The 117,860-nt window shown below is 36.3% G+C and overlaps 2 protein-coding genes and 1 non-coding gene across 3 annotated transcripts; 2 read left to right on the top strand and 1 right to left on the bottom strand.

The window, feature by feature from the left end:
- The first annotated feature begins 11,960 nt into the window (after positions 1–11,960).
- PSME4 (proteasome activator subunit 4) lies at positions 11,961–97,295 on the top strand. The gene is made up of 47 exons (XM_010990271.3): positions 11,961–12,431; positions 27,918–28,058; positions 28,812–28,928; positions 38,294–38,338; positions 40,333–40,482; positions 41,735–41,798; positions 42,369–42,443; positions 43,585–43,707; positions 45,821–45,913; positions 46,451–46,716; positions 49,042–49,228; positions 50,002–50,091; positions 50,799–50,863; positions 51,142–51,292; positions 52,944–53,042; positions 53,258–53,327; positions 53,761–53,828; positions 54,446–54,661; positions 55,132–55,289; positions 56,274–56,369; positions 63,484–63,539; positions 64,371–64,427; positions 64,643–64,698; positions 64,792–64,890; positions 66,207–66,269; positions 66,394–66,489; positions 67,438–67,569; positions 69,684–69,893; positions 70,963–71,099; positions 71,927–71,980; positions 72,258–72,387; positions 73,009–73,090; positions 74,282–74,435; positions 74,774–74,843; positions 75,707–75,832; positions 76,369–76,521; positions 78,088–78,192; positions 78,713–78,804; positions 79,575–79,706; positions 80,060–80,268; positions 81,924–82,009; positions 88,307–88,435; positions 89,375–89,530; positions 92,641–92,803; positions 94,260–94,393; positions 95,134–95,272; positions 95,730–97,295. The coding sequence occupies exons 1-46, from the start codon at positions 12,190–12,192 to the stop codon at positions 95,266–95,268; spliced, it is 5,532 nt and encodes a 1,843-aa protein (XP_010988573.2). The 5' UTR covers positions 11,961–12,189; the 3' UTR covers positions 95,269–95,272; positions 95,730–97,295.
- Positions 97,296–97,592: 297 nt separating this feature from the next.
- Positions 97,593–97,700, bottom strand: LOC116157559 (U6 spliceosomal RNA). The gene has a single exon (XR_004141689.2). It is a non-coding gene; the product is annotated as a U6 spliceosomal RNA (small nuclear RNA).
- Positions 97,701–100,666: 2,966 nt separating this feature from the next.
- On the top strand, positions 100,667–109,469 carry GPR75 (G protein-coupled receptor 75). Its single transcript, XM_031467024.2, has 2 exons — positions 100,667–100,887; positions 105,148–109,469. The coding sequence occupies exon 2, from the start codon at positions 105,244–105,246 to the stop codon at positions 106,864–106,866; it is 1,623 nt and encodes a 540-aa protein (XP_031322884.1). The 5' UTR covers positions 100,667–100,887; positions 105,148–105,243; the 3' UTR covers positions 106,867–109,469.
- Positions 109,470–117,860: the final 8,391 nt, after the last annotated feature.

Consider the following 117,860-nt stretch of genomic DNA (forward strand, 5'->3'; position numbering starts at 1 on the left):
CCTTCACCAACAAGTCACTCTTGAATTCTCTCCAATCCAGCTTCCCTGTCCTACTATGCCTCTGAAATTGTGTGTCAAGGTTAACAATGACCTCTGTATTGCCAATTCCATTGGCCACTTTGGTCCTTATCTTACTTGATTCTTCAGCAGCATCTCTCTCCTTGGAAACATTCTCTTCTCTTAGCTTCTGTGATACTACTCTGTGCAGAAAAGTGTTAACATAGCAGGCCGGAGACTGCTAGCTTTTGAAGGGGCCTGTAAGGTCAGGCCTTGGCTAGCAACTGAGAACTTGATTTTCAGGAGTGTCCCTGTTGTTCCCTAAGTGATAACAGTGGCTTACCTTGCCTACGCTGAAACAATGTAGTTTATGCTGAACATCTGCTTTCCTTCTGAGAACCTGAAATTTTGTAGGCAGGAGGTGCGTAGATGGCCAGATCCCAATAAATATCTTGGGTACTGTGTCTCTAATGAGTTTTCCTGGGTAGAAACACCCCAATACCCTACACATTGCTGCATTTTCCTTGCTGGGGGAAGAGTGTGCTCTGCATGACCCTTTACAGGAGGAAGATGGCATAAGGGAATCTGCCCAGGGATTCCTCCAGACTCCACCTGTGTCTTTTTCCTTTATGACTAGTACCATGTATTTAGTAGAGTACTGTGAGTACAACTGTATGCTGATTCCAGCGAGTCTCCTGGTGAATATCTGAATGGGGAAATGGTCTTGAGGACCCCTAACACCACTCTGTCCTGGTTTTCCTTTTCTCAGACTCTGTTAGTTTTTCTTGCTCTGTTCCACTTGGAGCCTCAAGGTTTTACTCTCTTTTCTATCTATACTATTTTCTAAGTGATCTTATTTAGTCCCTTACCATTAAACATACTAAAATCTATATGCTGACAACTTCCAAATTTATAGCTCCAGCTTAGTTCCTACCACTAACTCTAGAAGCTAATATCCAAAAACCTGCTTGAGTCTTCACTGAGGATCTTGCAGGCAAACTTAATATGGCCAGTATGCAACTCATGACTGCTTTTTCTCAAAACTGGTCTTATCTTCTGTGTTTATGAATGACTGTTTCTTACATGCTATTACCAAAGACAGAAATCTTGGAGTCATCTGTGACTCTTCTCTCTCACACCACATTCTATCATCAAATTTTGTTGGTTCTACCGCCAAAATATTTCTAAAATCTGACCATTTCTCACCATCTCACCCTGATACAAGCCATCATCATCTCTCACCAGATTGCTAAAACAGCCTCCTAATAGTTTCCTTATTTCCATTCTTACCCCTGTATAATCTAGTCTCCATTCAGAGTCGGAGGGCTTCTTTGAAAGTTTAAATCAAGTGATACCATTTTCCTGATTAAAAACTTGTCTTTTGTTTCTGTTGTTCTTAGAGTAAGTCTAAATTCTTGGCCCACTTACTAGGTTAGAAGAAAGAGTAGGTGCTCTTGCATTGTGAAAAAGCTTGGCTTGAACAAGAAATGGACAGAAGGTCAGAAGGAGCAGAATGAATGAGCGGGGATCAAGATAAGAGATAAAATAGAAAGAGAGGAAGGGGTGTTCTCTTTCGGGACCTTCTTTTTGAGTATTTATTACATAAATACATGCTTGCATATGGAAGCAAAAGTAATAACACAAAACTTTTCTCTAATGAATTTATCATTTACAAAATGAGTCCCTACTCAAATATTTTCCTATGCAAAACACTAGTACTTATTTTCCCCATCCTATCTCATTTAGTGGTCCTTCAGTTGACATCCTCATTGGTATGAACTTTGAGATTGTGGTACACATCCAAAAATATTCATCAAATGTAAGTCAAATGAATCAAAAAGAATTGCAAATCTTACAACAGGTATAAGATTTCATGAAGTTTATGAAAGTGATATTAGAGAACTCTTCAAATCACATGCAATGCTGTTGGCAAGTGAGGCTCTGCAATCATACCAGTTAGCAATAGAAGCAGAGAAAATAGAAAAAGAAGGTGCTTCAAAAAGGAATAATTTGAATATTAAGCAATTAAGGGAGGTCATTAAGAAAACTCGATGGGGCTCTTGATAATTTTTGCAAAAATGACTCTCTACCTATGAAGAGAATGATGGAAAAAAAGGACCACAGACTGGGAGAGCACAGACTGCAAATCACCTATAGGGTATAGGATTTATGCCGAGAATATATAAAGAACTCTCAAAACTCAATAATGAGAACACAAGGCCCCCAAAAGGGGACAAAAGATTTTAATAGATGTGTCACCAAGAAAGATATATGGATGCTAAATTAGCACTCAAAAGGATGCTCATCATTATTAGTTATTAGGAAAATGTAAATTGGAAGCATAATGGACTACTACTACATGCCTACTAGAAAAGCTAAAAAGATTGACCATACCAAGTAGGCAAGGGTGCAGAGCTACTTGAACTCTCATACGCTGTTGGCAAAAATGTAAAATGGCATAACCACATTGAACAACAGCTTGCAGTTTCTTAAAAAGTTATACATATACCTACCATATGATCCAGCCATTCAACTCCCAGGTATTTACTCCAAAGGAAAGGAAATATATGTCCATAAAGACTTATGCATTAATGTTCATAGCAGCTTTATCTGTAACAGCCAGAAACTGGAAATAGCTTAAGTGTTCATCAACAGATGAGTGGATAAGCAAATTGTAGTATTTTCAAACAATGAAATACTAATCAGTTATTTGAGAGAAAACTATAAAACCACACCAATCTTGATGAAGACTGTGTAGTCACTTGACCACCTGGGAATCTGTCAGAAATGCAAATTGTCAGGCCCTACTCTACACCTACTGAATAAGAAACTCTGGGGGTGGGAGCTCTCTAAACCACTGCCTTAGACTCATTTGCTAAAAGTACCAAATGAGGGTTCTTGATATGTCAGTGTTCTTTATTCTCAGTAACCATTTATGGCTAACTTAAAGATAAATTTATCGGAAAGTATCAGGTAACTCACAGATTTGATGAGAAAATATAAGAAACATTCTCAGATAACAAGCTGCAATTAAGGGAGTCAGGGTAGTGGGGGAAGGGTATAGCTCAAGTGGTAGAGGGCATGCTTAGCATGCACCAGGTCCTAGGTTCAATCCCCAGTACCTCCTCCAAAAAAAAAAAAAAAAAGGGGAGACAGGGTAGCTAAACAGTCTAGTTAAGATGATGCTGCCACACCAACGTATGGCATCTCTTCTACTTGCCATAGTGGTCACTGTAGGCAACCACCTCTCTGTGATAACACAGCCATGAATGTCAGACTGCCTATACTATAGTTACCATAGATCCAGCATCATCCATCATCCCTTCATCTTGGCATTACTTGCTCAAGATTCAAAGTACATGGTGGCCAAGCCTGGGTCACAAGGCTGTCAGGGGAGTGAGTAGAGGGTGACTCCTTAGGCTTCAGAAGTTAGAGCTTACTTCTTACCAAGTCCTAGACAATGGGGGATTTCCCAAATTTAGCACATGGGTTCAAACACTGAGTAGTCAAAGCCAATTACAGATGCCCACTATTGTAAGTGTTCTGCATAAAGTAAATTAGGTGTATTTTTGGCAGGACCATATTCTAGCAGAATCAATCAAATGCATTCTTTGTATTACTAATTATGGACTATTCATAAAAGAACTATCCATAAAATTTACTCTTTCTTTTTGAGAGATACGTCTTCTCATTCAAGTGTTGGCTTACAGTGGACCACAAGAGTGGATGGTACCAGTATGTGCCTTTCGATTCCATGTTTGAGTAAAGACTATTAATGAAATGATTGGGTTCAGAACATCGCTACTTTGACTAAACTCTTGGTGGCCTTCAAGTGGTGTTATTTAAAACTGAATTAATTGGACACTCATAGGCAAAAATACGAACTTTAACCTAAATGTCACACCTTGTACAAAAATTAACTCAAAATGGATCATGGACTTAAATGCAAAATATAAATCTATAAAACTTTTAGAAAAAAAAATCTCTGAATCTAGGACTAGGCAGAGTTCTTAGATATGACACCAAAAGTTTGACCCACAAAAGGAAAAGTTCACAAGTTGGAGCTCATCAAAATTAAAAACTTTTACTTTGCAAAAGAGCGTATGGATGAAGAGGATGAAAAGACAAGCTATAAACAAGAAAATATATGCAAGCCATATATCTGACAAAGGAATCATAACTGGAATATATAAAAAACTCCCAAAACTCAAAAGCAAAAAAACCAAGCAATCCAATTAGAAAGCAAATAAAAAACAGGAGCAGAAATTTCACCAAAGACATGAAGGTGGCCAACAAGCACATGAAAACATAATTAACATCATTAGCCATTTGGCAAATGCAAATTAAATCCACAGTGAGATATTGCTACACACTAATCAGAATGGTTAAAACAAACAGTAATGGCAACATCAAATGTTGGCAAGATACAGAAAAACTGGATTAGTCATACATTGCTGGTGGGAATGTAAAATGGTACAGCCACTCTGGAAAACAGTTTGGTGGTTTTTTATTTATAAAACTAAACAAAGCAACCCAGCATGACCCAGCAATTGCAGTCCTGGGCATTTATCCCAGAGAAATTAAAACTTATGTTCACACAAAAACTTGTAGATGAATGCTCATAGCAGCTTTATTTGGAATAGACAAAAACAACCCAGATGTCCTTCAGTGGATGAATGGTTAAACAAACTATGGTACATCTATACCATGGAATGCTATTCAGCAATAAAAGGAAACAAACTATTGGTACATCTGACAACTTGGATGAATCTCTAGGGAATTATGCTGAGTGAAAAGAGCCAATACCAAAAGGTTACATCCTGTTTGATTTCATTTATATAACAGTCTTGAAATGATAAAATTGTAGAAATAGAGAACAGATTAGTCATATCCAGGGATTAGGGACATGGCAAGGGTCAGGGAAGTGAATGTGACTATAAAGAGCAACAGGAGGGATCCTTGTAGTGATGGAAATGTTCTTATCCTGCTTGACTATATCAATGTAAATATCCTGATTGTGATATTGGACCACAAATAATACCAATTATGGGAAAATAAGGTAAGGGTACAAGGGATTCCTCTGTATTATTTCTACCACTACTTGTGAATCTACAATTATCTCAAAATAGAAAAGATTAATTTATAGAACAAAACAAAGCAACAACTAAACAACTGAATTACTCAGGTTCTGAGTCCAGAAAGGCAGCCCATTCTCTATGGGTAGGGATGAGCTAACACTATTAGAAACATACCACCAACATACATAGATACATGACTTTGTAACCTGGTCTCAGTTTACCACCTTGTCTCTTCTCCTGCCATAATCCACACTTTCTGTGCTCCCACCGCAATGTACTCATTGCTCCTTGGCCTAACTGGGCCCACTGAAAACTTCAGAGCTTTCCACTACTGATATCTCTGCCTGGGATATACGTAACTAGTTGACTTCAAGACTTTAAGACCCTAATGTTGCCACTTCAGCTCGCCCAAGTATTTGGTTACTGCCCACAGCATGGTATTCATCTATCTGAAATAGCTTTTAGGATAAAATCCAAAATTCTTAACCCAGTTTACAACGTACTATGTGATCTAACTCTGCTTGCCTTCTCAGCCTTATCTGCACTCCTACCTTCTCTCCCTGAGCACACTGGTCTTTTCTGAGCTTCTCAAACAAGTCAAGTTCTTCCCCCACCTCAAGCCTCTACTCACTGTTTTCCTAACCAGATTATTTCTATTATCCTTCTCCCCAACTACTCATTCATCAAGTGCTACTTCCTCAAAGAAATCTTTCTAGACCTCCCAGTTTAGGCTAGGCCTCCCCTGTTTTACACAATCAGAGCACCTCTGATCCTATTAAAGCACTTAACAAAATTATAATTAAATACCTAGAGATAGAGTTGTTGAATGTCTGACTGCCCTGTTAGACAGTAAGCTCAATAATAACCATGCAGAAATGGATCTTAGGAAAATAGATATTTGATGTTAAATTTTAAGTTGTTTGTGTTTTGAGCATATAAATCCCTTTCTCTTCCTGAACCTGTTTTCATTTTATTGACACACACATACAAAAACCTTGTGTGAATGGCTTGCTGTATAGAAATTTAGGAAAAAAGCCAGGTTCCATGTTTGGGTTAAAGCAGTTCTGGAAACAGGGACAACAGAAGCCTTGTGGTAAACAGAACTAGTTTGGCAGAAGCAAAAGTTTAGAGCTGGGAGTGACCATAAAAAAGTTTAAGTCCCCATCCTCCAAAACTGACAGAACTATTGGATGAGGCATTGAAGTTCTCACAGTCTGTAGAAGGAAGTTTAGTTTTACCTAGAGATCTTAAGAGGTAGAAAGATCACAGAAGACATCTGGTTACCATTTTAATTTATCTGTTTACTTGTTTGTCAATCCACTAGACAGTGAACCCCTTGAGGACAAGTTCTGTGTCATCCATTTTATGATCTCAAACTTGGCACTCAGAAGGCACTCAGTAAATGCTTACTGAATTAATGAATATATACTTCACTCTGGAGAATTAGGGATTTGATATATTACCCTTCGTGTGAATCTGTAAATTTCAAAAGAGATTCTGCTTAGCACAAAGTAAAAGATCGCAAAGGGTAGCATTTCAAACATCAGATAAAATGTGTCTTGCTGGCTATTCAAATTATTTATGCAGACAATTCCATTCTCTGCCTATGAGCAAGGCCTGTTCTATTTAACATATAAAAACAGGGTAGGTGGAAAGAGTATACATCCTCCTTGTGCATTAGTTATTATCTCTCCAATGACTCTATTGTTAATTTCTTCAACTACTGTTAAAAAATACAATACATCTCTTTACTATATTTGATTATGAGGGAAGCTGTGACCGCCTACATTATTCACAGCTTGTCAAAAAGAAACATGAAGAGCTTCAGCTGTGTTGAAAAACCCCTTTTTGCATTTAAATATCAAATAGGCTTTTTTTTTTTTAAATAACACAAATTTATTATCTTAGAGTTCTGGAGATCAAAGCCTGAAACAGTTTCATTGGGCTAAACTCAAAGTGACAACATCAATGGCCACTTATGTGATATGAAGATTCTAAAAAAAGCTCTTAATCTCCCAGATTACTCCCTTTTGTTCCCATGATGTCTAATATTTTAAAGTTAGAAGTTCACTCCTTAAAGGTCCAGTTCCAGTAGTACGGCAGACAGAGCTAATGCAGAAACTGTCTTATATAGGAATGCTACATTAAACATAAAAGTAAGTGATAACCATAGATGAGTTCACATACAGAAAAAGAAAATCTCCGGATACTAGAAACAAAGAGGAAAGGAAAGGTAGAGTGATAAGCAAGTGAGTTAACTTTGCATCAACTTTGGGGCAATGTTATTTGATCTGGAAACAGCAAATGAATCGGGTTTTACTTTACTATAGAAGTTGAAGCCTTGGACCTTAGGGTGTTCGAAGTAAAATATTGCATAAAAACAGAACTCCCCATGGTTGAATTCCTGGGCCTTTAACTTGCATGGGATAGAAATCCAAATCTTACATTTACTGAAAAATGAACAGAAATATTGGTTGGTACTAGGCCTGTCATAGTTTTGTGGATCTGGTGCAAGCGAACAAAAAAATTTCTCTGGGTTCCATGGGATTTCCACAGAATAAAAAAGCCATCTGAAGATGCTCTTATAGTATAAAACATAAAATACAAGTAAATGATCCGTCAGGAACAAAAATCAACACATAGAACACTATTATTTGAAATAATAGAATGCCTACATATGATTCTCTAAAATAATTAAATAAGTATGTCTAAATGATTAAAGAAGTCATTAGAGCTATAAAGAACAAAACTCAATAAAAAGTAGAATAGGGAGATTTGAAAAAGAACCAAGTAGAACTTCAAAGCTTAAAAACATAATCATTGGAATTAGAAACTCAATGGACAAGTTAAACAGCAGATCAACACAGATGAACAAAGAATTCTAAGAATTAGAAATAGATATGATAAAGTTACCCAGAATGAGGTAGAGATAAAAAGACTTGCAAAATATAAGTAAGAAATATCGAGGTTAGAATAAGAAGGTATGACATGTGTCTAATGGGCATTCTACAAGGAGAGAAAGGGAACAAAAAGTTGTGAAAATACCTGAAAATTTTGCATGACTGATGAATGATATGAATCTTTTGATTTAAGAAACACAAATCCTCTGAAAAACAAATAAAAAGAAGCCTACACTTAGCTACATTGTAGTCAAATAGCAAAATGCCTAAGAAAGAGAAAAACTGTAAGATAATAGAAAAATTCATTCCATTGGCTCTGATTTCCTTCTTACTAAATATACTGGGTAAGAAGGGGTTTTGGTTGAAAAATTCACAACTTAAAAATCCTATAGGAACTAGGGAAAAAAACCTCTCATTTCTCAGGTCCAATATTCTTGTGACTTTAATAAATGCAACACAGAAGGAGTTTATTTACTTCTAAATAGTATGCTCTGACAATATTCATCTACTTGTCAATATACCCCTAGTCCCAAATACATCATATACAGAAAAAACTAAGGCAGGGGAAGGCATGAAACTAACAACCTGTCTTTTTTGTTCACCACTAATAAATGGATTATGAAGTAGTGGGCCAATAAGTATTTCAGTGACATAAATATTTGATTGATAATTATCCCTGCCAATTCCTCTAGCTTGAGGAGAAACCTCTCTCTTCAGAATACTTTCCATGAAGGGCTACTGAACTTTCAGGGTCTCCCAAGAACAGCCTGTTTCCTAGAAGGGTCTCATAAGAAACTAACGTTTACCTCAGGGTCTGACTAAAAGCATACTGGGTTATTATGCTTTGGCAGAGTACCCTGAACTTCAAGAGAGAAAAAAAATGCTTGAGAGTTGGTTTGAGAAGATATTAGCCCCAGACTTTGGGCACTGTCTTTAATGATGAGCAGACCAGGTCTTCTGGAGAAACTTAAGGTCTTCCTCTATTCTCAACAGAAGGGGCTTGAATAGTGTTTTCTATACAACTTCACAAAGAATAACAGAAAGGGAGTTCATCTCTTTTGCTCCAATGATTCTTCCAATTTTTGTAGTTCAGACATCCATTCCCAGGGAAACTAACATCATCTGGAACTCTTTCTTTGAAATCTTGAATCTAAACATTCCTGTTCTTCCATATCCTTTGCTTCATATTGTTCTTGTACCTCATCAGGATCTGAGTCCCTTGACAGCTCTGCTCTTTAATCAGTCCTCTTCTCTTAGACTTCAACCAATTTAGACCTTAACCATTTTCTTTCAAACATTCTCAACTCAATGATCTCTACTTAGAGAATTCCATGAGTTAATACAGATAAAGCAAACAGGTTGCGAGAAGTCCTCAACAAATAGTAGCTAAAACCACCACCATCACTACCACTAACATACAAAACATTCTCTTGCTTCTTTGCTATTCTATCAAACCAGTCTGTACATCATACAATTGTGGGCTGCTAAATATTATTGGGGAAAATCACTAAACTGGGCAGGCAGATGATGATAAACTCATACTTCCAGCCTTAACTGGCAAGCAGTTCTGTTTCTCTAATCAGTTTTCTGAATTTTGAGACTACTGTAAGCCTTCTCCAAACTCTTCCTTCACAGAGAAAAAAAAGAAAAGAAAAGAAAGAAAGAAATCATCAGAAAGAACTTCAACTTCCAGCCACCAAATCTACAAACCTTTCTGCTTTTGTACCTGTCCTTTCCTGCCTTCCTCCTCCGACAGCAGCAAGAGAGTATGGTTTGCTGTAAGGGCCAATGACTCTACATTCTCCCCCATTCTCTATCATCTTCATCCATATACTTTCAACCTCTCTCTCCACTGGCTCCTTCTCATCAATACTTAAACATATCCCACCTTCTAAAATTCCTCTTTTCACTCCAACTACCCTCTTCTCTCTCCTGTTCTTCCCACCCAAACTATTAAAAAATGTTATCTACCTTTGCCATCTCTATTTACTTCCCATTCATCCTTTGTCATTGTAATCTGGTTTCATTCCTACACTCCACTGAAACTGTTCTTCTCTGTTCTATCAATAACTCCAAAAAACCCTTTTTGGGTCTCATTTCATTTGACTTCTCAGTCACCTTGGTACAGTTAATCACTTCCCCCATCTGAAATGCTGTTTTTTAAAAATGCCCACTTTCCTAGATTGCCCACTTCTCTGACTGCTTCTTTTGAGTATTCTTTGTAGACTCTCTCCACTTACTCTGTCCATCCTTAAATATGGGGCTTCTCAGAGTTTGGTCAAGGGCCCTATTCTTTTCATACGGTTAATTAAACAAGGAGGCCATTAGGCAAAGGTGGCTCTAATGCCTTGGTGGCCTATTTAAGCAAACCAAGGTATAAGTGTGTAAATGCCCCAAGATTATGAAATCTAAACACTAAGGACAACCAATCACAAACAGTTAACTAGGCTTTAAGCTGTAGCCAGTCAAATAATTAACTTTCTTTGCTTCTGCACATTCTCTATATGTCTTTCCCCTGGCTCCTGTGGCGCTCCTAGGTTGGCTCTCCCCAATTCCAACTGACCTTTGCTCAAATAAATTCTTCAGATTTTTAAATATGCCTCCGTTTGTCTTTTAACAATGCTCTATATCTTATTCCCTCCAACCCATCCATAAGCTAATCCATATTTCATTTTAGACGGCCCTCTTGATTCATACATCAAAATTATTTCCTTATCCCTTAGGCATTTCACCTCCATAGCTGTTTCTGCTGTGTTTTCTCAATGAAGGGCTTCAGTATCTATTCAGTTTCCCAAGCCAGAAATCTGACGTCATCCCGACTCTTCCCTCTGTTTCACTCTTCATATTCAATCAACTACCAAACTCAGGTCATTCGTGCTGAAATAGCTCTCAAATCAATTCAGCTGACATGCAGGCCATCATTATGTCACATCTCCTTAAGGGAGTCTGCCAGTTTCCAATCTTGTCTGTTGTAATCCATTATCCACACAAAGCCAGGGTGCTTCTTCAAAAATGTAAATTATATCATGCCACTCCTGTGCTTAAATTTTTTCAGTTTCTTGTCGCCTTTAGGCTAAAGCTCTAAAAACTCCCCAGTACGTCCTTCTCAGTCTCAATTCTCCACTCCTCTCTCTGCAAACAATCTTCAGTCATTCTGAAATTCTGTGAATTCCTAGAGTGCATGCATGCAAGCTGAGCTGAAATACACGTTCCTCTCCATTCTTTCTCTAACCAACTCTGCACTCAACCCTTAAGCCCTTAAACTCAACTTTGTGTATCACTTCTAGGAAACCATCTGACACCCCTCCGTTTGAAGTCCTCTTTAGGTGTTTCCAGAGCATCCTTCACTTAACTAGCAATTAAGCGCAGTATTGTCTTGTAATTGCGTATTCCCTAGTCTATTGCTCTACGAGATTGTAAAGCCCCCGGAGGGCAGAAATCAGGTGCTTTTAAACTTTTCATCTCAAGGGCCTAAAAGGAGCGTCTGACACACAACACTAGTTCAATGGATATGTTGAATGAATTTGAATTTTTTTTTTTTAATGAAGGCGGCCAGGAGACTACCAGAAAGACGAGGGATTAAAGGGGAAAAGTAAAAAAACCCATAAGCAACAAGTGGGACGGACAGAGTACCTAGCTTTTTCCATAAACTCGGCGTGGGGTCGTCTACCTCGTCGGAGGCCACGGCGGCTACGGCCCCCGAGGGCGGCCTCAGGGAGCGCGCGACCCCACACGAGGAAGGACAATAGCTTGGAATTCGGCCTCGTGTTTCCGGTGGGATAAGCTCGCGCTCGGCCGGCGAGGCCCGGGGGGTGGGGGCTCCGAGCCCGTCCCAAGGCGAGGAAAGCGCGGCCCCCTCGGCTCTCACCGCCTCCGCCGCCGCCACCACCTCCTCCGACGCCGTCGCCCCGCCCCGCCCCGCCCCGCCCCGGAAGTGACTAGAGGCCCGTCCGGAACCTCTGGGCCCGGCGGCTGCAGCGTCACCAGACGAGCCGGTGCGGGACGGGTGGAGCGGCCGCTGCCGCCGCCAACGAACCGGGAATCGCGCGGGCCAGCAGCGCGCCGGCTAGGGGAGGGGGCCCAGCGATCGGGCCGAGGGCGACGGGCCGCCTGCTGCCGCAGGGCGACGACGACGCGGAGGAGGCGGAGCCCAGAGAGGGGTGGGGGCCGGGGAGGGTTAAGGTGGGAGGGGGTTGGGGGCTGTCCCGGGGCCAATGGAGCCGGCCGGACGGGCTGGCGGCGGGGATCCCCCGGAGCCGGGTGGGCGTCCCGGGCCGGACCCGCGGGGCTTCGTCCCGCAGAAGGAGATCGTCTACAACAAGCTGCTGCCTTACGCCGAGCGGCTGGACGCCGAGTCCGACTTGCAGCTGGCCCAGATCAAAAGCAACCTGGGCCGGGCAGTGCAGCTCCAAGAGCTGTGGCCCGGGGGCCTCTTCTGGACCAGAAAACTCTCCACGTAAGTGTGCTCGGGGCCTGCAGGATGGGCCGGAGGTAAAGGCTCGGTGTGACGGCGTCCGCGGGGGGCGGTTCTTTGTCCGTGCCGGACAGCTGGACCCTCAACTCTGCCCGGGTTCGGGCCGATTTTCTCCGTGCAGTAGTCCCACGGTCGCGACCGAAGCCTGGGAAACGAACACTCAGGCCTTCTCCCTGCCACTTTGCTACGGGATCTTTCTGGCCCTCACTAGCCCTCTACGTTCTCCGCAGCTGATTCTCCCGCAGGTTTCTGGTTGCTGTCTTCCGACATTCCCGGGGAGCGGGAGGGCATTGGTCCCCCAGGGAGACAAGCAGATGAGCGGTCCTCCAAGGGTCCTCGTTGGACCTTTGCCCGCGGCGGGAGGCGGTGAGGGGAAGCCGAGAGGATTCGTCTTTGGGCGAGCAGCTCTCGACTTTTCCTGATGTTGCCTCTGGTTCTTTCTTTCCCTACGGTCCCTGCTTCTATCCCTTAATTCGCGTCTAGAAACTTTCTGAATGGGAAGGAAGCCGTAGGGAACTTCCAGGTTCTGCTTTTTTGGGCCTTCTCTGTCTTTGTGGATTTGATTGAAAAGATTGGTTTAAAGTTAGCTTTCAGCGCATTCTTGGGCTGTGTACTAGACGTTATTGTTGAGAATGTTGAGTCTTAGAACCTCGGGAAAGTGTATGTTGCTCCTGTTGTGACATTTCCTTTGGGAAAATATACTAAGGAAAATAGAGAGAGCTGTCAGATTGTCCTGGGCGTTTTTAGTATCGGCTTTCTGTAGATTTTTGAGTTGCTACGATGAATATAGATTACCTAAATCCGTTTCAGTTGTTCTGGTCTTTTGTTTGTTTGTTTTCGCATAAACTAGCTGCAAACTGTAGTGCTACTGAAATTAGGGGAAGCCGAGTAAAATACAGTTGGGGAAAAGGTTAGAGACTTGTTTGCTAGATGGGCATCTTCACTGTGTCAGAAGAACTTTTTGAAAAAAGACTTTTGCTATATCTCGTTTGGTTGACTATACATAAAATCTGGCAACATTTTATGGTCATGCATGTGGGTACGGGTCTTTGAACACACAAGACTTAAGTCACTTATCCAGTGTTTACCCAAATCTGCTGAGTGAACTAGGTGATGACTAAGGGTTTTGTAATGCAATAGTCGTCTCTCCATTTCCTCACAGGATGATTCTTATCTGCCAGTTATTAGGGAGCCTCTGACAAATTTCTCCACTTGGTGGTGGTGGTGGGAATAATTACCATTTTAATTGAAAAGCAAAACTAAAACACTTAATTTGCCCTTTTCAAAGAGTGACCATAAAATGTCAAGGTTAACAGCTCTCTTCTTGATTAAAGTGTGGTGTTAGGATCCATGGGAGACTTGGAGAAAAAAGAAATAGAACATAGGGAGAAGAACCAGTTTCAGTAAAAACAGAAGAATGTTTTATAAATGATTAAAATCGGATGATTTCTCAAGTGAGCCTCCTAGGTTTTTGCGTTACTTGGGCACTGTAAAAATAAAGTTACTTTGTCAGTTTCAGTGTTTCCTCATTTTAATCACTTGGATTAGATTTTCCAGAGAATAACCATTTTGGGGGACACATAAGGCTCTTTATAGGTGCACAATATGTAAATATTACCAATGTGTGAATGCATATCTGGTTTGGGTTTATGAATCAAGAATCTACAGAGGTGTAGTTAAGCACTGTTTTCTGACTTTTTTTGTTACTAAGCTTGGCAACTTAACACCTAGAGATTTATTATTTTTGGCTTATTAGGTATATTTACCTAGAAAGGGCTAAAAATACAGTGGAGACAGCCCTTGGTATTTAGGACAAGATTGCAGTTATGTGGCATAATAACCTATGAACCCAAAACCATTTATATCTAAGTAACCAGCAAGAATGCTATCAGATAGAATTTTATTTTGGAACAGTGGTTTAACGCTGCAAAGTGATTCTTGGGATTACGTTATAAGACATTTTGAACTTGGTGGGACATGTTGTGATCTTGGGTGTATTTTTTTCTCCTAAGTCATGTTAAGGTGACCTGATTATAGTTGTGCTTGTTTTTTAAGCCTTGTGTGTGTTGCACAAGTTTACATCTAAATGATGCCAAAACATGTGATGATAGCTGTCGGTTAGTTCAGTAGTGATCTAAATGTACTTTGTAGAAGAATGGAAAGCAGCAATGAAAATAAGATCTAATTTTTCCCATTAGCTCTGTGATTGTGGTCAAGTATTCAATCATGTGTTTCAGGGTACCGGTGAGAGAAATGAGGGATTTGGACTGAATAATTCCTCAGAAGCTTCCCTGCTCTGTTATTTTATGATTTTATTTTTTATCATCTAGAGGCTCAAATAAGCCAGTGTATATCTTTCTACAAGGACTGTTTGAGCAGTGTGTAAAGTACTGGAAATAGTTGCACAAATCAGGTGCATTCCTAAAGAAGACCAGAGTGTAAATGCTGCTGTTCAGAGGCACTTGGACTGGATCCCTGACAGTGGTGTTTGTCCACTAATCTGGGTGTCATAGGACTGAATAGAGTTCTGGTTTAGGAGATACTCAGGCTCCCCTTTTCTTTTTCTTTTTTACTTTTTACCTCATTTTGGTAGTTATAATTATCTTCCAATCCATCTCAAGACATGCAGGTCTGTTTAGCAGATCTCTGTGAAGAAAGGTTATTTCTGTGTGTTAAGAATTGGCCCTGTGATACAGTACAAGCTCCCTTAGTTTAAAGTACTGCCTGTTCAGGAGAGATTGTGTGATGTAGTACATCACAAGACCAGTTTTAAAGAAGCAAGGAAACAAATCCGACAAGAGAGGCTCAAACCTAGTGGTCTTTGGGAAATGGCAGTCAAGACAGAATGAAAGGTACCAGTAAATGACTGCTATGGCCCATGTAGAGAATGAACGGAACTGAAGAAGGGCTAATCTTGAAACTTGCCTTTTCTCCCTTGTCCTTCTGGACCTTCTGTGAGAGACCGTGAGGTCTAGTCAGAAGAGGTTTGTCTGTACCTGGCATTGCCATGAACATTATCATAGGTCTTGCTTAACCTCTCTGTAGCTTTAGAGTCCTCTTCTGGGGAGTGAGAGTGTGAACTACAAATGATTTTTCAAACCTAAAACTTAGTAGTGGATTGTTTCATAAAAGCAAAATCTTAAACACAAAATAAGATAATTTCTTTTGTGCTAATTTTTATTTAAAGCAGAATTTTGATTTTAGTGACAATGTGGGTTTGGAGTATTATGAAGCAAATTTAGATGCTTTCTTTCAGTGAAAATGTATTCTCTACTGTTTTATAATGAAATGACTGTATTATACTAGAATCATTTTATTTGCTAATTAAACTATAGCTTCCTGGTTTAATTATTATTGAGAAAGTTATGTAGCCTTACTGGATAGGAATTGGATTAAACCACATAATGTATTTAATTTGATTATACCACCACTGGAAACTTAAGTTTAGTCAAGATATGTGTTACCAAATATACTTACTTATCTTCTCTTGTGAAAAGTAATATGTGACTACAGGAGCACCCAAATTCATATTATCTCTGTGTTGGTGAAGAAAGGAGAAAATGCTAACCATTGAATATCAGTTGTCTACTAATAGTGTGTCTATTTGAATATTGACATTGTGAAATACACAATAAATATAAGTGCTTTTTACTTGTAAAAGAATCTTGAAATCTTGGCAAATTACCACATTTAGCAGTGAGAACCAGTTAGAGGTAGTGGGAAAGGTTTGTCTTTCTTATTAAGTAACCACACTCAAAATGGGACCCAAAATTTTGTAGTGAGAAAGTTGATTTTCCATAGAAAAAACAAAGTAAATGAATTCAGTGATTTTGGGAGACATGAATTTGTCTGATAAAGTTCTATGACAGTATGGTAAGGTATCCTTCACTTTTGTTTTTCTGTTTTGTTTTGTTTGTTTTTTACTTAACAGACTATTTTTTAGAGCAGTTTTAGGTTCAGAGCAGAACTGAGCAGAAAGGACAAAGTTCTCATATACCCCCTCCCCTGTCCTCCTGACATGCACACATTTGATTTTTCATAGCAATGCCAAACTCACATATTTTTTTTAAAAATGTTTGAGGCCCTTCCCATTTTCCAGGGATGTCTCTTACTCCTTCTTTTAAAATTCCTTGTCAGTTTTCTCTTCAGTAGTTAACTGGCTATTTCTTGTCAGTTTCTTATGTCATTGTGACTATATGTGTGATTCTGATGTGAACAGTTTTCTAATTTTTTTTTTTTGCTTTAAAACATTTTTTAATATGGAAAGTATGAAACATACAGGAGAGGGAAGAATAATATAATAATCCTGGGTGTACCCACCACCCATGTTCAACAGTTACCAACTCACGGCCAGTCATGTTCCTTTTGCCATCACTCCCTTCAACCATTTTTTTTTTTGGAGCATATTCTTCATAAATGTTTCCAATATATATTTTTAAGGAGAAAGAAAGTAAACAAAACATCGATACCATTATCAAACCTAAAAAAAAACTATTTCTTTGATCAACCTCAAGAAGTTGGATTCTTCGTAGAATTTATGATTTTACTTCTGAGTTTCCATTTCATTTGCATTGTTTTGTCTAAGGTTTACTATAAAGAGACCTCATGAACAGATGAAAGAAGCCACTCATTAGTGAACATTTTCATATTATGACATCTTTCTTTTCCCCTCTTAACTTTGGAGACATAGAATCCTGGGATAACAAAGGCTCCCTTGAATTATCTCTATTATAAAATTGAAGACGCTTAGGTTTATTGATTAATACATAATTTGATGCAAAGTAGTAGAGGCAAGAGTCTTCTTTGAACAAATTATTTTGTAAATGCTTTGTATGGGTGAGGCACTGTTTTTGTCACTTGCGATATGTCAGTGAAAGAATTCTGCCCTCCAGGAAGTTCCAGAGTGTTCTTTTTCTCTTACTGCAAATTTCTGTTCATTTAGGGCAGAGCAAGCAAGGTAATTCCATCAAGAAATTTGGGGAAAGAAAATATGAATTCTAAGTACATTACTTAAAAAAATTCTTATTCTGACTAGTATGTTTTAATGCCTTACACTGAGGCACTGAGACAGGCAGTTAGAAAAAAAAAATAGTAAAACAACACCATTCATTTTTCTTCTAAGATCTGAAAGTGTCACTTAACAACAATTTCCCCAAGTGTTCTTGATTAAGTGTTATAAAATAAAATTGTCTTTGAAATACGTGTTCTTAATTGAGGTGAAACAGAGGCAAATTCTTAATGTTTATTAAGGGACACTTATGTATTAGTGAGTAAGTGCACAACTTCTAAACCAGTTTTTCTCAGTGTAGAACCTGGGAGTTATCTTTTTTCTATTAAGTGAGATTCATTTCTAGTGAATCTTCTTCACCACCTCATGTACTTTTTAATAGAAAATTCAAATCCATGTTTCCCTCTAACCTTTGTAGAAAATTTAGACCAAAATCTCATTTGTACTGTGTGAAAAGCAAGCTGAGGACATGGTAATAAAAGCAACAGCAAGCAAACAACAACAAAAACCCTCCGCATTCATTGAGACCGGCCAGTGGAATGTTAAAAGCAGCACATACTATAAATATTCCCATTTGGAATCCTGAAGTTGGCTCCTTCCATATTCGGCCTCCCCTCAGCATTTCTTCCCTTGTAGTGCTCTCGCTCGCCCTCCCTCCCTCCCTCCCTCCCTCCCTCCCTCCCCCCCCTCCATCCCTTATTCATGCTTTTGTATTCTTCGTGTGCATGGCTTCTCTGTGCTTTGAGCTTCCTTGAGGTCTGTGTCTTCCGTGTTTACCTCGCCTTCTTTTTGCCCCCAGCACTGAGGGCAGCAGCATAGATAGTCATAGGTACTCAGTAATACTAGAGTGAACTTTTTTTGTTATTGGTAAGTTAAAGCATTATGCAATTCCAAGGATTTGTTAATTTTAATGGTCAAAATGGAGAAAATGAACCTGGGATGAGATCTATTTTAATATTGGGTTCAAAAGGAAGTATGTATTTAACCAAAGAAGTAGAAGAAAGGAGCATCTTGGTTGAGGAAAAGAACGGTGTGTTTCATAAAACAGAGAGGGTACAGGGGAGTGGAATTTAATAAAGTTAATTAGAGAGCAAAGCAGAGTATATTAGTTGCATCAGGGAGTTTGAGACTTTCACTTAAAAAGAAATCTGTAATTATTATACTTAAATATTTCATATTTGTGGGCATCTCAATATTTCTTCTGTATGTTCATTTTTAAGTGTTCGTAGAGAATTTTCCAAATTGTGGGTTATGACCAAAGGGTTGTACAGTCAGTTTAGTAGGTCTTGACCAGTTTTAGTTTGGTTGGGTTTGTTGAACTAGACTAAAATTATTAGAATGGATTTGTAAGTAATAAAGGTGAATGATCAGGACCTTTGTTTCAGTTATATGTATGTTTATGTGTATCTTGGATTATGTATTTATTACTATGAGTTGTGGCCAAAAAAATCGAAGGCTACTGATTTTTACAGGCTTCTTTCAGTACTTCAAATATATAATCCACACCTATTTATTGAGCTATAAAGATAGAAAGGATGGAAACAAAAAGCGGGAATAGTTAAAAAAAAAAATCAGTAACCCGAGGGATTTTATGAGAGAGCATTCATAGATTGTTAAATGAGTGGTGTAGATACTGCCTACTATCTGTTAAGGGCTCAGAATGTGCCAGCACTATGCTAAGGGCTTTATATTCATTTCATGTGATTTTCACAAACAACTCAATTAACTGTAGGTTTGTTTATTCCAATTTTACCACTGAAGAAATGAGTCTTAGTGATTATGTAACATCGAGTTTGCCTGCTGACCCCAGGTTCTTAACCATGATGTCCAGAATAAGGAAAGCTCCCTGGACTGTATCACCTGGGAAGACTACCAGGGAAAGAGAATCTGCAGCTGAGCCTTGAGGTAGGATTTGGTTAGGTAAGGAGGAATTTGGAGAAAGACATTTAATGTGTGGGAACAGAGAGTGAGGAAGTTGATCATACAACTGTTAGTCTATACTCAGAGCATTATATTGAAATAATCAGTTGTCTGTCTCCCTCTCTAGGCTGCCTGCTCCAGCGCCATTTGTTACTTATTTTTATGTTTCCATTGCCTGTTGCCATGTCTGGCTCTTAAAGTGACACTCAGTAAAGCATTTTAAGAAATGAATGCCCTTTATCCATGCCTCAAGAGAGACAACTGGGAAAAGAATAAAGGCATCATTAGGTGTTAATAGTGAATGACTTTATTACTCTAGAAATTGCCATGTCATCTTTAATAAGTCATAAAGGATATAACTATGACATACAGTGTGCTGAAACTCCAGTGTGTTCAACGTGTGGTGGAGGGGAATAAAGAGATGTAGACCCCAGATCTCCTTGTCCATTTAGAGCCTTCCATCACAAGTACTATGCTTGGTGAAGATGATAGACTCAGTTTTTAGTGAGTTTTGGAAACCTACTCTCAATGTTTTAAAGCCAATTTGTTTAATTTGGTCAAATATTTATTGTTAGTTTGAAGGTTGTTTTTTTTTTTTAAATAGAACTAGCCCTGATGAGCTAATTGTAATTATGCACATCACTATATATCTCAAGATATAATTGTACATTCAATCAATTGAAAAAATGTTTCCCAGTATTCTCACCTTGTTTCATTACCAGTTAGAGCTGAGGGTTAAATCTATGTGGAGGTGTGGTCCCTGTCACCAAGGAGATTTCAGTCATCTGCAGAAATGGAAGAATGTATACATGCGTAACTATAGTATGAGATAGAATGTGAAAAATTCTCAAGTTTAGTACAAGCTATTAAGGAGCAGAGAAGACAAGATAGCACTTTTGATTGGGAATGAAGATGTTGTGAAGGGAGGAATCCTTAAAGGATAGATAAGCTTCTAAGGATATGAACAAATAATTCAAAAGAAAATAATGAGAAAACATAGTAGGCAAACCTCTTGTTTTTTCCCCCCAGGATAATAAAACATAATAACTTTTATTTATCAAGAATATTTTCTTCTCAGGCAGGCAAAAATGCCATTCCAAATACATTTTATACTCAGTGCTTCAGGCTGAAATTTATTTCTGTAATGAATTTCAACATAAATCCTGTTTGTTAGGTTTTTGTACTCCTCCACCAATACGTCAAACAATTTGAGTTAGGAATTCATTGTTCAGTATTTGTACACTTGGACAAATATGTAAATGCGAAGATGTCTATTAAATATTGTTTGTAATTTTAAAAAAAACAAAAATAACATAAATGCCTAAAAATAGAATTGAGTAAATCACTATTTTTAATGGAATACTAGATAGCTGGTAAAAAGAGTATGGCCAGTCCATATTTATAGGCATAGAACAATATCTTGAACTTCTGTTAAATGAAAAAAAAAAGTAGTAAATGATATCTATAGTATCATTGCATTTATGTTTTTATGAAGTATATACATATGTACATTTGTTTATAAATAAAATCTAGAAGGATATATCCCAGCTGTTAACAGTTGTAGACAACAGTTCAAATTTGTATGATTGGTGAACCATTTAAATAAGCCTATATTGCTTTCCTAATAAAATAATAATTTCCTCCCAATAGTATTTTCCTCTCAGGTCTCCAGGATGCAGCTTATAGTTGGTAGGAAAGAGATAGAGAGAGAGAGAGAGAGAGAGAGAGAGATAATTAAATATATAGGTTTATGGGGCCATTCAAAGATTTCCAGCATAACTAGATATAGATACCAAAGGAACGTTATCTTTTTATCCATCACTTAACTCATTGTTTATCTTCTGGGTTGACCTTATTCTTTTTTTTTTTTCTTTTTAACTAGGCAAACATCTTAGGATATATTTAACATCTTAAGTAATTAAAGAAATATAAGATGAAATAGATTGTGTATTATGTTTTTAATGATTTAAATAGATTTTTAGAAGCATATATTGTGCTCCAGTCAGTCTGCTAAGGTTAAGTGGTTCTCAAACATAGTGAAACATCTGGAAAACTTAAAAAAACAAACAAACAAACAAAAAACTGGTGCCTGGTACCCCATTCTAGAACAGTTAAATTAGAATATGTTTCATGCACATTAATCAGTTATCTATCACCATAGCCCTCTAGGAACCCCAGGTTTTACAAATAGACAACATTGAATAACTTGCCCAGGGACTGACACAGAGCAATTTGAATTCTCAGCAAACTTGTAGGACCATGCTGTTCCTGCTTGCTTGGCTACTGTGTTGAAATCAACTCATATTCTGTCTATCCAGAGCTGATTATAATGTTGGGAGTTGTAAAGCAAGTTAGCATGGAAACATAAGACATCCTCCACTTTAGATAAGGCCTTTATTTCAACCAGCAGTCACTTGGAATTCATATTCTTGTTTATTTGTTTATGATGGCCTATCCCTTTTTTTGATCCTCAGCTTGATCTTTTTTGGAGGGGAAATAGGAGAATAAGCAGTTCTTTTAGTTGTGTCTTCATGTCCCAGAAGTATGCTGTTCTTGCTCTGTTCCCGTCTGGAGCTGTCCCCTGTGCCTCTTGCGTCCTCTTTCCCCAAATGCTCAGATTATCTTGACCTTGAGTTGCCTATTCAGAGTGATGACAGCTCTCTAGTCTTTCAAGATTCAGTTCAATAATCACATATATGATGAAACTTTGGTTTAAGAAGCAAGAATCACAAAACTCTAGAAAGACTTTATCCCCCTCCTCATATATATTACTTAGTTTTATGGGTATCTGTCTCCTCACATCTGATTGTGAGTTCTTGGCCTAAAGGAACTATTTAGTTCATACTCTTGTGCTATATCATTTGCTCTAGAAATGCTTTTAGAAAACAGGTAAGTGATTGAAAAGAGGAAGAGAGGTGGGTTTATGAGAAAAGCCTGCATTTTACCTGTCTACTTTTCTAGCAGTGAGGAGTTATATCTGCATTTTTAACGTTACGTGTATTGATGAAGGACTTAGTCCTGGAATAAAGCCAAAGTAATTAATTCCCGGTCCTCTAGTTTTCTCTGCTAATTTTGCCTTTAAAAAACTTTTTTTTTTTTTTTTTTAATTTGGTGACATCTTAGGAACAGAAGGACAAGCCTGGAAGTGATATAGCTACAGGGAGGTGTGTATATGTGTGTTTTTGGTGGAGGGAGGAGTTGAAGCTACTGTCTGAAATAAAATTTTGTAATTGTTCTGGGATTTCATTGGTCATGGTAGTTTTCCTGGCTGTAAAATACTTGTCATTTAGCCCTAGCTGTCAAGTATTAAAACACATTAAAAAAAATCCTTATGACTCACTATTTATTCAAATAGTGTACATTTTAGTACAGTTCCATTGTTTTAAAATGTAACTCTTGCACATTTCTTTTAGAGACATTTCTAATCAATCACTGGTTGGTATTATTAATGGAGCAATTTTCCTTCAACTACCATTATTTTTTTTTATCTGGGTGCCATATAGGAAGCCTGCTGATTTTAAAAAACCTGTTCTTAGATTTTCTTACATCGTCTAAAAGTAGTTTTTAGTTGATTGTTTCAGATGTTTTAGGTATAATAATAGAATTTACACCATACTGTTCTTCCTTTCCTGAAAGAATTACCGTTATAAAAGTTTCCTAGTTTACTCTTTAGTCCAGATTCAGAATAATGCTAAATAATAACAGTAAAAAAAAAAGTCGTTATTGCCTGAATATTATTTTAAAGGAAATACCTCTTGGAGGAGGTATACCTTAAGTCTGATAGTGGCTATTTAATTAAGACTCATGCCATGTTTTTAAACGATTTGGTTTCTTTTCGTTATATCTGGTTAATATTTTCTAATTTACATTTTATTATAATCAGACTGGCCAGTATAATATCCACATGTTAGAATTAAATGAGGTTTTCTTTGTGAACTATTTTACAACCAGTTTTATAGGTATTCACAGAAGATTGAAAGGAGGGCATAGTTTCTGTAAGCTCACAATTTTTGTTTGTCTTAGCTTTATTCATTATATAATTTCTAATTAACTTTAGTTGAAGTTAGATTTAAGTGGTAAAGACACAGTAGTTGATTTTGTTGCTGTTAGCGCATAAAGTTTCATTTTCTTTTTCAAGACTATGTAATAGTTGGTACTGTATACTTTTATCAGGAGTTGCATTAACCAGTGGTTCTCTCTTTTTTTGAAGTTAGTAGCCATCCTACATCTATTAGAGATTGAGCAAAATGATGATAGCTTTTATTCTTTATGAATATAATGAATTTAAACATCTATTGCAGTTAATTATTGTGATTCCTGCTCTCATTTTTGGCTAGTGAGAACCATGCAACCTGACTCCTTTGCTCTTTTAAATAGGACTTTAGTAATCATTGATAAAGGATTTTTTAATTAAGGTAATAGTAGGCATGTGGAAATATTGATTACCTAATTTTAAACATTGTATAACAGAAGCTGATGTGAAATGTTTTTACCTGTTAATTTTAACTATAATAATTGACTTTAGAAAAGTTTGAATAGATAAAGGCATATAAAAGAACATGAAAGTCACTCCGTTTTACCACCCAGAGGTAACATTTTATGGTGTTTGCTTTATCTTTTAATCTAATGCATGATTGTGTCTTCTATTTAATTGCATATTGTATTTGTTTTGAATCCTGGTTTCTTATATGACACTCCATTTCACATCCAATAAAAGTTCTTTGAAAACAATTTAAAATGACTACATTGTAGTCTAAAGGCATAAACTACAAATTAACAAACTATTCTCTTATTTCAGGCTTTTTCGTCCACCCCCTACCCCAGCAAATTTTTATTATTGCAAATGTGCATTGAGATTTTTTGGTATTTTGATTTGATATTCTTCGTTTTTATTTGGGACATATTGCTGGATGTGGGTTTTTTTTTTAATGATCCATAAATACTTTTAAGTACTTACAATGGTAATAGTTAAAATCTGGTTTTTAAAATTTCAAGCTAAAGGTTCCATTTTTTTTTGTCTCATAAATAGGACTACCCTAAATAAAACATTTACTCAAGATTAGATATCACTGCCAAATGTCTTATATGTTTTTAGTAAAGTCTTAATGCTACTCTGAAATGATGTTAGTTTTACTTTATTGATGGATATATTTAGAACCTTAGAAACCCAGTGATCGCCTTGAAGAAAAATAACTGATGAAAGACAGAGCTTTTATTGAAAACCAGTATTTTTAGCCTCTAGCCAAACTCTAATTCTTAGTTCATTTCCATAGTGCTGTATATGATTTTGTATTTTACTTTAAATTTCCTTGCAATGTATAGTAACTTATATTTAGAATATTTGGTAGAAACAAATCTTGATAGTATTGTGTGTTTGATTAAATAATTACTGTTCCAGGTATGCCACTGTCTTTCTTTACTTGAGAGTAAAAATTAAAGCATTTTATTAATACACTATAAGACTGTGAGGAGGAATCAGTTGAAAAGTGCTTTTGTATTTTACTGGTTTTTTTGCCCTTGTGGGAGGATGGAACATAATGACTTGTCATCTATATATTCTGAAAACTTTAGAAATATCCTGTTCAAAAGTTCAATCGTGACTGTTGCCAAGGTTTTCAAGTATTTTAAGACATCTAATAGTAATTTTTAGTACTAAAATTTAATGTGAAAATTAATTGGAAAAAAGAAAGGACTGTCTTTAAATATGGTCTGAAGTACAATTTTTGAACATAAAAATACAGAAAAGCCAACTGGAATAGTTTTTAAAAATAGAGACTCTTAGTCTCCACTCTCAATAATTTTCAAATTTTTCTTTTTTTAGAAAAACAGCTTTATTGCATTTAATACTCCCAGTATTTTTGATGGACTAGTATTTTGATGGAGCCCAGGAATGTGCATTTTAAATGGTCTGTTGTCTCATAGACATTTACTAGGTAATGTCAAGCAGTTTTTCCAGAGTGGCTGTACCACTTTATACACTCACCAGTAACAGCATATGAAAGGTCTGGTTCCTCCACATTCTCACCAAAACTGGGTATTGTTAGGCTTTTTAATTTTAGTCAGTCTGGTGATGTGAGGTTTTAATTTGCTTTTACTGATGAATAATGATGTTGAGTATCTTTTCATATGCTTATCAGTCATCTGGATGTGGTCTTTTCAGAAGTGTCTACTTGAGTCTTTTGCTCATTTTTTATTCAATTTTGTCTTACTGATTTGAAGGAGTTCTTATGTAATTTGGATGAGTACTTTGTCAGATGGATGTATGTATTCCAAATATCTGATTAGGCTTTTCACTTTTAATAGTGTTTTGTTATGAATAGAAGTTCCTGATTTTAGTGAAGACCAGTTATTAATTTTCTTCTTCTAGTATTTTTTGTGCTCTTCAGAAGACAAAATGCTGAGACAAGAATCACTTTCTGGTTTGTAGGAACTATTTGCTTTTGACAGGGGAAGTGGATTTCTCAGTAATCCCCCTAAAACCTCCAGTTTTGTCAGCAGTTCTGCACTCCTCTAAGAATCCCCTTGTTGGTCTTTTCTTTTCACAGTGTGAAATTTTGGACCCTGTGAATTTTATGTCCCTAACGTCTACACAGTTGTCTCAATACTATAGGAAAAGTGGTGGGCTTGTAGGTAAATTATTTCAACGGCTTAGAGCAGTATTTCTATAGTTTTTCCACAGAAGTCATCTTAGCCATGGGGGAGAGTAAGTGAATAACCCGAGGGGCGTTTGGAGCCCTGTCAAGGCCTGAAGTAGCTACTAAGAGCAAGAGATGCTGCTTTGGACTCTTTTCTGTTTTACCTTTAAAGTGCATGCTTTTTTTTTTTTTCAGGGATTTGGTTTGTTTTCATTTGAAGGTAGCATTTAAATGATCCTAGCTTTTACTCTTAACTTTTCAGTGAAATTGAGGGAGGCTTCAAGAGGCTGTACCTTGTTGATTCAGGAGCTTGAAGTACCTCTGGAAGCCCTGGGCTTAGTGTCTCTATGTACTGTCTTCATTAATCCATTTGCATTACTAGTCCAAGGTGGTTAAGAAACTTTCATAGTAATTAGTGACAGAGGCAAAACAGTGTCTCAGGTCTCATTCATTGCTTCCCCCCATACTGTTTGGTTGCATAGTACTAAGGTGAAATCATGGAGTTATACCTTGAAAGGACAGAAGAGAACTGAATAAATACACAACAGCCTGAGAAAATAAAAAAAAGAGTGCTCTTAAAGGATCAAGAATTTTAAGGATTTTCTGGAAAAGGAAAAGCAGTTAGGTATTCTAATTTTAGAAGTTATGCATAAGTTTAATTTGATCTTAGCTATTGGGGAAGTACTAAATACAATATAAGGAATATTAATGGTGTATTTTCTGTTGATTTATGCATTTGTCTGTACAATGGTCTTCCTCAGAAGTTTATGATTTCAAGTATCCAGCAATTTATTCTAAGTAAGTTTTGGTTCCTTAAGTTTTAGTTACTTCTGAATCCTCACATGTGCCATGATTTGGTCATTCCTGCTTTTGGGGACACTTTTTCCTTAAATTTGCTTACTGTTGATACTTTTGATTACATTGATTCTCTTAAGTTAAAAAATGGAAAATGTATAATTTTGAGATAAAATACTGTGCCATTTTTAGTAGTAACTTTATTTTATTAGTTACGAGTTAACTTAGAAACATAGTACAAATTATGTAACTTGCTGTATTGTTTCAGGATTCTCAGTAAGCGTTCATAAAAAATTCTTGAGGTTAAAACAGTAAAATTCTGTGTCTGTACTCTTGTTCTGTTTTATTTTTTAATTATGTTGTGATATGTAGTTACAGCAAGTTTAAGTAGATTGTGACCTTGAATGAGCACTTGCTTCATAAAGGAAATGGTACAGAGGGATTCTTTTCAGGTTACTGTGACCAAAGAATGTCTTTCTTGAACAATGAGTGGATGCAAAATGTTTCACATCAAGGACATTTGAAATTAAGGTGTAACAGTACATATTTTTGATACCCATTGAACAATAGCTCCCTGTCTCTGCTTTCCCAGCCCCTAGCAGCCACCATTCTACTTTCTGTTTCTATGAGTTTGATTACTTTAGATACTGCACGTAAGTGGAATCATACAGTATTTGACTTTTTATGATTGGCTTATTTCACTTAGCATAATGTCTTCAAGATCCATCTATGTTTTGGCATATGACAGAATTTCCTTTTTCTTTTTCTTTTTTTGAGGGGGAGGTAATCAGGTTTATTTATTTATTTATTTATTCATTTTTAATGCAGATACTGGGGATTGAATCCAGGACCTTGTGCATGCTAAGCGTGTACTCTACCACTGAGCTATATCCTCTCCCCTCCCCGAAGTTCCTTCTTTTTAAAGGCTGAATAATATTCCATTGTGTGTATATATGTGTGTGTGTGTGTGTGTGCTACATTTTCTTCATTCATTCATCTCTTGGTGGACATTTGTTACTTCCACACTTTGCTTATATGAATAATGCTGCAGTGAACATGAATGTGTCACTAGAGCTGTTTTTAAAGGCTGTATTGATTTTTGTCTTGCAGATATATTCGACTTTATGGGAGAAAATTTAGCAAAGAAGATCATGTTCTTTTTATCAAGTTATTGTATGAGCTGGTATCAATTCCAAAACTGGAAATCAGCATGATACAGGGATTTGCCCGTCTCTTGATCAACTTGTTAAAGTAAGTCAATTTCCTGTGATGTCTGCTGAGATTTTTTTGGTTTGTTTCTTCAAAGTGTTAGGGAATGAGGTGAGCTAAGTGTTTTTTTTTTTTTTTCCAGTTAGGTACAATTTGACTGCATATATACAATATATTGCACACAAATATGTATATAGAATATACAGCATGAGCTAAGCATTCTTTGGTAAGAAGACCCAAGTCCCAAATTACCAGTTTGGAAAAAGATTGCAGAAAACTTAATCATAAGTTTAAACCATATGTGTTAATTAACCTTTTAATAAAAATTGTTTTTCCTTCTTGAAGCCTTCTCTTCTCTGGCACACATTGAACTATATGTTGTCTAATTGTTTCATTTATACTAATTATCTTCCCTTATGTAGTTTGTAAGATCCTTGAGAAGACAGGGATCTTATATTCTTTTGTGTATCGCAGGCACCCAGCACAATTTGAGAAACATTAAGTACTCCATAGATAGTGTGGGAAAGTGTGAGACTCATCAACAGTAATTGTAACATAAATTCTAATGCCTTTTTTTTAAACCTGGTGTTCTTAGAGGTTTGGGCAGCAGCAGAACTTTGGTGCATTGTTCTTCCTACTACTATGTTTTGCCAGTGAGTTGCTGAGGATGTGGGGGGAGCAAAACCCACTGTGATGACAGCAGCATTTAACAACTATCCTCCCTGTGCAGTATGTGTAACATACACACCCCTGTGCACACATATACACACATGTATTTACTTTTCCTTTAATTAGGAAAAAGGAACTGCTTTCAAGAGATGATTTGGAGTTACCTTGGAGACCACTTTATGACATGGTGGAAAGAATATTATATTCCAAGACAGAGCACCTGGGATTAAATTGGTTTCCTAAGTAAGTATTTCCATGTAAAATTCTTTAGGGGGAGCACTTTTAGGAGCTTTTAGGAGTTTGATCATAATTGAGAAATATTGGGTTGAGATAAGCAAGCAAATACACATTTTAATGTGCACACTTCTTTGTAACTTGTCTCCTAAAGCAATTTATTGCTCTCTTTAAACTGTATCTGAAGCTGCACTTAAGAATTTCCCACCCACTTATCTCTAACAGCAAACTTCACCATGCTGACCAAAGAAAGCAAGAGATTTTTGTTTGGAACCTAGTATTTTGTTAAAAGTAATGCACATTTGGCATTCTTCGTAATATATCCACTTGCGTTTTAATTCTTCAAGTAAAATAAATGCTTCAAGAAGAGGAACTTTGCCTATTCTGGGGGCACCCACATCCCAGAGGGCACATACTCCCAGTTTCAGTGACTGACTGTTCTTGCAGTGCAGACTATTGAAATCCATGGTCCTTGGTTTATGTTGTTTCCTGGTAATGTTCAGACATACTAAGATTATAAGTCTCTGGCTCTTTATGGTTTCTTCTTGTACATACATCCTCATTCTTCCAGATCTCTAATTTTGGTACATTTTGTATTTTATTCTGAATTTATAGAGTACAGTGGCGATCTGTCTTTTTGATTAATAATGATTTTAGACTTGACTGCAAAGTATCATTTTTCCCTGTTAACAAGGTTTGTGCAGTTGTGATCTAGCTCTTAATTTTCTGTCTTAGTATGTTTGATTTAAAATAGTATTAAATTACTTGTGATTAAAGTTTATTTTTAGGAAATCTTTTCTTCAGTTTTTAGTAGCTGTTTCCTCTCATTACTTAGAGTTGTTTGTCTTAAACATGTGTACTCATTTCCTGAAGAACACCGTTTTATGTGCCTATATTACCTTTTACCCATTTATAAATTAAGTCTTTAAAGATTTATTTCTGTGGTTTTGCCTCAACCCTAGGCATGTTTACATGTCTCCTCAGTTCAGTTAATCCATGATTAATCTTCAGGCTTCACTAAGTCAGCCTCTTAAGTGATTTTTTTCTGAAAATATCTGCAGATGGCAGGCTTTAAAGGATTTTCAGGTCATAGGTAAATAGTGAAATGATGTAAATGGAAAGAGTTAAGGAAAAAAAAAGACTGTAGGTGATCATGAACTTAGTTCCTAATTGGTTTCTGGTCAGGGGTGGCAAATAGATTAGCCAGAAGTCATTTATTTCCTGAAGATTTCATGAGTTGAAACAAGGAAACCCATTTCAGTCATACAAATAGGAAAATTCATCATGAAACAGTATAGTACAATGTTCAAATATGGTTTTACAAATATTTATTATAAAGAACCAAAATTTAACATAAAAGATTACTTTTGAAAGTTTCCTTTCTGCTGGAGTGTGGCCCAGAATGGACTGACTAGGCCTTAAAATCTGAGCTCACTGAAGTTTTGATTGGAATCACCATTTCGTAGATTTCAGGGATCTTTAAACTATTTAAGTATAAGTTATCTTTCTGAAGTTTTCCTGGTTAACTTCTTTGACTGCCTCTGAAATTCTTTGGTAAATCATGGGGAGAGGAAAGCAATTTCTTCAATTATATTTCCTTTTTTAGTATGTCTTTTACTTGCTTTTTTATAACCAAGTGTCATACTTCCTCCCCTTACAGGTGTACCTTTGCAAAGGCAGCCACTTTCTTTTAAGTCCTGTGTGGTCATTAGTAAGTGTCTGTGGCTTTCCTCTTCATTGATAGCACTGTTTTCCTGGAAATTTGGTTAGAGCTTATCACTGTGTCAGTCATTCCTTATAGCTCCTCCCCTATATCTTGATACTGTACTCATTACCATGTCGTCTCCTGAAGCTTCACATCATCCTTGCTCTTGTGGAGACCTTCTTCCTTAAACATTTCACTGCGGCTCTTCTTGGTCTTTGGAAGAGGTTTAAAGCAGTAACTCCTGACTCTAACAGACTCAGCACTCCTTTTTGTAGTCGATAGTTAACTATTCTGAAGTGAAATTCATAAATAACATAACCTACCTATACTCAAACATTAATATAATGTCTTAATCATAAAAGGAGTAATGGGAAAGTAGTTTATTATAAAACAATGTAAAAAACAGTGTCGTGTTCAGATTTTGCATCTACTTATAATGAGTAAGTTTGGATTTAAAATAAAAAAGATGAAAACACATTCTGTATCAAAAGTATAAGAAAATGAAAGAGCAGAATTATTAGTGGACATTAAAATAAAAACTAGTGCTAGGATAAGGAATAACAGGCCACATGTATTTAAGTATGATAAGAGAAATAACTTTACTTTCAGGCTACTGACTGAGAAAAAAGGAAGTATGATATTCTTGCAGGTGAGCTGGCCCTATAACAGAGTGTCACAATAATTCTTTATGTAATAATGTGGGATGGTTTAGTTACTTAGTATTACACAACATTATTTTTGAACATTATATTGCATGTGAAAGAAATAGAGGTAGAGGATGAATTGGGAAAAGAAACATTAATAGATGAAGCCATAGAAAATTTGTAGAATGGACTTCTGGGGAGAATATTAGAGCAAGATTGAAAAGTAATAAATGTCAACGTGTCATTTTCACAACATAAATTGCCTTTTGTGCCATACAAAAAAAGGATGACATTCTAAAAGAACATGAAGCATGTTAACAACAAAATTATGAATGAAATTCTGTGACATCCTCATGTTTTGTGTATCTGCTAATTGCTGGCGTAATGACACTTAGTTTTAGGACTATTAAAACAATGTTCATTCTTAGTTACATGCTGTGCAAAACTACACGTGCGCAGGGATATGGTTTGGGCAGCTCAGGTGTGGCAGCTGGAATTGCCATTATGCTCTGATTCCCCAATGTCCTTCCCCGCCAAATCATGAGTAACTCTAGGTAAAATTTTCAACAAAATAAAGTACAGCCTTCCTTCAATTTACATATCAGTTGTATTCCTAGAATATCCTGTATCTATTAAAACTGTGTAAAAAATAGTTAATGTTTAAAACAGTTAGCTTTTAGGTTCACTATTTTTTAACCTATAGAACCATGCACTGGGACATTTAAAAGTCTTGCAACAATTTTTTGTGGCGTCTGGCTATTCCATGAATTGCAGAGTATCTAATATACCTGGCTTTTAATCACTAAAGTTCCATTGAGTCCTCCCCAGTAATCGTGATAATTAAAAATGTCCCATACATTTCCAAAATGCTCCCTGCATGTGGTTAGGAGGCTTATGGATTTGCTATCTCCTCATCCATGCAAGTTAAAGTTCCTGCCTCACTAATCAGTCCCTCCTGTTTTCTTATCGTTGGTCCAGCATTTTTTGCCTTCTTTTTTCCTGTTTTTAATTCTATAAGATACAGGTCTTTTAGTTTCCAAACCAGTATTCTTTTACCTTTACCAGTGCTTCTCAAACTGTCCATTTAATACTCCTTCCCTTTTCCAAAGGTGTTTCCTAAAAGGTGTGTGAGACATTTCTTGGAATTTTTACATTTTATGTTGAACATTCATATCTGTTGTATTAGGCTTATTAAGTAGTGTTTTCATAAGTAAAAATTTCTTCCCTGTATATCTCTTGACTAAAATTGATGCTCCAAGATGAACTGTATTGGTCTAGTGGCTTGGAGTACTCACATTCAGGACTGTGTACCTCTGTTGAAAGGAGTATGTGTTGTGAAGTACAGCTCTGTTGATGCAGCCTTTTTTAACAGTAATGCGTTGTTCCAGTGTGAAGGGGTCAGAAAGAATACTGGGTATCTGGAACTATTTTTGAGGGGGCTCTTTCTTGGTAAGAGGCAGCACCATAGGACAAAATTAGAAACTTAATGTCTGTTTAAAAAAAAAAGTAGAAAAAATTGTACTTAAAATATTTTTCAGGACTATAATTAATTTTTTATTCATTTTCTCCAATTTTCTATAATCTTTTTACTGTTATCATCATATATTTACCTCTCCTTTTGAAAGGAGTACCTGTTACCATATTTCCATTCTGGTCACACTGTATTTTTTTATTTAACATTAAAAGATTTTCATATTCTTTGGTTCTTAGACTTTCTTCATCTCACTTGCATTGGTTTTAATATCAGAGAAATCTGATGATTCTTACGCAGTAATGTTAGAGACACTAGTTGGAGAGCCATACAATAACACTTAACTACTTACTGTTCCTCACAGCTAGTCTCTGTCCACTGAATTTCAAAGACGGAACCATTTAAAACATTTTAAAGTTTATTTTTCTACTTAAGGTGCTATTTAGCTACAGTAGTGTAGCAAGTGTTTATAGCCAAGGGATAAAATACGACTTTTTACAAACATTTTCTTTGAGAAAACCCCTTAAAGGGCCTTTTAAATATGTCATGCCTTTGAATTGGTATTTTGTTTTGAGTATTTTCATCTTAGTTGCATTCTGACACATTTTGAAACAGTTTTGTCAGCTGACTGCATGTGTTCATACTATTTTTAGAATACTATTTTTATAATCAAAAGTGAAAGATTGCTTCATTTGTTAACTGTTTGCCTTTCAGGACCTAACCTCATGGTCCATATATATTTGTCTTTATTGAAACCACTGCTTAGAGTGCCATGCATTTCAATATGATTTTGAAAGCTGGTTCCATTGTTTGGCTGAAGGATTATTAAACTTTCTTCTTTCCCTTACCTTCTTCTCCCCTCTTCCCTCTTCCCCTTTGTTTCTTTTCCCCCTTCTTTCCTCCTCCTTTCTGTCTTTTTGCCTTAGGGGAAAAAGACATTTTTATTCTCATCTGTTTCAAATTTGTGCTGGAGAAATTGTAGGATTTTTTTATTCAATAGAAAAATTAACATTGGAAAGACTCTAGGTAGTTGTGAACTTGATACTAACAACAGAAGAATTTTATTGTTTACTTTGTAAAAGAAGCATTTGAATCTTACGGATGTGGTTTTATTTTATATAGCAATGTCCCCCACACTTAACTGGAGTAGTATATTTATGCAAGTTACAATATGGACAGCCCACTTAAGGAAGGGTGCTGCTACTAAGAAAATGTGAGGGAAATATGCATTGATCAGTTTTTACAAATGGGCATGGAAAATTCATATTTGAATTGCCATGTATGTAAATTAGTCTTATGATTGATTTAGTTTTTGTGGTTTTTTTGGTCTTTTAAAGGTTTACATATTTGCACCATGAGTAACTTGGACCTAGGTAACTCATTTACCTTTAAAAAAATTTTTTTAAGTGTCTATTTCTCTTTCATATATACTGTTCTAAGGGGATACTATAGTATTAAGCTCTTTCACTTTTCATATTAATCTGCCTCTGGAGGAATACGGTATTTCCCTTCTCTGGTCCTTGTTCTTGATGACATTTGTTTCTCTATTGAACTATCAAAGGATCATTTGAATGTTTGCTCTTACGGATAAGATACAGTTAAATCCTTTGTTCCTCCATCAACAGGTGGAAACGACATGTTCCTAACCTCTGTTGCGGGTTACTTGATACATGTGGCCACATTTCTAAGCTTAAATTACTAGCAGCACCTCAAGAATGATCTCTACCTACAGAATTTAATATGATAATGAAATGATGAAAGCAATTTCTCTGAGGGCCTGTTGAAGTTTAAAATAGTTTAGTTATTTTGTTAATAAACAATAATTATAGTATTTGCAGTGATTTCTAATAAGGGATTTGAGGAACGTTCTGTTTTTTTTTTTTTTTAACATTCTGCTTTTATTTGGAAATTAGAGAATAAGTGGTTGATTTTATTAATTTTTATTCATGACTTTGGTAGTGTTTCTTCCAAAAGTTGTGCTTCAATGATCTTTCTTTAGAAATTGCTCTTTTTAAAGCAATTTAAAAAAATGCTTAGTTCACATTGATCGGGCTAGTCATCACTTCAGCAGTTATGCATGCTCTTTTTACTAGTGGTCAGAATCATTACAATTTCTTAACACTTGCTGTGGAGGCCTACTTTTTTCTTAAAGCAATTGTAATGAAAAACCAATGTTAATGCTACATTGCTGATGAAGGTGTTACACTTTATTTATAGTTTTCTTAGGGTTAAATTATCTTGACCCTAATTTTGTGTGAAGTTGCTGTGAAAAATGAGTACTTGCTGGTTTAACTAAGCAGTATTCAGTTTTGAAAGATAAGATATGAGATGAATAGTGTTTGACGAAACTGATAGTGGATTTGTTTAGATTTAGAAAAAACAGGTAAAAATGGATACATTAAATTATAAAGAGGTTGTGACAGAAGTATGTAGAATGTACCAGTGTTAAGTTTCCCAGTGCATTTATGAAAAAGCAAATACTCTGAAGTTAAATTTTAGATCAAAAATTGTCGAGTGAAGCTGAAAGTACTTTTGGCTATGGGCAGTCCATTACTGCTCTCATCGGGAAAGTATCATTTGCTGCACATTTTTCTGGTTTATAAGTGAATATTGTCCTGACAGGTAAGGCTAAGATGGTGGGAAGCATAAACCTCCAGGTTTACATAGCTAGAGTAACTGGAGGTTAAGGCTTTTGGCTTTCCTCGGGCTTCTCTGCTACATATTTGGCATTTACTTATTAATGTCATCTTAAGGACTCACAAAGAATGTTGTCATAAGGAAATTGCATCCCAGAGAAGAAAAGTCACACTGAGTCATTTGTTGAAACTGGGGCAAGAACTTACTTTCTGCTCTGATAGAGTGGCAATTGGGAGAGGAATTTCCTATTTTTGATACGATTTCCTAAATATAAATTAATAGCTACTTAGTGGCAGTAGAATAAATGTAAAAGCAAAATGTATACAAAATTTTAGTTTTTGAGAAGATTGAAAATACAATTTATTTTGGTTAAATATGAAATAATTATAGTTAACATTTATTGTGCTTAATTCTGGGCCAGATAACTGCTTTCTTTACATTATCTCATTTAATTTTTGTAACAGCCTTATGAGAGGTAGGTATTACTGCTCTAACATAGATGGGAGGCTGTAATACTGCTCTGCTAGTAAATAGCCGGACTGACTCTAAGCCCAAGCTATGAACCATTCATTACGTGATGATATACTGTGGCTTTCTTTTCAACTTAACATACCTTTACTAAGAGAAGATCGGGTATGAGTAAACCCACCAAGCTTAGACCCTCTAGATTCCTTTTGACTTTTTAAAAAAGTGTTTTGAACTGTTATCTCTTCAACATTAGAAATTTCCAACAGTTGGAAAAGTATTTAGTGATTATTCACTCCCTCTAAAAATTAGTGAAATATAGTCCAGTAGCATCTAGCCTTAACCTTTTATTTTATTTTTAAACAGAAACATTGTTTCCTTCATCATGAGAGATTACAAGAATCACAAAAGGTCACTATACAGATATCACAGGTTAGAGAGATTGTACCCTTTTCTGGATAAAGAGCATAAATCCAATGGCACAGGCCTTATGTATAAGGAGGGTTTGAAATTGACTTTATCTAGATAAACTAAATCACATTCCTACACACCTTATTCCTCTAATGAGTGAAGTGACAGCTATCAGGTCTTATAATTAACCTCCTGTTCTGAAAAGTGAAGGGAACTGGAGAAAACATACAGCTATGCAGCCTTTTATAACTTGCTTTCTAGAATCATTTTTGACATTATATGAAAGTTTGTTGGTAGAGAAGTGAACCAGTGAAAATAGCAGGTTTTCTGTGTTGTACTCTCAAATGAGTTGTCACAGAAACAGTTTCAAATAAATGTAAAGTTAACATGAACACAAACCTTAGGAACTAGTAGAAATTATAGATCCTCTGCTTGTTTCCTTGGACCATAAGTTTACCATTTTAGAATTATCTTTTTTAAAGTCTGTATTTAAGTTGATACGTTATTTTGTTTGGAACTTTCAAATTAACCTATGAATTCTGAAGTTTGTTTCTAAGTGGGGTTCTTTGGTCCAACTAAAAAAAAATCCAAAGATTGCTGCTCTTCGTTGCCCTAATAGAAATGTTTATTGAGCTTTGTAAATAAATAAATATATAAATATAAATAAACACATAGCCTTGTTATAAGCACTGTGGAAATGACCAGAAGTAAAAGTCATACTCACAGTCTCAGGGAGTTTTAAATGTAGTTGGAGAGAAGCTGCCCACCCCATCCCCACCCCTCTTTTAAACTAGGCAAACTTAGATGTTTCCTAAATTAAACTCTTTCTGAATTGCTTAGCTTTTTGTGTGAGAGAAAGTAAAAATCTCTCTCTGATAATCAAAAAGTGCTCCATGATGGCTCTCTGGCCATGTGGTCATCTTTTTTATTTTAGAATTACCTAATGAGTTATAGCCCAGTTTCCTGTTCAGTTAATTTTTTTCTGAGTAGTTTTGAAACTAAAGAGGATTCCTACAGCTTCAAGTAATAAAATTATAGTTTTCTCTCCTGGTTGTATAATACATTGATTACTTGTGCTGAATTTAGATTGTGTTATTCCTTAGAATTTCTTTGCAAATTAGTTCTTAAGCTTTCAGAGAAGCTGGATAGACTTCTGGGTTTTAAGAATTTCAGGAAGCTTTATGAAAAAGTGTCAGATGGAAGCACTGCCTGAAAATTACCCCTTTCCCCCATAATTGTTCTTCCTGAGATTTGGGGACTTGTTTTATTTTTACCTGTATACATCATACTGTAAGTAGTCACATTTATTTTAAAATTCCAGTTCAGAATTACTTGATGCCCCTTTGTTTTGTTTATTTGAATTTGACCTCTTTGACTCTGGTCTAGTTACTATTTTAAATATTCCATTCTGGTGATGTGTTTAAACCAGTCCACACTGGCCTTTTCATTAGAATAGAAATATTTATTGTAAGTTCATGTACAATTATTTGTTTTCCTAAATTCACTTGAGCTGCCTACAAGTTGAAAAAGAAGTTACAGCTTTTAATGTTCTTCGACTAACTTTTAACTAGCTGGTCAAAAAAGGTAGCTGTTGCTTACTTTGATAATTGTTTCTGGCAGTTGCTGATAGAAGCACACCAGACTTTGTCTACTGTTTGTGTTTAGAGTAACAGCACTTTAATAATAAAAATTTAAAATTAGTATTTGAAGTTTTAAGCCACTGAACTTACTTCTTGATGTGTTATAAGTATGGTCATTGCTGTCCACTTTGTAAAGATTGAAAATCACTTGCCCCTTTTCCAGTTTCCTTCCCGTTAGTTCATAGCATAGAGTAAGCAAAATGAGGGCAAAGGAAAGAACAGATTATGGTTTAGGTAGTTAATCCTTACAGTTTTGTGTATATGAAAGAGAAGTGTTAGTTATTGCATGTACACAGATAATATCTAAGTGTATGAGCTTATCTTAGAGATAATTTTTAATTGAATTAGATCTGTTCTTAAAATATACCAACCTAATTTATCAAATGGCTTTTCCTCCCTAGTTCTGTAGAAAATGTTCTCAAAACACTCGTGAAAAGCTGCCGACCGTAAGTAGCTCCTCAATTTATAAAGCCTCTTACTGTTTCTTTGTGCCTTTCCCCATCTTTAGTATGCTTTGAAGAGGAAATTAAAGATATAAATAGTTTCTGACATGGTGATGTTAGTCACTGGGCACAAAATATCATTTCCAACCCTTGAACTGAACTTTTCAGATTTCATTTATAAATTTAGAAATTTTCAAGTGGTGTGGGTGTCAGTCCCCCATTATAAAGTAAGAAGGTCAATTTATCCATAATCATCTTTATTTGAAACGTTTTTTTATGATTATGATTAGATTTCCTATGATTATTTTTAAAATTAAACATTTTTTGTATATAAATTTTTATTGAAGTATAGTCAATTTACAATGTTGTGTCAGTTTCTGATGTACAGCATAATGCTTCAGCCATACATGAACATACATATATTTGTTTTTATTCTATGATTATGATTAGAGTATGATTACTCAGATCAAAAATATTTCCCAAAATAAGTGTTGTAGGTATTGTATTAAAATGAAAAATAACAAGGAAGTGTCTTGTAAGTTTTTTCCTAGTATTTTTCTCTCTCAGTAGAATATTTGACTTTAAAAAACCATATTCTGATGTTTAAAGGTAAATGTGGACATAGCTTATTTTTAATTAAAGTCTAGTCCTGGGGACTTGAACTGTTTTTCATTTTTGTTTATCAGGCTGTTCTAAGACTACTTACTCTGCTATGGATGCAGTGAATTCTGTTGAATGGAAATTCATATATTTACCGTATGCTTGTAATATGAGTTAAAATTATTTTAGAGATCAGCTATTTACTGCTGACCTACTATACTGCTCAGTCTTGGGCAAATGTATTTTCAATATATAAAATTTCCTTTTTAAGAGGCTTAAGATCTAATGTGAGTCATCATCAATGAGGTGCCTACTGGATTTTAGGTTTTAGGAAATTCATAGAATGCCCAAGCTTTTATTTTGGATTCTGACTCTGAAAAATCAGGAAGTTGACAGTTGAATCTGAAAAATTAGGAAGGGTAATTGATGTATGAGATCTTTGAAGGCAGAATATGTTCTGCTTTTTTTTTTTTTTTAATTTTAACTTGTTGCACAATAATCTGGTACATAAATCCTTGATGAACTTGACAGAAGTATTACTAGAAATGTAATTTTATTTTTCAGGTGACAGAATGAAGTGTGGTTCTCATAACATAGATATATAAAGATATAATAAGATAAAAATACGATGTGTAGGCCAAACCTATGCATGAAATTGAAAAGGTTTCCTAACTTTTTTGAAATACCCAAATCAAAGGTTTTCATATGCTTTTTGTTATTTTAACCCCCTTAGTGGGTGTTTGATAATTATACATGGGTCCTCTTTATCTATTTACCTTTGTTTTGTGTATGTCTGCATGCTTCAGATTTTACTTTTTTAAAATTTTCTGTGTCCCAGGAATATTCTTGCCCATTTCCTAGAATTTTATAATGTGACAGCCTGTAGAACCAGATCATCTAGTCCAGTCCTCTCTTGTGTCCGTCTCAGAGGTCTCTGCGGCCTGTCAAGGGTAAATAGTTTGTTCCCAAGGTGACTAGAGAGTCTTGGGCTGTTGTTCTCTTTCTTACTTCCCTGATTATCCATTTCTTTATTAGACTAGATTCCGTATGGCAAGATTTTTTTTTCTACTACTGTTACACAGCACACAGGAAGAAACTTCAATCATGTTTACATTTCTAGATGACTTGAGTGACTTTGTATTTTATCTGCGGTTTATCAACTTTATAACATTTTTCCAAGTCCATAGACAAGAAAAAAATTTACCTTTTCTTAAGTATGACAGGCTACTTATTTTAGAGTTGTAAAAATGTGTTTCTTGTAGGCTAACTTGACATTTTTAGTGTGTGACGTGTCTTAGGAAGTCCATTCCCCTTCTCCCCTTTTTTGTCAGCCATATTATGACGATGTGGAGCTTTTAGCCAATGATCAGATACATGAAAACCTTCTTTTTTATTAGATATTTTCCAGCAGATGCCACAGCTGAGATGCTAGAAGAATGGCGGCCTTTAATGTGCCCTTTTGATGTAACAATGCAAAAGGCCATCACTTATTTTGAAATATTTCTTCCTACCTCCCTTCCTCCAGAACTTCATCATAAAGGTTTTAAGTAAGTATATACATATCTTGACAAATTCTAGAATACAGCAGGGAATACAGATGTGTGTGTATATGTGTCTGTCTATATATGTGTGTGTGTGTGTGTGTGTGTGTGTGTATATATGCAAACTAGTAAAGCAATAATAAGTAACAAAAAATTGACTAACTCCACCATTATGTTTATTATTCTTGAAGTGTTGAAGGCTAAAACTGTTAAACATAATATTGCATATAAAGAGAATAATGCTTGTATGTTAAGCCAAGTAAGTGAAGGCTTTAATTAAGAAACAGGGAAAGGATAATAAATGCAAAAAAGAGTTGAAAATGTCAATAAATAGACTGTGATAAAAATGTTAAAATTGCATAGAGAGAAAGGAAAAGTGTTTTTCTAAAACTTGGTTTTAACTCTTAATCATGTGTAGTTTTTCTTGAGTCTTTTTTAATTTATTTTTTATTCTAGTGTGCACCGTTTTTAAGAACTAATGTTTCCTCAGATGATTGTAGGTATATAATAAATCCTAGAATGAAAAATACTTATGTTGTACTTTTGTTAAAAAAAAAAGTAGAAGGTATGAAACAGACGGAAGGATAATAGTAATTATGAATATATTGCGGGTTCGTGCTTAGTCACCCAGCCCCCAGCATGTTTCCTATAGTGAGGTGCCAAATCCTTTATTTCTGTCAAATTAGAAATTTTGTATCTAGCTATATATTTGTGAAATTTTAATTAAAATCTTCTAAGATTTCTTTGATATTTGTGAAGATTGGTTAATAATAATCAAACATTTTCTTGCCCCTGTATTTTCTTCTATTTCTTTTATTTGAAATAGTTTCCCTCACTATAATTGCTCCTAACACTTTGTGGCTCATTTCTTTTATGGAACATTTACTGTAGTGCTAGTTAATGGCATAATTACTAATTGGCCTATTAAAGAAAAGAAAGTAAGGGAGGAACAGGCAGTAACAGGAAAACATTAAAGGAGAAAGGCGGAGAGAGGAAGGAGAAACTCAGAAAGCAGTGTTATATAAGGGTGGACAGTTATTTACCAATGAAGTAGAAATTTGGTGAGATGATTCTTTTTAGCATAAATAAATTGGAAAGGACAGAAGTAGCCCCTCGTTCTGTTGTTTGTAACTTTCAGTATTGTTTTTTTTCTAGATTGTGTAGTTATCAGTAAGAATAGATTAAAAAATACAAAGGATACCTGACTTTGAACCACTTTCTATAAATCACTTGCTATTCATAACATTTTTCTCCTCAGACTTTGGTTTGATGAATTAATTGGCCTTTGGGTTTCAGTACAAAATCTCCCACAGTGGGAGGGGGTGAGTATCCCATTTTTTCTTCTATACTTTTTAGTTTGAAAATAAATATGTCAGATCATTTGATTAAGTCACTTCAGTTCCTTAGAATTGGCTGTTAACAATGTTGTCATCAGTTTTTAAAAATTTTATTTGCTGTATTCTAAGAGAAGTAGACATTTCTTTATTTTGGTTTTTTATTAATGTCTGGTTGTATATGCATGTACTGTGAAATGCATGAAGAGTAAGTCCCTGTTTGTTTCCTTTTGTACCCTCATTCCCATGGTGCTGGACTTCTGGTGGATGTTTTCAACGTGTGTTTGATTAAAACTTCTTACTCTGTTTGCATTGTGGATGATGGTTTATCATTGCCCTTTTTAATGAGCATTTCAACTGCAATTGATTTTAAATGAGCGGCAAGAATCAGAACATAAATTTGAGGTTTAAACAAACTGGGTCATAAATCAAATACTAAATTCATTTGTGCCAATAGTGATTGTTCTGAAAAGAAAAAATGGATAGAATGGGACTATGATGCTTTAAAAACAGCAAAGTGCTTACTTAACTCTTTTTTGTTTGTTTGTTTACTTTCAGCAACTAGTAAATCTCTTTGCTCGGTTGGCTACAGATAATATAGGGTACATAGATTGGGATCCGTATGTACCAAAGGTAATAAGAACATTTGAACATACACAACAGCACTGACATCATCTTTACGTCTTTAAGGAGAAATGTGTTTTGTATGCTTAATTTATAGCACTGCATAAAATACTTTTTGACCGTTAGTAAAAACATGTAATTTATAAGGATGGACCATTTATTTTCAAAAAGTAATTGAGTCATATCAAGCTATCATAAATGCATGATTTTTGTCTTACCTTCGCAGGATATGAAGTATAAGTTTCAGAGTGAGTGTCTTAGAAGATGCTAAGAATGTTATTCAGGGTATCATACATTCTTCCCTTTCAACAACTTTTGTGTATCTGATTGCTCTTCTAGAGTGTTCCCCACTTTTTAGATCACAGTGTATACTTTTCTGGAGTAAACAGAGCTTGGAGAATGTCTCTAGATGCAGTGCATCTTCCGTATGGTTTCACTTGTGGTAGAATCACTTGTGGAACCTCTGGAGGGCCACTGTAGGGCATCCAGAGGTGGTTCTGATGCTCACGTGGACAGTAGAGCAGGGCTAGGGAGCAGCAGAAGGCAGATGCTCTGATGGCCTTTGCTTGTGCTGTCTTCCTTTGTTGCTGGCCAAGAGAAATAAGGAGGAGAAGTAGATTTCCCCACCGTTAGCCTTCATATCTGACATGTAATGACAGATTTGAAATATAAATCTAATTGTATTAAAATGCAATTATTTAATGACAGATTAAAATGTAAATTCTTACACGGAAAAATCAAGTCACTGCTAAAATTTTGAGAGGGAAAGTAGTTGGTTAGAAGATATTTGTGTTTTGTGCATTCTTGGATTGAAATAAGAACATAGGAAAAATAGCTTGATATGCATTTAGAGAGAAAGGAGTCAAAATATTTCACATTTAACTGCAGTTATCTACATTTTGCCATTTTAAGTTTGCCTATGTCTCATCTGTCTGTTTTTGGGTACATGGATATGAATGCTTCATAACCACATGCCTGTGACCTCATACAGATACTTAAATGTAATTTTTAATGAATAAAGCAGATTACAAGCAGTATGTCATTTTGCTTAAAAATTAATAAAGTGAGAATACATCCAATAACACTAATATATGAAAGAGCTATTTGATATATGTAAATATTTATTAATTTTTTTCTTTTCTTTTTAAAGATATTTACAAGAATTCTGAGAAGCTTGAACCTACCAGTGGGAAGCAGTCAAGTGTTAGTCCCAAGATTTTTGACAAATGCTTATGATATAGGACATGCTGTAATATGGATCACTGCCATGATGGTTTGTAATGCATTCTGTTTGTTTTGTATAGTTCATCTAAATTTTGTGTTAACCATATAAAAGTTCGGCAGAATTGCTTAAGTCTAGATTAATGGCTTAGTTGGCCACTTGATTCTTGGATATTTTCTGATGTAGTAAGCTTATGTTTATGTAGTAGTCATACTACATAAACTACATTCATACTACTATATAGAATGTAGTCATAAAGGACCATTTATAAGTCTCCTTAACCAATGGACCTTAAAAATAAGAGTCAAAAAAAGTTCAGAGTTTTGATTACTGTGATCATTTTGTAATGTATAGAAATACCAGATTGCTATGTTGTACACCTGGACACAGTTATACCATAGATTAATTATACTTTAATTTTTTAAAAAGGAGTCTGGGATTTAGAGTTTTAAGAGATTCAGAATGTCTGTAATAGTTTTATAGACCATGAACCAGGGTCACAGATAAAAGGACTTTCCCAAGTCAGATTGATAATTGAAAATGATCAAGGTGGGATTTGAACTCAGGGTTCTGCATATGCTCCGTATTAATGCATTTATTGTCAGTGCTCACATAAAACATTACACTGAACACAAAGCTTATTGATGAAGTAATCTTAGTGAAGGGAGAAGTATGAAGAATTATTTTACTGACATCCTTGAAGGAAAGTAAAGATATATCTGCATACTTGGATTTCAATGTCATCTTTCAAATAAGAGTATTAGAATGACTTTATACTATAATTTTCTGGATTGTCATTCATATTGCTTCTACTGTTATCTCCTTTTTGAATAATTCTGCACTTGATCTGTGATACTGTTCTGTGTTTGCTATTTTCTCCTTGGTTATATTTTTGCTTGGTTGTTTCTGTGAGAAAGACAGAATGTGAGAAGCTTAGCTCTTAAATGTCATTATAAATTAAAAGAAAAAAAATTCAAGCTCCTCTTGTTTTTGCTATTTCGTTATTAAATAGGGAAAATTCCATTTTCTTTCTGATATTCAATAAGAGCAAAAACATCTGGATATTTATGATCTTACATAAGCAATGAGCTAGAACTTGTGTTTTAGGAGCCACAAAATTAGTGATTGGCATCAGCCTTGTTTAGTTAATGTTGCTGCTTTTTCTCACAGTTTTTCTTGTTGGCAGCTTCATGTTGTGTTAAAATATGAATATTTAATATAATAAATCTACAGTGCTAATTATGTTAGAATTTTGTCGGTATTTGGGTCTAGAATTATGGTCTAAATTGGGATGCGAACATGGATTTCATTTCAGCAGAAAGACGTGTTCCCAATTAATTTGATAATATACCTTAGGTTTGTGCAGTTGTTTGTTTTTTTTTATTTAAAATAGAGTTGACCAATATTACTATGTTAGTTTTAAATATACTACATTGTGATTTGACATTTGCATACACCATGAATCTATACCGTTTATTGAAAGATCATCTTGAGACAGATAGGTTTCAAGGCCAAGTTATAGTCCTTTATTCCCAGGGTTGTTCAACTTGATAAGGTGAATGCTGGCTTTTTTCCTCATGCCTTCCTCCCTTCCAGGTTATATTGTTGTTTGGGTGGTTGTTTTGTGTTTTTGTTATAGGTTAAGAAAAAAGATTTTTTTCTCTTGTGTCAAAATATGGTCAAATATCATAATCATTCAAAACATTTAGAAGTAATTAACAAAATACTTGAATCCATTTATGTAACTCTTACCTCTTTATTTCCTGCAATGAAAAACTGACTTCTTGACTCATTTAAGGAGTGATTTTTATATGCTTGATGTTACCACTCTTGGTTATTTTAAGATGACAATCTTAGTGACAAGTTGGTTAACTTTGGAGAGTAAACGATACTGTTACTCTAAATTGAAAGATATCTTTTCCATTTTCTAAGTTGGTTCAGTAAGTTTCCCTTTGTTCAGTAGAGTGTCTTGAATTGATTTTTATGAAGTTCATCTGAGAATGGATTTTGACTTTTATTTAGAGATAGAATTGATTTTTGCCAGCAGGATGAATGCGGACAATGTTAGAGATTTATATGTAGACTTGGGCATGTTAACCCCTCGATTTCACGGTATAATTTGGATACTGATATTTTTGCCTCCCCTCCCCCAATTTTTGCACAGGGTGGACCAAGTAAGCTAGTGCAAAAACACTTGGCTGGATTGTTTAACAGCATCACGTCTTTTTACCATCCTTCAAATAATGGCCGCTGGCTGGTGAGTATGTTCATTTTTCACTCTTAGGGTTTGGCGTTTTAAAAAATATGGTCACATGTAACTGTTCCCTATTGCATAACCTATGATATATTTTCTGTCCTTATATAAGCTTTGACCTATGTCAGTGATTAAGTTCACATTAAATTACAGTGTTCACAGAACATACAGAAATAAAGATAATACTAGTGTGATGACTCGTGACAAAATGGCACAAAAGCATGGGATCATTTTTTCAATTTTATTGTGTTAGTTTTTGTTAATAGTTTTTAAGTTGCTTGGTTAAAATGGCTTTTCATGTAATGGAAGATTCATATGATACTAGAAATTAAAACTGAAATTTGAAACATGTTATTAATTATTATCAACGATTAATTGATAAGAATATTTTATTCTATCTAGTTAGGCTATTCAAGCCTTTGTAATAAGATTAGACGAGCTGTTATTTTAAAAATCTTTGCTTGAGAGGTTAGAGAGGAAACTTGAGTATCTCTGTGGGAAACAGAACCTACCTAGGACCTTCTGCTTCTGTGTCCCCAGAACAAGTTAATGAAACTACTTCAGCGGTTGCCAAACAGTGTTGTTAGAAGATTACATCGTGAAAGATACAAGAAGCCTTCTTGGTTAACTCCTGTGCCTGATAGCCATAAGCTGACTGATCAAGATGTTACAGACTTTGTACAATGCATTATTCAACCTGTCCTCTTGGCTATGTTTAGCAAAACTGGTAGTTTAGAAGCAGCCCAGGCTCTGCAGAACCTTGCACTCATGAGACCTGAGATGGTAATACCCCCTGTACTTGAAAGGTAAGTGCAGCTTTGCGTGTTCCACTGAAGCCTCAGCCGAGGCTACGTTTATTCTGGTTATCTCTTTGCTCTTCTGCTTGGTTTTCTTCTTTGTGTCTTCTGTTTTGCTATCTCGGTGCTTATTCCTGTTCCTAGACATTTTAACCTAATTATTGGTAACTTTATAAAGGTTTATTGGAGGGACAAGAATACTGACATGAAAAGGGTTAAATAAGTATTTTGAATTATTTGCACATTTTAGTTACTCAAGTTTTTGCTCATAAAGCTCTGGCTTTTTTTTTTTTTTTTTTTTTTTTGAGTGTCACAATATTGAGAACACAGCGGTGAAAGTGATTTTGGATTTCTGTTAATTTCTTTGATCAGTGGTAGCAGAGAAACTTTGGTTATCAATTATTTTCATACATTGTATAATCTTGTGTGTATTTCCACAGTGTAGGTTTTACTGCATTCATTTTGTTTTGAATGTTGAAATAGTAACAAAAATAGTTTTCCATTTGCCTAGCCACTCAAGAGCAGATTGCTTAAGCTTTCTGTTACTCCTCTGCTGCCTGAACTTAAGCTTTGTGAGTCCTCTCTAGATGTCTTTGTCAAAAGTAGAAGAAAAAAGTTGGTTTTTGGAAACCAGAAGGATCTAAGAATTTGAGTTTCATAAAGCTCTTTAGATTTGTCCAGGGTCCTAACTGGCAGAATGTAGATGACGGCCTGTGTTCTGACTCACTGTTGAGACAGGAAAATTGGTGACATTTACTTGGGGAAGCATATCCTGTTAAAGATCTTTGCTGAAATGGGGCTCTGTTATTGGTAAATTTGAGTTGCTTGTGCTAACTTGCCCTACCCTCTTTGCTTAAATATGTAAATTGTACCTTGCTTTCCTGACCTCCCCCTTGCTCTTTGTGTGTACACGTCTTGGGGCCCTGAAACTTCCAGCACATGTAACTTAAGTAGGAAATGGAATGGAGAAGTTAGACAGCTTCTGCTCTGTCTTCAGCCTGCAGTGTTCTTTGCTACCTGGCCTCTGTGTGATAGCAGAAGCTGGTAGTCAGTGGCAGGTCCCTTGATGTTCCTTGAAGAGAAGAGACTTGCCTCTAAGGAGGGACTTCAAATGTTTGCATAATTAAAATTATAAACTTTGAGAAGTTTTCGTGTTTCTTTATTTCCTCTTGTTTTGCCTTATTTCAGTGTTTTCCAGCTGAAGAATTATGAATATTGAGAAGATAAATTTTTAGTAGAAGTAACAAGGCTTCTGAATACAAATAAAATTATCGCTCATGTTTTTCTTTAGTTCTCACTTTTTCGACAAATTTAATATCAACATATTGAGTGGTTGGTTGCTTGGCCAAAATGAATATTTAATTGACAAATTGACAATGCAGTGACAGTGTTTTGAGACCCTTTCAGTTGTGATTTATCCTGTTTAGAAGTGGCATGAGTACAATTATTTTTTTGAATTTTTTTTCTTCTTCTATGAAAGCAAACGTCTTTTAAAAAGTAAGAATGTGGAGGAAAAATTTTAGGCAGTTTTGTGTCTCCTGAAGACAACCTCTGTTAGAGAGTTTGGTTTGTTTTATTCATCTTTTAAAATAACATACATTTGGTTATTTTAAAAAGCTAGTTATAAATCCTCCTTTTGTCTACTTTTAATGGAATTTTTCTTAAAATTTACCTTTTCTATATAAGAGGAATTTTAAATGACAGCATTTTAGATTTGTTTCCCCTTTAGGATAGATTCTCAAAAGCTAAATCATTAGGTCATAGAGTTAATGTTCTTGGCTCTTAAATACTTAATTAGTGATCAAAGATTGCATTTGTCTTGTTCCCCCTAATGTATTCACTCTAGTGTCAGGAATATTCGTTTATGCTTATGATAGCTGATTTCTAAGTTTGAAGTACAAGCTTTAAAAAAGTATAAAATAGACATTTCAGCATTTTAGTAAGATTGTTTTTCCTGTGAAAGGGAGGGGTGGAGTAGTTGTAACTTGTTATTCCTGAATTCCCAAAATTACTGACCATTAAATTAGGTGTAGTTCTGCTGGAATGTGGAAATGGATTAAGATGGTTGAAATAATGCACAGTTTACCAGTTTATTTTTCACTGTGGAGTTTGCATGGAGAAAAGTGGTGGGATGGCAGGGGATTGGGGAAACATTTACCTTTCCTTTATTTGTGTCATTTGGTTAACTTTAAGAGCAAATAATAGTCAACTCAAAATATTCTGTTAACTGTGAACCTTTAATCTAAAATGCAACTTATGAATTTAGTATATTTAATGTATTATATATGTTTACCTGTGATGGAAATTTCTTAATACTCTGTTTTCAAACTGTAGAACATACCCTGCACTAGAGACTTTAACAGAACCTCACCAGCTCACAGCTACTTTAAGTTGTGTAATTGGAGTAGCCCGCAGTTTGGTATCAGGTGGCAAATGGTTTCCTGAAGGTCCCACACACATGCTACCTCTGTTGATGAGAGCATTGCCTGGGGTGGATCCAAATGACTTTAGTAAATGCATGGTGAGCATATTTATGGTTCTGCTTTGTATCTAAGTTAAAATTGTGTAAATGGACATCTTGTTAATTTTTCTTCAAATATTCTTTAGAATATAGTACAGTGTAAAATGTATTAATGGTAAGAGTTATATCTATAGGTGCCCAAGTTAGATCTGTGGATGGTTAGTTGATCTATGTAACATCTTCCTTCATAAGTAACTTGCTGTAACCTGTATTCATGTATGATACTACAATGTTTTACAGCTCATTGTATATTTGCTGTTTTCCTTAGCAAAGGCATTAAAAATCATAGCATCTGATCATTTGCACTTCCCTTCATCTACACTGGTGACAAGGAGCATAATAAAAATTAATGGGTCTAAAATGCCAGATCCCACTTACACACACGTCTTCGCCTGACTTAAGCATTGTTTACCTTCCCTCTTCCCTGGCCTTTAGCTTCTGTGTTAGCATTTCTATTTACCTTTAGTTTAATGTTCTGTTTTCAGTGGGAGGCAAAGTAACTTCTCAGTGATAAGAGGTCGGAGAACTTTGTGCTTAAACCTAATAAATAACTATATGGAAATACAGTTTAGTAAAACTTCATTACTCAAGTAACAGCTAATTAATAGTGAGGGACCTTAAAATGTTCAATTATAAGCAAAAAACTTCCAGAAAGGCTGTTGTGGATCTTCCCTCAGGATAATTTATTTGGGTCCTTTATTGTAGCTTAATGTATACTTATAATTTTACTAGAATTATATAAATTAATTTTAAATCTTTTCATCTTTCTACAGATCACATTCCAGTTTATAGCAACATTTTCCACTCTGGTGCCTTTAGTAGATTGTTCATCCGTACTGCAAGAAAGAGATAACCTCACAGAAGTAAGGATGCTTTCTGGTTGTAAAAGGATTGGTTAACTGAGTTCTTATGGTATATGCTTAGTAATATTTGATAGTTTAAATGCAACTTTGAGAGATGCTAACAAATTTAAATTACTATTTGGTGACTAGAATGACATAAATGGAGGGCCGGGTCATCATTGGTAAGATAATCTGCAGAGCACACACCAAAGGAGGTGGGTCAGAAATAGGCTATTTTTGTAAATAACTGACATGTTGAGGTGTATTTCAATATTTTTTTTTCACTTTTGAATGTTTTTTTAAGCAGAAGTAGTGGCATTTTGTTTTTCCATCTTACGTTAGGAATAAATCTATTGGGGTTTGGCAACTAACACAAATTTTCATTACTCTCTGGTATTTTTTTAAGAACTATTTTCTTTACTGCAATCATATCACTGCTTGCTGTATACACCAGCAGTTTGAAAACTGTTAGTAAACTGTTTGAAAATTGGTAATAAAAATGGCTGCCTGACTTTGGCCCTTACAGAATACATTAATTACTTCTTATTTTGGTTCCTGGAAAGTGGTAGATGAGTTATTCTAAATTGATACGGGTTTATAGTGCTATTTCTCACAGTGCTCAATATGATAATGTAGTGTTAGCTGTATTTTGTAGATTATAACTGAGTTTTGGTTGAGAAAAAAATGAAAGACTATTTTTAATTTTTCTCCACATTGACATGTTACAGGTGGAACGAGAACTTTGTTCAGCCACAGCTGAATTTGAGGATTTCGTCTTACAGTTTATGGACAGGTGAGCAAGTACCCTAGACCTGCCCTGTATCTGACATTCAAAAAAATGACTGTCGCGTTGCAGCAACGTTAGTCTCTCTCTGCATTGCAACCTGCATTTAACTGCTACCTAAGATCGGTGCTTCTGAAGTTAGAAAAGGCCAGTTGATTTTTGAGCTGTGGACAAATTAAGTATCTATCACTTGAACAGTCATGACAATAGATATTTATCTAATCATCATCAGAAAATGTTTAGCCAGTTTTTAATTGCTGAAATTTTACTTTCTTTGGGTTGTTTAGATGCTTTGGACTTATAGAAAGTAGCACTTTGGAGCAAACAAGAGAAGAGACAGAAACTGAGAAAATGACTCACTTGGAGAGTTTGGTCGAATTAGGTCTGTCTTCTACGTTCAGTACAATCCTCACACAATGTTCCAAAGAAATATTTATGGTAAGAGTGCGTTGCTGCAAAAAATTATATTCCAATCTAGTAGTTTTATTTGCTGTTTTAAAAATTGAACTTTAAGTTACTTTAAGTGTACATATCATGCTATCCTTTCTTGCCATACTAAAATTTGAAAAAGACCCAGAGTTGATCCTCATTATTTGCAGATTCTGTATTTGCAAAGTCACCTACTTGCTAAAATTTATTTGTAACCTCAGAATTGGTACTCTCATCGTTTTTGTGCACACTTAAAAAAGTGGCAAAAATTTGAGTTGTGTTCAGCTGAGGTCAAATAAGGTGACGTTCTGTCTTGTTCCACTTCTCATACTGTAAACGAGTGTCCTGTTTTCATCTGTTTAGTACCAGGCCTTTCACATTTTTGTATTTTTTAGTAATTTTGCTGTTTAAAATGATCCTCAGGAATAATGCTAAAGCACTCTCTAATGTTTTAAGAGTAAGAGAATTGTGGTGGGCCCAATGAAGAAAATAACATGTTTTAGGTGAGCTTCGTTCAGACATTACAGTGCTGTTAGCTACGAGTTCAAAGTTAGTGAATCAACAATAATATTAAATAAGTTGTTTTTATACAGAAACATATATAAAACAAGATTATATATCCATCAGTTGATGAAAATACAACTGGAGGCTTAAGGGAACTTAATCCTGTATTTCCCCTAGGAATGGTGGTTCAATATTAGTTGCTGATTCAGTGCTCACAGTGACCTATAGAACATAACTCCTACAAATAACAGGAACTGACTGTATTTTTTAAATTTACATTTAAATACTATTTGGGAGGAAAGTTTTAAAAGTTGTTCATGCTGTCTTATGATAGAAATTAAATCCTAAATGTAAAAATCTGGCAAACTGATGAATGAGAAATAGTTTGTCCTCATAAGGCATTCTGTAAGCATCTGCTTATTCAGTGTTGGTTAATACCTGTTAAATACAGTGTGGTCTTTATCTCCATTTTTCTATTTTACCACTCTATTTCAGTTTCTGTTTCTTCTGTCTTCATCTGAGATTATCATTGTTCAGTATATTTATCCTGGTTAAAAGCAAAACTGCTTTACAGCTGCATGAAATATTTACTAAGATTATGTTAGTATAAAGAAGTTAATACAAATAATTTATTTTATCAAAATCTTTTGAAAGGAGTTTATAATTTTCAGCATTGTTAATTCACATTTAGAGTGCATTCTTTCATTCAGCAATTAAGTTAAAATTCTGTAAATTGATTGTAAAATTAAATAGAATGCTTCAAGTCTTTTAGAGGAGAGAGAAATAATTATAGTTGACAGTTGTCAGAATGACAAACTGAATATTAGATATTCCCCCAAATTCCCTTTGTTTTATTGAATTAGCCAATAAGATAATTAAATTGCACTTGCTTCCGGCAGCTCTAATTTTGTGTTTAACATTTCTGTAGAAACAAAATCTTGTGCCTCAGATGTTCTGTTCACTTTAGGGTCTCGTGCAAAGGTTGTTTGTAGACTGAATGTAACGTTTTAAGCAAATCCTTATACATTCATATGGTTAAAATTTTCCTACTTGGTTACTTTTAGTATAGTCTGAATATCATTTTCTTTCATAAGACGTTTAATTGTCTTAAAAATACTGATTAGGACATTTTCATTTCTTACATGTCTTTTAACAGGTGGCCCTTCAGAAGGTTTTTAATTTTTCTATTTCACATATATTTGAAACAAGAGTAGCAGGCCGCATGGTGGCAGACATGTGCCGTGCTGCTGTAAAGGTGAGTTGGGTTTTTTGACTGCTGAATTAATGAATCAATAACCATCAGGTTTATGATTAATCACTTTAGGCATGCTTTTTATACTTAAAATACTCATTTCTTTCAGTAGCTGCTTATTGCCCTTACTTGCCACTGAAAATAGTGCTAGTGTATAATTTGTGACTGTTAAATATTTGTGCCTTTCAAAAAACTTATTTATACAAATGTGTTTTCAGTGCTGCCCAGAGGAATCTTTGAAACTATTCGTTCCCCACTGCTGCAGTGTTATAACTCAGCTTACAATGAGTAAGTTTTAAGGTTATTATTCTGTATGTATAATTTTAGAAAAGTTTTTCCGTGGTTTCTAGACTCTGTTGGTAAAAACAGATCTTAACAGATTTTAACAAAGTATCATCCAGGTTGACAGGTATCTTTAAGAAAGTTTACTTCATTAAATTAATGTCTTCATACATACAGGAGCCGGTCAGAGGCTGCCATCAAAAATATCACTTATTTTGTGAGATACGTAGGGCCAGGTCTCCTGGGTGATGTGTTTATTTTTCTTGAAAATTGAGTTTCTACTTCCTCTCTACCAAGTCCAGTTTAATGAAGAAGGAATGAAAAGTCTTTCTAAAAGATACTTTTCCCAGCTATTAGAATTATTAGATACAAATATTTTTAAATGATGCATTTAGTTGGATTCATTTTTTTTCTCCTGATACTATTTTGCCATTTTTAGATGATGATGTATTAAATGATGAAGAGCTAGACAAGGAGTTACTCTGGAATCTTCAACTTTTGTCTGAGGTATTGTAAATCTTTGGAGTAAGAAAATAGTACTATGAAAATGTTGACTTGCTTTGAGGATTTATACTGTTTTTTGAGAAATAGACTTTAAAACATGAAAAGTCATATAAGTTATAAAAATTTCTTGATATGGCTGCAAAAAGTCAGATGATATTTTCTTGTTATCAAAGGTGTGTGGTAATTGTTCACCACTTCATGCACAACACGCAACTTGACTTGTTACTGATTAATTCTAATGTGTGTAACTCATTAATTGAAAAGTTTATCAGATTTGGCTATTTTTCTCCTCCCTGTACATTCTAAGTTTGGCCATCAATCAGACTTGCATCTCCCTTATGGGTTAGTTCAGGAACCAAAGAACAGAGAAACCCAACTAAGTAAGTTTTGTCTTTGAAAGGATGTTACTCTGGCCCATGACAGCCTAAACTTAGGAAATGTGGTTTGAACTCAAAAAAATTAACTGTTAGAATATAATTAAAATGGCAATTCTGAAATGAATTAAAGTTATTTTAAGAAACACTGTTATTACTTTAGGCTACTTTAGTGGCCAGGCATTGACTTTAATGATTAATTCGATCTTTTAACCACAGTATCTTCAATTGTTTTCTTCTTTTCAGATTACTCGAGTGGATGGGAAGAAGTTGCTTCTTTATAGGGAGCAGCTTGTAAAGATTCTCCAAAGAACCCTACATTTAACCTGTAAGCAGGGTTACACTCTGTCTTGTAACCTTTTGCATCACCTCCTTCGTTCTACCACACTTATCTACCCTACAGAATACTGCAGTGTGCCAGGCGGCTTTGACAAGCCTCCTTCAGAATACTTTCCTATCAAGGCAAGCATTTTCAATAATTTAGGATTCCCACGTGGTTGGGTTATTTTTCTAAGGGATTCAAAGTGTGGGGTTTTTTTCTCCCTTGTGTGTAAAGATGTTGCTTCTTTATTTTTAACGTAGATCATTAAAACTGTTACTGAAATGTTTTGAACTTGGGAAGTGCCGTGTAGCACTGCAGCTCACTGTCGTTTTCTTCTTTTCTGTTTGTATGTGAAATGACTTATCTAGTGTGTGCCATATCTCACCTGCATAGTTTCATATAGTTTGGGGTGGGGAGTAACCACATACATTTATTGTTATTATAATAAACTCATTTGAGTGACTTCAGGAAGACCTTTTTCAGGAGTGATAATGAAGGAATAATTTAATGTTTTCATGCTGTTCTTTTTTTGTGCATTATTTGCTACTTTTTAAATTACGCATGTACTGTTTTTAAGTTTTCAACTTGCTGAACAAATGCTGTGTTCTAGGACTGGGGTAAACCAGGGGACTTGTGGAATCTGGGAATCCAGTGGCATGTTCCTTCTTCTGAAGAAGTGGCTTTTGCCTTCTATCTGTTGGACTCTTTTCTTCAGCCTGAGCTCATCAAACTCCAGCGTTGTGGGGATGGAGAACTTGAAATGTCTAGGTTAGTTTTTTTTGTAATCAATTAATGTTATATGGTTGCATACTAAAAAATTCTTCTTGTGTCTTTCCCTCTCATTTTCAGTGTGTGGTTTGAATACCTGCCATAAGTGTAATTAGAAAACCATTTAATATAGTGTTGTATAACAGAAATTTTGTCATGTGTTTAAACATTTTAAATAGAAAAACTTTTTTTTTTTTTTTTTTCAGTTTAGTCTCTTCTACTTAGCAGTTCCACTTGTGTATCTTTTGGGAAATGTGTGTAAATATACCTCCTTTGAAAGGAAATGCCTGTTTTTCAAAGTTCACCTTAGATTTTATTGGCTTGTTTCTTTTCATAATTGACATTAATGCCACTCAGAAAAATAGCTGTAAGATTATTCTTTTTCTCTTCCAAAGAGCTTTAACAGAAAACAATTATTTGAGACCATTAGACTTTCATAGTTTCAATCTATGAAAGTTCCTAAATAATGGTAAGAAAATTACTGTGTGCCCAAAAAAACCCAGGAAATTTTAAGACGCGAATCCAGTAGGAATGGGTTTGAAGGAGGAAGAAATATGATTGACTTATGTTGACCAAATGGCACCCTGAACTGCCTTTTTGGAGTGAATGCTTAGCTAGTCCCTTTTGAAAGATGGACTATACTGGAAGATCTTGTGTGATGCTGTTTCCCTTTGGTTACTGGTAGTGATCTTTGGGTAAACAGGTGATTAAATTTAGAAATGTTTCACAAAGGGCAGTCAGTTGTTAATTGTGATTATTTAGAGTCTGTTTAAATGTGAGCAGGTTTAATATTATCAGTAAATGCCTGTTTAATGACATTGTACTACTAAGTGGGTAAATTGAAGACATTGGTCATTTCTTTGCCTTAATTTTGTATATCTCCACTTGATAAAGTTGTACTTCATCTTAGACTGTAGAAGGCTTTTTGTTAAATGGGGATTTGGAATCTTCTAAAGTATGCAAATGATTTGTATTTTTTTCTAGAGATGACGTTCTGCAGAGTCTGACTATAGTACACAACTGTTTAATTGGCTCAGGAAACCTCCTACCTCCATTGAAAGGAGAGCCAGTTACTAACTTGTAAGTAAAAATAACTACTTTACATATTTTGCTATTTTGCCATTTGGCATATATTTTAAGACTTAGTCACATAATGAGTCACTGGTTTTGTTTTTGATGTTGTTTCTGTATCACTTTAACTTCTTGTCATTATTAGGCCAAAAATCCCTGAGACCCAGTTTAGGTCTATAAACTTTGAGGCTTTATTCAGATTTTTATAAGGTACCAGGATAAAATAATTCTCAGTATTAATTAGTTTTAAAAAGTTAGCTTAGAGATATTAAGTTCATCTGTTAGTTTACTGAGTTAATTAATTAAATATTCTTCTTTTTAAAAAGTAAGAAAACCACTTTTTTGGTCTGAAGTCAGTGTTAAGGATTTTATAGCAAATAACCTGAGGTATATTTTAATAAAAATTTATTCAGTGTAACTCATTATAATTTTGAACTTTTTAGATCCACCAAGTTGCTTTTATGAATTTAAGTGTATTTCACAGTATTAGTATTTTGAATAAATGTCTTGATTTAGTCCACTGTCAGTGCTACCATTTAAGTTGAAAACAAAATTGGGTTTAAATGAAGTTAGCAGTTTGTAACTTTAGATCAGTTATTAGTAGATAGATGCTAGTTTCAGTGTACTATCTTAGATCATTTTCTCTCAGCATCAACATCTCATTCCTGAGCAGGTTAATGAAAATCACATAAAAATGAGTAATAACCCTTGCCCCCTCAGAAAACACAAAAGGGAGAATTATTTGTTGATTTCGCAACAAAAATCTTAAAAAGCTTCAAGGAGTGGTTTTTAATGTGGCTTGCTTGTCTTTCCCATATTTTGCATAATCAGTTGTTTGGAGTCATACTTTTTTTAATAACTGCTACTTACTTCACTCTAAAAGCTGTTACCAGGAATTGAACTTTTGATTGCTCATTAGATTTAAGAGGGAGAAAAAGGGTCATTTCAGGTGAGGAGATCTGTTGTAAGTTTACTTAGGAAGTTGCTGAAATCTTTGAAGAAACTTTTGTTTTTCGTCAGTTTTGTAGTTTGGTATAAGAACAATTTTACCAAAATTCACTTTTATCGAGAGAGATTTTAAGCAATATTTAAAAATGAGAGACCTACAGAAATGGTTTTGATTTTCCTAATGATCTTTAACAGTATGTAATATATTAAGACCTTAACTCTTACGGCATGTTAAAACACTATTCCACACGTAACACATTTATTATATCTGTAAACTTGGTTTTGCTGGAACATGTCGAGAAGTGTAGTCCTTTAATCCAGTAATTTATTTAAGAGCAAAATCATCTATTTTCCATGTATATAATTAGATGACTTTTTAGTATTGAATCATGATTAGGATACAACACTGAAAGATCAGCTCAGGAGGCTTACAGGTTTTTGTGGCTTTCAGCATGTAGCCATGTGCACTATGATAGTGAATTGAAGCAAAGTCTTTATCCTTTGAAATAAATGTGCATTAAGACAAAAGTTCAATATATTTGGATATTATAAAGCCCATTATGTTTGTATATAATGAAATGCACTTTCAATAAGGAAAACAATACAATACTATAAAAACTTTATGAATGCCAGTAAATAAGCAGATTGATAGCCTTCATTACTATACATTATGAGATATAAAATTGACCTGAGTATCCCTTTGTAGGTTTTTTCCAGAAAAGTTGAAAAGTAAAGGTAATTTAGACTTAAAAGTGTTGTGTTTTAGAATTTTCACTTAGAGTCAAAATTTTAATATAATGAAACAATGAAATAATAAAAAATTATGTTTAATATAATTTTGTTTATATATTTTGATATATTTTAAATTATAAATATAAAATTTTTCTTGTATATTTGATAGTATATAATAATGAAATAAAATACAAAACAATGAGAACTCCAATTGTTTTAATCATTGTGTAATACACAACTTGAGGGTACTTTAGTAATATGCACCTATGCAGAGTAATGATTATACAAAGCAGAGTTAGAGATGCATGAGCAGCCCTTTGCCTTTGAATTGTCAAAAGAGGGAGTTTATAAAGTCTTCCCTGGGCTTTTAAATAATTCTTTGTTGAATCCTTTCTTTCAAAACCAATTTCTAACTTGTATCACCTTCATCTAAAATTTTCAGTTATTTTGGCAATGCGTGATTTTTTACATTTATTTTCTTTTATAACATTTCAACTTTTTTTGCAGATGGTAAATTGGTTCTCACCAAAGTATCATAAAATAAAGTTAGCCTTTTAAATTTCTAAAATGCTTACTCTCATATAGGTCAATAATCATTAAAATCTAAATGTAAATTGATTTGAAAAACTAATCATAATTTCAGTTGATGGTGCCATTGTTCCGTGATATTGAATCATACTGCCTAGTGGGAAGAAAGATCTGGAGCATAATTCTTGGAGATTATCAGTAACAGGTCAACATGAAACTAGTAGTAGTAGACGAAAAGAACTCTTTACCTTGGAAATTAATTACCCCAAAGGAGATAGAGTAAAATGTACCAAGTTGGGGAGAAAAGGATAAACTGTGACCAGTGCTTTAGTGTAGTGCCTAAGATGTCTAAGGAAGTCACTCTCGTCAATAACAATTTGGCTGTGGGATTATGGGACATTATGCATTTTCTGAAATACCAGACCAGTTTTTGGAAGCACATAGCAACTCAGTTTTTTTTTTTTTTAATTTAAACATATTTTTCTTATATAAATCTCAGGTAAAACATTCTAGCTACTTTAATTTTTTTTTTTTGTCAAATCACTCTCATTAATAAGTTTGCCTTACACGTGTATGAATAGTATTGGTCTTCTGGAAAATTACCGCAATAAAAAAACCAGGAGCTTAGTTTAGTTCTGAATTTTCCTGAAAGAAGATCTTAGTCCCTAATAGAGTGTATGGGATAGTCTCAGAAATCACTGTTCAGGCAAATGGCTACCAAATGTGAAAAACAATTTTCTGTGCTATGTGATTAGAGACTAACAAAAAAATTAAAAGCTTAAGTGAGATGAGTTGATAGTCCTAAGTATAAATTATATATGTAATGGTTATCGACATTGTACTTTTCGACCTTAAGCTCTGTAAGGTTACTAAATACCTTGTAGTCTATAAATTTTACTGTTTCAAAGGATGGGTGAAATAAGGTCCCATGAGGGTAGTTAAGGGTAAATTTTTTTTTTTAGTTTAGTTCAATTTGAAATTTTAATACTTTTGTCAGATATCAAGGTTACTGAATTAATCTTAAAATGGAACCTCTCTATTTTGCTCTTGGAACCTTTAGTTAATGATTTCATAGAAATATTTGTGGTATAATTTATACTCATAGTTCTGCCTTTATAGATGTGGAAGTTGGGTTATGTCTTTCTAGGGTCATATAGGAATTTTGGACACTTGCCTTTAATCCTCAAATCGTCATTAATTTCTCCTTTTGCAGTCCATTCTTTAGAATCTTTTAGGTCTAACCAGCTACCATAGGATGCAAAAAACTAACATCTATAAAAACAGGGTTACTCAAGGTAGAGGAGTCATCATTTTTCATCTCAAATATTTCTTCTTTACTTTGTGCCCCCTTTCCTCTGATAGATCTGTTAAGTCATTCTTAGTTAAATCATTCTTAGGATCTCAGCTTTTACTAACTTTTCACTCAAAAAAAAAAAAATCATACTTAAGGTCTAAGAGTTGAGACCATTTCTTTAATATGTGAAAGGATGTGTTGTTATGCGATGAGGGGCAGGGCTAGCTAACCTCTCTTGGCACCTCCAGGAAACTACCCAGCTCTGCTGGGGGAGCTGCACACAGAAAAGGAAACAGTAACTACTCCACGGTGAGTAACCCTGTTTTCTCCTTATTTCACCTTCTGACTGTTTTCATTGATTTTTAAAAGCTTGTGTGTCAGACATGAAATAGTTCTTATGCTCCGAGTTAATTTTAAACCTCGCATATAAGATTCTCTTTACTTGGCAACCTTTTGTTCACACAGTAGAGTAAGAGGCAGCCTTTCCTTTGTGTTTATAGCTGTCACTCATGCCCAGGATTGAACTGAATAACAGAACATAGAAATAGGCCAGTTGTCTGTTGTGAAACGCTTATAACCTTGAAGGGAAAAAAAAATCTGTTAGTGGCTTGGTTTTTACACTTTTTTATGTTTGTTTTCATTTGGGACAGGAGGGATTTTGGGGAAGGATAGGGTATTCTTTCACTTATAGAGACAGGAAGAATTACTGTTTGCAGTTGTTCCATGACAATTCACCTAGCCTTCATTTGCATATTTGATTTATATTGTATATTTTGTTTTTATGATATGGGTCATTTCTTCCTTTTTCACCATCCTTTCCCAACAGTGATTATTTTCAGTTCTACTCTAACCAAATCTAAAGAAAGTTGCCATCTAGTGGTACGAATAACATTGTAGAAAACTTACAAGGCTCTTTTTTTTTTCCCTTAGTGATACAGATATTGAACACATTTTGTTATAAGTGAGGTGGCTTGGTGGTACTATCTAGTTGCTATGAAGCTGGTTTACTTTATTATTGTATACATGGTGTTATTTATAATATGTTGTGTTGAAATTATTTGTCAGAATTTTATTTTTATATTGCCGTTTATAAAATGAACCAGTCAATGAGTAGAATGAATTTCACTTGTGTTTGGGGGGGTGGTATTTGATTCAAATTATACATATATTGCTACTATAGTTTTTAGTCAGAATGCATATCTGTAATTGTTGATAGCACTTTTAAAGTCTATTCGGCTACGATTATGTATATAACTAAAAGTTACAAGAGCAGTTTTCAGTGTTAGAATACAGCCCAGCACACATAGACTTAAAATGTGGCCATAAAGAGATACAGTCATAAAGTCTTACTTGGGTAATAGATAGAGATTCCTTTAAGAAAATTATTCTTCTAAAGATCAGAAGAATGTTTAGTGTAAATATATTTTTATACTTGCTGAGAAACATTTAATGTAAAAGATGTCAATCCAATCAGTGTTTAATTAATTTATTAGATAAGAGATCAGTTAAAGCTGAATCTTGGATAAAGAAGCATAAAAGAAAATTGGGATATATAAGAACAAATAAGGCTAAAATATGTATCTAACCAAATGCCTTCTGTACACTTGAGATATGGAAGATGTGTTTTAATTCAGGTTTTAAAAGTAAAAGCCTAAGCCATTTTTATTTGAATCTACTACTTAATATTTTAAAATCCCATATAGGTTGACTTATTTTTAAGCAATTGTAATTAGTGATAATATTTCTTCAAATTTTCTGATAGGGAAGCAATTTAGAGTGATACATGAATTTTTAAAATTAGCATCAGAGCTCTTGGATGAGACGTTTTATATGTGATTACAGTAAAATTGGTCTTACTAGAGTCAGAAAGGCATACAAGAAAAACTTTTCAAATTCCCAACTGATAGCCTTTTGTTTGTTTGCTATAGTAAAAATTTTCCAGAATAGCTTACTATAGAAATTGCTTTTTGAATTTTGTTGGTTAAGAATAATTTTGTGACAATAATTAAAATGCATGCTTGGTTCAGTATTATGTGGTACTTGGTACGGACTGGATAAGGTACAATTGTATTCTTACTTAAGAAAGCTACTTAGGTTTATAGCAGCAGTGAGAAGACATGTATTCTCATGTGATAGCTCATGGCAAGCACTTCTCCATGCTCTACCAGGGAAGGGGGCGGCGTTGACGGGGAGTGCGAGGAACATTCTTATGCCTAATGCTGTTACTATTTGAGCACAACCTTTTTCTCTTTGTTGGTAAAAATCTAATTTCAGTAAAGATGTTGGACTCCCCCTTGAAGTTCATTGTGAAAGAATCTGATTTTATTTTTTACTGACTAGACTCTCAATAGACATATATGTATATACATTTTCAGTCATACAATTTTACCAAATGTTCAAGTTTGCAGGCTGGTGCCAAAAGCTGAAACTTTATGGGATGAAAATCAGATTTTAAAAAGAATTTGGGCACAACATAGTAAACTGACTATAACTCAATTAAAAAAATAATTAAAAAAAGAATTTGAACTTGAAAGTCTCTGGAAAGCAAATTAACATTTTATATTATGAGACATTACCATTCTTTTTTTAAACTTGGTAGGCTTGGTTTTGAAACTTGAGACAATATTGTTGCTATCCTAGGCTCTACATTATGGCAAGGAACATAGATAATTGGCATTTTAGTAGTCTTAATGTTATTACCCATTAGATAAATCCCGGAATTCATAACTACCAAATATTAGAGTAGCGATAACTTACTTAATTTGTCTTTAAAAAGTATAATATGGGGGGGTATGTTGATTTTAAAATAATTTTCTTTATTACAAATGTGTAGTTCATGAATGATGAGCAATAATTATAAAATTTTTATTTATTACTAATTAGCCGTGTATTGGATATGTTTACTTCATGTTTCCTTGGCTCTTGTGCCTTTCTTCTTTTAGAAAGTTTTCTCTTTATGCAAATTTGTTGAATCTCATATTTTGAAGTAAAATTAAAGTATTTTTTCATTGAAGAAAACTTAGGTTTCACATATAAAGGTTCTTGTTACTCGGTAGAATCTGTTCTTACATACCTAAAAAGTGACTTTTAATGCAGTATTTTTACATCTGAACATCTTCAAAAGTAGTGGCATTTTACTGCAGTTGTTAGGATAGATCAGTTTGGCTCGTTTTAAGAGGAAGGGTAATGATTATGTAAAGAAGCTTGTGTGTTATATATTCTAGAGTAAAATTTGACGATATTTTGGTGTCTTCGTTTTAACCTTTATTATACCATTATGAAACCGACTTCCTTGTATAAATGCTTGTTATATTGAAGCTTTTACAATTGAATATTAAATATTAGTGTTATATTCATTTGGGCAGTGAATTTTTCCTCCTAAAGTCATTCAATTTAATTAACATTTTGAAAAAGATGAGTAATACTGTCCTTACTGAAACAGAGCATTAATCTTCAGGAGGCTAGAGTAAAGAATTGAAGTATTAAAGATGGGAAATCTGTGTTTGTTAAAAGATCATCATCTTTGTTTTGATTTAAACATTCTAGCAATGACACTTTTCCCTTTAATCCTTCTTATTGGTATTATTATTAATAAATACAAGCATTCTTGTTTTTATACAGGGTACCAAGTATGGTGTCCTTGGAAGAGACAAAGTTATATACTGGACTTGAATATGGTATGTGAATTCTAGTCTGAGTAAATCTGTGTGGAATGTTTTCATCAATTACTCTACAAGGATTTAAATGGGATAATTTTGTAGTTAAAATTTTTCTAGTCTCTTTTATGTTTATAAAATGAATATTAATTACAGTATTATCTTTGGTTTTTTTGAGAAGCTGGAAAATTATTATTTAAAGAATAGCCAGTAGATGATAGGTGCTTTCTATGTGTAGAGGCAGACTTTCATGTATTGTGATGTTCATTTATGTTTAGAATTGTTTTAGGACTGATACATTATACTTGATGTGAGTAAGAATAATATAATAAGAATATAATATTCTTACCTTTCTGACATAGATAGTTAAATTTTGTATAACTGTTTATGTAAAACATTTTGTGTTAATTTGATGTTTGAATCTAACATTAATAGAAATTTAGCACATTTTCTTATTGCTAGATTAACATTGGGGTTCATCACATACATCAATTACTTGGGTATAATTTTTTTGGTTTGATTGGGTCACCACAACTAGCGACTTCTGTGCATTTACAGTCTCTAATTAGTGAACAGAACCTTTGAAAGATTGGCAGAGATAGTTTTTCCCTCCCTTCTCCTTCCCTACCCAATAAAGTTTTATAAGCAGGTTAGTGTAAATGTGAAGATTTTAAAAGTTATTCTGTATCATGCGAAGCTACTAACCAACTCTGATAAAGGCATACCCATTTGTTTTTTTTTCCTGGATGCATTATCTCTTCTTGACATAATTAATGATATAAACTTTAAACATTCCCAAGCTGGGCAGCATTCTGTGTGTGTAAAATACTTTCTCTCATTTTTTACAAATAGATCTATCCAGAGAGAACCACCGAGAAACAATTGCTAGGGTCATAAGGAAACTTCTTAGTAAGTACATATATGCATTTAACTTACTTTTACTAATGAGTATTTAGGAATTTTATTTTTTAGCATATGTGCTTTTACTTAACCTTTTAAAATTCTAAATGGTGAGAATATCAGGTAGCTTTTTTTTTTTCTTTACTAATAAATAATTAAGGATAAAGAGTCCTATAGTAATTCAAAATATTTTAACTGAAATTCTTTTCCTTCTTCTATTATAGACCACATACTTAATAATTCGGAAGATGATACCAAGTCTTTGTTTCTTATCATAAAGGTATAATTGTCATTTAATAGTTGTATAATTATTAATATGACTAGGTTTGACATGATAACTTTTAAATATAAAATTTGAAATTTGTTGACACAGATTATTGGAGACCTTTTGCAGTTCCAAGGATCTCACAAGCATGAATTTGACTCCCGTTGGAAAAGCTTTAACCTAGTAAAGAAATCAATGGAAAATCGGGTCAGTATTTTCACCTAAAAGTCTGAATTAATTTTTTTATAGGTATATAATAATCGGTATAACCACCTGATCTAGCAGTTGTTCACCATACAAAGGAAGTTTCCCTGTAACAATAGTAGACTTTCAAATATTACAGCATGATATAATCAAAAGGATCATAATGGGGAAATGTGTTTCCCTTGTACAAACTCTTCTTTCAGTTTCTATGATAGTCTCTGAACTCTCTGTGGGAATTTGGAGTATGATTACCTGGCACCAGCACTCTAGCTACCATGTAAGAACCCAAAGGAGTAAAAGATGGGAGGAGTTGTCCAGAGGCATGAGTTTAAAGCACTGCATTTTATGTAGATCTGAGAAAAATACATCTTATGTTATTTTTGTGCTCCAGGAGAAGTCAGTACAAGCTTGTCGAGGAGCATGGAAGAGAGAATACCTAGGGCAGCTGTTTGATGTTCATAGCAATGTTCTTCTGTAGGAGACTGTTGTTGAAATTGAGTCTGAAAAGGTGATACGGGTTCGTTGTTTAGGCCGAGGGTGCTATGTATTTTAGACAGAGGGAGTGACATGTACAAGGGCAGGGAGATACACAAACATGGCAAGATTTAGGGAACTGTGGCCGTAGAGCAGAGGGGCAGGAGGTAAGCCAGGTTGTTTCTAGTTTTGTCCTAAGAAAGTACTTCCATTTTACATTCAGCAAGGGGGAGTCTTAAAAGTTCCTAAGTAGATCTGATGGGAATAGTGGAAAGATCGACACTGAATTCAGTGAATGTTGAAAAGCTCTGCCACTGCTGTGGAGGATAAGCAGTAAGACTGAGACTGGAAGCCGGGAGGCTTTAGGTAAACTCTTAAAATCGTTGAGAAGGAAAAGCACAGCCTGAATCAAGTCACTGCCTTTGGGGTGTTTTGAAAAAGAGTGGCTGGGACTTGGTGATTAATGAGATAAAGGAATGAAAGAAAACAATCTTGAGTTCTAGGTATCTGCATTTAGTGACTGGGTGGAAGATTGAGCATGGGAGAGCTTAAAAGATAATTTTTACAAAAATAAAAGATACTGTATTCTGTAGTAAACATACACAGTTACCCAGAAAGGCTATTTATAAATGTAGTAGAGTCGAGCAGTTTTCTTAGTGGGCTGTTTCAAACGGAAATACTGTATTTTAATATAAACTTGATGGCTTTAGAATAAATGAAATACCTCCACTACCCAGCCCACACTGTACCTTCTGTGAACCAGTTTTTCCTTAAGGGATTCAGGAGACTCCATTGTTGAGGTCATTCAGGGGAAATGTTGAAGTGTTTGCTACTTTGTCTTTCAGCTCCATGGGAAAAAGCAGCATATCAGAGCACTGTTGATTGACAGAGTAATGTTGCAGCATGAGGTAAATAGCTTTTCAAAATCATGATGACTTTTTAAAATGATACTTTTCCAGTGAGTATTTAATTATTAAATGAACTTTTATTAAAAACTTTGAGATTTGATGTACATTTTTATTCTTTTTGTAGCTAAGAACACTAACTGTGGAGGGTTGTGAATACAAAAAGATACATCAGGATATGATCAGAGATCTTCTTCGTCTATCTACAAGTTCATACAGTCAGGTAAGGCTAGTCGAAACACTCTGGGCATGCCCCTTCTCACCCATTTTGTAATGTGCAATCTAATGTAGCCCCATTTTTAACAAGGAAATTTAAGTAATTGATTGGTATAGAAAACACCTTTTAGCGTACAAATATATTCAAACTAATTTTGCTTCTCTTTTTAAGTTAATGTTTATTTTTGCTGTTTGTGATTGCTGCTTAAGTTTTTTTTTAAATTTTTAATTAAAGTTGACAATGTCAGTGCAATGTTGCTGCTCATAATTAAATCACACTATGAAGGCCAGTTTATGAAGGCCATATCATTCTTCTTAGGCATTATGCTTGGATTTCAGGAAGCTGCTGCCATGTGAATTGTGGGGTCTATCCTTTAAGGAAGCATAGGACCAAGAATTTATCTCTAAACACAGAAAACTGGAAAATTTAAAGAGATTCACGTACAACCAGTTAGTCTGTCTTTATGAAATAACGTAAATTAGGAAACCAGTCTAACCCAGGGATTTTTTTGCTTGAAGTATTTTAAAAAGTTTGAAATACATACAGTGTATTGCTTTTACTGTAGTCAGTTATTATTCATTACTGTTAACTAGTTCATGGGTTATAAATCTTTTGTTTTGGTTCAAAATATGTGGCCTGTACTTAGAATAAAAAGTTTAATAGTCTGCTGATAATGTTACTGAACAAATGAATGTCGGTTCCAGTCTTGCCTTTATTGAAAATATTTTAACAAACGTAACCTAAACCATGGACATGGTTGGTGTTAATTTCCTTTCCTTTTGGTAAAAGGATAATAATCATTGACCAATTTTTGTTAAGGCATGTGCGTTGATATATTTTTCTGTTATTACAGCATTTAAATTATCACCAGTTTGTTTTGATGATTCATTTAGAAAGTTTTTGTAGTTTGTCTATCATTTGATAGAAGTCCTCATTTAATAATACTTTCTTTAGGTCAGAAATAAGGCCCAGCAAACATTTTTTGCTGCCTTGGGAGCATATAACTTCTGCTGCAGAGATATTATTCCTTTGGTTTTGGAGTTCTTACGGCCCGGTAGACAAGATGTCACGCAACAGCAGTTCAAGGTATAGGGGTTTTTGTTTTGTTTTACTACAGAAATTTTCAAATATAGGGAAAAATTGAAAGAATTCCACAGTGAATATCCTGTGTCCATCACTCAGTTTCTGTATTTAACATTTTGCTTCATTTGCTTTATCACATATCTGTCCATCTCCTCCATCTATATTATTTTTTAATGTGTTTCAAAATACTAAGTTGAAGACATCAGTACACTCAACCTTTAAACAGGTATAGTCTTTTTCTTCTCCTTCATTATTTACTTATGTACCTATGTTTATAATCAGTGTTATGATGGAGAAAGTATAAGCAATTTGAGTTGAGCACCAATGGATGAGTAGCCTGGCTGCCCTATGGGAGAGGGGGATGAAAGACCAAAAGGTTTAGAGTGGTGAGACCAGCCTGAACTAGGAAGAAACACAGTTAAGTTTGAACATCTGAGTGAAAGTTTGTGTGATTAGAGCACAGAAGGAAGGTAATGACAAAGATAATGGAAATATTACATCTCACTGGGGGTGCAGTAGAGTGTAAATGAAATGCAGTGATTGCTTATACCATCAGGTAGAAATGAGTTGATTGATAGTGATTTAAGAGGGAAAGTTAAGACGACTCAGTAGTTGAATATGAGGGCACTGAAAAAAAGAGATCAGAATAATTAAGGTTCTGGATTCTATAACTGGTTGTTGTTGTACGTCAGAGAGAGAACTTGGAGAATGGATGATGAGTTCCTTTGTTTGGACAAGTTTAATTTGAAGTGGTTTCTATATACTGAGAGGCAATGTCAAGTAGGCAGTTAGTCATCAGAGATTAGAGCTTAAAGATGCCATTTCAGTGTGTGTTGATGATAATTGAAATTTTTGAGCGGTTGTAAAAGAGCCTGGGAAGAGAGTGAAAAGAAAAGAGAGGACCAAGGAGCAAGAGCTGAGAAAATTACATTAGAAGAGCTAAGTGAGAATGGAAAGGTCAGAAAGATAACAAGAATTGAGGCGGAATTAAATAAGCCAAGGAGAGATCTTTCCAGAAGGAAGACTCAATTAGCAGTGTCAGTTGCTTTCTGGAGAGATGAGATGAGATGAGTTAAGATGAGAACTAAACATGTTCCTTGAGGTTAGCTTGGAAGACAGGCCAGCAGACTACAGCTTGGGCTCAGGGTTTATTGGAACGCAGCCATACCCATCCCTCCATGCGCTGTCTCTGGCTGCTTTCATGCTGCTGTGGCAGAGATTAGTTGTTGTTTCAGAAACTGTATGGTCAACTGTCTGACCCTTTACAGAAAAGGTTTGCTGACCCCCAGAGCAAGTGTGTAATTCAAGAGTGTACAGAGGTCTAACTCATTGGGTGGTTAAGTTGTTGACCTTGTTGAGAGCAGTTTAAGTGGACAAAATAGACAGGTCAGGTAAGATTAAAATTGGGAACCGTCTATTAGATCAGTAAAATCAAAGTTCCAGTGCCCTTCTGAGACCTGTAAAGAGGAGTAGAGCACGGCGTGGGTAAGAAGTCAGATTGGAATTGAGGTAGGGTGAATGTTTGGGAAATAGGTTCAGGAATGTTCAGGAAAACAAAGTGTTTTGGTACTAATAGCTCTTTCCGTTAAAATGGAGTACCTTAAAAAGAGGTACCTATTGTAATCAGAGTTATTCTTATTGATTGAACTTCTGTGAGTAAAAAGTACACAGTATTATTAAACAACCTAGTTTTTATATACTTAGGGAAATACTTGGCAACCAGATTTAAAAGTTACTATTTTGAAAGTTATTCCAAACATTATGCCCTAAAATGCTAAGAATGGCACATTTCATAGCCTTTGTGCTTTTAGTAGAAGAGAATTAGAAGGGAAGCTATGTTCTTGAAAGTAACATCTATACATTTCTATAGTATCTTATTATTAGCCGTTCTTTGACCTAACCCTTTGGTAAATGATTAGAGAAAATATTACTGTCAATTTAAATGTCAAGTTCAGGTTTCTAACAGTAGCATGTTAAATGTGTGAACCTATTTTACTAACCAGTACCAAGCACTTAGATAATAAGTGTTTAGCAAATGTGAAACCACATGTAGGTGAGTTGGCCACAACTAAGCCATGCCTCTCATTTCTCACATTGATCTTTATTTTTTCCTGCAGGGTGCCTTGTATTGTCTCCTTGGAAATCACAGTGGTGTATGTTTGGCAAGCCTTCACGACTGGGACTGTATTGTACAGACTTGGCCAGCAATTGTTTCTTCTGGGCTTAGCCAAGCAATGTCCCTGGAAAAACCATCAATAGTGAGACTGTTTGATGATCTTGCAGAAAAGATTCATCGGCAATATGAAACAATTGGCTTGGACTTCACAGTAAGCACAGTCACTTTCTTAATTCAGATTTTAGTGGAAATACCGCCTTGTTAAAATGCTGTTATTTTTCTTGTCTTTTTTCAGTAATAATATTATTGGCATTTGATTCTTTTTTTTTTTTTCCTCTGTTGAGCATCTGTTTTCTGTTTCCTTTCAGTAGTTTTAGTGGTCATTACTGTAGATGGCAGGTGGAGTAGAAAATTGGAGCATGGCCAGGAGAAGAGAGATGGGTGGTTTCTACCAAGAAGCCACAAGTGTTATTTGTTGCATTTACCATTATTCTCTGTATGTCCATGGCCTCATTTTTCTAAGAGTGGATTATATTTTAGGAAGTCGATGATACTAGTCAGAGTCACAAAAGATTGACCACAGGATTCATAATTTATAATGAAGAAAATTAAAATTGGATGATTTGACAAATGAAAAAGTAAACACTAAGTTCAGTGGCGCTCAAATGGAGACAGATGATCATCGAAGAATTTTCAGATGCCCCTTGGCACAAGCACTGGAATTTGAGATGTGTAGAAGAGGTGTGAGTGCAGTCGAATCCTCCTCTTCTTTAAAATGATTATGTTTGACATCCACCCTTGGTTTTAAAAACAACTGCTCTAAATGTATTTCTTCTCTGCAAAACATAGTCTTGCTACTTGTAACTGTCATTAAATTATGCTTTCTTTAAAATTTTTTTAAAAATTGAGATGTAATTCATATGCAAAAAAGTTTACCGGTTTAACACAACACATGTGTGCTTAAAGTCACAATAGTATGTTCACAGGGTTGTAGAACCATCACTGATCTAATTCTAGAACATTTCAATCACTCAAAAAGGAACTTTGTACCCAAGAATAATAGCTTCACATTCTCCCATACCCCTACCCGTTGGAAACCATTCATCTGCCTTCTTTCTCTGTGAATTTGCCTGTGATGGACATTTCATATAAATGAAGTTACACAGCATGTGGCCTTTTATATCTGGCTTCTTTCACTTGGCATAATGTTGTGAAGATTGACCCATATTGTGGTATGAGTCAGTACTTCATTTTTTCCCCTGGCTTTTCTTTTTAATAAGATTCCAAAGTCGTGTACTGGAGTAGCAGAATTACTTCAACAATCAAAAAACCCCTCTATCAACCAGATAATGCCTAGCTCGGAAGAAATTAAAGAAGGACTTAAACGCCAACAAGTGAAGAATGCTGATTCCCTAAGGTAATTATGGGTGCCTATTCATCAAAACAGATAACATTATCAATAGTAGGTTTTAAATATCTCAGAAATATAGAGGCATCATAACTACCTAATGAAATACATACATCGATTCTGAAAAACTACCCAAATATTAGGAGATAATTATTGTGAAGACCCCTGGATCGTCACTTTTAGCTCTGGGGGTGGAAAACACCATCTTAAAATGAAAGCTATCTTAATATCATATCTTCTTGCAACATGAATTCACTCTCTTTTTTAGTACACATATTCCACTCATTAAACCTTAAATTCAAGTTCAACACATGTATCTCTTCATAGCTTTTTGATCAAATTTGACATTAGGATATTAGTAAACTGTTTTTAGATTTTTAGAAGCTAAGGATGACAGTGCTTCAATGATAACACTCAAGCAGGAGCCTTCCTAACTTTTTTTTTTTGCCGTATGACTAAGCTTATTAATTTTTTTCTAACATTTCTATATACATAATAAGCTTTGACAGCTAGCTCATGTACACTTGGAGGGCTGTACAGGTAGACCACTCCTAACTGATGGACTTCCTTTTGAATGCCCACGCAGAAGCAGTTGAGTTGCTCAGTGTACCTAGCACTGTTTTTGGTTTTCTCTCTGCCCCTCATGTTCTTTTCCCGGTGTCTCTGTTTACCCTGCTTTCACTCTGACTGACTTCTCGCTAGCCCTTTACAGTCTGGTGATGAAAAGTATGTATAAGGAGGGTGAATTTGGCCAGAATTTGAATTTATATTACATTATTTGATATCTTAGTGTATATTAAAACAGTACCTCACCTGAATTTTTTTTTTTTTTTAAGGAACTATGAAAATTTGGTAAATGCTTTGCTAGATGGTGTGGAGCAGAGAAATTTGTAAGTGCAAGAAAATTTTATTTTAATTCTCAAAGGTTTTCAATATTATAAGAGGTCTCTACTCTGAAGGCCTTGAATGACTGTCACAAAAAACTAGTCTGATTCATGAATTCAGAAAAACTAAAGAGGGAAAGTTTGAGGCTAATGATAGTAGCAGTATTTTTCAATATACCTATTTTGATTCTTGGGAAACTTAAAATTATAGTGTTTCAAATACATTTTTTAAAAAAATGGTTTTATGAGTGTTGTGATTTTCTTCCTCCTCTTTTCTTTTCAGGCCCTGGAAATTTGAACACATAGGCATTGGGCTTCTGTCTCTACTCTTGAGAGATGACCGAGTGTTACCTCTTCGTGCCATACGTTTTTTTGTTGAGAATCTCAACCATGATGCAATTGTAGTTCGAAAGGTGGATACTTTATTTTAGCTATACTCTTAGGTTTGAGACTTTGTTACCTCATCTAATACCTTGAAGTGTGTTGATTTGAAATCTACCTCCATTGGTTCTGAGATGATAATAATTCATCCAACAAATGTATGAGGACATGTTCAAGTGCTGTGCATTCCAACACTGGGGATATAACAGGGAACACATTTATAGGTTAATGGGAAAGATTGACTTTGAAAAATTAAATTTGAAGGCATGAAGTGTTACTTGCAAAGTATTAGAGGTGGGTACAAGGAGGGGTTGACCTGGCCTCGTGTAGTGGAAGAAAGACCCTTAAGAAGAAATGTTTAGGCTGAGATATGAAGAATGCACAGATAGTGTTTTAATAAAGAAAGGATCAAAGTTTTTTAGGCAGAAACCAGCATGGATGAAGGTTCAAGAGTAAGAACCACACATGACTAAGTCCAAGTCAGAGCTGGTGTTCATGTGGCTGTGCCAACAGATTTCAGTGCAGAAGGTATTTCTTTGCATTTGAAAGAAACAAAACCCAGCTTTTGCTTCTGCCTTCAGATCAGGGCTGGCAACCAACCATTTAAGAGATTTAAAAATTTGATGCAGATACCTTACCTGTTTCTTCTCTAGATGGCGATCTCAGCTGTTGCTGGTATTCTTAAGCAGCTAAAAAGAACCCACAAAAAGCTGACCATCAACCCCTATGATATCAGTAAGTGCTACCAAATTAATTAATAATGCTTCTCAAACTCGGAAAGTTTCTTTGAAATGTATAAATTACAGTTCTTGATCCCAAGTATTTTTCTATACAAAGTGTAGAAGTATAGAAAGATTTTAATACAAATTATGAATTAATATTATAAAGAGAAAACAGTTCACTTAGTAAAAATTAGTCTTTAACAAGTATTTATGAAAGTAGACTGACCTTTTTGTCTTCATAATACAGAATACGTGTACCTTTCACACACCCTGGGCACACATGTCATCTACTTATTTTTTTACTCCCCAACTAAGCAGTTATACTAGTTTTTCATCAAATTATTTCAAAGACTTAAAATGCCATTACCATGAATTCATCGGTATGTTAAGTCTTTCTTTCTGGGTGGTAGGATTAGGGGCAAGGTTAGTTTTCTTTTTTATACCTTACTGTATTATCAGACTCTTGGAATCTCATATAATCAGAAAAAATTAATAAAATAATTTGATTCTGGAGGGGGAAAAGTGTCATTTTTATTCCTTTAGCTATCATACTTTTTTTTATCTCTGATAACTTCTGTGATATTCAAAGAGCTGTCTTCAGTTCTCCCCCACCCCACCTTTGGGAGGGGAATATAGCTGTACACCACTTTATTTTAGAACACTATAAAAGGGTGTTAACTAAATGTGGGAAGGACTTTCATTATACTCCCTGCTACTAATCTTGTTTTATCCTCACTTGAAACACATGTTTGTAGGTCCTACGTTAAATTAACATTTAATGGTTCCAAAAAACAAGTGTGTATATGAGCATGTGCGGATGGGGACAGAGAGAGAATGTCACATAGTGTGTACACATAGTAAAATGTTAAGATTGGAGGCATCAGGGTGAAGAATATGTGGGAATTCTTTAATTTTTATTAAAATATTTTAATAAAATTTTTTGTATTTTTGGTAAAAGGAATAAAGTGTGGATCAGACTTGATTTTCTCCCCTCAAATGACTATCCCATCACCATTTAGTGGATAATCCCTTCTTTTCCCCTCTGATTTGAAATGCTTTATGTATCTGTGGTCTTGTCTTCAGCAAATTATTTAATGGAGTCTTGTTATGAAGAAAAAGTCACACCAGCACTATTGATTGAAAGTTGAGAATAATCATTGCTAGTTATTTTGAAGTTCATCAGATGTAATTGTCTTTTCCTTAGGTGGATATCCTAAACCCACCCAGATCCTTGCTGGTGATAGGCCTGATAATCATTGGTTGCATTATGATAGCAATAGCATACCAAGAACTAAAAAAGAATGGGAGTCAAGTTGCTTTGTGGAAAAAACTCACTGGGGATACTATACCTGGCCACAGTAAGTTGCAGTTTGCTGTGCACCTTATTATTAAACAGCTTATCTTTCATATAATTTGTTTTATCATCTGAATTTCTGGGGAGCTTCAGAAGCAGTTGAATTGGTTAGAGATACTCTCTCACCAAAAATCCTCAATCTCTAGCTTTTTTCCTCTTCCCTCTTCCTCTTTTTGTTTTGCTCCTGCCATCTTTAAGGCGGAAGGCTGTTTGTGATGTACTTGTAATCCCAAACTTAATGTCTAATTAGAGTTCATTAAAAGTGCCTTCTAATGCTTTCTATCAATGAAGCTCTAATACTTTTTCCTGTGTGTATTACAAATATAATCTCTTGCTTTATAGGAATATGGTTGTTTACGCTGGTGTGGAAGAGCAACCTAAGCTTGGCAGAAGCAGGGAAGATTTGACAGAGGTAAGCATTTTTCATTTCACCACATATAGACACTTAACCTGGTTCAAATGCATCTTCCTTTCGGCTACTGATTTATTTGGAACTCAGTTCATGTTTCTCCCCCCAATTTGTGTATTGCAGTATGTATGTAGCACAGTAAATATTGGTGCATGTGTACTGCCTTACTCCCCTCCTTATTAACCCTTCTCCCTTCTGTTAGGACCAGTTGGCACAATCTTTGTATCTAAGGTTACTCTCAGGTTACTACCTACTTAGCGCTCACTTGGGTACTGGCTTTTATTTTTTTTTAATTGCATATAAATGATGAATACTCAATAGATGTTTGTAGATTTAAGTCGAAACTTCTTAGTCTTTTTTTATCATCTTGAAAGTTGATGAAGGGCTTTTAAGCTTATGTCTCCCTCAATTAAGTTAATGTTGTTATAGCTTTCATTTTCTAATTCTGAACAAAGTTTATCTTTTAGCTTCTGATGTTTTACAAATAGAGAAATAATTTGCTGGGGTTTCATTTGCAGTTTGGAGGATTCTCCTAAATTGCTCAGAAATTGGCACAAAAGCATTAAGTCTTCATTTCTCAAGCAGAACCTTTTTGGTTTTATTTATTTCACAGTTTGAGAAATGGAATCTGAACTCAAAGAGCTAAAGGAAAACTTTTAGCTATTCTTACAGAAATAGCATTTTCAAGAGACAGTATTATTTTGGTTCCAGAAAGCCTCTACGAGAACTAAAAATTCTTTTGAACAAAAATAACAATCTGCTGTTGAATATCAAAACTTTACAGTTGAATTTTAATGTTTTCAGAATCATGTTTTTAAGTAGATTTTAATCCCTGAATGTTCTTCTTTTTTTTTTTAACTTTATAGGCAGAACAGATTATATTTGATCATTTTTCTGATCCGAAATTTGTTGAACAGTTAATTACTTTTCTATCTTTAGAAGACAGAAAAGGGAAAGATAAGTTTAATCCTCGACGGTTTTGCCTCTTTAAGGTAACTATTATATATCTTCTTCATAAACGTAGTGACTGTCAATTTCCAGGTTCGTAAGTTTTAAAGTACTTGATTAAAGTTGAGTTTAGTTATCTGTTATCTTCATCTAAAATGGCTCTGAAAGTAATACCAATCATATTTATCTTGGCTAAAGGTCTAGGACTCACAAAAAAAAAAAAAAAGCAAGCTTTTTAGTATTTATCTTTAATATTTGTAATTAGCAGTAGAAGCAAAAAGCCAAAATCCACAAGACTATATGCATTTGTTGTTTATTTGATATTTTTGAGGTATGTGTGATACTTTTAAGGTCAGAAAGATTTTAAATTTGTATTTCATTGATTATATTTAAAGTGACATGTTAAATAACAGTATTTTTACCATTTTAACTTATAGACATTGTTAAAGCAGTTCTAAAGGGGGAGAACATGGAGTTTTTAAGCACAATAGTAAGGTAGTAAACAAATACAAGCATGTTGTTAAGGATATGCTAGTTATTTGAGTACTGAAGAACTTTCTGTTGTTGTTTGTTTGTTTAGGGTATATTCAGAAATTTTGATGATGCCTTTCTACCAGTTCTGAAGCCCCATTTAGAACGTTTGGTTGCAGATTCACATGAAAGCACCCAGCGATGTGTTGCAGAAATTATAGCTGGTTTAATCAGAGGCTCTAAGCATTGGACATTTGAAAAGGTGAGGCATTTGTGCACATTCCCTCTTAGAGCTGCATTATCCATTTATGTAGCAATTCCCAATGCATTAGATATTAGCACCTAGAATACAAAATGTTCACTTCCATGTTGCTTTTGAGTATAGGTCACAAAATAGTGGTCTGTGGGTGGCGTTGAATGTCTTTTAAAATTTGTATTATTTTCCATCCAAATATATCATGTAAAGAGGATTTCAGTTTCTCTTGAAAAATAGAAAGATCCTGGAACACTGGTACCACATCGCTGCACTGTATCAGTTGGCTTGTGAAGCTCTGTCTAGCTCCTCATTAAATCTTTTCTCTTAAGCTTCCGTGCTCATCTGCACTACCCATTTGGTAGATAGCTGGGTTTGACAGCCTTTTTTTTGAGTACCCTGCTTTTAATTGTAAGATTAAGTTTTACATACCCACCCTGAGGTTAATTTCTTAGCAAAATGCCCTAGATTAAAAATAACCTGGAAAATGTAAGGAAGGCCTGAATATAAGGTAGACTACCATTTCTTCAAAGAAAGGACACAGATACTGTTTCTGGCAAACTTAGTTGCACATACTTTTAGGAGGACTGTGAACACTTTTTAATATATTAACTTAGTTATACATACTCAAATCACTTATTAAATAAAAGTTTTTGTTAGTTTGTAGTACTACCTTTTTCCTGCTCACATATAAGGAACAGTTTTATTTAAACATGTCATACATATCATTGTCATCCTGTCTCTGTCATTTTTGAGTTAGCCCTTTTCCAGAACACATCCCCTTTCCTTATTAGTTGTTGATGACATACCTTTTTTTTTTTTTTCCTTCTTTTTAATCAATACCTAGTGCTACCATTGGAAGTTTTATCCCAAACCCTCCCTCCCCATATGTCCTGTCTAGGTCCTTTTGACTAAAGTTCGGTCCCTGGACCTGCAGTATGGGCATCACTTGGGAGCTTGCTAGGCAAGTAGGATCGCAGGTCCCGCCCGGAGCTAATGAGTCAGAATCTTCATTTTTATCAAAATCTCAAGGTGATTTGTATTCTCATTAAACTGTGAGAAGCATCTGTACACATATTCTCACAATCTCTATACAACTGAACACTTTTTAAAGGCTATTTATAGTCATCTAAAACTTGGAATTTGAAGATTATACTTCAGGCTACTCCTGGATTGTACTGAAATAGCATTGTTTTCTATATTAGGATTCAGTCAAGTGACCTTCATGAGCATGCAAAATAGAGGTGACTGAGGTTTTGTTTCAGCCCAGTGTACTGTGTTATTCAAAAATTTAAAAAGAACTTTTCAATAGTATGAGAGATTTTGTAAGGAACCATATAAAGTGTCTCCTCTTTTCTGAAAATTTTTTTTGGAAAATAAAATTCACCTTATACCTGGGTATGTATGATGGTAATACAGTGAAGTTACTTTCTTAAGATTATTTGGGTATTCTAAAAATAATTTGAATGAAGTAACAATTTGTGTGTTTCTATATGTGTGTTTGCAGGAAAGGATTGTTGAAGAAAAATTTTCTGAGTATCATTAATGTTTTCCCATGTATTTTATTTTGAGTAGGTGGAGAAGCTTTGGGAACTTCTGTGTCCTCTGCTTAGAACGGCGTTGTCCAACATTACAGTAGAAACGTACAATGACTGGGGAACTTGTATAGCAACGTCCTGTGTGAGTTCTCCTGCTCCCTTTTGAGTCTAACTGATCTGGTCAAACTCTTTCATACCCCATCTCAAAATGTGTAAAATCTCATTATACTTCTTGAATCTTAAAATTTTATCATCTTACATAATTGGCTATGGTTATGTATAACCTTTCAAGTAAGCCTCAAGTGATAACTCTTAAGTGATTATTGTACCTTCTCTGCCGTGGTAATGCATTTTTAGATTAAGTGACAAGTCAGATCATATGTCTGGAAATGTAACTTACATATAGATGTGACAGATGATACAAAGCTATGGGTGTTATTTTTGACACCAAATATGTCCAGAGCAGTTATACTTTGATTTAAAGACAGTCCATTTACCTAACAACAGTTTTGTCACTTTAGTCTTTCTGACATGAGCTATGATGAAACATTTGGATTTAACTTACCTATGGGTTTTAGTTTGATTTTCTATCATTGCGATTAGATTTAATTGCAGAATTGTGGGACCCCTGTTTTAATTGTTGCTTTATATTTTCAACACAGGAAAGCAGAGATCCCCGGAAACTTCACTGGCTTTTTGAATTGCTGTTGGAATCCCCTCTGAGTGGTGAAGGAGGATCCTTTGTAGATGCATGGTAAATAAGAAGGAGACTTACGAGGTTCACAAAAGATTTTTCCAACAGAAGATAACATCTTTGTTCTTGATGTATGAGTGGAAGTGAACTGTCTACAGTCCTATAGGCTAGATAATGTAACTAGTTTCTTCTGGGAGATAACGTGATCCAATTCAATACAACATACGATCCTAAGTAGAGATTACTCAGTTGAGAACAAGTAGGAGAAACAGAGGCAGCCTAAGCAACTCAGATATAAAGCAGAGCCAGCCTTCTCTGCTGCCACATCTTTTATATCAGGACTGCATTTTTGTACCATGACTGTATTAATAACTTTTTTTCACATGCTCTTCTTTTCATTCTTTCCTACTAGGAAAGAAGATAGTAATCCTTTTAAGGAAAAATATACTTGATAGAGCATAAGGAGCTGGAAAAAAATTACTGGACAAGAGCAAGAAATCTAGATAATCCTGTTAATGAGAAGAATAATTTATTACTATTATTATTATTATTAATATTAATCACTTGTGAGGAAACTTCCCATGCTTAGAGATTAACTCAACGAATACTCTAAAGTCAGCATTTCTTTTGATTATATAGTAATGGAGATGAAATGAGAACATGGAGAAAAGCGATTTAGCAAAAATAATGCTATCTTCATAATGATGCTGTTTTAAATTGTTGATTTGAAAATGAAACAATTTTCAGTGGAACACAGGGATTAATCTCTCCTGTCAATATGTAAAAGCAGAGAAGGGCTCTCACCCAACTCTCCTGTGCTTCAATTTTAGTCGACTCTATGTTCTGCAAGGTGGCCTTGCCCAGCAAGAGTGGAGAGTGCCTGAGCTGTTGCACAGACTACTGAAGTACTTGGAACCCAAGCTCACCCAGGTTTACAAAAATGTCAGGGAAAGAATAGGGAGGTGGGTATTGTTTTCTCTGTGGTATGGTATACCTCTTGAGTTATTTTTATTAACTTTAACGTCTCATAGTACATGCTGGTTATGTTACTGTTAAGTTTCACGATGTCCTCTTCTTCGAGTTTTGTTTTATATTGTGTTATGGTACATTAAACAAGAGGCTCTGTGAGGTAGGATGGCAGTGCGCTCACAAGCCAGTGGTGAGCAGTCGCCACACTCAGAATTGTAGGCCCAGGCTCCAGACCCTCTCCAGGAATTGTCTTGGGAACATTTACCTTAGTTGGGTTATACTTTTGAACCTTTAGTTTTATTGATAGTGTGGAATCCCTTCTTACTGTATGTATTTTATTTTACAGTGTGCTGACCTATATATTCATGATAGATGTTTCTTTGCCAAACACTGCACCAACAGCATCCCCTCGTGTCCCTGAGTTTACTGCTAGAATTCTAGAGAAATTGAAACCCCTCATGGATGTGGATGAAGAAATTCAGAACCATGTTATGGAAGAAAATGGAATTGGTGAAGAAGATGAACGAACCCAGGGCATTAAGCTCTTAAAAACTAGTGAGTGGCTAAAATTAGTAGAAACTCCCTATAAAAACAGATATTTTAGATTATCCTATTGACTTTTCTCTCCCTTTTTAAAAATTATGGTAAAATGTACGTAATATAAAATTTACCGTTGAGTGGCATAAAATACATTCACATTGTTGTGCAACCGTTTTTTTCATCCATCTTTAGTATTCTTTTCATCTTGCAAAACTGAAATAGTAACTCCTCATTCTCCTGTCCCCCAACCCGTGGCAACCAGCATTTTACTTTCTATCTCTATAAATTTGCCTATTCTAGGTACCCCATACAAGTAGAATTATACATTTGTCCTTTTATGTTTGGCTTTTTCCCTTGGTGTACTGTTTTCAGTATTCATCCATTCATCTGTTGATGGACATTTAGGTCGTTTTTTACCTCTTGATTATTGTGAATAATACTGCTATGAGCATTAATGAAGAAGTATGTCTGAATCTGTGCTTTCAGTTCTTTTGGGAATCGAAAGCAGAATTGCTAGACCATATGGTAATTCTATGTTTAATTTTTTGAGGAGCCATCAAGCTGTTTTCCATAGTGGCCCACACCATTTTATGTTCCAACCAGCATTGCAAAGGGGTTCCAACTTTTCCACATCCTTACTAACATTTGTTTTTTGTGTTTATGACTATAGCTATCCTAGTAGATAAGAAGAAGGTATCTCATGGTTTAGATTTGCATTTCCGTAAGGATTAATGGTTGAACATCTTTTCATTTGCTTATTTTCCATTTTTGTTTCTTCTTTGGAGAAATGTCTATTCAAGTTCTTTGCCCATCTTTGAATTAGGTTGTCATTGTTGAGTTGTAGTTCTTCTTATATTCTGGATATCAATCCCTTATCTTTGTTTTGTTTGCTTTTGATTGCCAAATGCAGTGTCACAAAGTTTTTCTCATAAGTTTTCTTCTAAGAGTTTCATGGTTTTAGGTCCTACATTTTGGTTTTGGTCTTCAGCCCTCTTTGAGTTAATTTTTGTACATGGTGTGAGATCAGGGTCCAGCTTTATTCTTTTGCTCATGATACCCAGTTTCCCAGCACCATTTATTGAAAAGACTCATTTTTCCATTGAATAGTCTTGGCACTCTTGTTGAAAATTAATTAGCCATGTGTGAGGGCTTATTTCTGGGCTCTCTGGCCTATTCAGTTCAATTCAGTGTGTCTGTCTGTCCTAATGTCAGTGCCACACTGTTTTGATTACTATAGTGGAAGCATGAGTCCTCTAACTTTGTTCTTTTTCAAAATTGTCTTGGTTATTGGGAGTTTCCCATTGTTTTTATATCTAAAAATTTTTTTTCAAGAATTCTGTGTGTAAACAACTAACTTAGTCATCTGTTTTGCTTGCTAAGATTTTCAAAGTCTAGTTTTAATTTGTACTTGGTGTGGGTGTTTATAAACTGTTAATAATTTGCTGACTCATTCTTTGAAAGTGGCTTCAGTCCCCTAGATTGGTTGATACCCTTTGTTATGGGTCCTGTCACACTGCTGATCAAATCTATGAAGTAACACAAATGATCTCTTTCTTTACATTGAAGAGATAATCAGAGTGGCTGTCTGACACTAGCATTGCAGAATTATTTTACTTTGTAGTGTCTAACTGGATAGCAAAGACTGGCTCTTTGTGTTTGTTTCCATTTAGTATTGAAATGGCTGATGGCAAGTGCAGGAAGATCCTTCTCTACAGCAGTCACAGAACAACTGCAGCTTCTACCTTTGTTTTTTAAGGTGAGTTTATGGCTGAAATTAAGAATGTCTCCAATATGAAAAGGAATATATGTATGTATATATATGACTGAAACGTTATGCTGCACACCAGAAATTGACACAACATTGTAAACCAACTGTACTTCAATTTTTTAAAAAAGAAGAAAAAAAGAGTACATTCCCTTTTGACCTTCAAAAGGAATTTATAATTATCATCAGATGGTTGTTAGGTTTTCAGGCGGTGTATGATTTGGTTCAGTCTCTAAGAATTAGAATAGTCACAGGAAAGTTATTAGGCAATAGTGGCTTAATATTTGTTGACATAATCTTTTTAATATTAGATAAGAATAGGATCTTAGTTAAGTAAAAAATTTACAGATTAAACATTGTTTCAATAATGACCAGTTTCCAAGCAATAGTTGGGGAAAGTACTGATAGCTTAAGAAATAAAGCCTCAGAGACATTTTTGAATATAAATCTGAGGGTCAAAATGCTCAGGATACTTTATTTTACAGTGTTAAATGGCACTATAACTGGTTCTAACAAATATCTGTAGGAAGTAACTTGTCTCTAGTAATCACACCATGACACTGAAATTTTATTTGATAAAAGGTATAATCTGAGGCAGTTTTAATTACTCATCTAGTCAGAGGATGAAGTTAATAAACTAAGGTTGATGTATTAGTTTCAGAGATGACAGTTTGTAGTCATGTTGTGGTTTGTTGTGGTTAGGAAAACAGTCCAGTCTTACTGGGAGGTGGGAAGGCTTGGCACAGTCAGCACCGCTGCTTGACAATTGTCAGTCGGTATAGTTGTTATCGTTCAAGCAGGGGGCCTCGTCGCTATTTATTAGCGAATGGTGTGCTCAACTTTTGATCAGCCACGGAATACTTTGTCTTTACAAAGTTTCAGAAAGATAGCACTACTGGTAATTTTCAAAAGATTCACTACTAAAATACTTTTTAAATACTGTGTAGGGCCTGACGCTCACGAATACCTTTGGGATCTTTGGAATGTAAAAGCGGACAGTAGCTGGCAGTGTGTATATAGCCTTTGTTACTTGTGGGTCCTTCGTGTAGATGGGGTTTGTCTTTAGGGCAGTGTTGCTTAAACTTTTTTCCACTGCCACATACAGAGTGGGTATAGAACATGATCTCATACGTTCATAAGTGTGTTATGTGCAATGAACATTGGGATAGCTGGAGTTCCACACCTTTTCTTTCATTCCAAAAAAAGTCAGAAATAGTATATGAGAGTGAGGTTGGTAGAAAGTTGATTTGAATCTACTTGAAATTTACAAAAGTGTAAACTGTTAGAAAGCTGTACTGCATAATTTGTGAGTGGCAGACCTAACATTTCACCTGAATATACAAATATTGAGGTTGAGAATCTCCTTTAGGCCTTTATGGTAAATGGGTCTGGGGTATGAAGGCATCACAACACAGATGAACAAAATTATTGTGTAGGTAATCAGATAAATATAATGAAGATAAAGAGAGGACCCTACAATTACTAAACTGTAGGGGGAGCACAGAAACAGTTGGAGATGAAACCAGAAATTCTGCTTTAGACATGCTTGAGATGTTTGTTACATTCTAAATGAAGTATTATTTATCCCATAAAAAGCCGTTTTATGTCCTCCCTCCCCCCACCCTCCAAAAACTCTTGATATATAGATCAAAGTGAAAGTTTCAGTTGTCTCTTCTAGTTTTAAGATTCTTCATATTGCTCAAGATTAAGAGAAGAGGATTTCTAAACCAAGAATAGTTTACAGAGCACTAGCTTTGGAGAAAGTAGAGACCTAGTTTAAAATCCTGTCTGTGACAGGTGCCACTAAAAAGTGGCCTTGCACAAGCTGCTAAACCTCTAAGATTATCTTCTTATACCTAAAGTGTGGGATATCAGTGGCCCTCAGAGTGGTTATGAGGATGAAATGAGGTAATGCCTGTAACCTGGAGAGCAGAGGGTAAAAGTAGGCACTTACATTATTTTTGTTACTAGTCTTTAACTGATTTTCAGTTTAGAATGATCAAGAGCTCAAATGGTGGTGGTCAGGGAGAGAGAGGGGACATGTTTCCTTCTAGTTTCAAACGTTACTAAATGTCCATCAGAACTCACCAGTGTAGTGTAATAGTTTTGTATACATCAAATTAGAGAACGATTTGCAGATGTTGTGATAATTGGTATGAAATCACATGCTCATGAGGGCATTTCTTCAGAAAAAATTATTCTTAATAATTAGAGGAAAGGAAGACCCTATAAAATACTTCCTTTGCTAAGTAAATGGGCAGCATTTTCTACAGGTTAACACAGTTTAACATCCATTAAGTCTTGTCTATGATATACTAAAAATAATAAACTTGTGTGATAACAAGGCAAAAGATTAGGATCTCTCTCTTTTTTTAATACCATTTGTATCAGTTAAGGTATTTTGATTGCAGGCATTAGAAACCAAATGACTATGACAAGAAAAGTAGGAAATTAGTTACTTAGAAGTGTCTAGGTAGTTCACAGAATAGGAGTAAAAGCTTAAGAACTAAGTAGGAGCCACACCAACTCTGAAGGCCTAGGTAGCTGAAACTAATAGCCATTTCAGAGTACCCTCTCCTTGCATGTTTATCTTTAAGATTCAGCAGGGAGGCTATAGCTCAGTGGTAGAGTGCATGTTTAGCAAGCATAAGGTCCTGGGTTCAATCCCCAGTACCTCCATTAAAAAATAAATAAATAAACCTATTACCTGCCCCCCAAATTAATAAAGCTCAATCTTCAAGATTCAGATGCCCAGAAGAAAAAGTCTCATGCTACTCTTTGTCTAGGGAGTATGGTCTCTTGATTGACAGCCTGACCAGAATAACAGAAAAGAAAGATGATTTTCCAAAGGTTAATCAAAACATCATTATCAGTAGGACTGGATATTCACTAGGAAATGCACATATTTCTGCCACAAATGACCATTAAAACATCCTTATTTCAAGTCTTAAGGAAAACCCAAATCGATACAGATCAGTTTGTTCTACATTATGGCCAGAAAGCAAAAGAAAATAATAGGCAATACTGAAGAAGAAAGCCCCCAAACTTTGTGGGCATAGACTTTTCCCCCCAAACTTTATATTTTGAAGGAGTCACAGGAAGTAGGCAAGGATTGTACAAAGAGGTCCCATGTACCCTTCACTCAAATTTCCTCCAATGGTTACATTTTTTTAAACTGTAGGACATTCAAAAAATCATAAAATTGAAACCAGTACAATGTGTGTATAATTGTCATTTTATCACACGTGTGGTAAAAACACCACCATAATCAAGATACAGAAACACTCCATCATCACAAAAATCTCTTTGAGCTACCCCTTTGCAGTCACACCTACCTCCCTGTCTCACTGTCCCTGACCCCTGACAACCACTAATTTGCTCTCCATCTGTGTAATTGTCCTTTCAAGAATGTCATATAAAAGGAGGTATGTGACCTTTTATAATTGTCTTTTTTCACTCACGTAATTCCCTTCAGACTCATCCAAATTGTTGCAGATAGGACTTTTTTTTTTCTTTTCTATTTTTGAACTCCCCCCTCCCCCCCATCGATGGGAAGGAAGATTATAGCATATATTTTTTTATGAAAGGGCTAATCCACCCCATTTGGTGCCAGAAAAATACTCCTAAACTTTAAGATTGTCTGGGTCTTAGCTTTTCTATAACCATACATGGTGATTCTTAGAAAATTACGGTGTACACATGTGCTCTTTTAAGTCATATTTTTTTAAAAGTCATATAATAAATAAAAAGAAAAATAATGCTTTTAGGAAAATATCAGAGTTGAAAATTGAGAAGTGAGTCAAAGTGAGTCAACTGAGATTCAGGTAAATTTATCTAAAAAGCAGTTGCTGATAGAGAATTATAGATAGTATTTCTTGTGATTTCTTGAAATGAACTAATGAAAGTATTCTTCTAAACTTAGAGGCTTTACTTTGTAACAGAAAAAGCTTTCATTCCACAAACAGTAGTGTTGCTTATAGATATATTCACTGCAGAATGAATTATCCAAGATTTTTATCTCACTAGCACGTAGAAGTAGTCTGTCCCACATGAGTTGTTGTCTGACATCTGTAACTGGTTAATTTGCTGTTAGGGCTTTGGATCATGGTACTCTATATAGTGAAGTTTGTCTGTTGGATTTCAGAATTTTGCTGTTTTTAGTGGAACATTTTAACCCATTCTAAACATGAGAATATTATGTCTTAATTTCATTCGTAAAACACATTTTTTTCTTGAATGGTATACTGAGTCAGCAGGTGAGTGAGTCACCTTAAATTTTTCTGATGGTAATGGTAGGCCTGCGAGCAAATGCATATCTTCTTTTTTATACTGCAGTTCAACTAGCCAAACTTAAATCATGTCATTTTTTCTGTGGGTGAATTAATTGGCAAAGGAAAACAACTCTATACATTGCCTAGAGATTTGGACTGTTGGTTATTTGTAATAATCCTTACACTGGCTTTGTTTCTTTGGTGTATATCCTTTTATACCTTTGCCTGTGAACACAGCTGTGCTATACACTGCACTGGGGTGTATGTGGGATTTTTTACCAAAAAATGGAACTATTTTATCTGCAAATTGACTTTTTTTTTAAACCTGATATTATGATGACCATCTTTCTACACAATTGCCTCTTATTTCACCAGTTTTCTACTGATGGGCACTCTGGTTATTCCCAGCTTTTGGTTGTTAAAAACAGTGCTCACAGTATTTTGCAAATATGAGTATATTTGTGGGATAATTAATGTGTGTAAAATTTTTGGGTAAAAGTAATTATGTTGGATACTGCCCTCCAAAGAGTCTGTATTGTATTCTCTCTTTCCCCACAACTCTTGATATTTTTAAAATCTTTGCTGCTTAAATAGATATAATAAATCACTGTATTTCTTTTATCAGACTATCTTCACATATAGCTATTTGAATTTCCTGCCGGCTTTCTTCTATTTTGCCTGTTTTCTGTTGTGTTTTAAATGAGTTCTGTTTTTATAATTTTCTTTATTTTTAAATGATGTTTTGAACTATGCCAATCCAGGATTATTTTTTATAAGCAGTTCTGTTTTCTTCTAACATTTTTGTGATTTTTATCTTTACATTTAAATTTGCAGCATAAGATGTAAAATTTATGTCAAAGTTGTATTAAATGTTGGTATAGAGCAGCTTAATTTTCAAGATAATACATCTTTTCTCCACTGATTTGAAATGAAATCTCATATACTTGGTTTAATAAAGGCTGCTAAAAGAAATTATTCTCATCAAACACTGGACACATTATCACAGAGAATTAATATATTCAACTTGGAGGACCAGTTGTTAAAGAATAAATTATCTTGACACTTGTTAAAATCATACGGAAGACTTTATTCAGGACTGCAGTGATAGGTGTAGGCTGTCTAAGTAGGAGAGAGAGATTGGACTCAACTCTGAATACAGCAAAGACAGCTGGGGATATTTAACCAACAAGTATTAGGAAAATTATTAAGAAGAGACTTCAGAGGTGGAGGATTCTTGCTGAGGCTGAGAGCAGGTCAGGATGATCAGATTTTCAAGGGTAACAGATGAGGAATTTGATCAGATATAGATGCTAAGGGATGCTCTCAAAACAGATTGATCAGATCCTTGCTACATCTGGGCTCAGAGGAGCCTGTCTAAAGTTTGGTCAAAGATAGAATCTTTGTCATAGTAAAGGTATGGTTAAGTTCCCGTTTGTTAATAGGTATGCAAAGAAATGCTTGTTTAAAAGGAATTTTAAGTGGTGGGGGGAATTTATAGATTCTTTTTAAAAATATTTTTAATTGTTAAGAGAGATACACCAAATGCAGTGTCAAGTGGTCATTATGTTGAACCAGTTTCTCAAAAAACAGTTGTAGTAACACAAGTGTGAAATAATTGGGGAAATTAGAGCACTACTACTGAATATTTTATGTTATAACTATAATGAATTTTATGTATGATGTCATTACACATTTTTATAAGAAATTTTATCTTTTAGAGATAAACAATAAAATATTTATGGATGAATTACATCTGGGATTTGCTTCAAATAATTTAATTGGGGGAAAGGGAACCAGAGGGGAATGAAAAATAAAAAGACTAACCATGAATCTGTCATTGTTGAAGGGGTGATTGATTCATGGGGGTTTATTATACTGTCCTCTAGCTTTGTATATGTTTGGATTTTTCTGTAGAATTTGTTAAAAGTAGAAGTGTGATTTTGTTCATGTAAGGATGCCTTTGTATTTATTGGCAAGTTTTCCACTTATGTCTTTGGTTTGTTTTATTGTTCTCTAGATTGCCCCAGTGGAGAATGACAATAGCTATGATGAACTGAAAAGAGATGCAAAGTTATGTTTATCACTAATGTCTCAGGGGTTGCTTTACCCTCATCAAGTGCCTTTGGTACTTCAGGTGCTAAAACAAGTAAGTGTGTAACAAATACTTACATCTTTCATTAGAATTTTGGTTTACTATTCTGAGAATTTCACATTGTCAGCTGCAGTACACACAATACCTGATCTTTGCGTTCATTTTGAATTTTCCTCTAGTACGAGAGAAGACTTACGTTGACCAAAGAAACAGGTTTAGATTCTTTACCTGGCTCTGCCACCAACTTCTGTGACCTTGGTCAGGTCACTCAGCCCCCAAGTTACCTGTTTACACAAAGAGCTAATTATTGGGGCACCTTGAATACAAGGTGCTTATGAGGGAGGGGGATGGGCATTCCCTTTACCATTTCCCCTTTATTTTATTCACTTATATTGTCTGATCTGTGGTTGGAAGACTTAAGGGAGTGTATATTTTCTGGTTGCACTGTGTGCTCAGCTTTAGCCAGGTCATACATATGCTGTATAGTATAAAAATGAACATGTTCCCATGGTTTTCAGATTTTTAAGTTTGATAACTACTGAAAGATATTTTGTAACAGCCCCAAATGATATATATTTTTTTCCTTTCCTTTTTTTTTTTTTTTTTTTTTTTGCAGTAGAATGTAGTAGTTCTCAGTCTTGTTTGCTTTCATTACCGTACTCGCTACTATCAAAAGTAAAATAAAATCATGTACAACCCTTGGAGGAGTTAGCATCATTAATTCTAAATAATTCTCTCTTCTAAAATTAATTTTTATCTATGTGTTTGTTTCCCTTTACTCTCAACTATTCATACATTCTGAATAACTGACTCTACCTGAACTAGCTTGTGCAGCCTTTTATTTAGAAGGAAATACAAGACGAGCTTGCTCCAGCTGTACCTGTAAGAGTAGAATTCTGTTAGAAGATTGTATTTTCTCTGTGTAACTTTGCTGTCATCTTGTGTTTTTGTCAGCACTGGTTTTCATTATTTCTACTTAATTCTCATTCACAGACAGCAAGAAGCAGTTCTTGGCATGCTAGATATACAGTACTGACCTACCTCCAGACCATGGTGTTTTATAACCTCTTTATTTTCCTAAACAATGAAGATGCAGTTAAAGACATCAGGTGGCTGGTTATAAGCCTTTTGGAGGATGAACAGCTAGAGGTAAAATTTAGGTTATAGCAAATTGAAATTTAATAAATTTAAAGAAAGCATTATTGTCCCCCTTTTAAGAAGTATTTATACACTGATAGGTTATAAATCATAAGCATAAATTATTAAAAGTACTTAAGTTTTAACATAGCCCTATGTGATTAGTTTTGATACCCTAATCGTGATTTCCTATAGTACAAGTGGAAACAAACATTGGGCATCTTCTTGCTCTGGCTTCTCTCTGCAGTTGGGCAGAACATTTGTGAACCAGAGTTTTCTCATCTATGAAATTGTGAGTGATAATACTCTACTTATCTTACTGTTTTTAATGGACTAATAGGGATGTGTATGAGGGCAGTTTCAAGAGAATGAAAATCTACACATAGATGCTTTTATCCAGTAGATTTAAGATAGGATTCTTTTCTCTCTTTAGTTTCCTTGGCAGAGAAGTTAAGTCAGCTTTTGTGGTGAGGTTACATTAATATTTTGTACAAAAAGACAAATCTATTCAAATTAGCCTAATACAAGAAAAACATATTGTAATAAACATGGAATAAGATATAATTTTCTAAATTGACCATAGGTAAAGAAAATATAGTTGAAAGTTCTGTGAAATTTTTGCTTATTTTAATAAATTTTGTGGACTTCATGGGTTTTCCATGTAGTGGAGCTCCCAGTAATTATATATATTTTATTTGAGAGCACTGAAAACAGATTGTTTCCACAGGAAACTGGGAATGGAAATTTCTCCAACTCCTTAATGAACCTGTTCATTTTGCATCCTAGCTTTCCTGTGTTCTGGGAGCTGATACGTCTAGTTCCTAGGGTACGCAGTGGTTATTACTCTGACAAGCAATTAAAATATTTGTTAACTATCTGTAAAGTTTTTTAACTTACTCTTTTTTTTTTAAATTAAAGTTAAAGGAATGGAAATGGAAAGGTGGAAATCTCAAAAGTCAGTGTTTTCTACCTGTAAATATTATGGTAAAATGTACCTTGTTTTAGAACATTTCTATAGATTATTTTTATATTTTGTTCCATGTAGCAGGCTTAAACATAGCTGTTACTGTAAATATAACCATAACATTTATTAAAGCTATCATTTCAAAAATATATACTGAGTAATAATTAGCCAGAACTATTCAGGATAATATTTTTAAAAAACTATGTAAATAATCTAAATGTGAAATGTTTAAAAAAATTATTAGATTTAAAGGAAAATTTTTTAGATGGAAAATTTTTTGCGTATAAAAAAGCTAAAAACTTTCCCCTCGCCTTATAAAATTAATTAATTATAGACATGAACAGACTGACTCTTGGAACAAAAAAATCTCAGAACTACTGGTAGTAGACCCTACTACTGGGAAAGAGATATTTGGGTAATTTGTTACTAGTTTGGAGAAAAAGAATCAGTTAGAACCTCTCACACTGAAATACATTCCAGATAGTAAATCACCCCACCCCCTCTCCGTTTTTTAACTAGAGAAAGTAGGAGAAATTAATTTAGATATTTATGTGAACTTTGAGCAGAGAATGACCTTCTAAGCCTTTAAGTTAATAGATGTTGCAAATCCCAGAATGGACATATCTGACCACAAGAATACTAGAAACTCATCAATTTTAAGTGCTCAACCTTCAAACTAGAGAAAAACATTAGCATAAGAAAATCATTAAGACCTAGTAGCATAGAGGGGGAAGTTGTAGCTCAAGTGGAAGAGTGCATGCTTAGCATACATGAGGTCCTGTGGTCAGTCCCCAGTACTTCCTTTAAGAATAAATAATAAGTAAACCTAATTACCTCCTCCCTACCAAAAAACAAGAGAAAACAAAAAAGACAGTGGGGTGGATAGTGCTTATAGCATCACATATGTGTAGATGAAGACAACATAAGCAATAAACAATGAAAAGTCAATTTTCTCTTAATGACCAGAGAAATGCAAACCTAAAACAATGAGACATTTCACTTACTCTTAAGTTAGTGTTCTCTCCACCCCCAAAAGAGAAAATGTGTGCTAGTGACTTGGTAAGTTAAAACTAGTACTCACATTGGTTTTGTATCATATATAGGTTACTAGCTCTGGCTTGTTGAAAAGCAACTGATAGCTACAAAATTAACAGTAAAATTGGATATACATCGACATTTAGTAATTCCAGTTTTTACAATTAACCATGTCCTAGGAGGAAAATACATTGCAAAATGGAAAAATTATATAAATAACATTATTTTGTAGCATAGTAGTGAGAAGTTGAAAGCACTATAATCACTAGTTGAGTATAAAAATAAATCATTGTATGAAAGGAAATAATTCAACCAAGTATGAAGTAGTAAAACATTTTATAATGTATTTCATATAATATAAAGTAGCAAAGGATATAGTAAGTACCCCAAAATTGTCACATTGAAAAATTTAAGAAAAAACCTTTTGAAGGAATAAATAGCAAAGTATTTAAGTGGTTTTTCCCCCCGAATTATTATTGCCTGTCTTTATGACAGTTAAGCAGAAATTTTTGTGATTTATATGAGATAACTTTTTATAGCTTTTTTTTGTCTTCCCCAAACTGGAGTTCGCATTTCAGTTTGAAATGGACTGTTATACACTCTTCATTTAGTACTTCTATAAACTGTGTTTATAGTCTGACAACAGCCTATGAAATCTGTAAATAAAATGGATGTATAAGTCTCTGCTGTACATGCCAGTTATAGAACATGGTTGTTCTATATCGTTGTTACTAATGAAAACAACAGCAGCGGTCATTTTAATAGATGTAGAGTCTAGGAAGGATTTATTTTCATGTCAGGCTCTAGCACTGCTTCTCCAGTTATAGCCCTAATGTGAAGAACTGTCAGTCACTGGGAGAGTAATTAATGCGTGGAGAAATTTAAATTTGTATAGCATAGTTAAATGTTTACCTTTTGTAACCCAAGTGTAGTTACTTTTATCCATTTTGAGGCCACAGACCCCTTGAGAATCTGATGAAATATCTATTAAGAAACTGCAAAAGAGCATTTATACAGTTTGCATACAAATATCAGGGCAAGTCCCCACCCCACTTCCCATACCACGGTCCTAACCTCCCCAGGCTTAAGATCTCCCCTCTAATGGAAGTGATTATCTCTGTAGGTTCGAGAAATGGCTGCTACCACCTTAAGTGGTCTGCTGCAGTGTAACTTCCTTACCATCGACAGTCCTATGCAGATTCATTTTGAGCAACTTTGCAAAACAAAACTACCGAAGAAAAGGAAGCGAGACCCTGGTTTTGTGGGAGATACAATTCCTTCTGCAGGTAACAATACTGGTAGAACATACCTTTTGGGGATTAACCAGGCTTACTCAGCAAGTATTTTCTGAATGCTTTTATGTGCCTAGGCCTGAGCTAAGTACCAGGAATAGTTGTCCCTGCTTTTGAGAAGCTTTGAGTATAGAAGGCAAGATCTGGGGTGTAAACGCTAAAATTGAGAGAGGTGCAAAGGAACGTATCCACTGCTGCATACAGCTATTACAACAAATCAGGTCTGGACACTCCCAACTGAAATAGCCTTATAAAGAGAGAGATCCAGCACTAGTTATTTTGGAGGATCTAAAATATTTGTTTTTAGAATTTATAGCTTATGTGTAGATGTACTTAAGATAAAAAACTAAGTAAACCAAACAGACTTTGCTTTCATTTCGAGAGAGGAACATCATTACTTCACTAGGCATTGGGTGAGAGGGTGAGAAGACGGCTTACTCTAGAGGAGTGTCCACTCTAATTGAGCATGAAGGTAAACAGTAGTATAAGATCTGATGACTGTGTCATGTTTAAAGAGAAATTTAAATGTGATTGCAAAGAAGCATCTGATCTTGCCAGTGTTGACTACAGATAATCACAAGAATCATGGAAAACATGGAAACGTTGTTAGTAAATAGGAAGTTTATTCAGTTGCAGGAAATACCTGAAATAGGAATCTCTTCAGTCCTGATTACAGTAGGATCTTAATTATGTCATATTGTTACCTAATAGCAATTTCTAATAAAATACCAATGTATATTGTGGGGTTTTTTTTTTTTTTTGCTTAAAAACCTTTTTTTTCATAATTAAGTACTACAGTAGTTTTGGGTCTTTGTTATACCAAATAGTGTTGTTTATAATTATGACTACTCCAAATTCCCTTTTTCTTAACATTCAACTCCCTATCTACCATGTGTGCATATATGATATACTTACAAACACATACATACACACATATTTATTAAAAAACAGTGAGAATTTGGAAGCACTTTATCGCAACTTCTATCCTAAAAAGGAAGAATAGAGACCCTTTGGAATTCAGACACATTGCAGTTCTATTTTGAGAACTACAGACATTCCACATATATGGTGTGTTTACCTGATGAATTGATGCATGTGGAGGGTAGTCACATCCAGAAAAGTAAGATCTAATTTTGATTGGTGATTATTTTTGGATCAGGGATTGCACATTCACATGTGATATGAATTTATCAAAAATGGCATTACTGTGTGAGTTTTACCAAATATATGACACATTTCTGACCTAAATATAATTATGCTGTCATTGAGGGACAGAGGGTGTTTTTAGTTTAGCCTCAAAATTGTCTTTGATATGTATGCAGGCCAGTTCATTTTAAATGCAGAAATTCACACATTGAAAATAACTAGCATAATGGAGAACTCATTTCACTGTAGCAAGTGCAGTAGAGTCCTGTGAATATTTGCACAAATACTGCTGTTTCCTTTGCAGAGTTGGTGAAGCGCCATGCTGGGGTGCTAGGACTCGGTGCATGTGTTCTCTCTAGTCCTTATGATGTTCCCACCTGGATGCCCCAGCTCCTTATGAATCTCAGTGCACATCTGAATGATCCTCAGCCTATTGAGGTAAAGTGCTTCCTTGTTAGTTTCTCTGCACACATGTTATCCATGATGTTTTGTAAGAAACCATTTATACTGATAGTTTCCTATATACTCTGGATCTTCTGCTTTGATAAAGCTGCTGCTACCACTGCCTCTGCCAGAGCCACGTCTACTCATCCATAATTACTAAAATCTTGCAGAGACTTTGCTACCTTGTTTATTTGAGGTCTTTTGGTAGCAAGGATAGTACCACAGCTGCTGCTTCATCTTTTTTTTTTTTTTTTTTGAAATTACCATAGCTTTTATCAGTCCCAGTCCAGTGGAAGTATTGTCAGTATTGTCAGGATAGTTAAATTTTATGCTTATATTTCACTAGCATTGTATATTTAGGAAGTATCTTAACTGGGAGTTAATATTAAACAGGAAATTGTGATGGTATTATTTAGTGAACATCTGTGTTCCTAAATTAAACAACTTGGAAGGCCAATGCTTTGTCCTTTTCACTTTGATAAACAGATGTTAAGTGTATATTGAAACTGGTTTGATAATGTGGTGTAAGTTCTAGTCACTTAAGTGCAGCTAGTGATAAATTCTAAAGAAGTGGGCTTGGTGGCTTTTCGAAGTAAGATTGGTTTATTGGTTTTGTAGCACTCAGTGAAGTGTCAGGTTCTGAAGTCAAGAAGGATTGTTAATTAGCTGAAGGTATTCTAAATATAACCCTGGAGAGGTTAAAATAAAGTGTATGTGGGTTGCCTACCCTACAGATGACCGTAAAAAAGACCTTATCCAATTTCCGAAGGACACACCATGACAACTGGCAAGAACACAAACAGCAATTCACTGACGACCAGCTGCTCGTTCTCACTGACCTCCTTGTGTCACCCTGCTATTATGCATAGAAAGGTAAGGCAGCACAGTTCAGAGTTTAAAGAAGCCTGGCATCCTCAGGCAAATGTCACTGGTTTGATTAACTGAGAAGTGGGTATTTGTAAGTTTTTTCTCTCATGGCTCTTGCTATGGCCAGTGGAAGAAAGTTCCCAGAGAACTGACTGCTTTCGGACCTTTATACATGTGTGGGCTTAGTGGCCTGGGAACAGTTAGATGAAAGAAGGGAGATCATATTCGTAGTTGCCTCCTGAGTGGGGCCTGGACATTTTGAGTTGTCCAAGGGACTCTAGGTTCTGTACAGTTGTGAGAACATTTCATCTGAATTCTTCAGTATTTATTATTCATTCTGTATTAGAGAGGAATGACCCAGAAGCCTTTCTAGTGGGATAGGTAGAATAAAGATTTTCCTTTTTGGGCTCTTTGAATTGGATGTCCTTTTGCCTAATTGAACTTTTTTTCCTCCTTGATACAGATGAGTAATCCTCACTTCGAGCTCTTTTCATCAAAAATTCCAGATCCTCAGGTATCATCTATGGTGGTGGCTCTTCGCAGGTTTTAAAACTCTGCCCCTCTTGAGCTCTCGTCATTTTGGTGGTTTCTGTGTTTGGTCTCGTTAGTCCGTGTTCCACAGGTTCTCAGCTGCCATTTGATTTCCTAACTTGCCCAGAAATGTTTCCAGAATATTGATCACCTTTTCTTCGAGGCATCTGACAAAGCCACAGTGTCTCAGACCAGAAATAATCACCCACTATGATCATGGCATCCAAGACCAGACAGAGTCTAGGAACTCATTACGAAACAGTTTACTTGGAATGGAGAGTGTCCATCTGTCATACAGGTCCTGTCATTTCATTCATCTCAAATTACTCTGAATTCTTTCCAAATGGCTGTTGGGTTTAGATGGTATTAGGGCTGTGGGCCATAAATCTGAAGCCTCGTGAGCCTTGGGTCTGGAGAGCCATGAAGAGGGAAGGAAAGGAGGGCAAGTCTTGAACCCAACGAAGGACCTGATGGATTGCTTGACCAAGACACAGAAGTGAATTCTGTGTCCACGTGCTTCCCACAGGCTGGAGTTTTTGGTGCTGAGTAATAGAGCAATTGCTGAAAAACCGGGGGTTTGCTGAATAAATTTTTGATCGATTGTTGTGTGTGTTTACAGTGTGTGATTTTGAAAATAAATAACAACAACAATAAAAACCCTGACTGGTTGATTTTTACTGGTTGTATTCTTCACCAATATTGTTTGACCCTCTTTGAAAACTGTTATACTTCACCTCATGGAGGACTGCTGTGTTTGTGGAAATTCTGTAATTTTTTTTCTCTTTTTTTTTTTTCCCCGTTTGTTTTCCTTTTTCTTTCTTTTTTTTTTTTTTTTTTTTGCCTGCAGAATCGTTGAGAGACTAATAAGTCTTAATATTTAATTGACTTGTTTAATAAATGTTACATAGATGTAAAAGACTGTATAAACTGTAGACATAGCATTGCCAAGACTTTGTACAGACGCAACCTCTTACACACCACCACTGTGTAATTAATTTGTAAAGATTCACATGTAGCTCTTTATTATAGTGATTTTTGGCTTTTGTACCAATTGAATGCCATTTTTTGTGTTTTTAAATTATTTTCTTTATCTTTTCATGTTACAAAAGCTAAGGTGTGGGGTTTCTGTTTGAGTTCATTTATCGTTAGAATGTCTGAATTTTTATGTAACTTTTTGTGTGCATCTTTAAATGCGAGCGCCACATGTTTGCCTATGCAAATTGATAGAATGCCAGTTATCTTCTAGGTTCAAGTAATTCACAAGTCGGTGAATGTCATCTTACAACACACCCTGTACAGTCTTCCTTAAAGGAACACTACAGTATATTTTTTAGTATCTACTTGCAGAGTGACTCGATACAGACCTAAGCCCAGCAGAGGTCCTGATACAGTATTTAAGTGTCAGCATACACAGGCATAATGCCTGTATAGAGTAGTGCCAAACTGATTATTTCAATTGTGTAACTAGTTTGAAACTCAATAAATGGATTGTTTTTAACACCTGGCTTTTTGTCTTCATTACAAGGAGAAGACAGTTCTATTGGCAGTGACTCTCGCAGATTCCTTTTGCGTTGATGGATCTGGATCCATAAATTCATGCCCTCTGACCAGAATGAACTATTTAGATCAGACCTGCCCAGTACAGTAGCTCATAGCCACCTGTGACTATTTATTACATTTAAGTTAAATTAAAAATTCCTCAGTCTTCACTCACCACATTTCACGTGCTTATTAGCTACCTGTGGCTGGTGTTTACCCTACTGAATAGCACAAGTGAATGCTTTTTTTTTTTTTTTTAAATATGGAATGCTTCACGAATTTGCCTGTCATCCTTGCACAGGGGCCATGCTAATCTTCTCTGTATCGTTCCAATTTTAGTATATGTACTTGCCGAAGTGAGCACCAGGTGAATGTTTTCATCATCAAAGAAAGTTGGATAGCACTGATCTAGACGAGTCTTCAAATTGATGAGAATCACATGAGGATTTTGTTAAAATGTGAATTTTAATTCATGCTCCCAGCTCATGATACTGATGCCTAGTCCGGAAACCACACTGAGTAGTGAGGCTTTATGTTACATTGACCACTCCGGCTTTTCCTAACTAAGCTATTTGAAACTCTGCCTTAGCAAGTTCCTAAAGTGCAATAATGGGAACCTACTGCGTTCCTCAATCAGAATATCTCTGGTTGGGGCTCAGGCATCAGCATCTTACAAAAGTTCCCTAACACTTCACTCCTGCAGCCAGGATGGAGGACCACTGGTGAAGATTCCTGAGGCACACTCTGCACCTTAAAAAGAGTGTTTCTTAATCTGAATTTTTAACGTGCCCCAAGTGATTCTGATACCAGGCTTAGAAGTTGCTTATTACTTTGATACCCCAATCTGATTATACTGTGAATCATTTAATTCCGTAAGTTTTCTACTAATATTTTCAAAAATGAAAGGGGGGTGGGAGAGAAAAGGGATGGATGGCAACAGTTGTCTAAGACAGTTCTTAAATGGATGTTGCATTCAAAAGAACAGGGAACCACAGCAGGAACAGTGTTTAAGGGAAGGCAATGTGTGAAGGCAGACGAGTGTTTTGAAGTCTCAGCTTGGTTGGGCCTGGAAGACAGAATCAAGGTCAGTTTCTAGGTGGCCTGCAGGATGGGGGAAAGTGAGTGTTGGGAAGTGAGGGGAGGAGAAAGTCTGTATCTTTGATGTTGTAAGAGCCAATAAATATCTTTAGTTTCAGAATGGATCCTTTAAAAAAAAAGACTTTGCAGATTGTTTGATAATTTGAGAGAAAATTTACCCACCTATTCCCTTAATGTGAATGATTAGGAGTATGGCCACAAAGGACCAGTGAGGAGTTTTGTCTTACTGGAAAAATTAACTCTTTCTACATAGCCTTCATGGTTATTATTTTTGTGGCCAAAGATCATTTGTCTTGTTAATGTAACTAAGCATTCCCCCATTGTTGAACATCAAGGTTGTTTTCAATTTCTCTACTACAGACACACTGCAGTGAACATTTTCATATCTTCATGCTTAAAACTGTTTTCTTTTCCTCAAGTATTTCCTTTGGATAAATTCCAGGGAATGAGATTTTTAGGTCAATCTAAACATCTGAATAGATCTGATGTTCTTCTCAAAGTACATGTGTCAATTTGCATTGTCATTGATAGTGTGTATTAGAATGGTGGTTTCCCTGCAAATTGATAGCCTATTCATATTTTAACATGTTTATAGTCAGCCCTGTTTATTTGCATATTTTCCATTTTTTGACTACTAAACCAATGTTCTTTCCAACTTGACACACTGCTGGTACATTTTGTAGACCTAATTGTAGTCTTAGCCTTGTTGCTGGTCCTAACTAGCTCTGAAACTTTGGTGGTTCCTGATTTCCTCTTCTAGATCTCTAGAATCCTTTTAACAACTTGTGAATTGTTTATTCAATATGAGATAATTTCTCCCATAGGTGTAACTCTAATGGTGGCATTCCAGCCCAAACCTATTGTAATCTCCTCCTGTATTGTGGCCACATGCCTGGAAGTGGAGGCAATTACTTATGCAGTAGCTAATTGACATGCAGAGGGATATAACTTTGCCACTCTGAATGCTAACTCCACTCTAAATACTAATGGTCTTCTTTTCTTTTTTTCCTAAGGCCTAAGTCACCGTTACTGACAACACAGATTACAACTGAAGTTATTTCTAAATTCTGATAGCATTGTCAACTCCTGGACTGAATGTCTATTTCATAATTTGGCCAGCCCTCTTAATTTTCTCGAAAGCAAGGGGGGAACTGGGAAAAATAAGTTATATGCATAAATAAAATTCTTTGGAACTTGGTACCAAATGGTTCTGTTTAAAAGGATAAACTATTGGCCAAAATGGAGATTTCAGTAGCAATACTCTTAAGTATTTCACTTGAACAGAATCTTCTGGGTTTTCTGGCAATACGTGGAGGAAAGTACTAAGATCTTAATTACCCAGGTTGGGACACTGAAGGAGTACAGAGTTTAACTGGCTCTCTTTTGTACCTAGAATAGCAAACACTTAGGAATGCTACTTGATAACCCCTGAGACTAAAATTAAACCCATTTTATGAGTTCATTATTTTGGACTTTAGAAGAAAGAGATAGGTAGCTTATTGCTTACTAAAATTAGCTGTGTAACATAGCGTCATTGCTTTTCAAGATAATATACATTCAACACAGCATTAAATAGTGTCTGTGATTTCTTGGCTTGGTTATTTTATGTGAATGGGTAGTGTCTTTCTACTTTGCATTTGTTTCCTAGTAGTTATTCCCCTTGCTGGGTTCCCTCAGTAAATTCGTTAATACTTTCAGAGAGCTGAGAGAAGGAAAAAAAATGTGTAGTCGTTTTGTTTTACATTAAGTTAAAGTTGGTTTGATTTAAATTCTGTTAAAAAATGACTTGATTTACAAATTCTGTGTCTCAAAATACCAAACTGCACGACGCCAGTTGAATCTAGGAGGGAACGTATTAGCTGCAGCGCAGAGAGGCGCTAGGCAGGCGGACTTGGACGCCCCGGAATGAGGCGAGGTGGGCGGCGGGTCGGCCAGACGCGTAGGGAGGTCCAGACCCCACGAAGGCCTACGTGAAGCCGCCGTCCAGCCCTGTTCGCGGCCGCCACGGGTGGCTGTGCGCCATCCGTGCCCCTACCTGTGCTCTCCTCTCCACCCAGCCCGCTCGCCCCCTCTTCCTCCGTCTGTCAGCTCTTGTCAGCCTCAGGGAGCCCCCACTCCCCGAGCGGCAAGACGCCGCGCCTGAGAGACACCTCGCGCGGCGCGGAGGACGACACCGGGCGGCGGGAGCGGCGGGGCACGAGGGCACGGGGAGGCCCGCGAGGCGGCGGGGGCAGGCGGGGCGCGGAGCCGGAGTGTCCGGCCAAGGGGGCGGCGCCCTCCACGGCTCCGTGACTGCGCCTCCGCGCCCCCGGCTCGCCGCGGCTCCCAGGATGCGCGGAGGCGGCGGCGATGGCGATGATGCCTCGAGCCCTGCATCATCCCCGGCGGCGGGCGGAGCTGGGGTCCCGGCTGCGAGATGGTGGAGGAGGGGCGGCGCTACGGCCACCAGGCAGGTGAGAGGCCTCGGGCCCCTAGAGGAGGACCACCCCGCGGGGACCGGGAGGGCCGGGCCACGAGAATCCGGAGGGCGAGCGAGAAGGCGGCTGCGCGGGTCTAGGCCCGGCCGCCTCGCACCTGCGGCCCTGCGCCCCTGTGGCCCTGCGCCCCTGCGCCCCTGGCGCGGCCTGCGGGGAAGCCATGTCGCCCCTGCCCTGCCGGCTTCGGGGCTCCCCCGGGCCTGTGGCACCCCTCCCCCACCGCCCATGCTCTGGCTGAGCCCTCCTCACCCTGGCGACCCTTTTCGGAATCTTTTACAAGATTCCCTGGACCCGGCTAGGCCCTCCTTACCTAACCTTACCCAGCCCAGGGAGCGCCTATCCCTCGCCAACCCCTGACGGAGGTCGACAGTCCCTCCCAGCAGCCTCCCACTACATCCTCAGACTGGGGGTTCTCCGCAGCCGCCCCATCTCCCTCATCCACTGACCCTACCCTACCTCATCAGCTGCACCGGGTTTCAGTATGTAGTTCAGCTGCGGCGAAAGAGCATGATCTCTGAAATCAGATAAATCTGGCTTGAATCTTAGTGACCTTGGATAAGTCATTTAACTTCCCTGGGGTTTTTCCTGATTAATACAAATTCAGTGCGAATAACAATATTACAAAACCTTGTTCTCTTTTGAGGGTTAGACTCTGAAAATGCCTGCCCTCAAGGAATTGAAGGCATTGTGAGGTTTAAAAAAAAATTAGTTGGAAGAGTCCAGGTCGTGAGTTGACTTGTAAAAGTTCGTAGAAAATGTTTTAATATGTACTAAAATATTAAGACAGCACACTATCAGAGGCGTTTCACACATCGGAATGAGGCATCACTGCTGTACAGTAAATTTTCACTTAATATTCCTTGCTTACTAGTTAGGATCTCTCCTCTTTAGTTGTAACAAAATGCATATGATATAAATTCATTCTATTTTACTGTGGCTAATAAGCCTTAAGACTGGAGTTGCAACTTAAAATTTTTCTGATTTTATTACCTTAATCACATCTTCCAGCAACTATTTATGGTCCTAGAGATAAAGAGTATCTTGTATGCTTGCATTGAAACCAATGTTGGGAACCTTTATTTAACATTTAGGAGTAAGTAGTGAATAGGTATTCATTTACCCGCCCTCCCCAAATCACTGAGTTTTATAGTTCTGCCATCATAGCTTTGTCCCAAATTGTCATCTCAGCCTCCTCTTTCTCAGAAATAATACCTGGGTTTACTTTCTCTCCATTTTCTTATTGTTTCCAAAGTTTCTCTGCCAAAACGTTTACTTCTGTTCTGTCTTCTGCTTTTTCTTCCCATTCTCTGATTCCTTCCTTTTTCCCTAATTATCCCAATCAGAATGATTTATAGTTACTTTATACCAAAACCATAATTATCAACCCTGCCAAAAAGGGTACACAGTAGTATGTATACGTATATCTGCATTCAAATTTTGGGCTCCAGGAACTTTGAGTTGGGAAGTGATTGCAATCCTACTTCATAGGATTATAATGACAGTGAAATAAAGTTTGATAGTATATGTGAAACTTCTAGTAGAAGTGCCAGGTAGATACACAATAACCACCCAATGAATTATAGCAGCTGTAACTCTTTTCTGACCTGGGGTTCCCTGCCTTGATTGCTGTTCTGTTTAGCACGGTGGAGTGTGGGCTTTAGAGAGCAACTGCTTAGGTTCAAATCCATGCTCTACGCCTTTAAGAGAGGGGCTCACTATCCTCATCTGCAAAATGGAGGTTAATTATACTATCTCATGGTTGTTGTAAGAATTCAGTAAGTTTAAAGTGTGGAACATTGAGTGCATGGCATATCATAATCACTGAGTAATGTTAACATAATGATACTGATCATTATATTCCTGACCTAGAATTCTCCTTTTTCTTAATCTATTGAAAAATTTTAAATTAATTGAAAAATTATAACGGACAGGAAGTGAAAGTTGTCCCTCAGCTCCTCCAAATCTTTTTTTCCCCCTCCTGCCTCTTATCCTTGACTAATGTTGGTGCCTCACATTCCATTTTCCCCTTGACAACTCCCTTTCCATATATCTCCCAGCCTGGGGTCTTCATAAATTCCATCACCCATGTCTTCATTATTACCCGCTTACTCAATATTTCTCTTAGCATCCTAATTCCAGATTTCATCCTTTTAATTTCCCCAGACCAAATTCCTGCTTTCCTCTTCACCCCTGTTCATCTCCCTACTTACAAAGAGGGAGCCCTTCAGGGTCAGGGGAATTTGGTACAAATAATATTATCACCTTTCTGCCCTTCCTGTGTCCACAAATTGGATTTTCTCTCTTACTTCTTTTTTCATCGGTTAACCAGAATCCTCCAATTAACAATTAGAAAAGCAAACAGTAAAAGTGTTTTTTTCCCCCACTACGTAGGTATCAAAAAGGGTTCAGAAATGGGTACACAGTCTTTAAGTGAAAACAAAAAGCTATCCATTATTACTGTTTTTTAATTCTAATCATCAAGAAACAGAAGATCAGGATTTAATTTTTCTCTCATAGAACTTTTATAAGGAAAGTACAGAAAAGTTCGTCTCACTTCCCAGTGGAGAAATTCATGATATTGTCATGATCTGTTCTGTTTGACCTCTGAGAATGTGGAAGAGGTTATCTTCTTCCTTCAGGAAGGATACCAGTTAGTTACATGGATCTCCCCAGGACTGGAATTTGTCTGATCCTCTCTGGCACAGCTGTACTTGTTATTGAATGCTGAGAGACTTCTATATTGGGTGGTCCATAGCTCCTGCTTGGCGCTCCCGGTAATCCCTCACTGACCTGGCCCCTTCCTCTTCACCCCATGATCCAGCAACTAAAGGGTTAACCCCTGGCACAGCTGGAGGCCTCTGAGACCCAGGTGGAGTTAGTGGTTAAATATTCTGAACATCACCCCTGGACCTCCCCAATGCCACTGGTTATTCCTAAAATGCTGGATTAAAGCAAATTCTTTTTGGTTGCCCAGAGCATTGCACCAGTCTCCCAGGAACAACTTAAGCTGGACCACCGGAAGCATCTTTGGGAGCAGGGTAGGCACCAGGCTACACAGGGCTTTGGGATTTGGAACAAAAGATTGTGTGAGTGTACTACGTCAAATATCGCAAAATGGAGGGGAAGAAAAGGTTAAGAAAGAAAGGAGCAAGAAGAAAAAAGTTACTCTTTGAAAACACAGGCTGAGTCTTATCTTTGCAGCCACAGTGCATAGCATAAAGCTGTCATATAGTGCACATGAGAGATGTGAGCCAGGTGAATGAATGCATGACTGAGTGCATACCTCTTGCCTCATGAAGATATTCCTGCTGGGATAATGACGACTCACATTTATACAGAGAGTTTACAAAGTGGTGCTTTGTACCTTGTGAATCTCAAATATAATTCTGACACTCTTCATTACTTCTATGTTTTCCCTCTCAAAGGTAGTCCTATACAAAGTTCTTTTCCAAAGCAAAGTATGGACTTGGCCAAGAAATCAGAAGCAGGGAGAAGAAAATATAAATACTGGAAAACAAAGGATTCTTCCTAGGGAAAAAAATGGGATTTGTTAGTGATTTGTGAGAGTTCTACAAAGGGCCACAGCATCCGCCAATGATACCCTCTTGCTCATATGTCAAGCACATGCTATTTCTTGCCTCAATCCTGCTGCAAAGGCCTACTCCCCTTCTCCCCGCCTGTCCATCCCCCACTGCCTTCCGCTCACCTTTCACCCAGCGAGCTCCTCCTCACCCCTCAGCCTCTCTCAGGTCCATGCTGGGCTGGATTACATTCAGCCTCTCTCCCTTCCGCAGTGCCCTGTTGTCAGCCGATTTGCTGCATTAGGCTGCCGTTACATCGTGAGGTTGATCTCCTCCAACTGGATTGTGATCTCTTGGTGGAGAAGTTATGTTCCTGTGTCTCCAGTGTCCGCCACCAGGGTGTTTCTGTACATCTGTACACCTACCCTTCAGTCACAATCTCAAGGGGTGACACCCAGGAATCTGCCTTTTTAACCCTCTCTCCAGGCGATGCTTAAACTAGCTTGAAACCACTGTGTCATAAAAGCTAAAACTAGCTGTATGAATGTATTCTGAGGTGTCTGTGTCTTTTCTGTGTTGGGCTTTGAGAGGAGAAATGCTTTCCAGGCACAGGGTCAGAGCTGAAAAATCCTAGAGCTTTTGTAAAAGCTCCTGAGACCAGTCTGCTTTCTCCATTAATTCCTTTCTGTTTCTGGGTGTGCATTTTTGTGTGCAGGCTTTTCTGCCTTGGGCCTCCTTTGTCAGATATCGCTCATCTGTGAGTTGAGGCCCTGACTCCCTTCCCACAGAAGGAAGAGTCATCTCTCTGAAGATGAACTCAACAGACCACCTCCAGGATGCTCCCAACAGCACCCTGCTACATGTGCCTCACTCCCAGGGAGGAAACAGCACTGCTCTGCAGGAGGACCTCCAGGACCTCATCCACACGGCCACCTTGGTGACCTGTACCTTTCTACTCGCAGTCATCTTCTGCCTGGGCTCCTACGGCAACTTCATTGTCTTCTTGTCCTTCTTTGATCCAGCCTTTAGGAAATTCAGAACCAACTTTGATTTCATGATCCTGAACCTGTCCTTCTGTGACCTCTTCATTTGTGGCGTGACGGCCCCCATGTTCACTTTCGTGTTGTTCTTCAGCTCAGCCAGGAGCATCCCAGACGCTTTCTGCTTCACCTTTCATCTCACCAGCTCTGGCTTCATCATCATGTCCCTCAAGACAGTGGCGGTGATCGCCCTGCACCGGCTCCGCATGGTGCTGGGCAAGCAGCCGAATCGCTCGGCCTTCTTTCCCTGCACCCTGCTCCTCACTCTGCTTCTCTGGGCCACCAGTTTCACCCTTGCCACCTTGGCCACCCTAAAAACCAGCAAGTCGCACCTCTGCCTTCCCATGTCCAGTCTGATTGCCGGAGAAGGGAAAGCCATCCTGTCTCTCTACGTGGTCGACTTCACCTTCTGTGTGGCTGTGGTCTCTGTCTCTTACATCATGATTGCTCAGACCCTGCGGAAAAATGCTCAAGTCAGAAAGTGCCCCCCCGTGATCACAGTGGATGCTTCCAGACACCAGCCTTTCATGGGGGCCCCGGCGAAGGGAGGTGGAGACCCCATCCAGTGCGCCATGCCGGCTCTGTACAGGAACCAGAATTACAACAAACTGCAGCACGTTCAGACCCACGGATACACCAAGAGTCCCAACCAGCTGCCAACCCCTGCAGCCAGCCGGCTGCAGCTGGTGTCAGCTGTCAATCTCTCCACGGCTAAGGATTCTAAGGCGGTGGTCACCTGTGTGGTCATCGTGCTGTCGGTCCTGGTGTGCTGTCTTCCGCTGGGGATTTCCTTGGTGCAGGTGGTTCTCTCGAGCAACGGGAGCTTCATCCTTTACCAGTTTGAACTCTTTGGATTCACTCTTATATTTTTCAAGTCAGGATTAAACCCTTTTATATATTCTCGAAACAGTGCAGGGCTGAGAAGGAAAGTTCTCTGGTGCCTCCGGTATGTAGGCCTGGGTGTTTTCTGCTGCAAACAGAAGACTCGACTTCGAGCCATGGGAAAAGGGAACCTCGAAGTCAACAGGAACAAATCCTCCCATCATGAGACAAACTCTGCCTACATGCTGTCTCCAAAGCCCCAGAAGAAATTTGTGGACCAGGCTTGTGGCCCAAGTCATTCGAAGGAAAGTGTGGTCAGTCCGAAGATGTCTGCTGGACATCAGCACTATGGTCAGAGCAGCTCAACCCCCATCAACACTCGGATCGAACCGTACTACAGTATCTACAACAGCAGCCCATCCCAGGAAGAGAGCATCCCGCATAACTTACAGCCGGTGAACGCCTTTGGATTTGCCAATTCATACATCGCCATGCATTATCACACCACCAATGATTTAATGCAAGAGTGTGACCGCACTTCAGCCAAGCAGATTCCAGTCCCCTCTGTGTAGCCCAGAGAGGCCAGAGAGTCTGACGTAAACTGCTTTTGTTTCTGATACAAATTGATTGTTTTTTAATTTTGTGAGAACAGTAGTAGATCAAAACTTAACGATTCACCCGAACAGTTGGCACTTAGGATTTTCTTTTGTCTGATGTGTTAGCATCTGTTGATTTGCTTTGTGTTTTCTTAACAATTTAATAATTGATGTAAAAGTTTATTATTTAGTTTCTTACCCGGATCTGTGCTCCAACCTTTTGTACTAAACCTTTAAATAGATGCCAGGGAATGATCATGCTACTGTATTAAAGCTGGGAATGAACTGATGATCATTTGAGTCAGTGTTCTGGATCTTCAAAGTAAATATGAGTTGGATTTTTTTTAAAGAATGTGAAGGTATTGTCTTTTCTGTGTTATTTTTATTGAATTGTAAATTTTGATTGAAGTGTTGAAATGGGGAACAATATGCTTTTTTTGGTAGCAGGCTTACTGGAACAAATATTACATTGTTAAAGCAGAAAATCAGAAATGTATTATCTAAAACTATCCTTACCAAAAGAACACAAGCATTAGGTACTTTCCTTGCATACGACAGTCAACCAAGAATAGAGTATTGTGATAATTACCATTTCTTGTTAGAGACATTATTACTTTGTGTCAATTAAGTAGCTATATAGTTCTTTTAAAAAGAAAGCAATTTTTGCTTGCTAAAAATGAATTGTTCTATTTTGGAATGATCTGATCCAAGAATCCTAGTGAAGAGGACTGCATCTGCAGCAGAGGGATGCTCTTCCTGGGAGAGTCATCTCACCAGGGTGCTGCTCTCTGGGAAGCGGGCTAGGCTCTTGTATGTGTGAGGTGGTCGTGGTTATTGCCTAAGAAGGCATAGGGATGAGATGGGGGTGCTTCGATTCAAGCTTTCCTTCTGTGTAAGAATGGTGGTTAACAACCTGACAAAGAGTACCTAAGTAACTATTTAGAAATAATTCTTTGGTCTTTGTTTATATATCACTATATTAGACAAGTTCTTAACATGACCTGTTGTTAGACTAATTGCGCTAATTCTCTCCCATTAATCTTAAACTGGAAATGGGCAGTAAGGCAAAACAAATGAAGTATTTGTACACCGAAAACTAATTTTATTATATACTCTGTGATTCCTAGGATAACAACTGTCAACTTATATTTTTATGTAAAAATATTTTCATTATAAGGTTAGCATTTGAACTCTGTACAGTTTTGGAACTGTAACTTTTAGACACGATGAGCATCAAGATACAAAAGCTATCTTTATAAATTGTTACATCCAAGAACTGTTTGCAAATTGGAAGGCCCTTTGTCCCTTTGGATGGAAGGTGTTCAATTTATAGCATCCTCTCCCAGGCTGTTCCCAAATCCAGAGGTCATGGGAGGCATGGAGAAGACAGGTGATACTCAACTAGAACCATGCTCAGCCTCATCTAATAACGCTTACCATCCCGTATCAACCAGTCATTTCTATTTCTGAGGTTTAAGTATGAGATAGGGGTTTTATTTTGTTTTTAAATTCACCTTTTAGGACTCTCGTCTTACCTTCCTTCTCTCCCTTTCGTCCTTTATTTTTGCTATTCAATTTTATAACAGAAAAGAACATATCCACTCTCTCATTTTTTTTTTGTAATTGAATGCTATTTTTGGAAGTCACTATGACCTATTTCAATTGTGCTTTTATATTTTTAATACAACACTTTTCATTTATTAATATTCCCATGAGATAGGTTAGTGTATTACCTCTTTTTAATGAAGAATTCAGAAATCTAATATTCTCTCCCAAGATCATTTGAAGACTTGAGGTAAATCAGGAACTAGACTTTTGTCTAAATTCAGAACCTGGTGTTTATTTCAATAAGCCAAACAGCTTCATAAGTAATAATATTAATCAAGAAGATATTTCACACTTTTTAAGGCCTATCTCTCTTTTTTGGCCAGGCATTTTAAATGTGACTCAATAAAATATTTTTTTAAAAAGTAGTTTCTACTTGTAAAATTAACAATGACAGGTTTCCTGTGTGACCTTCACATTTGAGACGACTTGCCCCATCTTTGGGAGCTAAAAGTTACAGCATAAAGAAAACTAAGCATGTGCATATGACGTACTGAGTCTCTTTATGCTCATCAAGAAATTATTAACTTGCATGACATGTACAGTGGGCTAGATTATTCACCTTCCTCTGTATTTGTCTCTGTCTCTCTGTCTGTGTATGGATATATGTAGATGTGGAGACTGAGGCAGATATGTATTACTTGTCTCTTCATAAGTGATATATGTCTCTCTATACCGATATCTATATGGAGGTAAAACTATAGATAGACATATGTAACTTCTCCATAAGGGCTAAAATGAGAACTTTTATAAAAGTATTGAGAATTCAGTTGACTTTGACTAATTAGCAGGGTATATTAATTAGTTCTATTGATGCTTTACTGTGATGCAAAATATGTGATGTATTCAGACATTTTATAATTGTTCTGATGTTAACCGTTAGGTCAGATTTTTATTTCTGACGCTTTTAATGTTCTTTTAAACTAATGTTTGGAAAATAAAAATACTGAAAATCCTAACATTTCTGAACATGAGACTGCAGTACTCTTAATTTCCTGTCCAATCATTTAAAAACCATCAGAGAATAGCCAGTGTTGAAGCTGGGAGAGAGTAATTTTCCTTGAAAGATGAAATAACTTGTTTGCCCACATTTTGTAGCAGGCAGTAAGGCTCAGAATAACCAAGAATAAGTAGCTCCAAAGGTTAAATATTTACTAAACAAAGTTTCTCACCCAGCGGGAAAAGTCCGGACTAAACATTTAAAAAACATCCTTAAAATGAAATGAATCTGGAAGAAGATATGGAATTCTGGATATTTCAGTTTATCTGTTAATCAGGGTTTGGTTCTAAGAATCAGAAAGCATTAATTTAAGCAGGAAAGGATTGAATACAGGAGATTAGATGGCTACTAACTCATTAGAATGTCAAGGCTCCGTGATGCCGGGTCTCCAGGGAGGAGTCCACAGGAAGCACCCTCAGCCTGAGCAGCCAGCTGAGCTGCTCCTCCAGCCAGCAAGGTCCGAAGCTGGGACGCCTCCGGGGACTCTGTCTGACTTCTAGGATACCTGTAGAAGTAGACATCCAGAGATCAGGAGGCCACTGCCCTGCCACTGCCTCCACAACGAGCCCTCGTGACACCTCCAGAGCTAAGCGACCGGAACATCAAAGCCCTGCTGCAGAAAGCATTTGGCGCTGGGCATGTAGTTGGCAGAACCCAATTTGCATTTATAACCCTAGCTTCTGGGAATCTGGTAAAGAACAGATACTGAGTTCCAGTCCACCCTGTCCACAGTGGGTCTTCTTCCTGGTACTCAGCATTTACAGCCACTCCTTCAGCCATGTGTCCAAGCAACAGCAACAGCCCCACTGTCCCACTTGAAATAATGCAGCTTCTCTCATTTAAACAAAAACCTGCCTCCTCTCCTCCAGAGGAAAGATGCAAAGTCCTGTCAACTACTCTGCTTATTTCTCGGTGGTGTCTTCTAGTTCAGTCAAAAATCTCAACTTGATATTCTGTAACCTAAGGATGAAATTTTAGAGTTTACCACCAGCAAATACATCTTATAGGAAGTCACAGGGAAAACAGGGCAAGAACAGGAAATTGGTTGAAATATTTCATAAGGAAGAAAATATAGGAGCTAATAGAGACCCTACTTGCCTCTGATTAGGAGGCTGTGGTTGGTATTTTGTAACTTCCTTCCACCACTCTTTTATTTCCTTTATTTTTCAAACTAGATTTTCTGTTTATTGTTGAGGAATAGGAATACAATAGCTTATGTAAACTTTATGCCATTTTTATATTTAACCATTTTGCTAAACTCTCTCATTTCTGATAATGTATCTAAAGAATATTTTGGGTTTCTATGTAGACAGCAATGTCATCTGCAAATAATAGTGGTTTTGTTTCTTCCTTTGTAAGCCTTACACCTTCTCTTTTTCCTGTCTTCCAGGGTTGGCTAAAATTTGGTATAATATTAAAATGAAGTTTTATTAGCAGACATTATTATTATTATTATACCCTCACCCCCCTCATTTCCTTTATTATTTATTTATGCTTTCTCCTTTCAGCTTTTCTTGGTGCATCTTACCAAATAGTGACAATGTTATCAGTCTTTCTGAAGAACCAACTCTTGCCTTTATTGATCCCTCGTATAGTATTTTTGTTTTCTTTCACTAATTTCTAGTCAAATTATTTCCTTCTTTCTACTTCCTTGGGGTTCTATTTTTTCTAACTTTTTTTTTAAGGTTTTTTTTTTTTTTTTTTTTGTAGTAAGGGGAGATAATTAGGTTTATTTATTTATTTTTAATGGAGGTACTGGGGATTAAATCCAGGACCTCATGCATGCTAGGCGTGCACTCTATCACTGAGCTATACCCTCCCCACTCTGACTCCTTAGGTTTGATACTTAGCTCATTAATTTTCAGTTTTTCTCTTTTCTAATGTAAGCATGTTAAGTCATTAAAGTCTACGAATTTCCCTTGAAGAGAAGCTTTGCCTCCAACCCACAGATTTTGATATGCATTTGTATTAGCTGAAGCTGAGTTGTGCTGTGATAACTAGCAATTTCAACCCAATTTCTGTGGCACCACAACAAAAACCTATTTCTTACATGTTGACCGTGGCTCTACTCCATCCTAGGATCCAGGCTGAAGAAGCAGTTACCTGCACCATGCCAATCTCTGGCAGAAGGAATACAGTAGGGACTCGTAGAGACTTCTGCTCAGAGGCAGCACACATCACACCACTCACGTTGCACTGGCCAAAGCAAGTCAGATGGCCAAGCATGATGTCAAGATTTCAGAAATACAAATCTAACAGGTTGGGGCACTGTGAGATCATGACAATGAGCTGGACTATATAATTCTTTCACAGGGTAGAGCAGAAACTATTTGGAATAGTAAGACAATTTACTGCTGTATTATTTTTATGATCATTTTGTTCTAAGTATTTTCTAATTTGCATTACTGTTTTTTCTTTGGACTCACAAGTTATTTAGAAGTGATTCTCTTAACTTCCCAAAATTATATTTCAATGATTGATTTTTTAACTTAATAGCATTGTGGCAAGTGAGATTTATACAGCTCCAACCCTTGAAAATTTATTTGAGATTTGCTTTATGCTCCCATATATGGACAGTTTGTGTCAGTGATTTGAGTATACTTGAAAAGAATATGTATTTTCTTATTGTTGGGTAAAATTTCTCCAAAGATCCATTAGTTTGAGTCTATTGATTGTGTAGTTCAAATCTATATTCTTACTGATTTTCTTTTTTGTTTGTTTGTTTGCTTAGTCCTGAGGAGAGACAGTAGCAGAAATGCTTATACATACATAGAAAGTATTCTGCTGGCACGTGGTGTGCATGGGTTCCCTGCAGAACAGTGTACAGAGGGAAGAGAGAACTTGTTACTTGCTGGGTTGTTAAAGTAGAAGTCAGGAGAGTTTCTATGGGAGTAGAATTATTAAAATATTATTAGATAATTCTTATTTTAAGAATTCAATAAAGAAGATTGTTGATATTACTCCAAATTACTTCTGAAGCTTATTACTATTTAAACATGCATTTGTACACAGTTGTTATCAGAATGTCCATGTTTTAGCCTCTGTTTTTTTCTGTTGAAATGATAACATCATCAAAATTTGAAGAGCAGATTCATTTTATGAATACTATTGAAAGTACTCCCAAACCTATATCTGTTCAAGGAAAGTGATGTAGAGGAAAATTGCCTCAAGGCAACCTAGCAAATAAGAAAGAGCTGCAAATAGAGTGTTTCCTTACAGATTGCATTTACAGCAGTTTTTTTAGGAGTCAAAACTGAATTGGCAATAGGAGTGTATCTCTAGGTAGTAGGTTTAAATTTAGAAACTCATCTAGTTGACCTAGAGAGTTAGTCTAGACAAGAGAATTTGTATCCTGCTTTGGGAATATTGTTAACCTTATCTGATTAATCATCAGTTATCCACCTTTCTCTTAGGTGATAAAAGAGAGCTCCACGATACTACAACATGCTGACATCCATTCTACAAGTTTTGACTGTGAAAATGCACACATGCCGATAATAGCAACAGCCATTGGGCTTACATGATGGTAAGATATACCAACTGCAGAGAGGTTACAATGTGAAAAAAAATGCCTGTCTTAGAATTGGTGATATATGGCATTTAGTATAAGATAGGGGAAAACAGAAAATTACGGTCTCTTGGTAAATAATCTAAGGATCCTTCTTTGAAACTAATACTTTGAATAGTTCTTGGTTAGCAATCCTTTACATCCATGAGCAAGGCCTCATAAGGTTCCGGGTGGGAATTATTTTGTAAAGTGGGAAGAGGGCAGTAATGAAAAGGCAGTGACTTTTCAGAGAAAAAGCAGCATGAGGTCCTAAAGAGGAAGGCATAGTAGCTTCTCAAACAGCTCAGTCTTAGGGACCTGAAAACGAGCATCTATAAACCGGGTCCCTTTTTTCATGCTCAATACACCCTGGTGGGAAGCGCTCTGCCTTAGGCCACCAGTAGCCGTCCTTGGGTGCTGGCCAGCTCAGGTCCCCACCGGATCTGACTTTGGATTTCAGCTCATTCTTAAATAATTCTCCAGAATCTAGCCAGGCTAGGTTACGGAGCCTTCCTTTGAAGGCCATCCTCTTCATTCACAGCTTAGTGGCAACAATACACAGAAACTTGTGGGATTTTTGACTCCCAGAGACAGGCTTTTTCTCTCTTATTCACTTAAAGGAGTTGTTGTTTTTCTTCTCCTTTAATGAAAGAGGCCCACAGTCCCCTAAAAGGCAGGCAGCTGGAGGGGGTGGCGGGGGAAGGCTCCCCTCCTTCAGGGATCCAGGCTTTAGAGAGGCCAGGCCGAGACTGAGCTTCAAACCGGGGTCAAAGCAGCTGAGCTCCCGCACGGGGCGGACTCTGCCTGGGAAGACGCCTGGGCACATGCTGCGGTGTGTACCTGTTAGCAACACCCGCCTGCCCGTGTGTGATGAGGCACAGGTGAGCCAGAAGTCCCTCCCAGGAGTGAAGACACGATGACCTCTTGAAGCCAGATGAGGTAGTTTTTGAGGGGATGGAGTAGGGAAAGGAGGAGCAGAAAGATAGGAAAATAGCTCCCTATTTCCTCCCACGTTCCCAAACACGGATCTGTAAGTTGGGAAGCAGGGGCTGGCAGCCACTGTGATACTCAATCTTTCAATACTGCTTAAATGCTAATGACACTCAATTTTCTCTCTCTGGTCCTAACCTCTCCCTGAACTCCCTGCTGGTCTATGCAGTTCAACATCTCCACTGGGATATCTAATAGACATCTTAAATTTTAACATGTACAAAACTGACTTTTTTTTAAAAACATTTTTTATTGATTTATAATCATTGTACAATGTTGTGTCAAATTCCAGTGTAGAGCACAATTTTTCAGTTATACATGAACATATATATATATTCGTTGTCACATTTTTTTCTCTGTGAGCTACCATAGATCTTGTGTATATTTCCCTGTGCTATACAGTATAATCTTGTTTATCTATTCTACATTTTGAAATCCCAGTCTATCCCTTCCCACCCCCGTCCCCCTGGCAACCACAAGTTTGTATTCTATGTCTGTGAGTCTGTTTCTGCCTGCTTCCCACTGAACTTGTGCCTCCTGCCGCTTCACATTCTCAGTAAGCGGCACTGCAGTTCCCAGCTGCCCAGTTCAGTCAGGTCCACTCTTTTTGGGCTCTTGCATACTGCATCTCATCTACTTGAAAATATACTCTGAATCAAACTGTTTCTCACCTCTCCCATCCCCGTCCCTTCCAGCCCACGCTCCCATCATCTCTCACCTGGGCTATTAAACCAGCCTCATAACCATTCTCCACCTTCCAGTCTTTCTCTCCCATTGTCTCCCCTCTGTGTGACTGTGACCTTTAAAGTAAATCCTGTTTGTCCTTCTCCTGCTTAAAGCCTTTCCATCCCACTTAGAACAAAATCAGAAGCCCTTGCCATGGCCTGCTCGACCCTAGTGGGCTGCTCCCTGGTTTCCTCTGTCCCCATTTCCTTTCCTTTGTACTCTGCCTAATGTGTTGGGGCTACACGGGCTTTCTGGCTGATTCTCACATGCCTGCATTCTGTCCCCATGTCAGGGAGTCAGTTCCCCCAGGAATGCTTCAGCACGAATGGTCTTCCCCAGGGGCCTTTCCTAGCTGCCATATTCAGCGTAACTGTCCACCCCATCACCATCTGTCCTTCTGCCATGCTTTATTTTCTTCATGGTTCTTAGCATTACCCAACATTGTACTACTGGACTAGTCTGCTCAGGCTGCCATAACAGAAGACCACAGACTAGGTGACCTAAATAACAGAAATTAATTTTCTCACAACTTTGGAGGCTGGAAGTCCAAGACTGAGGTCGCACAAGATTGGTTTTGTGTGAGGCCTCTTTTCCTGGCTTGTGGAAGGCTGCCTCCGCGTTGTGTCTTCACATGGCCCCTTTTCTGTGCATGCATGGAGGGAGAGGGTGGGGCTCTCTGGTCTCTTCCCCTCCTTATAAGGACACCAGCTCCACCCTTATGGCCTCATTAAACTAGATTACCTCTTTAAAGGACTTACCTCCAAATACAGTCACATTGGGGGTTAGAGCTTCAGATGTGAGTTTGGGGGAGTGTTGGCACAATTCAGTTCGTAATAGTTACATATAACTGTTTACTGGTTGTCTCCCCACTAGAATAAAGCTCTAATAGGGCATAAACTTTGGTTTGTTCAACATCATGTCCCTAGTACCTATCAGTCCTTGGCCCTGGTAGGCTTTCAGTGATGACTGCTGAATAAATGAATCATACAATAAGTGAGTGAATGGCTAAAGCCTGGAAGTGATGTCAACCCAAATCTCTGGCTGGCTGGGTTACAATTGCCCCGAGTTTGTTACTTTTTGTATCCCTCTCTATATTCCCAGGACAATTATCAGCAGGACTCTAATGAAAGGGGTACGGTCTTGATTTAGGAGAACTACAAGGCCTTGTTTCTGTTTACCCAGTTAGGGGACCAGCTCTGAGGGCATCTTTTGCCAGGGGACCACCCTGGCTGCTCAAGAGCTGCCAGACAACCTTCATCCATTCTCACTGGAATCCTATGCCTCATTATGCTGCCGAGAACACTGAGGATGAAAGCAAACTCTTCAGCAACCACACAGGAGTTAGAGGGGAAAAGAAGTAACTGGTTCTTGGAGGGAGAGAGGGGAGGATACAAGTTACTTTGAAGTAGATGACAGTTTGAATAAAGGTGCAGATTTAGTGAAATTTTGCTTTCCGTGAGAAATAATTAACAGGCAATCTGTTTAGGTCCAATGCCTCAGAGGTTAATTTTACCAAAGTGAAAATATCCCTTCCTTGTTTAGGGGCAAATGGGTGAATTTTCCCTCCTCTACCCCAGTAAAGAGGTAATTCTGATTTAAAAAAAATACACTTAGCTGGTTCTAAGATAAGTTCAGTTTGTTTCTCTGAGTTCCATTAATGTGAAGGTTTGCCCTTTTGACCCTTTCCCCAGCCTTCAGCTGCCAGTAGCATGCTGATGAGGGGGAGCTCTTTCAATTGTGGGAACCTTGATTTTCTTGCAAAGCCTGATGTTTTGCAAAATGTACCTTGTTCAGATGCCAGCTAGGCCTTAAAAAGTGGAGCAGTTCACAAAGAGTGCTTTATGCCTGTCTCCTGGGGCTGTGGCACTAGGCTAGGTTTCGTAACCTGTGTAAAATGCTTCAGGTTCAGTTCGTTTCATATCTGACATTAGCAAGAGCTTACAAAAGCTTCTCGCTTGTCTGATTGGCTTTAGCAACAAAATATGTCAAAGAAATTGTAAGAACTGATTTTATTAATATTATTCTGAGGAAATATATGACTGGGAATTGTGTTCTTCACAGAGAACCATAATGTTAGACACTTTCTCTGATGAGTTCAGAGGACTACAGAATTGGAGTGTTTTCGGATCGTGGAGCTGGAGATTGAAAATTTAATTCTTATTGTTTGTTGGGCTTTTTTTGTTTGTTTGTTTTTATTTTGGGGGGGTAATTAGGTTTATTTACTTATTTATTTAATACAGGTACTGGGGATTGAACCCAGGACCTTGTGCATGCTAAGCATGCACTCTACCACTGAGCTATACCCTCTCCCACCAAATTTAATACTTTTCTTAACCTTTGAGATCAGGGACTTGACTTCAATCACTGCCTATAAGTGGGGGAAATAAAACACAATATGGAGACATAGACACTGTACTCCTATTAGGAAGGAGAAGCAACATATGGAACCAGGGGAAAGCAATGTAAGGCAACAAAAAAATAATGAATGAAAGGAATCCAGATGGAACAAATCGACCATTCTACTCCCTTTTCTTTCCCAACCATTGTAAAACTGAGGAAAATGTCTTTTCCTCTAAGCACAAAACACTGAAAAATAAGGACTGGTAGGAAACCTGTGGGAATTGGAGTAGTTGGGGAAGATTTTATAAGGTGTGTGTAAGAGAGGGTGAAGGTTCAGTCATTTATTCAGCAAATATTTGTTGAGTGTCAGTTTTACACAAGGTCTGAGGAGAAACAAAAATAAGGTATATTCTTTACTCCAATAAATAAAAGATATAAAGGGATTATTTTTATCATTTAAATCATAAATACAATCTAGATCTAGATGAATTGCCTCTGCACTTGGCATTGTTTACCATCACAAGAAGATTATCGAAGAAGGTAGGGTTTGGGGGTGGGGATGGGGGTATAGCTCAGTGGTGGAACAGGTACACACGTGCTTAGTGTGCACAAGGCCTTGGGTTCAGTCCCCAGTACCTCAATTAAAAAAAAAAAGTAGGGTTTGATGGCATTTAACTAAGCCCAAATTTCCAAGGTGACACACTAATCTTACTAGTGAACTTTCATTTGCCAGATTTGTGGGTTGCATTAGTTTAAGAAAAG

The sequence above is a fragment of the Camelus dromedarius genome, chromosome 15, assembly GCF_036321535.1.
Source record: "Camelus dromedarius isolate mCamDro1 chromosome 15, mCamDro1.pat, whole genome shotgun sequence".
Classification (NCBI taxonomy): Eukaryota; Metazoa; Chordata; class Mammalia; order Artiodactyla; family Camelidae; genus Camelus; species Camelus dromedarius.

Excerpts from the sequence above, each read along its gene's own strand:
- PSME4 (XM_010990271.3), top strand. The coding sequence starts at position 12,190 with ATGGAGCCGGCCGGACGGGCTGGCGGCGGGGATCCCCCGGAGCCGGGT. Across the intron at positions 55,290-56,273 it reads GGAGAACTTGAAATGTCTAG|AGATGACGTTCTGCAGAGTC; the intron begins GTTAGTTTTTTT and ends ATTTTTTTCTAG. Across the intron at positions 82,010-88,306 it reads TTCTACCTTTGTTTTTTAAG|ATTGCCCCAGTGGAGAATGA; the intron begins GTGAGTTTATGG and ends ATTGTTCTCTAG.
- GPR75 (XM_031467024.2), top strand. The coding sequence starts at position 105,244 with ATGAACTCAACAGACCACCTCCAGGATGCTCCCAACAGCACCCTGCTA.